Source organism: Alligator mississippiensis, chromosome 3 (assembly GCF_030867095.1).
Source record: "Alligator mississippiensis isolate rAllMis1 chromosome 3, rAllMis1, whole genome shotgun sequence".
In the NCBI taxonomy this organism is placed as follows: Eukaryota; Metazoa; Chordata; order Crocodylia; family Alligatoridae; genus Alligator; species Alligator mississippiensis.
This window is the reverse complement of record NC_081826.1, coordinates 137,037,199-137,181,377: the sequence shown is the minus strand read 5'-3', so window position 1 is coordinate 137,181,377 and position 144,179 is coordinate 137,037,199. Positions and strand designations below refer to the sequence as shown.

Here is a 144,179-nt window from a genome sequence, read left to right as displayed (position 1 = left end):
AACAAGCTCTGAGCCAAGATAACTTCCTCAGATGGGGAAAATATAGACACACATGCACAATAAAAATTGCAGAGGCTGGTCCTTTTCTTCTCCAAAAACATTCTGATAGAGGAAATTCCTTAGCCTTTGCTGTCAAAATGCCACAGAAAAAGGCCTCTCTTTTTTGCCTTTTCATGGAGGACAAAGACATTTTGTAAAAAGGACTTTGTTATATATTTTATCATGTTTGTAATGGAAGGTTCAATATTAGTGGAATAAAATCCTATGTGCTCCAAAAACCACAGCAATAGCTGGAATGTGTGTGTTAGACAAGAAATTAAAAACAATCCTATAAAGACAGGACAATGTTTCTAAATAGGAGGTGGGAAACTCCCCTGCCCCAGGAAGAAAGTGTTAAGCAAAGTTATGCGGAAGGGTGGTCTTAACAGTATAGAATATAGCTTTATCTTTCTCCTACTTCAAAATTCAGCACAGACCTGCATTTAGGATATTGGCTTCTATTCTACCCAAGAGAGCACACAATTCACCAGCAGACTCTCTCTGGCTAAGTACAGACAGCCAAAAAGCCCAAGGCTGAATTGATCCAGTCTTTGCAAGTTAATCTAAACTGCAAAGATTAAACCAATAAGCAAATGAACAGGAATTTCACTTTTTATGCAGGAAATTCAGCCAAATGGCTGCAGTGGTTCAAGCCAAAAGCCAGGGAGTGCTAGAGCACAGGGCTCTGACACACAGCCAGTATGGGCTGTGTGTTTGCTTCCTCTTCCTGCTGCTCCAAGATCTCTGGGATTTGCAGTCCAGACTTACAACAGCAGGACTCTACAGGGTTGCTCATCACTTCTTTCTGCTTCCAGGTGCCTCTGGGATTCGTAGTCCTCAGTCACAGCCAGCACTAACTAAGCAGGGCAGGGCAGGGCAGCTCCATACTTGGGTGGGGGGGGCAGTAGCAACATGTAGGGGGTGCACGTGCACCCCCTGAGAGCACTGGTGCACCCCCTGATGGCCACGCTTGCCACTTAGGCGATGGGAAGGGGGGCAGGCAGGTAAGCCAGTGCCCCCCCTACAAGTACCAGCCAATCGCTGTGCTTGCTGCAGCCACTTCTGGGAGTGGCTGCAGTGATTGGCCAGCACTTGCAGTGATCAGCCATCATGGAATCACCCAGGGAGGACCCTCCCCCTGTACCGCAGGATCGCCCACAAGGGACCCCTCCCCTCCTGTCAGCAGGATTGATTGCAGGGAGGCACGTGCCTCCCCTGACTAAGGTGGCACTAAGTTGCCTATGGGGGTGGGGGGGAGGAAAGTTTAACCCCCCTCCCTGGCTGCAGACCCCAGCCAGGGTTTTCCTGTGGAGGACTAGTGAGCTGGCCAGTGAGCCAACCCTCACTGCTCTAGCTAGGGTGCAGAGGGGCAGAGTCAGCCCTGCTCTCTGGAGCAGACAGCACAGCCCAGCCCAACCCAGGGCTGTAAAATGCTGGGGGACTGTAATTTAACTTTAACCAGAAAGGGGTATGGGACAGAAGTTTCACAAATTGGATTGACCTAAATCAATTAAGTCTGATACTACAGTCAACCAGGTTCATCTCAAACCAGTTTCAGCCATTTTGAAACTGGTTTATATGCACTGAACTTCTGTTCTGTTACAGGTTTAAACCAGTTTCTGATCACTTAAACCAGTTTATGTGTAACTTCTGTCCCTAGCCTCTATGCCTGAAGAAGGGTGTCTGTGCCCAAAAGCTTGCAAAGAACAATTTTTCCAACTATTTAGTCTAATAAAAGATAATCACATCAATCCAAAAAAGCCTTGTCTGCCAGTAACAGATGAACACATTCAGACAGATGCAATGGTTCCGCTGCTGCTACAAAATAGGGAGCTAATCATATTATATTGGGGTGTGCAAAATATGGCCCATGGGCTGGATCCAGCCCATGGGACCCCTAAAAAAATTATAAAATAAATATTAATCTGCCCCTGAAAACTGTCAAAGATGACAGGAGCCAGGGGCAGTAGAACCAGGGGGAAGCCACGGCAAGCTCCTGCAACAGCAGGGCCCACATGGCCCCGTTCCCCCAGCCAGAAGCCCCTGCCTAGGCCTGGGACTGTGGGGCTATTCTTGGCTGTGCTGGCACAGGAAACTCAGGTAAGAAGTAGGGGGGAGGGGAGAAGGACTGTGGGCCTGACTGGCTCCTGCTGAGCCCCATGGTCCAGCCATGCAACCAGGAGCTGGTGGGTGGGAAAGTGATGGCAGGGGTGGTGGGGAGTGGAAGCAAGTGGCATGCTGAAGTGCAGGGCCTGTGCTGGTGTTCCAGAGCTAGTGCCAGCGGGGCCCAGAGCGGGGCGGTAGGAGCGCAGAGTGTGGGCTGGCAGGGGTCCATGGAGCCAGGCTGGGCTGCACCAGCAGGGAAAGGGGAGAGGCTGACCCAGCTCCATAGAGCCCTACTGACCAAGACCCCATACTCCTGCTGCCACTAGCCCTGGGACACCAGCATGGGCCCCGTGCTCCCACCTGGCTGCCACTGGCTCTCATGTGCCCACTCACTTCCAGTGTCCCCACCCCAGCCCCGTGGTACAAGTGGGAAGCAGCACAGAGCCCCGACCCCACACGCCCCGCACTTACCTGTCTGGACTGAGCAGCAGCAGTGGAGAACAAACTGGTGCTCAGTGTGGGGGGAAAAGCACCACCCCTCCATTCCCCATAGCCAACGCTTCCTGCTGCAGCCACTCACAGCCCGTGCAGGGCTGTCCTGCCTCTCTACTGCATGACTGCTGCAGTGGCAATGGAGAGCAAGCACAGGCAGCTGAGCAGCTGCAGCATGGGGCACCATCCATGGGGTGGGGGAGCGGCTGATTTTTCCCCCATGCTGAGCACTGGTTCATTCCCCACCACTGCTGCTAGCATGGGCCCTGCACCAGCTCTGGGCTCGCAGGGCCACTTTCCTCCATGCTGAGTAGCAATTTCTACCCAGTTGCTGCTGCTATAGTTCAGCCCCAACAGGCAAGCCCAGAGTTGGCACAGGGCCCAAGCCAGGAGTGGCGGCATCGAACTAACTGGTGCTCAGCATGGGGGGAAAAGCAGCCACTCCCCTCTCTATGGTTGGCGCCCTGTGCTGCAGCCACTTGGAGCTCACGTGGGGCTGCCTGTGCCTGCTCTCCAGAACAGCCCCGCACAGACTGCGAGCAGCTGCAGCAGGAAGCACCAGCCACGTGGATGGGGGGGGCCGCTTTTCCCCCATGCTGAGCACCAGTTCATTCCCTACTGCCACTGCTCAGACTAGACAGGTGAACGCAAGGCACACAGGGTCAGGGCTGCGTGCTGATCCTCACTTGTACCACAAGGTTGGGGAGGGGGCACTGGGAGTGAGCCCACTTTCCTGCCTGCCCACCAGCCAGTCACTCTGGACTACATGGCTCCTATACCTACATGTACACATCCCCACAAACCCGGATATACGATCACTCCTGCATATACAGCACAAATGCACACAAATCAGGACAAAAATATATTTTTTAATTAAATTAAAATATATTATTATAGGTGTTTGATTTTTAGTATGTAATTTGGTTTTTTTTCCCCTAAGATGGCAAACCCTCTTCTGCAAAGGAGTACTTCCAGGGGCAAAGGTCAGAGGTTAGGGGCAGGACTTCCTGTCCCAAGATGGCGACCAGGGGGTGGGGCACCTGTCAAGGGCAGGCTATGCATGTGGCTCTTGACAGCTTGCCAAAACTTAGTAAGCGATCCTCTGCCCAAAATAATTGCCCGCCCCTGCATTATATGGAAATAATTTGTAAGGGAAGATTCATAGGGCTACAATGGCAGTTAGTAATTTTGAAGAAAAATCTGAAACAATAACAAAACAACTACTTGTCATATTATTATTATAACCTCTAGTTATAGCCCAGTGCTAGGTACTGTACAAACACATAGCCAATTTGTATGTAAGATTATTCATGCATACAAATATGCTCACTTCATACAGATGTGGTTTCTTATACTAAATCTACAGAATAATTTAATGTGAATTTACTCAACCTCAGATAGGCTTCTCTCCTTTCCATCATCCCCAGGATCTAGTTTAACCTTCCAAGTCTGTGAACAGATTCAGAGACATCTTTTTTTTTTAAATCAATCTGTCAGAAAAATTTACCCTTCTTTCCTCAAAAAGAGATTTTTCCCTCCATAATTACAGACCCCAAGTAATAGGATAGGCAGATTTAGTCAAAAGTTGCTGTATACATAAACATGGCATGACTTTGAAGTCCATTAAGCTGAGGTTCTTCATGGCTACTACGTGGCATTTCCATGCAGGAAACATTGCCTTGCTGAAAAGACGACAATTTCAAATTTCCTTATGAAACAATCAACACACTGCTCTCACCCTGAAAGGTCCTCACATGACAGCCTTTACATTTGTGACACCTTTATATATAGAAGACTCATCTTAGGTCATTTGTGGAGACCATTATTTCAGTCTGAGGCTATCCCAGTTGGACTCTGTAAAGCTGCAAAAAGCATGTCTGTGAGGGGAGTCAGAGAAGTCCTTGAGTGTGCTGTCCACAATAATGAATGAACATAAAGGAGCATCTGTAGGTGACTGACTGAGTTGCTGTTGAATGGTTGTTTAAATGCTGCTGAGATCTAATTATATTGCATTTGGTGTGCTAAGGTAGCAAAAGCCTTTGATAGGCTTCTTCTAATTTACTGTTTAAATCAAATTGGATTAAAACAAATGAATTAATTAGGTAGTTCTTTTTTCAGGTAAATGGTATAAAAATAACCCTGATATATGTATGGAGAGAACAAATCTCTTGCACATGTCTACCCAGCACGATCTAGCGCAGGGCACCAGGAAGCAGCCCCACTGTCCTGCCTCCCGCCCCCGGCGCAATCACACGTGGGGGTCGGAGAAGCAGCCCCACTGGCCTGCCTCCCACCCTGGCATGATCTAGCACAGGTCACTGGGAAGCAGCCCCGCTGAGCTGCCTCCCACCCCCTGCTGGATCTTGTGCTGGGGATGGGAAGTCAGCCCAGCTGGACTGACTTCCCATCCCCAGCCTATGGTCGAAACGTTTCGACTATCGAAATGTTTCAACCAGCCTCATTTTGTTTCGAGGCTATTCCCACGGCCTTTGTTTCATTCCAATTTTGCTGTTTTGACCTCAAAATTGGTCAAAACAGTGTCGGAACAAAACAGCCAGCAAAATTTTGCAAAGCCCTATCAGAGAGATCCAGGACCAAAGTCCCTCTTGAGGCAGGCCCAAGACCTCCAGGTGAATATCAAACACATTTAGCTCTTTAAGGGAAGACAGGGGAGATCTCTCGTATTTTGTTGGTGCTAGTCTGCACAGTTTTGTAGTCATCCATATGCACCCAGGGGTAGAATTCCTGTGGGCATGCAAATGCCCTATAGGTCACCAAAACACAGGCACGTGGATGACCAGGAAAGAACAGGCTAGTTACACTTACCTTTTTTTTCCCACCAAAAGAACCATACAAAACGGCACATAACTCATACAAGCAGTCAATTTATCAGACCCCCAACAGTCTTGAGATTTGTACTTGCGGCATTTTTGTGAATGCAAGGAAAATATCAAGTCATCTTTTTTTTTTTCTCTCAAGTTTTTCTTGTAGTATTTAATCCCATTGTGCCTTTCCTTGGTGATTTGATTCTCTTGTAGGATTTCGTAAGACCTGTAGCCATTCAAACTCTTTGTCTGGTGTTATCACCTTATGTTTGGGGCAGAGTAGCTGTTTTTCCTCAAACAGAATCTCAAAATGTGAGATTATAAATTGACCCTGCATATAAGTCAACCAGAGCAATATGGTGACTAATTTTAAGATGGAACTTGAGAAATTATGAGAGAGCTTGCATATGATGTCTGCTGCAATACAAGGCTAGAGTTGATGACTCAGAGCAGTCCCTCCTAGTCTTCTGTTCTTCCCACCAGCAGTACCTGTACCTTTGGACTGATGCACAGATATAACCTGAGAATGTTTTTCCCCTCTATAAAGTTAATGTGAGTTTTGAAATCAGTTCATTTAAATCCAGTGGTTCAGGCCTCCTGCTATGAGGAATGAAGGATTAAACTAGAAAAGACTAAAAAGGGCGGGGGCAGAGAAATTTTCCATTCATGTTAAACTTTTTGGTCTTTTTCTAATTTTCTTTATTTCAAATGTTTTCATTTTATTTATAGGTAGATCATCATCTAATTTCTTATTAAAATTGCATCTTAAGTAATTGCTGACTATAATTTAATATCACTAGCCATCCTCATTCTTGCTCTTAAATGGCAGATTTTAATTCAGATCCATAACCAACTGCAGCAGGCAGCCTCAGACCTTCCCAGCAGACTCTCCTGAAGGTTCTTTAGTGAGACTTAATTGACTGACGTGATATTGAAATATTCAAAGCCCCTGGAAAAAGTACCTGTGGGAATTGTTCTTCCTGCATTTAAAGTGAAGCATAAACACGTACAGGCTAAGATGTCCAGAATGGATTGATGAAGGAATTGCACTGGGTTCTGAAAGGGAATGAAAATGTAGTGAATTCATAGCCCTGTGCAAGCAGTTAATACAGCAATTTCTCATTCAAAAATCTCTTTCCATTTTATAAATCACCCCAAGAAAGGAACAAAGAACAGAAAATAAACTAGACATGCAACTCATCTGAACACCATACTGCTGAGAAAACTCTTAATCTTCCTCTTAAAACTAGTGAGACAAAAAGCTTCCCTGACAGCTTGCAGGAGAAGTTCCAGATGCAAGAGACATACCACAAATAGTTCAGTCACAAGAAGATCAGCATCTGGCCTTAGGAAATAAAAGAAGGCATGAGTCAGAAGCCTCAGTGCTCTAGTTGAGGCACAGAGTTTGGCAAGTGCAGAGGAAATGTACAGACCAGGACTTTCTGCAAAAGAATCAGACATTTACAGGCAGTGTGGTGATAAGTGTAGAACTCAAAAGGTGCCTATGGTTTCAAAGTAAACTTCTGAAAATAGCACGTTCCCAACTCAGTAGAGACTGATGAGCAGGTACAAAGAAGAAAAGAGGTTTTCCACTTTCAGGCACTGGCTTCCAAAGGCTTGTCCATTTGTCCTTCCTTGGGACTATCAGTCAGATCCTAGGGATACCATGCTAAACCCAAAGCAGAGTAATGCCAATCTCTTTGGAATCCTGTTGCCTACTGGAATCCTCAGCCCCAAGTTGGTTGCTCAGGCCCTACACACAAAGTATAAGGAAACTTAGATACCCAAGAATGGGATCTGCAGCACATGGAGCCTAAGGCAGCTATTCAGAAATGCTGAGGAACCCAAACCCTGCCCCTTGAAAGTAACTAGACCCCAATTCTGCTCAGATCTCTCAGATGTGAGCCCTCTCCTGATGTTAGGATAGAGCTGCCTTAGTCATCTCTCTCACAGACAGCGAAACTCCCACGCGCACTAGACCCAGTAGCTGAATAGTTCAGGCACCCAGCAGAGAGATGTGTTTTCAAATCCCCACTCTTGTCTGATTTGAAACAGAGGTTTGAAGCTAGGTGTCCTTCATCTCAGGAGAGTGCCTTACCACTGGGCTACTGGATGCTAGGGAGAGCACCTTCCATTGTCTTCTGCTCAGTCTGTATAACTATTGAATATTAATTACAGTATGTATTTGAACCCAACTGTCCCACATCCCATGCAAATGTTGTGACCATTGGGTTATAGAGTCACTCTCGCTTTCTCTACTGAAATATTTCATTATTTCTCCCCAATTCAACAAGGGGACCCTTCCTCCTTGAATGGCAAGTGTCCTAGTGGTTGTAGAAATTTTTAGGGATGAGTGAAGCTTTTGCTCAAGTCCCTACTCCCAAAGGGAAAGAATGTAGCCTTGAACATAGGGAGGATCTTGGGTATACTGGAATAGGTCTGTCCACCCTAAAAATATATTCACTTTTCTGTGTCAAGTCCAGCCAAGCCCTGACAATGACTACCAGATTGGAACTCCCAGGTGAAATCTGCAGAGAAAATACCTCACTTGAGAATCCCATCAGGAGTAGGGTGCCAGCATTTTTGGCAGCATCAAGAATTGAGTGGCTTTGCACATACCTGCTACTAAAGATTTATGCACCTGGTGGGCCAGCAGAAATATAACATTTCCAGGCCTAGGTGGCAGTTGAGGGAAATCTGAAGAATCTCTGTGGACTCTAAATGCTGAAGTTGGGTTCCCCACCCCCCCCCCCCCCAACTCTGCCACACTGGGTTGAAGGAAAGATCTAGATGGTATGGGGTTCTGCCTTAGAGTCACCGGGACTGGATGCTTCAGAGGAAGGTACAATGAACCTTGGAAAGGTAATTGTGAAATAACCTCTGCATCAGAGAAGATGCTCCATATATTATGCAATGAAAGTTGGTGTGTGTCTAGAAACACATGGATGTGTGTGTCTCATGGATTTTTCTTTTAATCTCACATGTAAATGCGGATATTGTCATTCTGACTATCAATGCCTTATCGCTTTCTGAATGCAAGATGATGACAAGGTACAATTTGCAAGATTATTTTTAATGTCAGCATGTTAAAAAGGGTTTTGCCCTCCCCACCCCCTTCCCAATCCAGTGTGCTTGTCCTTAGAAACAGGAACAGAAAAAAAAAACAGAACACAAAAAAACAGCAAGTACCCATTAGTGTGACCACGGAAAGCAATAAGAATCTGGTCCAGCAAGCAAGTGAAAGACTACTATAATTTCAATTAGAGTGTTAAAAAATAAGCTGTATCTTAATAAGACCAGAGAGTCCTACTAGGCTCAATCTGTCCCTATTAAGATATGGGCTTATTTTTTTTATTTTTTTTTTACAAACAGTGCTGGCAACTCTCATAGGACTTTGCTCATGAGTATGTATTCTCGTTTGCTTCTTACCAGCTGCCACCTGATCAATTAGTGCTAATTTACATAAGCAAGCTAAATATTTGAGGGGTGCTTTTCTTCCCTGAACTGTATGGACACTATCAGCTGGCTTTGGCTAATATCTCTTGTATTTTTATCTTCAGCAGAAGAAAACAAATGTCTCTGAAGTGTCCTGTCTCCAAAAAGCAGCTTTTAGCAGATAACCTTTGACTCAAAGAAAAGGCAACCCTGCTTATTTATCTATTTATATGGTTACAATTCAGATTTAAAAAAAGAAAATAAAAACCAATGATGGAAGGAGTAGACACATTTGTTTAACTTCCTGCACTATGAGTGATCAATACCATTCACAGGCAGGAGTAGACATGCATTTGGGCATAACTTATCTAATGTCTTTGCTGCCAGTAGCCCACAAAGTGTGCATAAAACTTAGGAGAGCTCTCCTAATGCACCCAGGGAATTGCACTTTTCTCCTCTTCTTCCAATGGCAGCCTTACACATCTCAAAGGCAGATCCTAGCCCACCTATGGAACCACTTAGCGCTCCGCTCTCTCAGTGGGTAGACTTAGCCAAGTCAGTCACACCAGGATCTAGTTGGATTCTGATAGCTAAGGGGTTTGGGGAGAGCCACCCTGTTGGGGTTCAGCTCCCTTGATATGAGATCCCTACCTGAATCAATGAATCTAAAGGACACTTAGCAACATTGACTTGTGTGTGAAGTAAAAGGTAAGTCTTCAGGTAGTGGTGGTGCCCATTTTGCACCTAATAGTGGTCAAGACCCTTGCCCAGGAAGTGGGAGGGCCAAGTTCTATGCCCCTCCTCACTTTGAGGGGATTTGAGCCTTCCCCTACTAATCTACTAGACAGTGCCTTAGCCAGCAGGCTATGGAAGTGGCATTTTCCACCTATTCTGGAGAAGCAGCACAGCAAGTTGATTCACGAACCTAAAGGAGAGTAAACAAGAGGGGCCTGACTGAGTCAGTGTGGTAGCCCTGGGTTCTGGCCACTGCTTCCAATGCTGTTTAAACATTTTGTCCATTGAAAAGTCGACATGGTGTGTATAGACAGGATTAGAAGCAGAGTCAGAACACAGAGGTCCTTTCCTCCCATGAAACATCTAGATACATGTTCTAGCAGACAGCCATGACAACACTAAGGTGAGCCGGATGCATCCTCATTGTACTATGTAGCCAAGCTATTGCAGGGTGAAATGAAGCAAAGTTAGGAGTAAACTCATCCCCAAAGGCTGGCACAGAGTCAGAGAAGTTGGGCTGGAAGAGACCTCCAGAGGTCATCTAGTCCAACCCCCTGCCTGAGGCAGGACCATCCCTATCCAAACCAACCCATACAGCCATAATCTAAGCTCTACATAAGAGTACCCTTAACCCTGACACAACAGATCCAACACCCTAACCTGCCAGAGGCAAACCATAGCAGCTGATGTCCTGCTTGTATAAAATGTTTTCAAAAGATGATCAAGAGGTCCCAAGTAGAGGGCCATACCCCACCACAGAGGAAAGCAAAAATCTTGCACCCTTGTGTGGTAAACTAAGCCAATCCCTTTGTAGAGCTGTCTACAAGGAATGGGATCATACTTTGATATAATTGTGCATTTGAGCAGGTTGGGGGGGGGGGGGATCATCCAATAGTGCAAATAAGCACCTTCTGGAAAACAGGAAAGTGTAGACTTTGGTATGGCCTCACCTTAAGGGTATAAGATATAACCTGTGTGGCAAAGTCCCATGTGGTAAAGACTGTTTATCATTTTTATGATAATCTAAAATCCATTTTATAAATGTGTATAGCATAGACCTGACTAGACAAACCAGGCCTCATTTACATGTCTGTTATATATCAGTCTGAAAAAACTGTGTTTTATTATTATTAATACTCAGGGTTTGGGATGGATAAGACTTTAAGAATGGATGCACCTGTGACCTGGTCCCAATGTGAACAGGGCTAGGGATCATCTCTAACCCAGTCTGCAAGGATGAGGTGAGGAAGTCTAAGGAGACTTCATCCAGGAGTGCGCTGCCTTAGGTTTGTCTTATTTTAATAAGGACCCAGGTTGCCTCTGATCTGTCCATTGGACAACAGAGGGGAGAAAGGCTCCATCCAGGAGTGTCTTCTTATGGTAGTAAGAATCAAGATGAAGGGTGTTATGCCTCTAAAATTTCTGTAAAAAGAACTGCAGCACTAGCAAGGCACCTGTCAGGTAACCTAAGAAAACCAGGGGAACAGTGGTGATGTTGAACTGAAACACCTAAGAGCGGAGCAGCCAAGATGAAGAACTCTAAGGGTCCTTCTGCCCAACAGCAAATCACTTCAGCTGAGATAGGGATACATAGGAAACAGTACTTGAGACTAAGCCCTAACCTGTCTCAAAGCCTGAATTGCTCAACTACAAACTATGAATGGTACAAAAGAGGAGGGTAGTAGTGTGCTCCCTAATCCACCACTCACATACATGGGAGGAGAATTATGTCAGGTCTATTGCAAAGACCTATGGGGGTAGCTTCCCTTACTTTAAGTTTGATATCTGCTTAACAGGTGTTAATGCCCAAATATTCAACCCTCTGGGACTCATTGCTGGCAAGTGTGGAAGGCTTTTCTCACCGTGGATGCCCGAGCTGTTGTTGTTTTTTTTCCCAGGTTTCTACACAAGAGCTGGAGCCAGTGTTCTTTAATACTTTTCAGTAGGAATTCATGGGACTTAAGCTCAGCCTTTGTTATGGTTATAGTGTTATAACTATAACGTGCACCAACAACTCCGGATGCTGAAGACACCCAATCCTTAAGCTCATACCTAAAATACACACCCAAAAACTAGGTGCTGAATTCTTGCCTGCTGTACCCTGCTCTCCTTTCTGGACTGTAGGTAAGGTCACTTGATAGCAGAAAGAGCCACATGCCAGGGTCAGCTGTTGTACTCCACTGTAGATACTGGGGTTATTACTTCATTCTGGCCCCATAACAACCAAATATAAAATATAGGCCACTGTTTTTGTTTTTTTTATTTTGACCATTCACAGTGTCATTAATGAAGCTAAGACTATTCAAACCAGCTGAAGAACTATCCTTTAGCTCCTCTTCCATATTAAAATAAGAACAATGATGAAAGGCTTGGCGGGGAGGGGTTGTTTTTAATAAAGATTGGGGTGTGTGTGGAGAAAGAAGTGGTTAACAGCCAGAAGCTCACTGCTAGTCTGACAAAGTATGTACATGTCATCTGTCAGTTGCCCCACAATGAACACCCCACCCTGCATCCACAGTGTAGACCCGTCTCCCATTCTCCAGTCCAGAGGATGGAGCCACCCTCTTGCCCCATACATATCCCTACAAAAGTCTCACATATTATACATTGTGCCCACAACGTCCTTCATAAAACTTAAACACCTCATCAGTTCTCCTCTGGCCTGATCCAACACGCTTTATCTCCCCCCAGTCTTGCCACTGCCCTGCACCCCTTATAATACTCTGCACTCCAGCAGCTGTCCATAGGACCTTAGTAGTTCTGACTCCTTCAGTGCTCAGCCTACAACTGCCAAGAGTCCTTCTGGCTCTCTTCTTATGGAAACCTAAAGGGGTGGAGCTCAGTGTGGGCAGGCCCACAAATTTAGAAGATTATCTGCCCAGTTTAGGATTATCAGCACTTTTGGAATGGGAGCCTGTTATACAAGAATATATTTACACCTGCTTATGCTATGCTATTTTACAGATAGGAAATGAATTAATGGAAGATCTTTATAGCCACAAATTGGCCTCTAGACTCATCATGCAGGAAAGCAAGCCACAGTATGTCCTCCATTAGCAGAAGCTTGGTTATCCAAACAGCGAACTGGCTGCTGTAATTTTCCTTTGACCATATTAGAAGCATTCTGGTAACAAGTCACCATGAGCAAACTGGCTTGTAGGTAACATGTTACATCGCAAATGTAGTACACACAACATGTAGCATGACCAAAATAACAAAACACCCATGTAGGTAAATCAGTCTGAAACCCATGGTAAGAAAGATTAACTTAACCTTCATCTGGTTACATTTATCCAACCAATTCAGTTATTGAATCAGCTTTTCAGAGTGCTTTCTAGAAAGAGTTTCAGATTACCAAGGATGTACCATAGTAAATTACAATCTCATAGTGACATAGATCTGTGCAGCCATGGTTTCTTCCTGATGTCAACAAGTTAGAATGATGCTCTGTATATTCAATCTACTGTTTCAATATTTGTGGTGCATTCTTCCCTAGACATATTCTAGATCTTCAGTTGTTGGCAAGATAGGTTTAAGCTATCTTTCTACTCCCTTCATCTCTGGGGTTACCATGCATTTGCTCAGCCTCTGGACAAATTTAGAGTAGCTTATAATTATCTCTAGTTTTAAACCAATTCTCCTATACACAAGAGGCCATTCCACAGGAGGAATTAAATGGCACAGCTGTATTATAGCTACACCCATCCCCTAATTACATCGTGTGTCCCTTATCATGATCACTCAGTGGAACTTGTAGGGCTTGGACTGTCTGACTCAGGAGTTTTCCTTAAACTATAAATATGAATATTCCTATGTCTATCCCCTCATATGGGACGGGACCAAGAAGGATGTAGAGCAGGGTGGAGACTATATAAGGGGTCAGAAAATAATGTAGCTCTCTTATTTATTGCTATGCTTGCACACAGATACATACAACTGGTGGTCTTAGTTTTCACTGCTATGCACTTTACCTAGTCAGTGACATTGAGGCAAAAGGAATAACTGCTGAAAGTAAAGCTAAACTAGTATATTATTCCCCAGATTGCACAGTTTTGAAGGTTATGTCTACACTGTAATCCAAAGGTGTAGTTGTAGTTCGTGTGGACATGCCCAAGCCAGCATTAAATTAGTTAGGTTGCAGCAAGATACAAGCTGCAGGTTGGCCATCCAAGTATTAACACCAAGTTCTGGAAGGATTTTGTAGTCCCTACTGAACTCTGATGCTAGTAGCAACACCACTATTGGTGCCTGAGCTAGTTAATTTAAAACTAGCCCGTGTGTGCCTATACAAGGGGTAGTCACACCTTTAGATCGTAGAGTAGAGTAGCAGGATGGGCCCTGGGGTCAGCCATGATGTCCACCTGCCCTGCTAGTTCATTCTGGCCTCTCATGGTCTCCCCTGCTACCTCACCTTGATGTAGTGTGGAGGCTGCCAAAGGCCAATTCACTCTAGGTACTTTTCCTGTTACTCCCTGGGGCTCAACTTGGCCCACTTGATCTGTGGTTCTGACCCCTTTAGACACCACCTGTCTTCATGGGGCACCAACCGCCTGGCCCCAATTGCCTTACAGGCTGAAATTGTGGCCTCCACCCTCCCCTATAGTCATACCTATGACTTACAAGGGTTAGTCCACCAACACCTGCCTTCCTATGCAGACCTCAGCCCTCTTGGCTTCAGCCCACCATTATTCGGGCTACAGGCCTCCAGCTTTGACACACTTGTACTGACCCAACTCCCTCTGCCTCAGCCCCTTGCCTTTGGTCACACTAAGCTCAAGGCTGGCTGTCTTGTCAGGCTCAGCCTGCCTGTGTTTCACTCTCGGTCTCACAGGCTGTCCCAGCCCCCCTGGTGTTTACTACCTGGACAAGGCTGCTGTTGCTTTCTGGCAGCCCCTTGCCTTTTAACTAGGCCCCTGGGCCCCGAGGCTCTGACTCTCCAGAGTTGCTATCTCCACCCTCTAAACAGTTTGGCTTTAGCCCCATTCAGCCTCCTGGATTTCAGATTCTGGCTGGAAGGGCTCCATTTGGGCTTCAGCCTGCTCTACTGCAGAGTGCTCCCAAAGCACCCTCACCCATGGCCTCTATACTATCCCTATCAGCCACATCCTGTCCTCTGGTTCCATACTGCAACAATTCAAATACCCCCACCTCCCTCTGGGTCTCTCTCAGTACCAGCAATGCTTACCCTATAGGTGCTGGGTCTTGCAGCTTTCCCAGGTACCTGCATTGCTTGGACTCCCCTCTGTTACACCCCAGGCCAGCAGGAATTCTGCCCTCAGCAAGAGTCAAGGTTAAACTGAGCTCTCTGGTTGATGGGTCAGGCTTTTAGTAGGCTGGGCTCCATCCCTTTTGATCACAGCCTTATCCTTGGCCAGGTATTTCTAGCTAGCCCAGTATTCAGCCTGCCCTCAGATGTTTCAGCTTAAACCCTGAGCTGCAGCCACTGCCTTCTTTCCTGATGCACATTTAACCCCTTGTGGTTTTCCCTGGCTGCATGTTACTCTGCAGCTGGCCCTTAACTAGCTGCCTACCCATTTGTAGTTCTTTTGATGCTGGCTTCCCACCATCTAAATAGCAGGGGTTAGAGGTCCCTGTTACAGGTAGACATGCGTAAGCCTCTCAGATGCACTATAGAACTATGTCCTAGGACCTTGCCTAAAGATTTGGGGTTCTTTTTATGAAACCCCCAAATTTTATAGAATCTGTCATTTTTCATGGGAATTTTTCTTTTTATGCAAAAAAAAAATCAAATGGAAAAAAAATCACTCCACTCTAAACCACATAGATATCCTCACAGCTGTTAGAATAGCAGCATTTCAGAGTCACATTGTCCTCATACAGTTGATTAAACAAGATACTAGGCAGTGAGGTAGCAGTCGCATAGGTATTTTACAAAAGGTTATTAATTAGTATTGCAGATACCATTAAAAAGATAATATTTTCTGTAGAATGATTTATCCATATCTCTGCAGTATATGCTCTAAATACAGAAAATGACATGATCAAGTCCACACCATTATATGGCACTTGTTAATTGTGCCCACTGTTTACAAAATTGTGTGTGGTTGGGGGGATCTACCTTACACCCATTGAAGTCAATGGCAAAGCTCCGATTGATTTCAATAATGCAGTCAGGCATTTGATCATGATAAGAGCCAATATGCTAATAGATTCAGTAACTACCACTTTTTATTTAGAATTAATGCAGCATGAACTGCAAGCCCAGGAGAATATCAAATCAAAACCCAGAACATTACTCACTAATTGATACTCTTTCAGAAAATCTGTAATCAAATCCTTATCATCTCAAAGAATGTGTATAAATACATGTGTTCATTCTTCTGTTTCAATTAGGAAGGTGAAAGGGAGATTTATAGTGCTGTTTGTGCAAAGTGGAATAATGAGGGTTTTTTTGAAAACCCCTTTTTTTAGACAATTCAAAAATTGCCAGGATGAGGTGTCAACTATGTGACTGTGGAGACAGTGAGGTCAGATAGCATGAAAGTAGAGTTTATGAGGAATGAGGTCTGTTCAGTTTATTTAATAATATTTCTTGTGCCAGATCCTCACTGCAATTCACATGAAGTAAATGGAGCTCTGTTCATATATGACTGTGACCCCTTATATTCTCTCATATGACTCTGTGCTTGTTTTTGTTTCCCAAGGGGTCCCTCTGTGACTCCCTCTTATAGTCTCTTCCCTTCCCCTCCTCATTTTTTTAAAGGCCAAAGTGCATGCACTTAAGGAAGCTTATGTCAGACAATTAATATGGATATGGTTAATGTCCATTTGCACATCATTGAATGCCTCTGGTTTTGTAAGCCAGATTTTCAAAAACATCTCAGAAAAGGAACATTTTCAGGGGCAACAGGACTCCAAGTTAGGTGCTTAATGCCAACTTCTAGTGCAAGTTAGCACTAATTTCCCTTTGCCTCTCTGAATATTTTCTCCTGCTGAGCGCAAAAAACAAATGGTTGCCAAATGAACTACTGTGTATGAACTGCAACCATAAGTGCTGAAGGGCATTTTTCATATCATATTTTTAATTCCAAGTCTAGACATCAATAATCAGAATATTCATGAACACAGGCTTTTAGGAAGAAGGTAAGGCTATTTGTTCAACTTGAATTCAACCCCTTTGTGCATCTTTATGAGACAGTTTTTACTTACAAAGTTGTGTGCTATGTTTTGGGGGTGTTTTTCCCCCCACAGAGCCCCTGCCTCTTTCAGTGTACATGATGGACTTACTACGGTAATCAACTGTACCCATTTGGATTTCAAAGACACTTGTGGCTTTCTGCATCTACAATGCAGAAGAGGATCTTTATCAGGACCAAAACACCCTTCTTCCCATTCCATCCAAAGATCAGGCATTCTAAGCCTGTCAGTGACAGAATGCATGCACCAAAATAAAGTTTGCTGTAATAACAATGAAAAAGATAATATTAAAGATTAACAATAGTTTTCTCTGAGTCCTCCATAACCTGTGATTCAGACAAATCAAAAGTCACACATGGCTGCCTTATGTAAAATAAAATTAATATTTACAGTCCAGTTGTGCTCTGAAAAGTAACTGTAAAAATGAAGTTGCAGGGTTGCATATATATTTTCTTCCACTAATTTCAATATCAAAAGTGCTTAGTTTACATATCAAAGGAAGGTTTTCCTCAATGCCAGCCCTGCAAATTCCACAGGGAAACTGTTCTTCCTTTTTGCATCATCCCTAGTAATAAAGATCCTGCAGGCAGGATTTAGCTGACAATTGGGATGATGATGGCCCAGCCCTCTCACTGTGCTCCACTCCAAAAAAACTGGCAAGAAGCACAGCTTATGAATGAGCAGCTGCATGGGAAGGAGGAAGCTCAGCGGGGACGAGGTGGTAGCAGGACAAGCAACAGGAGGAAGAGGTGGCAACAGCAGATGAAAGAAGTATAAACTGCTCAGTTTGGGAAGGAAAGGCAATAGGGAGCAAGGCCAGGGAACAGAAAAGGAGAGGAAAAGGAGGAAAGAAGCAAGAGACAAAGGAGAATAAAGGGGACAGAAAAGAGGAGGAAGGGGTGATCTTAAAAAAGAAAGTTGGAAAAATTTAAAACTAAGAAGAAAAATGAGGAACAAAGAAAAAAATAAATTTTTTTAATGGAGAAGAAAAATTCTGACTTTTTTATAGTAGTTGGACAAGGAAACATGGGTCATATGTCAGAAGAGCAGGAAAGGGTGACTGAGTGGAGAGAGTCAGAGGGATACACATGGCATTCATAAAGAGAGGGGATTAATGAGGAAGATGCGTCTGTGTGCGTGAGATCCTTCTTCCCACATTATCCCATTTTGATACCTATGATTTTCTTCTGCTGAGTGGTAGAACTTGCCTTGAAGGCTGGTTTTCCACTGAAGGAGATACAGGCAATACATGTTTTATTTATAAGCATCCAAGAATCCTGGGGCACACATGGTCAGAAGCATGTGGGCAATACTTTTGTTCTAGAAATTCAGTCCAACACAAATGTTCATGTCCCAGAGGCAATTCTTCCTCACAAACTGACTCTTAAATCAAAGCAGAGAGCGCTGTCTCTTGTTGACAGCACAGCTCCCTTTCCAAGATCCACCTTCTCTAAACAGAATTTTTCATACTCAAAACTAATAGCAACATACCATACCTTCCCAAGACTGAACAGTTGCTCACACACTAAGAAACAGAATGTAAACTCTATACAGCAGCACTCTAGCTGATGTTTGCCATAACAATTTTATACACACACAATTATACACATATATACACACACATACATATATGTACATATACACACATATACACACTTATATACATATATAGACACAAGTTTTAACCACTAACATAATTTTTGGTGGAAAGTATATCTAAGAACTCTAAACGTATGAGAAACCTAAGACAGATACTAAGCAGAGGGGTTTTCAAGGCTTCTGCATGACTCAGGAATGCAAGTCCCTTCAATTATCAATGTGATGCGCTTCTAAGGGTATAGACAAATGTAACAATTGTATCACCATCAAAGGATATCTGTACCACACCTTATAATGCAACTGTTATGTCTATATGATTCTGTAACAGTATAAATGTAGCAAAACTGCTTCAACTTTAACAATACTTCTTCCAAGTCAATGTTGGAGTGATTTAGCTTATTTGTGTTGCTACAAGATCCTGCAGACATAACACTTACAGCATAACTGCATCTTCCCCCACCTCCCTGCAGATACTAATGCACTTTTGACCATATCCTAAATCACTTAGGGTCAGATTTAAATAGGTATTATTAAATGCCTAAATCTATATGTGCCTGTAGATGTGCAGGACGCCTGTTCTGATGTGCTGTAATTACAGCACATTGGAGCAGACTCAATTAATTGAGTTTGCTGGAGCATGCTAATTAGTTAGGCATGAATGAGCTAGGCCCCTTTAGAAATCTGTCCTTTAGACACTTTTAAAAATCTCAGGCTGTATCTTTTGTTCCCTACAGAACCTAACACACTGAATAAATGCATGTAATTAATGCAGGACCAAAGATTATTGTTAATTTAAAATCTGTGGCATATAGGGAGAAGGTTCAAGTTGCCCATTTAAACAGTTACATATTTATTATTGTTGTACTTTATGTTACTACCTATATGGGGCTCATCACTGTAGCATCTGGGTGCACTTTATACAGGACAGACAAAATTGTTTTCCAGCTGCATGCCAGAGTGCACATGGCATGGGCATTCCCAAGGGACAAGTAGCAATGACACAAGGTGTGCCGCTGCTACTTGTCCCTAGGGAAAAAAGCATCTGTGCCTGTCTGGATGCACCCAAAGAGTCCACAGGAATTGAGATACACTGCCAGGGCATACCCCAGATGCAACATGAAGCAGGGATACCAGCCAGCTGTGTCAAGTGTGTAAGGGATTCTGCAATCAGATTTTGTGGCTGTGGCCAGAGAGACAAGCCCAGAAGATGGTGATAGAGACATGCAACACTGGCTCCATGATGGGGCAAGATGCCAAATTGGCTGAGAATCCAAAGAAGGGAAAAGTCTATCTAGCATCTAAGAAGCACAATGGAAAGGCAAGAAAGCAAAGGAAACTGGAGAACACTATGAACTGATTTACTATGGATAGTCAAAGAGGCATGACAGGTTTGGAGTATTACTGGGTACAGGCATGGATTAAGTCATATAAAAGTGGCCAGTGACCAAGCTATATCTATCAAGCTAGCACTTGAAAATAGCATGATAAATGTCATCAGTGCCCAACCTGGCTGTGGCAAAAAGGGAAAGACCCAATTCTGAGGTGACTGATAGCATGCTGCAGCAGACCCTCCAGAAAAAAAATAGTTATCACCAGCACAGAAACTGATGGCAATGTGGGAATAGATCATATCATACAGATGCTACCATGGCAGGTGTAGGCTTGGTGTCAGGACTGCTGTAGGTGATGCTGTCACAGAAGCAGCAGGAACACACAATTTAGCCTTTGCAAATACTTTCTCCATTAAGAAAGATGAGGACATCTTCACCGTTTCATGGAGGAGGCACAATGAGTCAAACTGACTATTCCCTGCTGTTTTGAAATAAACTGAAAAATGTCAAAAACTGTAGACTTCAAGAAAACCCCAAATCTGGCCCAATTCATCACCAGAAGCATACTCCCTTCAGTGGGATACCTCAGCAATAATTGCAAAACCTGTCAGCACATCTCCAGTGCTTCAACAGTGAACATCCTTCATGACAAAAAAATCAGCATCCACAGATCCTACACATGCAAATTACAGAACATGGTATATTGCATCCAGTGTATCAGCTGCCTTCATGGAAATTATGGCTATGTATAGACATTACACATACTGCATATTAAGCAAGCAGATAGCACTCTAAAGCCATAACTGAACAGACATTCATGGTTCTTAAAGCACTTTAAAAATGGCAGATCATGCTCTAAGCTAACCCTCGATGGATGTGTACGAACATAAAGTGATTTCTGTTAAAGCACTTTCTCAAACATCGGTATCCCACTGAGTGGAGTTTGCTTCTGTTAATGAATTGGGGCAGATTTGTGGGTTGCTTGAAGTCAACTATTTTTTAAAATTTTTCAGTTTATTTCAAAAGAGTAGGGAATAGTCAGTCTGACTCATTGTGCCACCTCCATTGAGGCCAGATCCCGTCAAGGGTTAATTTAGAGCTCAATCACTGCCATCCAGTCTTGTCTAGGACTGCACTCCAGCCTTGGGCAGGACTCTGCTCTGCCCAAGCACCAGGATGGCCCCATCCCCTTGGCTGTCAGTGACCCCAGTCAGTGACAGCCTCTGATCCCAACCTGGTGTGCAGCCGAGCAGTGGAGGGGACTGGGTCGAAGGAAGGAGGATTTCTGTTCCTGCAGGTACCCTGGCCCTGCAGCATACCACAGCCAAGCTAGGGGGCTGTAGGGGAAGGGGTCCACGGTCTCTCTCCCCATAGCTGCCTCTGCTGGGCCAAACTGCAATGCAGCTTGAGTGAGGGGGGATGCAGGGAGAGGGGTCTGGGGTCTCTCGCCCAGCTTGGAGGGGCTGCAAGGGAAGGGCTCTAGGGTCTCTCCCCACCACAGCTGCCCCTGCCAGGCCATGCCACAATGCAGCCTGAATGGAGGGACTGCAGAAAAAGGACTCTGGGGTCTCTTTTCCTGCAGCTGCTCATGCCCCCTGCAATGCAGAGCAGCCCAGGTGAGGGGGCTATGGGGAGAAGGGTCTGGGGTCTCTCCTGTCCCAGCTGCTGCTGACAGTTACCCACTGGTGGGAGGATGAGGCTGCAGAGAGGGGCCACTCCAGCAGCCTCCTGGGAGGCATGCAGGAGTGCCCCCAGCAGAGCAGTGTAGGCCGGCTCTGAGCGCCCCCCTCCCCAATGAGTGAACTTCTATTCAGTTCAATTACCTGCTAACCTATAGTGCTTTAAGTAAAACACAATAGTTAGAGCACTTCCACCAGGGGCTTTTTGAACATCTGTACTTAGCCTATGTGGGTGAAACTAGACAAGAACAATGCAACAGGATCAATTTGCACCAATAAAATGTAAAGGACAGACACACAAACAGGAGCTCACTTTTTCCCTAGAACAACCACTGTCTCTCTGACCTTGCAGTCTTCATGCTCAAAAGGGAATTTTCCAAACACCTCCAGAAGACAGGCCTGGTAAAAGAAATTCACAACTCTGCTGGATGGTAACAACATCCAGATTTAATACAGATTGTGGCTTTATGGTTTATTATAATTTAACAAATCCTACCAATAATCTCCCTGCACTTAATAGCTAATAATTACCCCCTCCTTGAACATTCTCCCCCTTCCACGAACTAGATTGCCCCTTCTACTGAAATTCTATTCCACCCTGCTTAAGTTCCTGTAAAACTGTTAATGGAATGGTAGGCATTCTTCCTCCCCACCACCCTGCTACTCTTTTGTGGCTCAATTTTAGGAGTCAGATGACATTATTACAAAAATAGCAACAACAACAAAAAACAGATCCCGAGGCATTTCAGCAGGAGGGAATAGTATACCATTAGGTGCTTAAGTCCACTTAGATGCTCTGTAAGTGGAACAGAATCCCCCAACAGCTAAGTACATAGATGTAAGTCTCCTCACTGGGTTCTTTAATAAGATTGTGTTATGTGAAAAATGCCAGCTGCGTGGAGCTTTACGGTTCCTATTTTTAAGAACAAAAGAGACAAGTAGGACTGTGGTAATAGAAGCATAAAACTTATGAACCACACCATGAAACTATGAAAAAGGATTACTGAACAAAGAGTGAGAAGAAAAGTCATAGTTTCATAGTTGGTAGGGTTGGAAGGGACCTGAGCAGATCATCAAGTCCAACCCCCTGCCATGGCAGGAAAGAGTACTGGGGTCAAACGACCCCAGCGAGGTGTTCATCCAGCCTCCTCTTAAAGACTCCCAGGGTAGGAGCCAGCACCACTTCTCCTGGAAGTTGGTTCCAGATCCCAGTCACCCTGATGTGAAGCAGAGCCTCCTGATGTCTAGTCTAAATCTACCCTCTGCCAGCTTGTGACCGTTATTCCTAGTCACTCCTGGTAGTGCTCGGGGGAACAGGGACTCCCCCAATGCCTGGTGGTCCCCTCTGACTAGTTTGTAACAGGCCACTAGATCCCCCCCTCAGCCTTCTCTTGTGGAGGCTGAACAGGTTCAGGTCCCTTAGCCTCTCCTCGTAGGGCCTGCCCTGCTGCCCCCTGATCATGCGGGTGGCACTCCTCTGGACCCTCTCCATGTTGTCCACATCCCTCCTGAAAAGCGGCACCCAGAACTGGACGCAGTACTCCAACTGTGGCCTGACCAGTGCTGCATTTGGACCTGCTCGAGATGCATCTGTGGATGCATGACAAGGTTGGCTTTCCTGACCGCGTCCCCACACTGTCGGCCCATGTTCATTTTGGCATCAATAACGACTCCAAGATCCTTTTCTGCCTCTGCACTGATGAGAAGGGAGTTCCCCAGCCTGTAGGTATGCTGCTGGTTCTTCCTCCCCAGGTGCAGCACCTTGCACTTGTCAGTGTTATAACCCATCCTGTTCTCATCCGCCCACCCCTGTAACCTGTCTAGGTCTGATTGCAGACTATTCCTCCCTTCTAGCATGCCCACTTCCCCCCACATCTTAGTGTCATCAGCAAATTTGAACAGGGTGCTTTTTACCCTCGTCCAAGTCACTGATGAAGATGTTGAACAGTGTGGGTCTGAGGACCGAGCCCTGGGGGACCCCACTGCCCGCATCCCTCCAGGTTGAAAATGACCCATCCACCACCACTCTCTGGGTGCAGCCCTCCAGCCAGTTAGCGACCCATTTGACTGTGTAGGTGTCGACGCCACAGTCCCCTAGTTTTTTAATGAGAATGGGGTGAGAGACAGTGTCGAAGGCCTTCCTAAAGTCCAGAAAGACTACGTCCACTGCTACCCCTGCATCTAAGGATTTTGTAACCTGGTCATAGAAGGCCACCAGGTTGGTCTGATAGGACCTGCCTCTAATGAATCCATGTTGGTTGCCCCTAAGCATAATCTCCCCTGTTGGCCCCTCGTGGACATGCGCCAGGATAATTCTCTCAAAAAGCTTACCCAGGATCGAGGTAAGACTAACTGGCCTATAGTTTCCTGAGTCCTCCTTCCTCCCTTTTTAAAAAAGGGGGACCACATTGGCCCTTTTGTAGTCCTCTGGCACCACACCAAAGCACCACGAGTGCTTGTAAAGCTGTGCCAGAGCCATGCCAAGTCAAAATGGCAGACAATCAATTCATATGTATGCCAGGTAAATCAATGTTTGCTGCAGTTTTGCCAAGCAGAAGGCAGGGCAGGCTGGCAACCTATAGCATTTGTACACATGATTGTGCTGCAGCACCAAGTGATTTTAAAAGCACCCGGTGCTGCAGCACATACATTTATATAAATGGCTAAATGCACGTCAGTGCTAAGAAAAATGGCGGTGGTACAATTTTGAACTAAAACACATTGAAGGTGTTCTAGTTCAAAAGCACACCTCTGCCACTTTCTCAGTGCTGACACGCATTTCCCCATTTATGCAAATGTATGCAATGCAGTGCCAGGCGTGTCAGCTCACAAGAAGAGTAGACTTGATTAACTGAGTCTGCTCTGACATGCTGAATTTCTGGCATATTGGAGCAAACAAATGTATGTGTATAAATACCCTTGAGCGTAACTAGTTCAGAGAGGCATGAGCTTTTGTAGGCAACAACCTATTTTTTTAATGCTCCAAAAGGTTGCTGGATCAAGGCTGGGAATCATTAAGGGTCAACATTAATCCTGTTTCCCATGTCTACAAGTCTTGAATACACTCCCCCCAAAGACATTCAGAAGCCTGCTCCCTCACGTATGGTGGTCAGTTTGGGAATCTGGCTAATCTGAGGAGCTAATCAAGGATCTTGTATGTAAGATCAGCGGCTCGGGTATTGTGGAAAGAGGTTAGAAAAAACATGTAAGTAGATGAGGGGTCCATGAGAGATGAGCCTGCTGCACCAACAGATTTTCAGCAGCTCTACTCCTTTTACAGAGGACTTAAGATATTTGTCTTCAGTGGTCTAGGAAGCAGAAAAGGTTTGTCCTTGAGGGCATCTAGTTAGCATATCACATTTATGGAGAAACTGCAGCCCCCTGGGGATTCTGACTCAGCCATTCCTCTGGCAGATGTTCTGCTCTGGCTTCTCTAGGTCACTGGGTGATATGTACTGACATGGGCATGGCCCAGGTGCCACATCTCATTGCTATATGCATCAATACAATATTTCAATCTCAGAGCTGGTTAATCTGGTCATAACCTTTTTAAAAATAGGAAAATGTTTCTTCATAATGTCTGGAGATCATTATATATATGATTCAAATATTTAGAAATACACACACATGCATATACATACATGTGTGTGTGTGCGTGCCTACACACGTGCATATTTCTCAACATTTGAATCAGTGAAGCAGATCAATGAAGAATAAATGTATTTATGTTCTAAGGAACCCTTGGTATTTTAAGTATTTAATTTTCAAATCAGCCTCGTAATTGTGCATATCACTTTTGCATATAAACAACTGAGTTTACAGAGAAATCCCCATTTGCATGCAGAAAAGTGGGCTGAATTCTGCTTTCAAATACATTGCTTTAAACCAGTGTAGTAAATGCACTGACTTCAATTAATTATGCCAGATTTAAAATAGTGCTGTTGAAGGGAGAATCAGAACCACAGGGTACAAATCAAGAACAGATATGTTTATCTGCATAATTGCACTCATTTGCATATGAAGTGCTTGTGTACGTACAAGCAAAAACCATGTTCATATCCTTTTGAAAAATGCCTCGTTAATATTCTTTGCCTAATCTTTCTCATGAGACAGGTATTCAGTTCCAGGAGCAGATTCTCCAGTGTACAATTAGGAACTAATGCAATGGTTCTCAACCTTTTTAGAGTCAAAGCACCCCTTGTTAGGCTCAAGACATCCCTTAGAAAATGCCAGCTTTAATTTTCACTTGTTTTTTTGACTACAGAAAAATACTAGAGCAATTCTTCTGCTGCAAAAAACCCAGAGAGCCCACAACAGGACAGAATAGTTATAACACTGTGGATTCCTTTGTGAAATATCTGGGTTTATCTTGTGAATCATGTTCAGACACCTAATATTGTGTGGCACCCTTGAAAGGATCTAAAGGCACCCGTGGGTACCCAGGCACTCTGGCTGAGAATCACTGTACTAGTAGATAAAGCAGTGGCCTGGGACACTGGAAACATGGTATCTCTTCCTGACTCTGCTATTGGCCTAGTGGAGGAACTTGGGAAAGTCATTTTATCTTCTATGCCTTGTTTTCCCCATCTCCATAACCTTACCACCTTGCCTTGCCTTGCTTTACATGAAAGCAGAAGGTAATAATCCAGCAGGAATGGCAAGGTTGTACTCCATGAGTTCTTACATACAGCTACCCTTCAGGGAATGTCAGTGTGTCTGCTGGGTGAGTGAGGTTTCCCAAATAGCTGAGAAGCTGGATTTGATATGATATTACAACACAGCACTCAAGAATGGCATAAGGAGAGGACTCCCGTGCACTTCCTCACTGATAGTCATAGCACCTGTTTCAGGCAAGCTGCTGGGCCATAGCTAATAAAAAACTTGGGAACTGAGCATTCAGGCCATAACCAGTAACATAACAAGGGGTGAGCAAGCTGGGCATCAGCCCCAGATACAAACTTAGAGGGGGCACCAGAATGGTGGCACCTTAGGGAGTCTATGCCATAACAACAGTAACAGTCTCACACTGTTCCTGTAGCAACGGCAGCAACAACTAGTACAGGCAGATTGTATCATGACAGCAGCAGACAAAGGAGCTCAAGTCCCCAGGGAAGGTGAGATTTCTGCCATGCCCACCCCCACATGCTCGGCCGGTCCTCTGCCTCTGGTGCTCTGCAGCACTTGTAGCCCTCTCTCTCTCCCTCCCTCCACTTCCCTGCAGGGTTTTGCCCAGGGCTCAAACCTAGATAGTTATTCCTCTAATCATAAGATTTCATATACTGCACAGTGAGCCATTAGTGATGGTGGCATGACACACAGACAGAATTGGAAATCTACCAGCACATTATCCCAAGAACAGCATGACTGATACAGCAGTGGCCTGTGCATACCTAGTAGTCTGGCTGTGAGATGTGTTTGATTCCCACTGCCCTGTGGAAACAGAAATACTTTGCAACTCCCTGGGGTAAGGTCATTTGCAACAAAAAGTGCTCCCTTTTTATACAGTACACTTGCTTTACAAATGTCTGCATTATTTTACATTATGTATGCATTGTTTCTGGACCTTCATGGCTACTACATCCCTCTTGCATTATTTTACATATTCATTTCTGCTGCCCACATGGTACTTGTTGAATCATTATAAACTGGGACAAACCTCTTTGAAACTGCTGTTAACAACTTCCTCTTTCATTGCAGATGGTTATAAGAAGCAATTAAGCTTCTTTATGAAAGCAGATAGATAAAACAACAGCAACCTCTGTACCTAAAACATAAGTCCATAGCTCTACCTAAAACAAAAAAAAATGCAAGGTTGCTCAGAAATTTCAAATTATCTGGCTAGAGGGATTTTGCTGAGCATCTGTGTGAGGAGGAAGGACAGCTCATGTTGAGAAGTAAAGATATGCAGTTCAAACCAGGAAAAAGAATGCTCCAGTTCAGCCTGAACAAGCATCATAGCACCCTGAGAAAAGTCCTAGAGAAACTCATGACTAAGAGTTAAGGTAAGAAACTGGTATTCACTGTGTCTCATGATACAAAAACTAGGGTGTACCCAATGAAATACACAAGCAGTGAATTTAGAACACACAGAAAGAAGGACGTATTTTTTCACTCAGCATATAAGTAACTTGCAGAGCTGATTGCCACAGGGCACTGGAAAAGCCAATAGCATAACCAGGTCCCAAAAGGGATTTGATCATTTATGGAGAATAGGTCCATAACAGCCAAAGATGTAATTCCTGCAGCAGGACATCCCCCAATTGATGGCTACTAGCAACTAGGAGGATCTGACAGGGGGTGAACCACTCTATGAAAGCCCTGTTTTTTACATTATTCTAAAGCATACACTACTTGTCACTGTCAGAGACAAAATACTGGGCTAGATGGTTATTGGTCTGACCCAGAATAACAGCTTTTATGTTTTTATGTCAACATTTTTTTGTGGGATGATGGCTGAAACGTTACTGGGGCTATGAGCCCAGAGACTCTATCCAGCTGTTTAATCCAAGAAACAGAACTTTGTACATTTCTCATTTTTTTCTCTTCCCAACTGGAATCACATGCAAGGCTGCAAAGCTATGGATGGATGCTCAGGGGTGAATAAGAAATAAGAGTATAAATTAATCTACATGCACCTATAGATATAGTTACATCTCTTTCATATACATCTTCCATAACATGGTCTACTCACTACCTTTGAAAACTGCTGTGGGAAGGGTCCTTCTAAATATTTCCCCTCAGAATAGTTGACAGTGTATAATTAACTAGGGTACTCATGACCCTGTACTAATGGACATTTTCAAAGAAGTACAGATCTCTTGGCTTGCTCTTACAATAGAATGCAAATACGTTTTGGCTGAAAAAAAGAAAGCTTTCCAAATTTATGATTGAAACACTATGCTCAAAGACCCAGAATGATGTGCATTCTCTTTAGCTGTCAGAATAAAAGATCAATATCATGAATCAGTAGACTGACTACTGCATAGTTCCACTATTAGGTGTAGTTTGCAGCTGTCATGCTATAGACAGGCACAGACTTTTTATGTCAGTTTACATACAGTTATGAAAAAGACAAAAAGCCTAACTATGGGCCTTTTTACACCCTGCACTGTGAGCCACACAAATGTTGATCGGTGTTAGTGCTACCTTTGAGTTTGGAGCAGCCAAAGTCACCCAACCTTAGTCTAGAAACATTCACCGACTGTTCCCCACCTGCACAGCTGTGACTCACCACTAGAGGTCTGGTGAGTAGGACTAGGAACCATAGCTGTGAGTTGCCACTAGAGGGCTGGTGAGCCAGGACATGCTTCTATCCCTGCTTTACAGGCAGGGATGAGAGAGATCTTGGGATACTGGAGGACTTCAATTTGGGCAGCACATCTGTGGTAAGTGGCCACACCTTAACGGAACATGAGCTGGATAGTGCGGCTCAGAGATAATCCTGCTCTGGAATGGCGTAACTTTGAGCTGCATAATGAGTGCTTAAAACCACTTTAAGGTGTTAATGTGCATACAGTCCAGGGATGAAGAGCTCCAGGAGCCACCCAAAATTGCCGTGTAACAAAGCACTATCATGATTTACATTCTAGAATGTAACCACAAGTGCAATAGAATTTACTGAATAAAATAAATTAATAAATGAGTAGGCAAATTCCAGAATAATCCCTATTCTTCCTATTTGATATAAAGTGAAATCACTATAGAACAGTGATTCTCAACCAGGGTGCCATGGCACCGTAAGATGCCTTGAAAACCTTTCAAAGGTGCCACAGGGTCCCACAGAAATAAACCCAGAGATTTCAAATACAAATCCATCGACTGTGACAGAAAGATGAGAGATTGTTCACTACTACTGCACTAGATCCTCCATTTTTTCTATGTAGTAAATACATACAGCTCTGGGCTGCACATGTAGACTTCTCCACATAGCCCAGGGCTGTCTGGGAACTGTCCCAGTCAGGGGCAGGTCCCAGCCCCATGCCCTAGTTGGATGATCACTAATCAAGGCATGGGGCTTGGAAAGACCTGCAGGGATGGGGTAGATCCAGCCGTACCACATACCCAGGTGATTATATGAGGCCCAGGGCCTAGCCCAGCTGAGCATGCTTAGTAGACCTAGGGAGGCTCGCACTTCCAGAGCTGAATTGTAAGCTGTGTATATGTGTATGACTACCATCTAGGAACTAAGATTCTGCCTGTAGGAACTAAAGTAATAATTGTCTTTTCTATAAAATTTACATACAATCCCGTGGTCACTAAAGATGGTCCCATATGGAGTGATGATTTAGTAATAAGTTACTCAAGTTTGTCTTTAGTAAAATTCCATATATTCATACAAGCATAAAACTGGAGTAATACTCTGGTAAATAGGGCTCTGAAGACCGGCACTCATTAATGGCCAAATTCTAATTTGATTTGCAGACATGGGCTTTCCTTTATGTTCATTGGGTACAACCTCTGATCCTATTTTAGGAATATAGTTTATGAAGGCTCTGAGTCTACCAGTATGTAGCAATAACCTCAGGATGGTGTTACATTAATGGCTTCAAAATGATTTTAAAAGCCTGTTACATTAAAGCATAACACTTCAATAAGTCTACTAATCACCTAGACTTTGAGTGTAGCTCTGGGCCCTCTGTCCTGTGCTTTCATGTACTTAGTGTTAGAGATACTCAGGGCATTTCTATTGAGTATTTCTTAAAAAAAAAAAAAAAAAAGACTAAGTCAAAATGGGTGGCAGAAACCATTAAATAGTTTGTTTTTCCCCCCCACCATTTTCTAATCATCCAGTAACAAAGGAATTGCTGTACCGTGTCAAGTCAGTGGTCCCTCTAATCCAATTTACTGCTTCTGACAGCAGCAACCACTCAGAAAAAGGTGCATGAAACACCCAAGTGGGCAATTATAGATTAACTTGCACTTAAGCAAAGTCTCTTCCTAATTCCCCTCTCTTAGATGTTGTCTAGTTCCCCAAACATAGGTGGCAGAAGGTGGAGAGCTAACTGGACTTAGCCTCCCCAAACATGGGGCAGCAGTACGGCTTCAGGACAGCCTGGCTGTGGGCTTCCAGGGGCTGCAGCAGGGGTGGGGAGGGGTGCACATGCAGCAGTGAAAGAGGGAGTAGGGTGGGGCTGGGGCAGGCTCTTCCCAGTGTGGAGGGGGGGGGGGGGGGGGGCCAGGCTGCACTTGGGACAGATGGCAGTAGCGCTGGGATGGAGGCTATGGGGGGGCTGCAGCCACTCCAAAATTCACCATAGACCCCCCCAACCCATGTCTCAGCACTGCCACTGCCCACCCCAAGTGGAATATAGCTCAACTCCCTGCACTGGGAAGAGCCCAGCACAGCCCCCCAGCCCACAGTGGCAGTCCAACCTTGCCCCATGCAGATCCAGGGGCACATGCCCCCCATACCTCCTGGGTCCATGCAGTGGCAGGAGCCAACATCCCACCTCTGCACCTGGTTCCCCCTGGACAAACCACACATGGCTCTGTCCTGCACCCCTCCCCATCTGTGCAGGGCCTGCCCCAACCCCAGCCCTACTCCCGCCCTCACCGCCATTGTGGGGGGGAGGAAAAATAGAGGCCCCAGTGGTGAGGGAAGAAGCAGAGCACAGGCAGGAGCAGGGGCTGGGGTGAGTGGGGCCCTGGCCAGGCTGGTTGGTGGGACAAGTGGAGACCTAAGGGGCACATGCTCCCCACAATCTGTGCACAGGTTGGAGGTGGCTGCGACATCACACTGCACTTTGCTCCCTGCTGCAGCTGCACATACCCACTGCCCTCCTGGCAGTGGGATGAACATAGCATCTCACAGCTCTTGGGGCAGCAGGGCTCAAAGCCAAGCTCACACTGGTAGCTGCTTCTGCCCCACACACAGATCGGGGGAGGGGGCACATGCCCCTCGGTCCTCCACTTATCCCACTGCCTGGCCCAGCCAGGGCCCCACTCACCCAGCCCCTGCTCCTGCCTGTGCTCCGCTTCCTCCCTCGCTGCTGGGGCCTTGATCTGCCCCTCCCCCAGGGCTTTCTCCTCCCCCCACAGACTTAGCTGCCTGGGGCAGGTGGTGCATGCATGCATGTGCTCAGCCCCACCCCAAAATAATTTTTTCTTCCTCCACCTGTGGCCCCAAATCATGATACTTTATGCTTCCCAAACTTTTGCTTGGCAGGTTTTTTCCACAGTTCTTACAGTAGATGTCCCTATTTCTGGTACAAATGTCCCCCTTTCCTTTTTAACCCTGTTAAGCTCTCAACCTCAGTGGTATCTCGAAGAAAAGAGTTTCATAGTTAATTGTGCTAACGTAAAATTAGGTATGTGCGTGCGTGCATGCGCACGCACACACACATATTCTCTCTCTCCTCTACCAGGATACCAGCCCCTAGAACATTAAAAAGAAAAAAAAAATTAACACAGAATCAGGATTTTTTTTTCCCCCTTTGGCAATCTCTACCCAAGGTTACCACACATCTCTTCATATCAGAATACAAAATGGCTGTAGTGCAGACAGAGAAGGGAGATCTCCACAATACCTCTACAGCATGAAAAGGACCCATGATGGGACATGCAATTATAATCAAACTTGGTTTGCAAGTTTTATGTTTCATTATTCCTTCTAAAGTGGTCTTTAAAGGCATTGCATTTGTCCATTATTTCACATCTTATCATTTAAAATGGAGCCAAAAGAACAAAGATATTGCTTGATGAGTTTTGTTCTGCATTACCCAAATCAGTCCAAATCTTTTGTGTGACCCTTTCAGAATGAAAATAAGTACTTTTCAGCATTGAGTTATAAAAATAACTTTTGCTATTTCTACAGAATAAAATACCCAAACTAAAATAGCCTGAATTCTTTCCAATGTATTTATTCTTGCTAAATTAGCATGGGCATTTCTTTTCTGGGACTTCCTATGGTAAGCCATAATTTTTTAGACTAAAATGTTATAGAACTGACTAGCTGAAAACCTCCTCAGCAACAGGATTTAAGTTTGAAAGCTACACAGAATGTATCTGCAGCAAGAACTGAAAGACTAAGCCAGATATGATCAAAATGCCGTCTACTTTCAAATCTTGATACTTGTTTGATACACAAATATGAAGAATTTCAGCTCAGTAGGATGCAGAAGTGACATCTCACTGAAAAGATCTACAATAGTGGATTCTTTAATATTGATTTTCTCTACATCTGTTCATGAACAAGATCATCTTTCTCCTGAGTTGTGGAGAAAACATGAGACTGGGCTGCAACTGGGAGGGCAGTACCAAGTTCATTGTACCCTTCCTGTGTAGCATACCCAACAAAAGGCCAATGCTGTAATTCAAAACGCATCCTTTCCATTGACTTTGATGTGCTTTGGTCAGCCCCTGAATCTTAGCTCAATTTTAACATCATCAGGTAGCTAGTGCATTCTGTTTGCTATTCTTTAGAACACATCTCTTTGAAGCAAACCTTAATTAGTCATTCCTATGAGGATGGGAAATGGCTGTTACAGTCAAATTGTTTTCCCCACACTTTTAATAAGTTTATTGTTAAACTATTTTTCCAACTCTTCCTTAAAGGTTTCCTGAGCTCCACTGAAGAAACTCTGTGCAACTCATGCTCAAAGTAGTGCTTATACATGCTACCTAATGTTTCAGAGAAAGTACATCAACAATCCCTGAACCAGGGTCAGCAACCCAGGAGGACACCTATCTCTCAGCTGAACACCCTAGCCACCAGGGTGGAGAGTCATTTTCCAGTTTACATTCTCTCTGGCTCTATGCATCTTGCACTCTTTTCTGCACTGCAACACAGATTCAATGGGTGGAGTGGAAAACCCCGTCCCCCCCCCCACAAACCACCACCACCACCACCACCACACATACACAAACATCATTATCCGGGTACACTCAATTGGGTGGGGAAAGTAGGAGAGGGAACTAAACCTAGGTTTCATACACCTTATGTGAAAGCTGGAGCCACTTTCCTGTTGTATAAAAAGTAGTCCCCCCTTCCAGGTATCTTTTGGAGGAAAGTCTTAGCCCTCTGGTTCTGCTTATGCGTGAGTATAGGCATGTACCTTCAGGAGAGTATGCCAGTCTTTTGACCCCAAGTGGCCAAAGGCCCAATCCCTGCAGATGTGAGGGCCTTATCAAACATTCACTTGCAACAGTGGCAAATTATTGAAATGTAGTGACCTATTAACATTCCAATAAGTTGTTCCCTTTCAGGTGAGTGTTATCTTGTAACACATGTAACAACTTTGCAATGTAATGAGGGCACTTAACATGTGCTAAACTGTTTCAATGTGCATCTGATTGGATTTTAATTGCACTTAGTAAGTGTCATGGTGGTGTTAGACATTACCTATCCCATGTGTTGAATGCTCTTAAAACAGTTAGTCTAATAAAAGGTATCATTTTGGAACCAAGAGTTCTAGTTTTTTTGCATGTCTTAAAACAGGAGTATCTACATGCTAATGAAGTAAAAGATGAGCTAAGTGCCCTCTGAGCATCTCAAAGTTACATTTCTTTGGATAAGGAGCATCTCCAGTTGGCTTGTGTTACAGTAGCAGCAGCCTGCTCCAAGTGGCCAACACCAGCAACTTGCAGTCCTCCAGTACCCCAGAATGCACTGCTCCCAGCCCCCTCTCCCCCACTACCATGTGAATGATCCATCATCAGAATTGACCCAAGGAGAGCAGGGCAGGTGTGGGCAAGCAGGGTGCCACAGGGGGAGAAGGAGTTGAGTGGGGAGCTGGCAAGGAACCACAGGTGAAGGGACTGGGGTGTGGGGCAGGGGGCATGCACATGGGGAGCCACTGGAGAGCTGGAGAGCCAGGAAACCAAAGGGCAGAATTAGCAGCTCCTAGCCATGCCCTGCTCACCAGCCCTCTAATGGCAAATCAGAGATGTACACAATTAGAGAGGGTATTAACCCTTAACATTCAGCTGCTCACAGCACATGGTAACTTTACTACTGCTTAACATTCCTTAGAGTTAGCATGTGTAACCATAATGTGTAACAACACCCTTAAGTTAAACTTCACACATGTGTATCCTTAGCATTTCCAACTGGCTAGTTCCAGGCAACTGCATGCTGAGTTGGTGGTATTATATGCTATTCCATTCAACATCCTTATTGCTTTGGATCCCATTCTGTAACACCTGACTGTCCCCAAGAACTGTACAGGAGAGCCTCAACACCTGATGCAGGACTTCCCTACATTACTTCTGTCCTGTACCTAGCAGTACTGCTCTTATGCTTTGGCACATGTCAAATCCTATAAAGGAGGCAGGGTAAGCACTTTAGAGCAAGCTGAAGGGACACTCAGAGGCAGCTACTTTGCCCCATTTCCAGGATTTAGAGTGCACAGAGGAACAAGAAAGCAAGAGAAGATGATGACAGTGGTGCTTCTGGGCATAGTGCAAAGGAGGGGTCCATGGGGTTCTAGACTCCATCTAGGTGGAAAGAGGAGGGGCAGGTTCTGGACTTTAGCTGCCTAAGTCCTTTTTTTTAATCTGACTCTTACAATTGAAACAAGCCAAGGGTGCAAATGGAATCAGAGGCTTGCAGTATGTCCATACAAACAAGTTAAAAGGAAGCAAGCTAAGACTTTACTGAACACCCACTTTTCCACAATAACTGTCCTTGTGGCCAAGTACAAGATGCCTCATTCTTTAATAACAGCAAGATAGGAGCATACACACAGGCAGTTACTAGAGAATGCTGCAAGTTCATACATTAGCTTGCTTACTTCATGGTAACTTGTTGGTACGCCCATACCCCAAAGAAGCAATTCTCAGCCAAGGTGGCATGGGACCCTGGGGTGCCTTGAAGTCTTTTTTTAAGGATGCCACTGGATGCTAGACAATGTTAACACTGTTAAGTATGCAAACATGAAATCCATAGTGGGAGAAACATTCTAACTTATTGTGGTCTTTATGAGTTCTTTGCAACAGAAGAATTATTCTATTATTTTTTACTTAAAAAAAGAATGAAAACTAAGACCTGACATTTTCCAAGGAGTCCCTTGAGTCTAAAATGGTTTTGAACCTTTAGAACCTGCTCTAGAGAATTAAAATAATTTGCATAAGATCACACAAAACTGCATAGGAGTTTTCAAATTACTCCTTTTTAGAGACATAGTTATTGTTCTTTTTATTGTTCTGATACCATGCTGAAAAAGTCCATTTGCATCTCCTCCTTCAATCAGGAGAAGAACGAGAAGAAAGAACAAACAATAGTAATCTGAAGATAATATGTAATCAATCATCTGTCAGAAAGACATAATGTTTCAAGGGGAAACAAAAGATGATAAGAATCATGGACAGAAAAGAGGTTGAAGTTGGAGTTTCTGTGGAGATTCATGCATAACATGAAGAGAAAATCATTAAAAAAAAAAATTTTAAACACTAAGATAGTGTTAAGAATATTATCCTGTCTGATGATTTGACTCAGGGCCTCATCTTAATCCATCCCTAAGGTATAACAATGGAATTTAGACAGATTTAGGTATCCAAGTCATAAAATGTGAACCTAATTCACCCTGTCCAAGAGCCCTCAAGCCACTAGGACATCTGGAGCCCTCAAATATTGCTATTTTGGTGTGCTGTGCTTGCTCTGCAGTGCTCCCCAGAGGAGACTTGAATCTTTCAAGATTCAAATCTGCCTGGGAAAGTGCATAAACTCTGTGTGTGTGTGTGTGTGTGTGTGTGTGTGTGGGCGCGCGCGCGCACTCTCATGTGCATGTTTGTGCACATGTGTGTGGCCATGTGTGTGTGTATGCATGCATGTATGCATCCACAATGGGAGAGGAAGAGGGAAACCATCCCCTTTTAGCACAGTACTTAGAGCATTTGCCAGTAAATAAAAGACCTAGGTTTTAGGCCTTCTTTATCTAGAGAAGGCTTGAACCCAAATCTCTAACTTCCAAGCAAAATATTCCCAAGGCTAGGTTATTGGACTAAGGGTGGCGGGGAGGAGTGGGGGGCTTCCTTCTCCTCCATCCTCATAGATGGCTCCCTCAGATCCCAGCATAGGCATATAAGGACTTTCCACTGATAGAATAGGTGACACCACTGTACTGTCCTGGTATTGTACCCCTTAGGTGGGGAGTGTTTGAGATAAGATTTACAAAGATATCTTGTATGGGGTAGTGGCAAGGAAGGAGTTTCAGGCCGCCTGCTGTTTTGGATAGCAAAAGCAAAGAATTACATCCCCCATTTAGGATTTGGCCTGTTGTCAGTAGTGCTTTTAATTGGGTTTTTAATGATACCTAGACTGGAAGGGTTATAAGTAATTCATAATTCATGAGTATCAAATAGCTCAATTTGTTTCTTACAATTTACCTTATCATTATCTTAACAAAATTTCATGTGCCATTATACTGCATAATTAACTAGCTTGGGATCACTCCTGCAAAACCACTGTAAACAAGATTACCCACAGGAGTAACAATTTTAGAAGATTAACCTCTTTAGTAGGTCTTTCATGAATTACTCCAGGTTCTCATTACTGTTAAATAAACTTGTACTGAGTTGATACAAAATTCAATAGCCCATGGGTCATCCAATCTGATCACTCTAATCTCTTGGATACTAAATTAAATGCACTAATATGCTGAAGCATTATATCAAGGTTCAGCACAGAGATAAACCAATGGCTGTTTATTACCTTCCCAAATCATCCCTATCAAGAAAGAATTATCAGCAATACAATTCAATCTTAGACGAGAAGAATTCTCCCTGTGCCCTGAACTGAGATTTCCATTTAACTTGCCTTCCCTTAAAAACAGCTTAGCTTTACCAAAACTAAGGATGGGTTCAGTCACAAATCAACATTCGGGGGGAAAAAAAGTCTTGTATTGCACTTGAGTACTGGCTGGGGCAGACAGCTGCTGTGGTCGCAGCTCTGGGCACAGGGTGGAGCCTGCCCTGTGCTGGAGTGGGTTATGCTGTGTGAATGTGAGCATGCAGCATGGGGAGGACAGGGAAGATTGTAGAGTGAGGTGAGGCATGTATGAAGGGGAAACCCATGGTGTGCAGTTCAGGCTCTGGCTCTAACTCTGACCCAATCCAGTCTGGAGCTATCACTGTTGCTTCTGCCTGGCCATGCCAGGCCCAGAATGCCACCACCAAAGACTACTGTCCCTAAGCTAGAGCCACTGCAGAAGGCAAGAGGTGGAGCGACAAGTGGCCAGCTAGAGCAGACAGCATGGGGCCAAGTAGCTTGGGGCAGGCATATAGCAGGGTGAACAAGAAAAATGAATTATAAAAAATGTATAATTTTCAATGCACAGAATGTAATTATTAGAGGGCCATCTAAAATTTGAAGTAATCTTGGATTCAGGTAAATATAGTATTGTAATAAAAGGTGCATCCACACACTGCAGACTCATTGTCACATACAGATACCAGAGCTATCTTTATATGACAGAACAGTCAGGCTAATTTACACTGATTTTCAGGAGAGTAAATTAGCCATGCTAGGCTCCATGCTGCCACAGACTGCAACAAGTACCCAAGCAAACTTTGGGGGTCTGCACTGCACTACAATCTGCAGTGCAGAGACAGAGTGGAGAACTAGGCAGTACATAAGCATTTTGTAGACTCCCAGATCAGATGGGAGTCTTTGAGACAATATTCACAAAGACATCTTGTATGGAGTGGGCAGGGGCAGACTTTTAGGCCCCCTGCTGTTTCTGGGTTAGGTACCCAAGCTTTCCTATACAACTTATGGAGAGAGTTAGCCCTACAAAGAGCTCACAGAGGCCAGGAAGTGGAGGCCCACTGCCTAGGCTAGCTGATCTAAGGTGTCAGCAAGAGTCACTGCACTCAGACTCCACTCCCCTGTATTATGCACCTAACTCTGGACTAGAATCACACTGTCACTGGAGTTAGGTAGATAAGTCAGGTCAATCCTATCTTTATCATGAAAATATAATCTCATATCTGAACAGTAGGAGATACTTCCCATTCTTTCTTTTTCCCCACTTATCTCACTGGTGAGAATATTTATCTGGGATGTGCAAGACCCAGGATCAAAGCCATTCTCTGCATGATTTGGAGAGGTTTTTCATCTTCTTCACCCACATCCAAGAGAAGTGCCTGAACCACTATCCACTAATCTGTTATGATGTGGGTGTCTCAGTTTATGCCACAGAAGCTCTTCCCTTTTGTATAAACTACTTAAATATTCATTGGGCCAGAGATGGATACAGCATGAACCCAGTCCTATTTCACTGCTATGATGACCAAGACTTAGTTCACTTCAAACTTACATGTTCAGGAAAGCGATCCTATTCTACCCCTAAGACACATAGCTCCCATTCTCATAGTGAGTAGACAGGTGTGCTCCATGGAGGCCAGCCCTACTCCAGCCATGAAGAAACATATTGTTCTCCCATTCTGGTAATGGGCACACTTACTGGTAGTTTTACACACTACTGTCACACTGTATTGGATTAATCTGACTCACAAAAGGGGGAGGATTGCCCCAGAATTCACCCATCACAGGACAGTACTATCTTCACTGAGCCTGAGTCACATTTGTAGATGGAATTGTATCTCAACAGAGAATAAGTAGAGTTACATTCTTGGTGTCCATACTGGATCACTTCTGTGTAGTATGCCAAGTCTAGTTACCTAGGCATCTTTTCAGGCTTAAGTGGAGGCCAATAGAAACCTAAGTGCCTAGGAAAATGTTGGATATTGTGAGATCTGGGTTCCAGCCCTTGCTCCAAGGAGTATTTAATTATCTTATACAAAGTTGCAGTTGATTTAGGGGGAAGAGTTCTGCAGATGCCAGTGGTAACTTTGATACTGGGATTAGGTGACAATGCCCATCATAATACTGAATCTTGACTTCCTTTTCCCTAAATGAATAGCTGTAATTTCCTGGCAATTTTCTCTGGGATGTCAGAATTGTTCCTTTTTTTTTTTTTTTTTTTAAACTCTGAAGAGAGAAACAAATAATCTTACAGTAAGTCTCAAGGGCATGCCTGTGCTGCTGAATAACTGTGCTAGGCTACACTACTCTGTACTTGCTAGCTTCTGAACCAGGAGCAGTGTAGCCACTGTAGTGCAGAGGTACAGGAGGGTAGTTAGCTCTGCCCCTCAACAGTGAAAGTTAGCCCAGGCACATCAGCCCACACAGGCAGCATTGATTTATTCTGTCTTGTTAGGATTTTCTGTCTTGCATTATTCCATATCATTTAGTAAGAACAGGTTTCATTTATAGTTCCAGTATATATTGATACACTAATGCATAAACATGCATTTCAGTCATTAATGCTGACCTCAACAAACGCAATGAATATTATTGACACAAGTAGTGGTGTAGCCAGAGAACAGATCTAGAAGCAGAAATTTCTGGATGTGACATTTACTTCTAGTCCTGGTTTAAGTGAGTCATGTCCCCTTATAGCCTTGACTTCCTTGGTTGTGAAAGAATTGTAATAAAGCTCACTCTTTCTGTCAGATCCCCAGCTGAGATAAATCATTTGTTTTAAATTAAAGCTCTATCCTTCAGTTTTTATATTGCAATCCTTCCCTGTGGTATGAGAGCACTGAACCAGTATATTTTGGACAAACAGGTTTCAGAGATTTGATATCTCTTCATTGGTCCTGTACTGATTTCATTTTAATTTAGTTTAATTATTAAAGGAAAACTTTATCAAATAGGTGACTTGTATAATGTTTTCATGAATGAAGTGAGTTGTTACAGGCCGCAGAATATCTACCTCTTGGGTGTTTATGACATCTTATTAAGTCAACCTTTGTAAAGTGACTTGAAAAAGTAAAATGATAAATAATATTTTAAAATCTGGGCTGCAATCCATGGTTGTGATCAATTCATTTGGTTCCACTGGCTTCATGGATGTACACTGACTTATCCTAGCTAAGAATCTGTCCTGAATATGATTGTATAACAAAATGATTGCAAAATACAGCTAAAAGCAAAAGCATTATTGTAATGAATCAAATAAAAAATAAACTTGATCTGTTTTTTTTCTTTCCATATGGAAGCACATTAAGTATCTTTTATAATGAGGCCATAAAAGTCAGCTAGACTCCATTTCTCAAAGTTCAAGTAAAAATGGGATAATTATTACTCCAAGCATGCGAAATCACAGTAGTTTTGTGAAGAAAAATCTTTAGTCATAACCTTGATAAGCATATAAATTAATAAGTCTTTAACAATTCAAATCCTGGTTAATAATTTGGCTCTGCACAGCAGTTTGCTATAGCACTTTCTCTCAGAATAGCAACTAATTTCACACAATCCAGTCAGGGAAAAAAATCATGCCCACGCTACTACAGTGCTATTGTCAATAGCTCCTATGATGGGCATAGCAATAGAGACTGAGAATTATTACTCTGAAATGTCAGTAGAAGATTTCATTGAAGAACCTTTATGTTTTGTAAACTTAAAAAAAACCCACCAAAAACCTTAAAATGGTCATCTAGAAATTGCCATGCTACTGACTTATAGAATAACAAGCATCACGTAAGCCTGGTGAGTCGTTCCAGTTCTTTTAAGGATATGGCATGAAGTTTTTAATAAGGGGGCCACAAAAAATATTTCTTATTACACTGTGATAAAAACAGGACATCTGGGTCACATAAATACAAGGAGAGAAGTCTGTGCAATGGAGCAAAAAAAAAAAAAAATGCTCTCAAAATCATGAAAAGGAAGCATTGAACATCACTTAGCTATCTGGCATAGAGAAGAGCATCCCCCAGACGTCTCTAACCTACCCATTTCAGGCTGGACATAAGGAAGAATTTCTTTACTGTCCGAGCCCCCAAGGTCTGGAATAGCCTGCCATCAGAGGTGGTTCAAGCACCTACATTGAACACCTTCAAGAGTAAATTGGATGCTTATCTTGCTGGGATCCTATGACCCCAGCTGACTTCCTACCCTTCAGGTGGGGGGCTGGACTTGATGAACTTCTGAGGTCCCTTCCAGCCCTAATGTCTATGAATTCTATGAAATAGACCCCAGACTGGCACCTTTGTACACCACACTCTCTCCTCCCAACTGCTGCAAATCCCCCTTAGGGAACCTATAGAATTCTTGTCAACTGTGCACTGTTAAAAATGCTTTTCCACCTGCAGAGCAAGTAATACAGCAAGGGTTGTTCCACATTAGTCCTCATACGGTGGAGAAATTTCCTGTCAGTAAATGCTGCTGTTCTATTTTTAATCCATCCAATATTGTTTTTATTCTCTGCTGTGTGTGTTGTTCTATCTACTGGAACTGAAACTGTCTCCCTGTGTTAGCTGGCATGGTGGTGGTGCCTTGCTGAGTGTTTATAGAGTCCTTTTGCCCAAACTACTTCTGAACCCACAGGTTTTACAATCTGCATGTAGAAAATCCTACAATTGCCTTTGCTCTGCTATAAATTGCACTGTGACCATAAAATTGTGCCAGCCATGAAGTGGACAGAACTTACTTTTTCTGTGCTGTGATGTTCTCTTCTTGGGGACAGATGTTGATTCTGGGGGTGTGATCCTGAGCCCATGGAGAATGGAATGTGATTGGCTAATGTTAAGGAGAAAACATATTCATATAAATGCTGAGGGTATAAAGCAGGAGTGGGCAAAATATGTCCCATGGGCTGGATCCGGCCCATGAAGGTATTTTCTCTGGCTTGCAGAGGGTCCCTTGGCCCTTCCTTGCCCAGGTATGGGGAACAGCCTAGGGTGTGGCCTATATGACCAGTCCTGCCACCCCTAGGCACGCAATTGGGCTGGGGTTGCATGGTGGCCAGATTCTATTTCCCGGCAGCCCCAGTGGTGGCTTCTTCTGGCTGTCACTGCCAGACCTGACCCCGCTGCCCAGACACCCTGGACTGTCTGCCCTACACCCACTGCAGAGCATGTGGCTGGGATGGGGTCTCAGGTGAGGATGGGACAGCTGTGTCCAGGAGCAGGACAGGAAGGCAGGGCTAGGGATCAGGCTGGACATAAGGAAGAATTTCTTTACTGTCCAAGCCCCCAAGGTCTGGAAGGGCTAGGGATCAATATCAGGATCATGACTATGGGGCGGTAACAGCATGGGATCAGGGCCTGGGGCAGAGCCACAATCCACTGCCCGCACACACCTGTGATGGGCAATGGTTCCATAGGCAGGGGCATGAAGGGAGCAGATCATGCTGCCACTGCCCCATAATCCTGGTCCTAGCCCCACTTGCCCAGCCCACTCCCAGATGTGGCTCCCCACCTGCCCACAACCCCATCCCCTCTACCTGCCCATAGATCCTGCCCACACAGGTCTTGGCTAGTCTCATTGGAGACCTTGGGAATGCTGGGCAGTGACAGTGTGGGGCCAAGGGCCAGGCCCAAGATAGAGCCACGATCTGTTCCTTGCACACCCCTACCCATGAAACCAGCACCGGTCACAGGGGAGTGCAGACAGCAGATCACAACTCTGCCTTGGGCCTGGCCACTAGCTCTGTGCTGTCACTGCCCTGCAATCCCAATTCCAGCCCCAGCCCTGGCCCCACCCACCTATTCCACTCTCAGATACTGTTCCCCACCTGCCTGTGGCCCCATGCCAGCTGCCCAGCCCTGTAGGGGCCCCTTAGGGAGTTTTGGTGAGCTCTGACAGGGTGTGAGGGAGGGAAGGGAGCTGGTGGAGAGGGGGTGCTGAACCGGCCCACGACAGTTCACTAAAATGCCACAAGTGGCCCTAGAGCCAAAATAATTGCCCACCCCTCATATAGAGGACAGAGTTGTCAACCTGTACTTGGTTGTGATGTCAGCTTCCTGATGCTGCACTCCATCCTGCAAGGTATGAAATGCTCTGATGTAATCCAACGAAGTATATAACCACCTTTGTATACTTGTTATACAAGGACGCTTGTTTTAAGCACGCAAGTAATTGCACAAACTTTTGTGCAAACTGTTTCCTGAGACTGGCATAAAGTTGATGGGGTTTTTTGGCATCACTTCCCCTTGATGAAATTAATCCTGCTAATATTTTAAACAATTGACATTTGCAGGCAAATTCTGATGGCTCATAGGGTATGTTGGCACTAATAACTTGAGAGCTATGTGTTTGGGTTCATTTACCTCAGATTTATGCAGATTTTTGTTGCCAACTAGAAAAATGTTAAATCCCAGCTAATGGTATCACTCACCCCCCTTCTAGTCAGGGAACTGAATAGCTTGACCATTTCATCTGATCATTGCTATCTGTGCTCACAAGGCACTGCTAGCTATAATTCTTGCACTGGATTTTTCATTATATTGGATAACATTCCTAGAACAAAGCATTGTTATATAAACTTAAAAATGTAAAATAACATAAAAACATTTCAGTTGAAATATAATTTATGCCTACATAAATGAAATAGTATTTCATATTCAAAATGAGCAGGGTGGGAAACCAGCAAAATGTCTTTCAGTCACAACTATGGGGAAGACTATGTAAATAAGCAGGCAATGGCCACATATCTATATAGCTATGTGGCTAGTGTGTGTGTGTGTGTGTGTGTGTGTGTGTGTGTGTGTGTGTGTGTGTGTGTGTGTGTGTGTATGTGTGTGTGTGTGTGTGTGTGTGTGTGTGTGTGTGTGTAAAATCTGTCTCTTGATCAAGTAAAACTTCCTTTGCATGTTGCTTGGACATGAGTCTTCCTTCATTTGGAAATTATATTCCACCTGAGTGAGCCCTTTTAAATAACTATGTCAAATAGCTACAGGTACAAAAATGCTGGAGTTGAGAAAGCCATTAGAAACTAATTCTAAGCTCTGCTTCACAACACCTAATGGTTCTAAGAAGCCTTTGAAATGAGATTGTATCCCTCCAAAATTAGATCAGTGATAAGAACATGCTGCTGGAAGTGCACAAAAATATTTTGCTCTGCTGGACTGTATAGAAATGTGTAATCAGAGTTCCAGTCCATATCTATATAGAGCGTGTTAACAGATAACACTAACAAAATCAGGCACAAATAAAGAAAATATTATTCAAAAGTTAGTGAATTGCAAAATAAATACTTTTGTGCCTTCAGAGCAAAAGAACAAATAAATCACCCACCCAAGAATGAGAAAAGTTGATTTAATAAGAAATTGTCTGACTCAACAGATAAATTATTTCTGTCCTCCATTATCTTCTTCCTTATCTTAAAAGGAAAATGCCTGGAGCAAATTTTATGTTCGTTTTATTTTGTATAACATGAATGAAATCCCTGACAATTACTAGCCTCTGTGCAAATAATCAACTTGGGACCTTGTTAAAGAGTGCTAGCAGTAGTCATTTTACAGGAAACTGGCATAAAAGCCTTCAGACTACAAACAGACTACCATTATTTCACTGTAAGGAAAGCTTTGCGCCCTCCACCCTCCCCTCCATACTTTATAGTATTCGGTGCATAGCTAACAGTAGTAGTGCTTTTGGTGCCTCTCTTTTTAATTATCATGTTAAAAATAATCTATGTAGAGGAGTCCCTAAGGGGGCACAAGCTACCCCAGCCCCTCAACAAAAGAAAGTAAAGGAAAGTAAAATTCCTCTCTGGTAAAACTCAATGTTTCTATTTGATTCATTTCCCCTAGAGAGGGATTTGGGATGGACATGTAGGTGAAAAATGACATAGCTTTTGAGAAACACATGGCAGGCAGCTTAGATGTCACCTAAACAGATCATCCTCACTGCCATCAAGCAGTCAGCCTCACCTGACAACTCCAAAGGATGTCATTCTATTATAGGTAGTTCCTTCCCAGCTTTTATGGCCTCCATTATGTTCCAGGGCCACTGATCCCCTTGATATCAATGGAAAAGCAACCCCACCCTGGGACTGAAGCAGGAAGGCCCTTGCCCTGGAGGTTGGAGGAACATGTGGTAGTGACATTGCTCTTTCTTTTCTTCCTACTTTGGGGACATTTCTGCCACTCTCATCCTCTTTTCTGTAGCAAGCACCACAAACAAAGAATGGACATTTTAGCTCAACAGTGCAGTCCTGAGAAAGACTGATTAAAAAACCAAAATCCAGCTGTTTTTAAGCAGCAGCATTCTCCCTTGTCTAGAAAGATCATATCTAAAAACAGGAGGAAGGAACTGTAGCATGGACTGCAATTCCCAGAAGGCTGCAGGAGACGAGAAAGTGGAAGGAGTAGCATGGTAGTACAAAACAACATGGCAGGGACAGAGAGCCACATGGTGTGAGACCAGGAAGCAGCTAGGACTTTGAGGTTCAGCAGAGAACAGAGAACAATTGTTTTGGGACCAGGGACTGGTTTGGAGTTCCTCTGTGGTGGGGAGGGATGGAGGAGTGTTAAGGTTTCTTAAGTGTATATACCATGGTGTTAGTGTTCCCTATCCGTTACCTGTTTGTGGGTGGTTTCATCACAGTGACACTATTTATTACTTGTTATATACATACATATCCTAAGTGCATGTACCCTAATGTTTATTTACTAATGCTTTTCTCAATCTCTTTAGCCCATCAATTTGTGACCCTAATCCCCAGCATATAAAAGTGGAAACTTCCCTTGGTAGTTCTCTGTGCCAGTTCCTGGGGGGTTGCAGGGTTGGGTACAATATAAAGAAGCCAGATTGTTTGAGTTCCCACTAAGTGCTCTTTGTTCAGGGACTAAAATATTTCAGCAACAGACACATCCACTTCACTAATGAATTAAAGTAATTTGGGGTCATTATGGCCCTCACTCTTTGTTCTTACAATATTATATAAAAACGTTTTTCAGCTGAGATGTACTGAGATAGAACAAAACATAGAACAATGTGAAACCTTAAAAACATTATAGCCATTATGCCAAAAAGCAAAAACTGCTGCCTCGCACAATGTTATTGGGATACATATGTTACATGTTATTAAACATCTCAGATGCGCCCTTCACAACTGGCCTATTTGCAAACACAGCTCATCCTTAAACTCCCATCAAAATGCCTTAAACAAGCAGAGCTTTATAGGTGATAGAGTCTGCAAACAGGAAGTATTTGCTTTATAAAGTAGGATTCTTCCTCATTGGTATGTTTACAACTACGGTATGAACAATATAGGGCAGAAGATTGTAACCAGAAAACTAATAACTTGGGTTCTACAAATAATTGATTTGTCTTGTTTGGTGATTGAACTGAAAAACAGAAGGAAAGAAAATGAACTGGATCCAAACCTAAATAGAAAGTAGAACCCTCAGGAGTCATTTCTGCTAAAGAAGCATGGAGGAACGTATGACTTGAAGGGGTTTCTTGGGTCATCAAATCCAGTCCCTTGTTACCGCAGGCAACTATTCTGTCTAGTTATGTTCATAGACTTCCCAAGCTATACCTTAAAATAAATGAGATTGTTGATTTATACTTCCTTGTTCTTGTGCCAACATTGCATTCACCTTAAAAAGCTGTTTTCCTTCCTTGGTGCTTGCCCCCCCCATCCATTTCTCTTTTACAGGAAAACCAACATTTAAGGCAAGTTCTACCATGCACCAGAAGAGCACCACAGGTATCAGAATAGGATAATGTGGAAAGAAAGGCACGTGCATACGCACAGACACACACACAGACAGAGCTATATTTAAAGATACCAATCATGTTTCCACTCTGCCTTCCTTTTGTCAGATGGAACTTGCCCAGGGCTCATCTACATCACATTCCCAGCAGGGATGCACACAAGTATTCCCCATCTACCTGCTCCTGCTCACCAACACCAAACCCAGAAAGGTGGCAGTGAATCTGCTCTGAGGGCTTGCCCCACCTCCCCCACCACTGGCAGTCAATCTAAAGGCCTCAGTCTCCACTGAGCTTCAGAATGGCCTACAGGGATGGCCCTAGGCTGGCTTTACCATCTAATTTCTGCAATTTAGCATGTGCCAGTGGGAACAGATAGCCAGAGCATACTTAGGAGGATCCCAGCTGCAGCATGCCAGAAAGACAGTGCAAACACATCTTCCAGCCCTTTTACGTGACTGGCTTCTCCATTCCTTTTGAGCATGCCTCACTAGCCCTTCCCTGCACCTGCTCCAACTTGAATTCAGTTTTCTTGAACATGGGTAACCAGCATGGCACAGAGTATTCCAAATGAAGACCTTTTACCAATTTGAAAAAAAATAAGTTAATCCAAAATAAATTCTCCAGTCTCAGAGGCATGTTTAGAGAGAGGTACTTAAACTACTTATACTGTAGCACGCCAGAGTTTAGAAATGTAAAGGCAATCAACAATGACAGACAGTGACCTGTAGAAAGGGAAAAAGCCATTCTCCTACCAATGGAGATGGTACATGCTGCAGTAAAGTAAGCTGACTTTGCTACCAAAAGAAAATTAACCAGATTCAGGCAGCTGGCACCCATCCTTTGACTATACAGCAAAATGGTGAGGTAATCTAAAGTGAGCCATTCATGCAGCAGGGGACAGCTGCTGGGAAGCAAAGTTGTGAAGCTGTAGTTGGGCTGAACTGCCTGAAGTTTTGGGGTTTGTTTGTTTTTTTGTTTGTTTTGTGGGGGGGGGGGGAAGATAGGCTAACTTGTCATTTATTCTTTTTCAAGTTGTTTAATGTCCCATTTGTTCTTTTTTTTTATTATTATTTTATTCATTTCACCATAAAAATATGGTACTGTAAAACAGCAGACACCTAAACATTACAGCACACATAGGAGTCATAAAGTGAAAGTCCTGAGGTTATATTGGTTTAATCCATGTTTTTAACTGGGAGAATATTTGGCAAGGGCCTAGGGAAGAATTGGCAGGAGGAACACGCTTGGGTAGGTCTCTTAAATCCTGGAAGGTTACTTTGGAAAAGGAGTAACATGTCATGAGCAAGCTGGACTTCCTGTCTGCTAGAGAGCAAAGAATGCCAACCTCCAGATGAGAGAGGCAAAAAAGTCAAAGTAAATAGCCAAGAAAAGCTGATACTGATAAACACGGCCCAACAAAAAGTTTCATATGCTCTTCCTTCCATAATTGGGTAAGACTTCATGGAAATCAGTGAAGTCACACAAACACAATTGGGACAATAGGAGCCACATCTCCCCTCCCCCTCTCCTTCCTCCCAACAAAGCATCTACCCACAGATATATTCTCTGCACATAGGGCATACCCCAGCCCCTAGAGCAATGTATGCTCCCCACAACAGGACATCTTGTGGTGGGATACACCCACCATACAGAATGGAAAGGCCATCTCAATATTTTACCCTACCTCTATGAAAACATATCTATGCTACTGTTTCAATCAAGAAACTCACAATTGCAGAAAGTTAGCAGAGAATTGGTCAATACAAGGAAGAATTCCCAAAAAATCTACAGGAAAGAGGTTGGTAGAAATCCTGATTTCTGAAAGCCGAGGTGAGACAGAAGCCCATATCACCCTCTGTGGGGAAAAAAAACAAACCAACAAATAAACCTACTTGTATTTGAAAGCACATCTTGAATTACTTGGTAGACATTTTTGTTTCATTCTCATAACCTATGGTTTAAGGATTAGAAAGTTGAGAGTTTGGGATGCAGACCTAAAATATAAATAAATGTTATAGATGTAAAATATCAGTCATCAATCAACAACGTTTAAAAAAAGTTCCTATGAATAGTCTATAACATCATGTATTCTTGGGACAAAGGCATTACACCTCCTTTGGTGGGTTAAAAAATAAATTTTTATCTAAAGAAAAATGGAATATATGTGCTCCTCAGTTCAAATCCAGCTCATGTGAGTTGGGGACAAAGGTTAGTATATTGAAATGTAATACTGGGCGTGGTAGATTAGAACATAAGGCAAAAGGCTTAATGCCCTCTAGCTGAGAGAGCACCAGTGTCAATGTGGCTTAATGCTGTTCAGCTATGGTGTGTTGTACTATTATTGTATTTTTATAAAAACAATTTTGGGGCACAGTGGTAGAGGGATGGAACAGTTCAGTGACATGTTGGACAAGGCACTCTGTAGCTCCAAAATATTTCTTATTAAAATTTTGTACCCACTGCAGAATTACTAAATAGCCACTTGTCCCCAGGTTATGTCTTGTTTTATTAGGATCAATGAACTGGAACCTGGACATTAAGTCCAGTCTCCCACAGTCACAGACAACAATGAGAACTTGCACTCCACCTCCTCCTACATGCAACAAATCACAAAACACTCCTTGATGTCAGCAGCCTTTTTTGTCATGTGGACAATCAATATTAATTAGCATTATTCAATATGCAGGTACCTCATGGGGTTCACCTTTGGTGTCTACAAGAGATACCACTGGACTGAAAACTTCTAAGACAGGCAGGTGAGATAGATTGTTATAGAGTAGACTTAATTACCAGGCTAAGCAAAACAGAACAACATCGATCTAGTGGAGGAGAGGAAAGCAATGCGAAATGACTACCATTCATATTACTTACAGTGCTTCTTGGGGAGAGGGATCCAAAGCAGGTGAGGTGGTAGAGAATTATCATTGCAATGTTCTTTTCTTCCCAAATGACACTGGGAAGGTATTACACTAATCCCCACATCATGCTATATATGTTTATTTGTATTGCAGAATATCCATTTTTTCTTATTTGGCTGTCTGTACCACACTACTTTAGAGATTTCCACTTTTCATAGGTTAATTTTAACTTTTTCCTCAAGCTTATTAACATAATCTTTAGGCTAACAATACTTATGAGTCATAAACATGTATACTTCAAACAAACCAACCAACCATGATTCGCCTCTGCAGTTATTTATTCTGCATGTCCAATTCTTATTAACAATCTTATAACCAAAGTTCACATTTTGGTCACTTAAGCTAAACTTAAGTTCATAGCTACTTCTACTCATGCTAAGGTTAGGGCTCAAATGCTAAGTCTTCCTACTTGGCATTACTGTGTCCTGTACTTATCTGCAGGTTACACACCCTGCAACAAATTTGGGATCTTTAGTGTAGAAACCCAAAGGCCTCAAGAACTAGTGGGCCACTGGAAAAGACCAGAAAGGACCAGAAGCACTGCTGAGACAGAGAATGCATTATTATTTCTTATGTTACAGTCGTGTGTACAGATCAAAACCAAGATATGAGGGTTCCATTATCCCATTTCCCTTTAGGAAGTAGAATCTACAGCAAAATTTGATTAACCAGTTATTGGAATAATTCACTACTGTGGTCTTATTAGTTGGTGTATTAAATCCCAAGAGATTCCTGTTTGTTTGTACACAAAACACTTTGGTTAATTCATCATCTATTAAAGCATAGTCATTTCCAAACATGCAGAGACACTAAATCACAATGGAAATTAGTCAGCTTAAAAGGTGTCCTTCATAGCATGCCTCAAGCAAGATAGGGCACTGAATACTCTTCAGCTTGTCTTAGTGCAAGATGATATAGAGATTATAGACAATCAATCATTCCATTTAATAGAATTATCATTTGTTTTGACAATAAGTGTTTGCACGGGAAGATCTACGATTTGGAAAAGGAGTGCATATGGTTATTGTACATCACATACAACACAGCACATATTTTTCTCCGCTTAAAGAAAAACGAGAAGCTTTACAAATATGCTAGGGGCCTAGGGCTATAGTGAGCAAAAACAAATATAACTTCACTGGTAGGAGCCTATCACTATATTATTCCATTTAAAATCAAAGCAAAAACAAACAACTATTGGAATGTACACAAATTTGCTAGATAATATAAAAGTTTAAAAATATAGCAAAGTAGGCAAAAAATAATCAAAGAAGTCAAAAGAAATTGTATAATTAGTCCTATAGTCATTACAGTGTATAGTTAAATGTACACCTCTTATTCAGATTCAAAAAACAAAATATACCCTTCTTGAGCATCTTGGCAGTGCCTCCAGTACTTACATGTCAAACATTTATATACCTGAGTTAATATTACCATACCTGAGTTAAGAGTTTTAATTCAGGTATAGTAATATTAACTCAGGTGTAGAAATGTCTGACATATAAGTACTGGAGGCACCGCCAAGATGCTCAAGCTAGAAACAGTCCTCAGACCTGTGAAGGAGAAGAGAGTAGAAGAGAGACATTACCAAGAACAGACAGAAAACTGACAGAAGAAATTATAATGATAATTTGAATGGTGGAACATTAAGAACATTAAAAAGGATAGAGGGTCTTTAAGACCTGTGGGGTGAAAAAAGATTAGCAGGAATCAGGGAGATCATAATGAGACATGAAGTCAATTAACTCTCTTGACAGTGCCTGAATAGAAATGTCATTGCCCCTCCCAGGCAGTTGGTTTAAAGTTTTAGTGGTGCAGAAATCAAAGGACAGTGCAACTGCACTACTTCATGCCCTGGATCCACCCATTAGACTAATTGTTTTACCCCACCAGAATTGTATAATTCCTATATAGGGAAAATTCTGTATTTTTATGGTTAAGCATTTACATTAAGCATTTATTCATCTAATCTCATAATTCTCATATAGAAAGCCAGGATACATACAACTTGTACTGAAATTGTTGTAAAATACTTTCTTCATTATAATTATACTTAAAAAGCATTCTTTAACATGTCTTGATGCAGCATGTAAAATATAACTCATAAAAAGTGACAGATAGTTACTATTGACTATTAGTTACTTGTGGATATTAGTCATCATTATCAGTCCCCTTGGAGTGATAAATTAACCTGTTTCAAATATGAATTAAATATCCATTAGAGATGGATCATGCAAAAAAGGATCAATGGCAAAAGCAATAGACACCATTGTCAGTAAGGTCCTAAGAGCCTGCTTTCAAAAATGTCCTTGACATCTCCACCTATGCCTAGCACATGTAACATTTTCAGCTGACATCCTCCTCAAGTTTGGAAAAATACAACCATTTCTGATAACTGGAGGAACTGTCAATATCACACAGTTATATTTACAAGGGCCTTGAATAACGAAAATCATCTTCACTGGCTGCTAACATAATTAGGAATCTGAGCACCTGAGCAGCATTTACGTAGATAAGGGACTCGGGGACCGTGGGAAGGAACTAATATTTTGGCACCTGGAACTGTAAAATATTATGATTAGCAGCACATTTGGAATCAAAGTGAGGTTTCACAGATACCACCTCAATAGGAAAACAATTGCTTTGGTCACTGACCAATTAGGTTGGTTATTGTACACTGAACATTTTACTCATGACCAAATATCTATTTAAGTGAGAAAATTAAATTACTTTTAAAGCTAAGCCCCTACTTCTAAAAAGGATGTAATTATTTAACTCGGGTAACATGCTTCATGGTAACAGGGTACACGGAGATGAAATATTCTGTACTTATTTTGCTGTGACGACAAAACCCTAGTGCAAGAGTGACCCCTGTTGATAGCAAAGGTGAACAGAGCTTGTTTTAAACTAAAATGAAATGCTTGAAAAGTCCATGAAGAAATAACTGAAACAGAAATTCCAAACAGATTCAGAACTTTGCAAAAGTACCATTGAGGACAATACTCAGGGCTTGGGGGGGCGGGGGAGGAGAAGCAGGGGTTAATGCTATAATAATGCTTTAATCTATAAAGTACAGTGGGGAAAAAGCTCTTTTACAAACACAAAATGTGTATATAATGGAGACAAAGATGAAACAAGCTAACAGTAAACAGGAAAAGAGGATACAGTAGTGGTGTAACAACAGGTGGCAGACCAGGAAACCAGCCCTAAGAGCCCACTTTGAAGGGGCAGGGCACAAGAATGGCAGCAACCACCACTGCCACAACTAAGCCAACCCCTGCCACCCATGAAAAGTACATGGAACATGGCAAAGTAAGAGACAAAGATCTTGGAAAAGCATGCCATTATTTTGCATTTTAATGATCATACTTGGGATATTCCAAAATCATGCTGTACCTAGAAATACTGTAAGATTTTTTTTCATTTTAAGCCCTTTATTTTATACATCTTTTACATTTCCTTAAAAATAGTTTTGATTAAAATTTACCCTGCTGATAAGAAATTAAAAATATGTTTGGGTATTTTAAGATGCTGAGTAGTTGTGTGCACGCGCATGCTCACACAAGTTAATTTTGTTGTTGGCTTAGTTATGTTGGCTTTGTTGTTGGCTTAGCATGTGGCATGTACATGTGTGTAAGAAAAAGTGTGTGCGCCTGAATATACCAATCCTGACATCACCACAATGCACACATCCTGACAATACTAACTAATCCTGACATCACAATCTAGATGTGCATTTAAGCGCAGTAATTTACCATGCTGCTGGACACCACTTGTATCTGATGGGACTATCCAGCAGCACAGTAAATTAATCTACTGTGCCCTAATCACTGAGCATGTGTAGATGGTGATGCTTTACTGCCAGCACATGAGTCTTCTGTACAGTAAAGCATCTTGTGTAGATGTGCCCTGTAGGTACAAAAATGGTGCTTAAACGTGCATTTATGGAATACCTATGCTGACATTTGCAGCAGTCAGGATTAGGGCCAGAGTCAGACCTGCAGCAGTCTCCTGTTCCCCTCTGCAGTGTTTGCTCTCCTCCCTCCCAGTCCCCACCCTTACTGTCATATGAAACTCACTTCTACAATATGCTTGTGGAGGAGACAGAGCCTGAGCAAGGTCTAACAGTAAGGGGAGATGGGAAGGCTGCAGGAGGAAAAAGTTGAGAAGAGAGGGAGCATAGAGCACTGAGGAATACAAGAGGAGTCCCTTGCTCCATACACTGTACAATATAAACAGCAGCACAGAGCTTCTAAATAGTACCTTGTTCAAACAGCTATGAATTTGGATTGCTTTGGCCATTTTTAAAGTGCTTCAGAGGAGGTGTATATTTATACAACTGGTTCTTCAAATCACTTTAAAGGCAATTAGAAACATTTTGAAAGTGACATTTATTCACACCCTATGACTTCCTACTTTCCCTTCAGATAGCTCTTCTGATACTGTTCTAGTATTACATTTGCTTTGTGTCTATAGCCACATCACTGATGGCTGATAGTCGTCCTGTGATTGATTAATACACTTAGGGGTGAATTCGATTTAGTGCACCTAAATTGGGTAGGCAACCCCTGAGATGGGTGCCAGAGCATGTCACGTGAAGGCATTTTGCCTGCCATGCACACCTCAGGGCAGACAACAGAGATGGAGCTGGGGCTGTGCTGCCACAACAAGAAGCGGGCCCCACATGGCTCCTCCGCTATCTGCCCCGGCATAGCAACATCATACAAGTCAAGGTTCCAAGTGTTTTTGGCACTCTGCCCAAAAATATTGCTGACCCCTGACCTAAATGGACTGAGGTGCCTAAGTACAAAATTTTATTCCAACCTGTCAAAGTACCTGAAAAACAATTCATGCAAAAGAATCATATTTAGGCACCTAAGTCTATGTAGACACCCAATAGGTAAAACAGAATCTGGCCCTTAGATTTTTCTCCTCCTTTGTTGCTTTCAACTGATGGTTTCCCAGTTTACAGCAGAAATTCTATTAAACTCAATGCATGTGACCTTGTATTTTATACTAATACAATTTCATCCCACTGCTTATACTCCAGTTCTTCAGGTCATCCAATTCTTTCTGTATCATATTCCAATCTTCCTCTGGATTGACAGTGTCTCTCCACTTTGTCTCATCAGCAAATTTAATTTGTACACTGCTGTTTTTTGTGCCAACATCACTAATGAAAATATAAAAAAAGATTGATCCCAAGAACAATCATTGAGGAACTATGCTAAGTAACCTCCTTTCAACCTAAAAGTTTTCCTTTCAACACCATCTGTTATTGCCTTCTCTTTACTCAGAACTGTATCTTTTCCAAATTAACCAAATTCCCATGTAGCACCATTTAAAATGCTTTACTCTGCTCAGGGTCAGACCAATTGCTATATTTGGGGTCAGGAAGGAATTTTACCCCATGGTCAGATTGGTATGGACCATGGGGGTTTTTGCCTTCTTGTGTAGCAGGGGGCATGGCCCTGTACCTGGGACCTTATAGAAGCAGGATATGGGCTGCCATGGTTCCCCTGTTCTCATATGCCATGGTCCTCACAGTGGACAAAACCCTAACCTTGACCGCTACATTGACTGCTTCAGAGAAAGAATGAACAATGAAATAATCAGCAACACACACCACCACAACAACCTCTTTCTACCAGAGAAAAAGGCCATAGAATCTCTAAGATCTAACCACCAAATAGTAATAAAACCAGCAGATAAAGGAGGAGCCATAGTCATCCTAAACCGTGAGGATTACATAAAGGAAGCCAAGAGACAGCTCTCTGACACCACCTACTACAAAGAAGTACAAGGAGATCCTACTCCCCTTTTCACCAAAAGACTCAACAATACCATCAAATCATTTCCATCAAGACTACAAGAAAAACTACAGACCTTGATCCCCCCGCTACCCAACCCAGGGACTTTTTACATGATCCCTAAAATCCACAAACAAGGGAACCCTGGCAGACCTATCATATCCAACCATGGGACCCTAACTGAGGAAATATCAGGTTTAGTTGAATCCATCCTAAAACCGCTTGTCACCCACAGAGCAAGTTTTGTACAAGACACTACAGACTTTCTATGGAAACTTAAAAACATAGACCACCTTCCCAGCAACACACTCCTAGCCACCATGGACGTTACCAGCCTATATACCAACATCCCACACCAAGATGGCATCCAAGCCTGCCTTACATACCTACAGGAACAAGATTACAACTCAGAATACAGACCCAAAGATATTACTGAGCTTATACACTTCATCCTCACACACAACAATTTCACTTTTAATAATCAACACTTCCTCCAGATGATGGGAACAGCTATGGGCACTAAAATGGCCCCACAGTATGCCAACCTTTTTATGAGCCACCTGGAAGAAGACTTCCTCAAGAACTGCACCATCAAACCCTTGCTATACTTAAGATATATCGATGACATCTTCATCATTTGGACTGAAAACCTACAATCTCTGATTGATTTCCAACAGAAATTCAACTGTCACCATCCCTCCATCCACCTTTCTTTAGAATACTCCAGCACCAACATCTCCTTTTTAGACGCAATGATCAGTATCCAGAAGGGTAAAATACAGACCACAGTATACAAGAAACCCACAAACCAACATACATATCTGCACAGAACCAGCAATCACCCTAAACACACCAAAAAAGCTGTGATATACAGCCAAGCCCTCAGATACCACCGCATCTGTACTGAAGAGAATAACCGGGATTGCCACCTCACCAATCTTAAAAAGGCTTTCACCCAGCAAGGACACTCCTCCAGAGAGATAGATCGCACGTTTGAAAGAGCCACCCGGATACCACGTGAAGAACTGCTGCAGTACAGAAGAAAACCCCCCACAAATCGCGCACCGCTGGTTATGACGTATCACCCCTCCCTTGAACCTGTACGGAAAATCCTCAAAAAATTGCAACCCATACTAGAAAGAGACCCTATTCTTAAAAAGATCTTCCCAGAGCCACCCATCCTAGCCTTCAGACAAGCACCGAACCTCGCCAACCTCATCACCAGAAGCAAACTTCCTCAAGCCCAGAACACACCAAAAGGATCCAGACCGTGCCATGACAAGAAATGCAAAACCTGCCAACACATCTCCACCACCCCCACTATTACTACACCCCACAACAGAGCCATCAGCATCCCAGGATCTTATAGCTGCTCCTCCAGAAATGTAATATACCTCATGCAATGCACCAAATGCCCCGATGGAAAATACAGAGGAGAGACCAAACAACAACTGCACACCAGAATGAACGCACACCGGAAATCTATCAAAGACAGAAATACCCAATTACCATTGGGGGCACATTTCTCACAGGAGGGCCACTCTCTCTCCAATCTCTCAGTCCTGATCCTCAAGGGAAACTTACACAACACTTCCCAGAGACGAGCCTATGAACTCCATTTCATCAACCTCCTGGATACTAGAGATCAGGGACTAAACATAGACATTGGATTTTTGATACATTATAATCTGCCTGGCAACTGACTCCCCAGTCCAGCCCCTGGCTTCTTTACTTTTCATTCCATCCAGGAAGAGCACACGCCAACTGCTGAAGCTTCCTTAGCCTGACAAAGGGTTTTTGAACCCAAAAGCTTGCTTAATAAATATTCTCCAACTATTTGGGTTGGTCTAATAAAAGATATCAAATTCACCCAAGGAACTTTGTCTGCCTGTGCTTAGACCAACACGGCTACAGCCTACACCCCTGCAGCATGGTTCCCCTGTGGCATTTTCGGGTTTAGGTCTATGTTGTATCAGGGTTGAGGGTAGCCTAACGTAGAGTTTAGATTATGGTTGTAGAGGATGGTTGGTAGGGCTGTGCGAAATGGCAGTGTTTCGATTCGGTTTTGGATTCAGCCATTTTGGAGGACAGTGGCTCGTTTTGGTGTTTTGGATCACTGTATTGTTTCATTTCAGCCAAATCTGTTTCCTCCAAATCTGTTTCAGATGGGCTGCAAGGGAAGCTTCACACAGCCCTACCCAGCTGGGCAGGGCTGCAGGGCCGGGGGCTGCAGGGCCCCAGCAGGGGGCAGGATGGGGCTGTTGATGGCTCGTCAGGGCAGGGGGGGAGGGAGGAGCACTGCCCTCCGTGCAGGTGAAGAGACTCCCGCATGGATCTCTGATCCCCGTCATGCCGGGTCACAGTGCAGAGAAGCAGCACAGAGTGGCAAGCAAGCCAGCACAGGGCTTCTGGCTGAGGGTGGGGGGGGCAGAGCCTTGCTTCTGCAGCCCTTGGTCCTGCCAGCAGGTTCCCCTGGGTCCTACTGCCCTTGGCTCCTGTCATCTTTGACAGGCAGCCAGGGGCAGATAAATATTAATTTTCTACATTTTTTTAGGGGCCGCTGAACCAGATAGAGTAGACTGGCAAGCTGAATCCAACCTGCAGGTTGTATTTTGCCCACCCCTGGACTAGATGATCTCTGGAGTTCCCTTCCAGCCCTACTTCTTTACAACTCCAAACTAGTATTTCACTGTGTCTCATTTTCCATGCATTTGTGTTTTTGAAGGAATGCTCACTGAAAAAATGTTTTCTAAAGCTACCTGGCTCCTTTCTATGGTACTATATTTACTATTATTCTCCTTCCGCATGGTGCCACCCACAAGTTGATAGGTTTACTAAAAAGCCCTACAAGCAGGCTTACGGTTTTTTGTGTCATTGTTTTCAATATTCATAGATGGAGTTACAGCCCCCTTGACTTGGGCACATTAATACAACTAAAATGGAAGGAAGATTCAAAGGTCTAATTTCCCTTTCTAGGCACCCATTTCCATTAGCCACCCTGCCTATGTTCCCATGTTCTATATCATCATTCATAGCAAAAAATGATTTAAAAAGTATTCCTTTAGCTTTTAATCCATACCTAGATTAAAGATAAGATATCAGCATATTCCAGAAAATGTTTGGAACTTTGACTTATATTTAAAGGAGACTTGAAGTTTCCTTCAGTGAACAGTGAGCAACAATTATTAGTGGCAGGCTGGAATGACCCAGCTCAAGGTGGGCTGGTGCTAGGACCTGGCTGCTGCCACTGCTACTACCAGTGCTTCTCCCAGCCATGGCACAGGAGAAACTCCTGGCACCAATGCTTTTCTAACGCATGTCACAGGCAAAGGTCTCACTTCCTGGCCATAGCTTGTGTGAAGCTCCTCACCACTGAAATGTCAAAGTCTCCCACTGCCAACACACTCCAAAAGCCTCCAGCTCCATAGGCTGGATCCAATGGTTCTGCATGCCACAAGTTGTTGACTCCTGCCTTCAGCTGTTGTGCTCCTCTATGTAGTTGATGGTACTGATCACTTCCCTTAGTTTCTCAAGTTTGCCTTTTTGAAGTAAAAAGCTTTGGTTACTGACCTGTTTTGTTTATTCTTCCCTTATCTTAAAATGAATCGACTTAGGATCACTTGATCCAAAATTACCATCTATAACCAAATTCTTCTACAGTATCTCACTACTTACCAACTCTAGAATAGCATCACATCCTTTCCAGTGATTAATTTGTAAAGAAGATAGTTGTCACATCCAAAAACACCTTTTCCCCAGTGTTATTTGTGTAACCCAGGTGGCGGCCCAATAGTTGCCACCCATGCCCAATATCAGGAATGGTGTGGCGAGAGTGGGGCAGGGCTTCCAGCCAGCACCAATTTACTTCCCAGCTGGCCCCTGCTCCCCACAAAGCAGCCCATGGTCCCAAGAAGATCTAACACTTAACTGATTTAACTATTTACACAACAAGAATAATAGGAAAGGTTATTTACAAGTTAATTTAAATGGCATAACCAGAATCACAAAACAAACAAGAATGCATTAGTCAACCCTTTACTCAAGAACCACAGGTAGGGTAACTGGCAGCTTTCAGCCACTGCTGAGATGCTACCACAAGGAAGCAAGGTGCTCACTCTCAGAAGCTCCAACAGGCTTCCTAATAAGCAACAGACTGCAACAGTTTAAGCTCTTTTGGTCTGCAGCAAACAAATTGTATCAAACTGCAACCCCCCCAAAGAGGCAAAAGGGCGGCCCTCTGTGGCAACCAAAAAGGCAGGCAACAAGCAACAGAGTAAGCTCCTGCAGCAATCAGCATGACCCAAGCGCAAAGCCCAGGGACTCCATCCAATGACAATCAGCTGCAGAATAAGGGACAGGACTGAGTCCCCTCTGGGGCAGTCAGTGGCAGAAGGTCAGCAGCACAGGCAGCTCCCAGGAGTCATTGCTCTAAACCCCTGCTCCAGGTGACTGGCCGGGCACCCCACATGCCATGGCTCGCCAGTCCCGCTCCAAGTGCCAGCCTGCGCCCCAAGCTCCGGGGAACATCATCCTGGTGCTCTGCTACTCCTCAGGATCCCACTGCCTTGCCTGCTACTGTCCCACTTCCCCGGGGAAGGTGAGCAGCTTCCTCAACTCACCGGCCCAGCTCCCTGCTCCAGATAAGGATGCTGCCTGCGCTCCTGGCCGCTGCTTCTTCTCCGCAGGGGAGTGGGGGGACGACTGCCACCCCTGGCCTCTGGGACACCCAGCACATCCAGCACACTGCAATGGGGCCTTGGGGCACCAGCTTTTTCCCCCAATCCCTGGCCACTGCTCCCTCTCTGCTGCAGGGCTGGAGGCAAGGCCGACTGCTGCTGCCTTCTTCTCCCAGGGCCTTCAAGGCTCTTCAGAGGGGCCTCTCTGCTCCCTCCGCTGGGTCAGCTCTCCCCATCTCTTCCTAGGCTTCCTGTGTCATTCCCCGGAGTCACTGTCAGCAGCCTCCAGGCCAGTTTGGCTGCTGCTTTTATCCCCTCTGGCAGTCCCTCCCTGGCTTGCAAACTGGCCAACCAGGACTCGGGGTGGCTGGCCCACAACCCTGGCCATCCCCCTTCCATGTGAATGAGGGGATTGAAAACCCCTTCTTTCGATTGGCTTCTCCTTTTCCACAGGGCAGGGCTCCCCTGCTCCACCCTTGGGCTCGCTCAGAGTTCACCTGTTTCTAGCCCAGGGTAAGTATCTCAAGCCAATCTAGTGAGCCCACATTGGCAGTCTGTTGCATTTGAATCACTTGTATTCTACCATATACTTAGGAAAGTCAAAGTCTCCCATAATGGTATGATTCTCTGCATTTTAATCTATTAGACAAAAAGCTGTCCCTAACCAAAATCAAAGCCTGATGATCTATTGCACACCCACCATATTACTCTGATAAAACCTTTTTTACGAGCTTCCCCAAGGTGACCTGGACCCACCAGTGTTGTCTTATCTACGCCTACACTTCTTAATCTATCGCATTATTAGTATATGATGCTATGTCACCACATTGTGTCTTGCCAGGAAATGAATGGAAGAAACCAGATTTTAAGTATCAAAACACAGCTTTCACATTTAATCTGGGGAGTACTCATCAGCAAAATGGAAACAAAACCTTTATGTTAAATTTTCCTTTGGTGAAATCCTTGTACAAACACTGACCCCCTTACATTCCCTGAAGCCCATTCTCAGATGCTGCTTCCATTGCACATTGGACTGAAGTCAGATAGGAAAGCCAGGTATAACTGAATGGATTTGGCAACAGTGATACAGCTTAGAGGGGATACCTCATCGCAAATATCGAGTTGTTTTTGGCCAAGCCAAAGATTTATTGGCTTCCTCTCTATCAGTATCTGCACCTTGGGACAATAAATTTAAAATGGTATGACCTCAGTAAGAGTCAGTATGGTATTATAACTGTAACCTATTGGTGCTAAAATTTACAGAGACATTTTAATAAGCCTAAAATAAAGAGAAAGAGTACATCAAAAATGAACTCCCCCTGCCTTATTTTTGCCTTTCTAAAGCATACACACATCAAAATGTAGTAAAAAAAAAAAATGAACTTACATGACAGAAGACAATTGCACAAATCATTTTAAGGGCATTTTTCACATAAAATATAAACATAAGTCCAGAGGAAGTATTTCCAACCACTTTCCATCTACATAATCTGATTCAAAGGGTGTTGGTTGTCCATACAGAGGTGGAAAGGGGACTGAATGAGAAAAACAACAGCTTGAGCAGAGGTAGTGGTCATCGGGAGGTACTAATTCAAATCTCTTCTCAGCTATCATAGTCCATTAGAATACTTAAACAAAAGCCTCGTTACCATTCTCTGACCAGCAAAAAAGAGGGGCTGGAATTTTACTTCTCAAACTTCATAGTTTGAAAACATGAGGGACTGCAGAACATCCCTGTTACATGTCTCCTCAGCAAGAGGGAATCCACAAAGTTCTCATTCTGCAAGGAGACAGACAGAATCACCTGCAAATAGGGGTAAGGAGAATGAATTCCTTTGTTTTGTAGTTTTTCATTTTGCCCATTCCGGTACAACTGAACCTAGTTCCTCACCCCTTAACATCACACTAAACCCACTTCTTTAACCATTGCCGTTTCTCCCCAGGTGAAGGAACAGGGGGTCACCTGAGTAGCAGGGCTATATTTATTCTAGCTGTATTCAGTTACGAGGTATGTTGGGCCTTCAAGAACCCATGTACCTAACTTTCACCGATTCTAAAATGTTCTCTTTATCAAGGATGGGCAAGGCCTAGGCATATTAAGGGCTCTGAAGTTGTTAAATTTCCTGCAAAGGTCTCTTTTTCTTTAATCTTCCATGCCTCAGGTTTCTCTGCTCAACAGTTTCTATGTAAAGTAGTTTGTATCAAACATCACCAGCATGTTTTTTCTGTTTTACCACTTGAGGAATGGTCCAGAAAAGCCTGGGTAGTGACTTTTTGTAACCTGTGATTGCACCTGTGCCTCCATATGGCATTATAAGCCTAAATTCTCCCACTTCTATCCCTTCCAGACTGCAGTGCTAGTGGCCATCTTGCTGGGTGTTAGTTTGTATCCACAGTTAAAGCATTTTGCCCCATGCCTCATGAAGACTTAGAAGTTACACAGCCTTTGCTGTCTCCAGATAAGTAGTTACAAGCACTATTGATACATGTGACAGCAATATGAAAGGCACCAGCTAATTCAGTTAGTTCCTATCAGGTTGTCAAGTTTGCTGCACAGTCAATGAGAACATCCAGGCACCTGCTTCTGTGATTCACATGACTGCATTGAGTCTTTCCATGCATACAATGGGCACAGGCTGCATGCCTCTAAGGGAGGAGTCACGGACCCCAGACTCTGCTCAGACAGCTGGTGACAGGCAGGCAACGAGACTGGGGTTGCCAAACACAGCTTTCTTGAGCCTCAGACACAAGGCAGACCCCAACACATGTGGATTTCAGAAAACAATATTCACAAATCAGCTGCAGCTCCACAAGGCACAAGGAGAGACTCCTCTGGGAGAGCCCAAAATACCTTTTCTCTACTCTGTAAAAAGATGAATGAGAGCAGAGTCAGAGCCATCTGCCTTTGGACAGCCCGGTAGCAAACACTCTCCACCTCTGATGAGGACTGGGTACAGCCAGCTTGGAATGCTTTGGACTTTGCTCAGACAGGCACCATGCAGCACAGATGATTCACCCACCGTCATGCAGATGGGAAAAGGGCCGGCAAAGCTGCACAACACTCCCACTGTGCAGGAGAGAGAGAATGGTTAGTATAGCGTGGTAGCCAGCACTCACTCATAACTCTCCTCTTCCTTCTTGAAGGCAGACTGGAGCACCCAGATCTGCACTACAGCACTTTCTGGTAGATCAAGGTTGTCCTATCTTGGCCAGGAGAGACCCTGCCACCTATCCCCCGGAGATAATCATGCAGTTTTTGTTTCCTGAGCTCTTCTGCCAATGGAAAGGCATCATCTCATTCCAGGGAGGGTGGTGGGGAGCAGAACCCAAAATGCTGTGCCCCTGGGGGCTGTCATATAACCCTGCAAGATTACCAGATTTACTCACACACTACACGCACCTTGTCCCAAGAAGTCACCCCTCCAAAACTGGGATGCATGTCTTAAGTTAGGCAACTTATTTTCTGTACTGGAAACGAAGTATATAATGGCTGCTGTGGGTTGTGTTTCTTTCCCAGTCCAGGAGGGAGGGATGGAGTGCATCTTTCAGGATCATAGTTAGTTTTAACCCTCTTGGGGCCACTGAGGAGTAGAACTGGAGTTCTGAAGATGCTGCTAGACTCTAGCGGTTCCCAAACTCTGACAGACTGCATACCACCAATTTAAAATGATACAGCCTTAAGCACCAGTAGCAAATTTTTCATACACATAGGCAACAGACTATGTATTAAAACAACATCAAAACATTCAGTAATCATAAAACATTGTTTTATCAGTTACGGTAGCCATATAAAAAAAAATTGTGAATTGGGAAAAAACCCAAACAGTGTAAACCAGGGGTAGGTAACATTTTTGGCTGGAGTACCGAAAAAACTGCAGTGTGTATCATTTAAGGTGCCAGAGTGTGGGCACACCAGAGAAACAAAACTGGGGCAGAGGGTACATGGCAGGATGCACTGCATATCAATGTAATTAATATTCATAAATGTTGCTTTTTTTTTTTTTTTAAACAGTAAATACCAAGTTTTCTAAAAATTCTAAACTTGGTGACAATCAATAAAACTTCATATACTACCTTTGTTATTGTGTATTCTTTTTTGTTAAGCATGTTGCAATGGGGGGGAGAGAGAAGAGAAAAAAGAAAGGAGAGGAAGAGAGAGAGAGAGAGAGGAGGGAGGGAAGACAGAGAGGGAGAGAGGTGTGGGGAGAAGCAGACAGGTGGGGAGGTGCTGTGGACAGGCAGGCCCAGCCGGGTCCTTGGGAAGGCAACAGCCGGGGTGGGTGGAGGGGGAGCGAGACCTGCCCCAGGGCTCCTCAGATTCAGCAGCAGCAGGGGTGCTCAGCAGCACCAGAGGTGGGCCTAGCCTAGGCCACACAGCTCCATGGGGGTAGGGTGCAGCTGCCCTGCCCACAGGGGAATGCCGCCTGGCAGGAAGCCGGACTCAGGGGGCTTCTTTTCTCGGCCTGTGCGCACTATGCACAGCATGAGCAGGGACTCCCTGGGCTCTGGGAATAGCCACTGCAGGCGGCGCTCAGAACCGAGCCAGCCAGGAGCCCGCAGAGAAGCGGCCCTGCCCAGCGCCTACTTTGGCCGCTTGAGGGGAGCTGCAGGTGGGCAAGGCCGGGGCTTGGGCAGGTTGGGGCAGCTGCGGCAGTCCACCTCACATGGGCAGGCCCTGGGAACAGGGATGGCTCCTGGGAGCTCCCTGGGATGGTTCCCAGGAGCTCCTGTGGCCAGGACCTTGCAGGAGGAGCAGTTCTGCCCTGCTCAAACTGTGACCGGTGCACAGGGATGCTAAGCTCAGAGCCAAAAGCCCCCCTGAGCCCGGCATCCTGCCTCAGCCAGGCGGCGTCCCCTTGCGGAGCTGCGTGGGCCCAGCCACGTCCCACCTCAGGTGCCACTGGGCATCCTGCCCACCCGCCATGGCCCTTCCCAGGGGTAGGCAGGGGGGCCACCTGCCCTCTGGATTTATGTGCAGGGCAGAGGCACTGGCACTGGGCTCTGTATCGGGAGTTGCATGCAACGCCATGTGCCTTTTGCTGCTGGGCAGCCAGTGCAGGGAAGACACATGGCATCGCGCATGGCCACAAGGCAACAGCAGCCTGCCCCGGCCCCACACAAACCTGGGGAGCAGATGCCCCCCTGTGCCTACTTCAGGGTGTGCATAGGGGCGGGAGCCCCTCCTGCACTCCTGGATGAGCCACTTGGGGCTCCCACCTTCTCCCCCCCATGCCCCATTCATTCCTGCCCCACTCTCTCCCTCACCATGGGGAACTCAATCTGCTCCCCCCCGCCACCCCCCCGTCCCTTCCCCCCCCCAAGCACACTTACATGCTGGGCACTGCTGCACACAGCTGGGCTGTGTTCCTGGCCCTTACAGCACGCTGGGCTGGGTGTCTGTGTGCACGCGCCCCACTCCTCCCCCTGGCCTTTCACATACCACTCACAGGCTGTCTGTGTACCACTGGTGGTATGCATACCACAGTTTGGGAACCGCTAGAGGAGTGAGTTTTGCTTCTCCTGCCTGGGCCCAAAATTTTGCCATGCTGGGCCCATGCTGTGGCAGGTAAGACTGTAGGAAAAAAGTCTTCATACTTAATTCCCCCCAAAATGTGCATGTATTATTTGGCAGCATGTAGTACACGAGTAAATGTGCTAATTGGTGGATTGCTACAGGGAAGCTACCCTGAGGAGAAAAATAAAGTCAAAGGCAATCTAGACTGGTTTCTCCATTGACATGTTGCAGCACAGGCTCCAGCTGCCATAGAGAAAATGCCAAGCTTCACTCACCCCGCGCACACAATCCATTCCTCCTAAGAAACCCCAATCCCAACCCTGACCCTTAGCTCATTGCCTCTGGCTGTAGGGACAAGAGGCAGCATCCCGCAGCTCTCTGCATGATGTGAGCACCATGGATGATGTGAGCACCTAGGCTTGAGAAAAACCAAAAGGATGCTGTGCATTGGGTGCTCCCTAAGCCACATACACCTCCTTCATCTGAGACTTAGCACCAAAGAAAGACTACATTCGGGAAAGAGTGGGAGCTGGAAGGTATCAGACTAGATCAGTGGACTCCAAACCTTTTAAGTTGGAGATCACTTTTTGAGTTAAAAAAGCAACACAAGATCTACCATGTGCCGCCACCCCCTCTGCCGCACCCCCGCACACAGGCCCCACAGGTCAGTCTGTGGGGAGTGAAAGGGGGGCAGATCAAGGCACAGGGAGAAAAAATTATTGGGGGTGTGCCCCTTGGCAGGTAAGTCTGGAAGAAGTGTGTGTGGGGGGGGGGGCAGATCGAGGCCACAATCATGAGGGAGGGAGCAGGGCATAGGCAAGAGCAGGGGTTCCAGTGCGTGGGGCCCTGGCCAGACCAGGTGGTGGGACAAGCAGAGGCCTGGGGGGGTATGGGCCCTCCAGGCCTCCGCCTATCCCCCACTCCCCCCAGCCCCTGCTTCTACCTGTGCCTCGATTTGCCCCCACCCCACAGCGGTGAAAGAAGGAGTGTAGCTGGAGCAGGGCCAGGCCCTGCACAGGCAGGGTGCAGGGATGCAGCTGGAGAGCATGGGGGGGGCCATGCCTGCAATTCTGCATGCCAGCCGGGGCCGGGGCAGCACTGGGCTCTTCCTGGGAGGCTCACCTGAGCTGCGCCGCAAGCTGAGACCTGTTTACACTGTGGGCCCCAGCTGCTCTGCATGCCGGATAGAAGACACCACTGCCAAGCACCACCACTGTTCCCCTGCTGCTTTACTGCTCTGAGCTGCTGGTCTGGAGCTGAGGGCAACCTGTGTCAGCTGTGTGGTATCGGGGATGGAGGCAGGACTGGAGCGGGGCAACTGCCTGGGAGCACTGCTGTCTGGCCCAAGTAGTGGTGGGACAGTCTGGTGTGCAACGGAGCTGGGGCCCAGAGCACACACAGGCCTGAGTTTGCAGTGCAGTTCAGGCAAGCCTCCCAGGAAGAGCCCTGTGCCGCCCCGGCCCCAGCCCACAGTGGCAGCTGGCCCAGCCAGTGCGCAGATCTGGGGACACGCCCCCCCTTGTGCCTTCCCAGGCTGCGCTACCCCGCTCCCCACCCTTACAGGGGCTGCCCCTGCTCCACTCACACTCCTTTCTCGCCACTGCTGCAGCTGCCTGTGCTGCCCAGCATTTGGGGGGGAGGGGCTTGATCTGTGTGCAGCAGAGGTGGCTACAGTTGTGGGCTGGGATTTGCGCCCTGAGCCCCGCTGCAGCTGTCCCAGAAGCAACTCAACACTACATACCTCCTGCCACTAGGCTGAGGCTCATCCCCTGCCTGCGCAGTAGCGGGATGCGCATGGTATCCGGTCACTCCCAGGCCAGCTGTAGCAGGGCTCTGGGTGCAAAGCCCAGCCCAAAGCAACAGCTGCCTCACCCCGTGCACAGATCAAGGGGCATATGCCCCCTGGGGCCTCCACCAGGTTGTGTGCAGCAGTGGGAGCCCCTTGCCCGGGCTCCGACCCTCACCTGGCAAGGACCCACTCACCCGGTGGCAGGGGGCATGGAGAAGGATCATTCCACTCACCTGGCCAGGCCTGGAATCCTGCCACTCGTACATCCTGCTGCTCCCAATCACAGAGCTTCTGACAGTCAATCTCAGTCTGGGTGGGGGCTAACCTGAGCAATCTGTAGGTGTGAAAACCATGACCATGATGCTGCTGCACTAAAATCTCCCAGTGGAGTAGGACAGCATGCTGTCTGGCAGGTCAGGAGCCCAAGCAATGAGTCCGGAGAGGTAGTGCTCCAGACTTCCCCTGCATTCCTTCCCAGTTTCTCACTTCACACTTTCTGCAGTGTCCAAGGGTCATCTACCCTACAGCCATCCTCCCAGTGATCTCACCTACAAAAGGCAGCAGCAATAAGTAGGGACAACTACACATTGCTACCTTTGCCCCTTCTTGGGCATCAGCAACTTCTGGGACCCCCTAACTTCATTGGTGTATACTGCTGTACCACTCCAAAGGACTCAAGGCAGTGAAACAGCTAACTTTCCTCTGGCTATGGACTCTCTGTCTTTCCCCGTTTATATAATTTCCTCACACCATCTTGTGAATAGAAACAAGTTTCTCTTCTCCAAACCTCCTTTTCTATAACAAGGTGCTTCTGCCCTCCTTGTTTTGAACAGTTTACTTGCTCTTTTTTGACCATTTGCTTTTTCTTCTTTCATTTTGTGTTTTACTGCCTCTGCCCCCTTGTCTCCAGTTAAAGAAACTAAAGGGCCTGCCTCACACCCTGTCACAATGGTTCTGGCTGCTCAGTGCTAGGAAAAACTGCTTCCACAGCTCACCCAGCCCTTCAGTGCCTTACCCCTTTCCTGACAAATACCAAGCAGCTTGATGAGTAGACAGATGGTGAAGAATCCATACTGGGTTCTACATCACCTGGTAGCTACATAGATAGCAGCTGAAGACTTCTTTCCTGAAGCAGGGCATCATCCTTTATATCCTAGATTACTACTTCTTTGGATAGCTCGGTCACCTGCAAAAAGCATGCCCCAGTTCCACCACTCACCTTGTGAGAACTTCAGTCACTGCAGCTTCTCTTGCATGGCTCCACAAAAAAACAAGTTGTACAACTCTTCGTGAGGCTCACGAGGGTCAGAAGATCATGGACCTGAAAGAATGAGCCCAAGTATATTGACTGGACTCAATAACAAAGACTACTCAGGCTAGGGACAGACATTACACAAACTAGTTTAAGTGATCAGAAATTGGTTTAAACCTGTAACAACAGATGTTCAGTGCACATAAACCAATTTGAAAATGGCTGAAACTGGTTTGAGATAAACCTGGTTGAATGAACTGATTTGGCTCAAACTGGTTTATGCATTATCTTCCCCAGACCCCTTGCTGGTTTAAGATAAACCAGACTCCCCCAGCATCCTGACATGCTCTCTGGGCTGGGCATAGCTCTCTGCTCGACAGCAGAACTAGCTCCTCTCCTCCGCTCCCTGGCTGGAGCTCAGCAGAGACTTACAGGCACAGCAGGGTCTGCTGGCTTTCCTGTGCCCCCTTCCTTCCCCCGCTCACTACTTGCTGCTTAAGCAGAGATCCCTTCCTCTCTGCCACAGCAGGGACTGTAGCCAGCATGTGGTATGCTAGCTAATGCTATGTAAGGCCAATAAGATAGTGTCCACTTAGGGCCTTTCAGAGCTAATCAACAGGTCAGCTGGTAATATCCCTGCATTCCTTCCTTTGAAAAAAAGCTGTTTAAGAACAGGTTGAACTAATGAGCACAGCTTTATTTTCTGATGGCGTGATAAATGCTGACAACAGAGCTGATAAATGCTCTATTATCCAGGAGTGGGGGAAACCCCTCCCTAATCACAGCATCCTGCTGGGGCCTGGCTATGCCCCCCCCCCCCCCCGCTCAGCCCTGTGGAAGCGAAGGGAAGGAAAGACTGCTTTAGTGACCTCTGGCTTCTAGCCCGAGCCACTGTAGGCATGTGCCAGGATTTTTTCAGTCCAGAGGGGATGTCTGTGCAGTTACAAATAGATTTAGCCTAGCCAGGTTAGACTAACCTGCAAAGATTGAATAAATTCAGGCTCAGGCTTTTTGAACGTCTGTCCCTAGCCTCAGTGGCTGGAGCAGACTGTGGTAGGTATCCATCCTGTGCTTGTGTGCGATACAGTGCAGAACCAGAACTCTTGGGATTAGTCTTCCTACCTGGCTTGTGACCAGCAGAAGCAAAAGGCCCAAGACAGCCAGGCACATCAGGCCCAATTTACCAGGAGACCGGGTTTTTTTATTCTAGAAAGTGCTGAGAAAGAAAGGCAATGAGGGAAATGGGAATTCTTGCCTTTTCATTGCCTAGCAGTATGGCAACTTATCACCTCTTCAGAGCACACCAAGCTGCTACATGTGGGTAATAACTGCGTAGCAGCCCATTCCAATTGCAGTACAACGTTACAGCAATATATACACATTTTTAAAATGTACCTGTTTTCTATCCACAAACCCCCTAACTAGGAAAAAAAAAAAAAAAAAAAAAAAGCTAATCAGACCTGCCAAGAGGTGTTTGTAAATTCTTATCAGCTGTTGCAATAAATCACAACTAGTCTGACTAATGAACCTGAAAGAATAGAAACAAAAACTTTAATAAAAGGTATGTTACTTAACCCTTGATACTGTTTACATTAGGATGGTCTATTTGACATGTTCAAATGACCAATTTTTTTATATCAGTTATTGGTAAATTAATGTTTAAAAGAAGATCAAATATTTTATTAAACAGCAGCATTCACAAGAGAGGCATTAAAGCCTTCAGATGAAATTACTTATGCCTAATTACAAAGACTAATTGGTTTAATTTTCATCTCAGAAAAATGAGAAACAATTACATTCTAAAAAATTAGAATTGCTTTAGGAGTATTTACTTATATAAGAATACACTGAATACTAAACAGTTATGAAACAAAACAAATTCAAAGCAAGTATTAAATAAACGCTGTTATGCTAGGTTGGCAGTAAGACAATTCTTCAAGCATTTTGCTTTGCATCATCTTCATCAGCTTCAATCGCTCGATAATGCAACAATACAGATAAAAATCAATCAATATCCTCTTCCCCTTCTTCTGTTATTTTCTTCTCTCATCTTAAAATTGTGATACATGGTCAGCAGCTTCCCAGGGAGTGGAGGTCAAAATAATTTTTACCTCTATAGCAAGACTATTTGCAGCATACAATCCTTTTCTCCATGTTGAAGAAACAAATTCCTTTCATTTAGCTGCTGGGATGACTGAAAGGGCTGTTGTCTGCTTTATAATTTGATATTTCCACCAGAACTGTTTTCAGGAGCAATCTTCTTAATATTATCTTATCTACTGCCTCTCAACTTTTGTAAATGGGCTTTGTTCAATATATTCTTCATGCTGAATGCTTAGAAACTTGTTCTTGGCACCAATGTAGAACTATTGTTTTCCATATTCTTAATGGACTGAGCCACAGGTTGAAGCTGTGAAATGAATTTTAAGCTATGCATCTTGAAGACACCATCATCAAGCATGTTCAGTGTAGATTACACAGACTCAACAACTGGTCTCTTCTTCAACAGCAGCCCATTGAAGTACCTTATACCTACTTAAAGGACTTTGAGACATTTAAGAGAAGATGCCCATTGAGCATTATGAAGTCTACTGAGTGTGGATGGAATTGAGTGCTGTGATTACTGATCCTGAATGCATCTGCTAATGCTTGTTCATTTTTTAAGAATCTGACAATACTTTTCACTTCTGCCATGTAATAACAAAGATGGCAGAGCTTCAGACATCACTAATGAAGAGCTTCCCTAACAGAGCAGGTGCAGATCCTCATTTGCCAAAGCTCAAATAAGCTTTTATAGCAGCCACACTGTTAATCACAACCTAAACAAACTGTGGACCTAGTCAGCCAATTATAATTTTAAGCTAATTAGCAACATATTAGGGGGTAATACTCAGTTGTGCACAGAAATGGGTAATGCACTGGTCTCAGATTTACAAGACATTAGTGACAGCCTCTGCAAACATTGCTCCAGCTAGCAACAACTCTCTCAAAAGTTTGACTTCAACCTTTATACAACACAGTCTCCTCTGCACTTCCCTTCTTTACTTAAAACTTTGCAAATTGAATGCAATTTAGGAGAAACTATGGTACAGAAGGATTGTCAAGTACCACATTCTCTTGCATATGAAATGCACTTTTCCCCCAAGAAACAGCTGCTGGAAATTTTAGTGCATATTATACATGATAAATACAGTAAGAAGAATTCCTGCCAGTTACAAGCAAAAGTGGAAGCAAAATCTGCATGCAAAGGCCAGGCAGCTGCAGTTGGGCCCAGCAGCTCTACTTGTGCCATCCCCACCAAGACCCCACAGCAGCCTGGCAGCTACCCACCCACCCATGCCCCTGCTCCTCCAATCCTCTCCCCCTCATCCTGCCCTCCATGAAATTGCCATCCAGCCACAGGGCCCAGCAGAGAACAGACCCTGGAGCCTATACTGCTGCTAGAGAGCTGGCAAGTCAGGCAGGCAAGGAACAGATTTGGTAACTCCTAACCCACACCCTCCAACTGATCAAACCTCTAGCAGCAGAGAAGCTGGGCACAATGGAGAGGGTATTAACCTTTAACACGCAACTGCTCACAGCACACGCTCATTTTAACACCACATAACATTCCCTGAAGTTAGCATGTGTCAAACGTGTAACTACACCCTCAGTCACCTAAGTAGGGAACCTACAGAATTCACAATTGCACCTGCACAATTGCACCTGCAAGCAGAGAAAGGGTTGGGGAGCCCTGCAGTGTCTTGGTGCAGGGAGGGGGGAGCATAGGGTGCAGTTCATAGGGGGCAGAGAAGCTAGACCATGGTTGTAGTTGGTCTGTGGGCTTCTTGAATATGGTGGTTTGTATTTTACCATTGTGGATAGTGACCGTAGTGTCTAAAAAGGCAATGTTGGTGCTGGACTATTCAAGAGAGTCTGACAGAGGGGTGATGCTTATTAGTGCCCATAGTTGTGCCCATGGTCTTGAAGAAGTGTTGGTTATTGAAAGTGAAGTTGTGTGCGAGGATGAAGTGTATAAGTTCAATAAGATCTTTAGGTCTGTACTTGGAGTTGTAATCTTGCTCTTCTAGATATGTAAGGTAGGCTCAATAATTTTTAATACACTAATTATCGGATTTTTTGCATTATGAACTTTTTTTTTTTTAATTACACCTAGGGAATCTACTAAATGGCATACAAAATCTGAACAGTGAAATGTCAGCCAATAAAAAAAATGTTCAAACTATCAATATTCCAGATGCTTATGAATTATGGTAGGCATAGTCTTGGGGTTATTTGTCAATAGTTTTATGTGTACATAAATCAGGGAAGATGAGACACAAGCATGATTTCCATGTTTAGAGTTGCCTTAATAATAAGAAGTGGTAGTATAGCAAAGTCAATATATCAGTGAGGCTGAGTAAAACTGAAGTAGGAAAGACAACTGCTCCATTTAAAAAGGGAGTGGAAGTACAGTAGAACCTGGATCATTCCTATCCCAGTGGTTTACAAGCTGTTTAGTTAACAGTGGGTTGCCAAATTAAAGATGAGTCCCTTATCTATTTGCTGTGGCTTTTACTTAAAAGGGCACTGCTTCTGTATTCTATACTTTAGCAGTCCCACAGCTGTTTGCTGCAGCTGGATATACCTTCTGCTAGTTAGAAAATCCAGATCTTTTCAGGTGGTAAGGAAAGGAACCTGTTGAAGAATCTGTGTTCTACTACATTGTTTGATAGGAGACACTTTGAAATGGATGCTTGACTTAGTTGCAGCTACAAGGATAAGACGGAAGTACACTCTCCATTGGATTTCTCATGAAGATATATAGAAAAACAACTGCTCTCGAAAGTTTATTAAAAATCAAAGAATAGAAAAACTTTACATAAAAATATGTCAATTTAGCTTCCACATAGTTGTCCACACCAAAAAAAAAAAATCTAAACATGATTTGTTTTAGTCTGTAGCACATAACCACAGTGGTAGCCAGGCCAATTTATCTGGTTCACCATGACTAAAATGGAACATGATACCGGTTTCTGTTTGAATGAATTTTGCTTCGAAATGAACACTACATTAAGATGCCAAATAAAGCCTTTGAAGGTTCCTTAATGTAAGTTTATGTGCAATATTGCTAGTGTTAAGATTAGCAGTACAGGCCTATGTACCAGCCCTTAAATATTGATTTATGAATAGGCTAATGATTTTTAAAAAGTGTAAATCTGAGCCATCAAGTACTGTAGAGAAAAAACTGTGCTACTCTGAAATGTCTCCTTCCCTGTACCCATAAAAGAGATCTGTTTGCAGTAGACAGGTAAAACAACAGTTTGGGCTATTCCTGCTTCAAAGGCATACTGCATACTATAAAGCTTCATCATGCTAGATGCCTCCATTTTATCATAACACTCAGATATCAATTTTAAAATCTTCCACTTCTGTACATAATCTAGCTGTCATGGCAATATTTTTTTCCAGCTTTCCCCACTAGTGGACTTCAAAAAAATAAATAAATAAAAAGAAGAAGAAAAAAAAAAAAGAACAAGAAAAAGGAAACCCCCCCAAACAAACCTGTAGTGTTTATCATTGTTAAGAACCCTCATTTAAAAATGGGAAACCAGAGGGTATGGTGAGATTTAACCTACTCCCAGGACAACTGTGGTGCTTTAAAAACTCAGGGTTAGGCAGGATGTACATTTTCTATTCAAAAAAGTTAACAAAGACAGTGGTTGTCATGGCAATACACACTTGCATAGTATACCTGTATGCATCTGTAAATTAAGTGCCAGCCACGCAGACTGTGTGCAGCACGGGGCTGTGCTCTCCTGTTAATACATTAAAAGATACTCCTTATAATGCTGAGAGCAGCTGAAGTACTTTTTATATTTTGCTCTTAACAGAACTAATGCATACTGCTATACAGATTCCTTAATGGAATCAACATATTTCCTTTCTCCACATTCCTTAAGCTGGGTACCTTTGATTTCAATAATGGTGTTCGGCCCCAACCATTAACAGGTTACATTATTAAAACTGACGGAAGCATGTAGTTCACAATTTTTCCAATTTCATACCAGGACTTAACCAACCCTTTTCACCCTTAGAAAACTATTCTTCTGGCACTTTAAATGCTGGATTTGTTGTCTAGTTAAATGATAAATTAAAACTCATTAGTTAGAACAAGACAACTGAGAGGCGCCAGACAATGAGCTAAAAACATAGGGTCAAAACACTTTGGAGCGTAATACCTTCATAAAACCGTAAGCCAAATCAGCACTTTCATTGTGAATCAAGAAGCCTCAAATACTACCAAAAATTATGTCATGTTTGTAACACTGCTCGGACAACCTGCCAAAACTATGAACCCAACTTAGATAATGCAACCTGGGAAAGGATCTGTAAATTAAAAAAATACCTCCTCCCCTTAAATATAACTTATGTGACAATATGAAATTAAATTAAAAATTTTGCGTTATTGCACAAATTATATTTTCAATATTTACAGAGCAAAATTCTGAAATTTGAAATAAAAACAAGGGCAGCAAAATTGTTTATCATGAGATCCCAACTAGATTTGCTGCAAAAAAAAAAAAAGTGAGGGAATGAAATTTCCTTTGCTTCTCAAAGCAAAGAACAAAACAAAACCAAAAAAAAAAAAAAAACCCCACAAAAGGAACAGATGCAGCTACAGCAAAAATGCTACAGCACTGATAAAAGTCCTTGCAGTTCTAACATAAGAGCTGCTTCGGCACTGTATGAGTAACCATGGAAGGCAGAAAACAAACTTCCACATTTAATAAGGCTTCACAGATAAGCACAACTACTTCTTTAAGATGGACTTGACCACCACACGAAGAAACATGCAAAAAAGTCAGCTGCAGATATTCGGCAACACCCACAAACTGATGTGCTGAATGCTGGTCTCCATTCCCCAGTCTAATGTCACTCACTCAGCTTCAGTCTGTAAAACAGGGGAAGATCATCCTGGCATTAGCCATTATCTGCTGAGACTAATAGGCAAATTCTCTCTGTGTTTTTTTCTTCTCCAGATGTTACGGTTATATTGGTGGTGTCCTCTGTTGCCCACTGGCTGCCTCATGCCTCCACTGCTCACGGGATTGTAGCCATTGCCTTGGTTATGATTATGAGCTCCTTTCATGGAAAACTTCATTCCATTGTGCTGCTAAAATACAAAGGGAAGTACTCAGTTTAGTACTATAATCAGCTGAAACAGTATTATGCCCACTTCAGTATATTATTCATCATCAGAAAACAGCTTCAGTCAAGTACCAAGTTCTTTCTGTACTTTAAGCTAGACCCCTCATTTGAAACACTAGTACAAGTTCAATTGGGCACTCATGCAACAGGATGGTTCTTTGAGCTAGCTATTTTGCAAATGTAAAAACAAATTCCAAAGCCAACATCCCCATAGAACCCTTCAGCTTCTGTAAAGCCATCCTGTATTATCTTTGTAAAATTGAATTCATATAGATGTATTTACTAAATGTGATTAATTTGATTCATATGTCGTTTTACTGGCAGTTACTTATCTGATATTAAAACGCAGTGTCTTCCCGATACACTTCCCAAGTCACTACACTACAGCATCTAGATGCCATATCTCCTTGCTGCGGTAAGAATAGGTGCTCATCATCAACATGGTGAGGTAACTGCTGGCAGAGGCTTCATTGCCGCCAGCTTGGGCATTGCAGGGATACTGTAATTGATGTCATGACTAGTATTTATAGGTTCTTAAGGCCTCTCTAACAAAGCAGAATTGGAGACCAAATTCCATGCTTTGATACATTAAACTCAAACAAGCTAGTGCTCCTCAAGGTCTTGGATACAGAGGTATATGAGTCTCTAAATGTTTTTATAAAATTTAAAATCTTTCAAGAAAGTTTGCAAATCGTGGCAGGCAGAATAGTCCTAAGTGTTTAAATATAGACACTATGAAGCAAAGTTATCAAGAATATTCCCTTATCTTATCAGTTTAGAGAAGCCTATTTAATGTTTTGATCTTCAAAACAGGCCTCCATGTTTTCAAACAAATTTTGCCCCTGCTGTGAACGACCCCCATTCAGTCGCATGTCACCCCCTCTCTCCCTGCCAAAGCAATTTATTGTGGGCACAGTATGGGAGACTTGAGTGGAAGACCTGATTGAAAACTAGACTCTCTGATCTGAAATCAAGTCTTGCAGAATCCTTAAGATGTATGGCCTACTATGTGACAATATCCATTTAAAATCAATTGCTCAGAATACAAAGGATTTTTCAGCTGCTTTCCTACATGCTGTTTCCAAAATTAGCTTAAGTTACAGAATTAAACCAATATGAACACATAAAGGAGACAGCTGCAAAAGTAGAAAATATAGCTATTTGTAGGACAGTCTCTGAATCAAATGCATAAAACCCATTTTCTTTATTGTTCAAACATCACTAGAAGAGATATGGTAATACAAATATATAATAAATAGAAAGCTAAAATAGGTTAACAGAAATTTGAGGGAACACTTCAGATAGAGTACAAAATGGCAACAAAAGAAGTATTGCTGCAGAAACTACAGGAAAATCAAGAGTCCATTAACTCCCACTGAGAGCAAAAGACGACAGAGTTTATAAATACCAATAGAAAATGGCTTGAATTAAATGATTCTGAACTGCTAGTTCAGATTATATTGCAACATACATCTCCCTGCTTTTCAGAATAGGTCATTAAGACCTGCATGTGATGACACACTGATAACTTGTGACCAGGTAGATTTGTTCTACTTTAAGTAATTGTCCACACATACATTTCTCACTTTTGAGTGCCACACTATTAGACCGAGGGCTCAGAACATTTCCGTCTTGCCAATATCTATACAGACCCTCCCATTATCCTCCTGCTAGGGAAATAAAGCATGCTGGGCACTTCCTGCTTCTTAGTTCTTCCTCTCCAGCCGCTCAGAGACTGAACATCTTTGGGACACCTAGTGGTTTCTGCCCAACTGATTCAAAGCAACTCAAAAAAAAAAAAAACCCAAAGAAAACCCCCCAGACTTTTAACACAGTTTCTTCACCATCCTGGGTCCAAGAAGGTGTCAATTTTATCTATAGTCTGTAAGTCTGCAGGACCCCCTATTGGTGAGGAGAGCAAGAAGCGTTTCTGAGACCTCACAGTCTGCAAGGCTGACTGCAAAGGATGAGGAAGATCTGGGCTTATCAATGATAGCACAGATCAAGGGTTTTCAACCTTTTTTGGTTGGTGTACCCCTGGCGGCTGGTGGAAAAGTGGGGAGTCCCCCGGTGGCCAATCAATGAGCAAAACCAGAAGTGCTGGCAGCCCCACCCCCTGCACCACTGCCACATACACCCTGGGGCCTTCCCCAAGTACCCACATGGGTATGTGTACCCCCAGTTGACAACCCCTGGTACAAATGATCACCTTAGAGCAGCGTTTCTCAGCCTGTGGGTCACAACCCAAAAGTTGGTTACACAAATACATGAAAGGGTCATGAACAAACTTAAAAAAATTGAACAAACTAAAAATGGATTCTCCTTTCAAGGAGAAAAACATGGGAAACCATGGCTTTTACCTTGTAGCCTGGCAGAGTTCCAGCCTGTGAGGGGCTGCCTGGGGCCCTCCCATGCCCCACACCCCACACACTGGGGGGCTGGGGGCAGCAGGTTGAGACTTGCCATCACTGTTTACAAATGGGTCCTGGTATGAAAAAGGTTGAGAACCACTGCTTTAGAGTTCCAGAAACACTGGTCTAAGGGGTACCTTGAAGCTAGAAAAGTTGAGTCTTATTGGTTTGAATCAAAAAGGCTGGCTTCTATGATCATCCACTTAAAATCCTTCTCTTCAAAAAGGTGACACCAATTAAATCCAGTTTCACTGCAATGCAGTCACATTACTATGACAAGGAAAAGGTGGTATTATCCTAACACACACAAGATGTCTTCACTGTATAAATTACTAAGATTTTGGGAAACTTCCCACAAGACTGGTCACTACACCGCACATATGGCCAGCAACTACTTTGTATTAGGCTACCACCCAAATGTCACCACTGAATGAGGTGTTCGACTGAAACTGTATAGACATAACAAAAAAAAAAAAAAAAAAAAAAAGGGACTAGTGCAAATACTTCAGAGGCATTTCATCCCAGAAGGATAAGTATGCTAAGCTTAAATTTCACAAAAAGGCAGAAAGCATCCGAGGGTTGTATTTTTTAAACCAAACTTCCCCCCCCCCCCCCCCACAATCAGAGCTTAGGATGCTTGCATACTGGACCAGAATGAACCATTAAGAGTTGGTGTGGCCTCAGCACTGGATATTTAGTCTGTTCAAAGATATTTGGTGTAAATGCCCATAAGATAGTTTCAACAAAGACATTTAACTGGTGTCAACTTTTTGAAGAGAACCATTTTAACTGCATGACCATAGAAGCTAGCTGTTTTGGTTCAAACCTATGACTGAGGAATCTTAGAAAAAAAAATTACACCAGAGAGATGTGCAAGAGAAAGACTGACTGCTCACTTTATTAAGGACTTGGATGCAGGGAGAGAGAGCTTCCTGATCCAAAACCAAAGATGATAAAACTGCTAGGAGTTGCAAACATTTTGGAGGACAGGATTAGAATGCAAAAGGATTTTGATCACAAAGAACTGATCTATTAATGACCAAGCAAAATCCAAAGGCCAAGGTAAATTGCTACATCTAAGAAAAAAAAAATCAGCTGAACACACAAAATGTAGCATCACTGCTAAAAAAAATCTGGAGGTTTTTGTGGATCACAGCAACATGATACATTTGCCAAAAAAAGTGCATACGCAATTTTGGGCTGCCTCAACTAGAGTGCAATAAAGGCATGAAAGGTGACAGTACCACTATTCAGCACTGATTAGGCCTCAGTAATAGTATTATGAGCATTTCTGAGCACCACATTTTAAGCATGTAGAGAAACTGGAAAAGATCTAAGGACAAGTGACAAAAAGATGATAAAAGGATTGGAATGCAAAATGTAGTAGGGAAGGTGGCAAGGATATATTTAGTCTAGAGAAAAGATTGAGGGAGAACATGATAGCTTCAAATATTTGAAAGGCTTTCATAATGAAAACCTTCATCTGCCCCTCCCAGAGACAGGCAAGACTGAAGGCATTGGTTATAAACTACAGCAAAGCAAATTTAGAAAATTTTGCCTGAGATTTAATATAAACTATAAGAGCAGTAGGACTGTGAAACAAGCTGCCTACACAAGGTGTGAAAGCTCTTCTGGAGATTTCTAAAAGAGGCTGAACAGGCATCTGCCTGAGATGCTTTAAGAAAAAAATGCATCCCATCTATACAGGGGAATTGATTAGATGAACATCCAGGTCCCTGCTAACCCTATAGTTGTGTGGCAAAGGCCACAGAATGGTTCAAGAATTAGAGACTAATCAAAGCAATTTTCATCTGCTTCTGACCCTACTGAGATGTTGAAGGAATATGGGTTTTATTTCATCAATCCTAATATTCACTGCCACTAGTCTATTCCACGGAAAGTTAAGTGTCACAGCTCCACTCACAGCAGTGGGCTATGAAACAGTCAGAATAATCCAGGTCACTTAAAGCCACAGAGGTGCTCTAGAAGGAAAAGTTTATATTTATTACACTGCAATTACAAATACAGTCCAATTAGCAGATTTTGGAGCTAAGCTTAAGACACAAAATCTTCAATTTTCTTTTGAAAAGAGCAGGTCTCCCAGAAAGGAGAGCCAAAATCCTTCTGGTAGCAATCAATATAGTTGGTCAGAGATGCTCCCTTCCCCTCACCTAAAATCTATTATCACTTAGAAAACTGAGATAGACTGGGAGTGAATGCAGTAGAAGTTAGACACCTGAGTTTACCAGCTTCCTTTTGGATACTCCAAGTCTAAAGACATAAAGATAGGTGGGACCTCTTGTTTTTAGAGAGCCATGCAAGTATGATTTAACTGAAGTCTATTGTCCCTAGTGACTGGTCCAGGGTTGCCAGTGAGCAATCAATCCAGTAAACAAATACATGGAAAATAGTATACTTTACCCTAGGGAGAAAAGAATAATGTATAGGAGCTGGGAAAGTGGGTGCTGTTGTATTTGTGGGAGCATCAAAGGAGTTTCTCTCTCCTTACCTGAATATGCTTGCCAGATTTTTGCCTTGATGCCGATTCCAGTGGGGAGCAGAAGGGCAGTGATTCCAAGCTGTTTGCCAGTAAAGTTGAAGGATAACGAAGATCCTGAAAAGGAGGTAGGCTTGTCAGGAGCCAAAGCAAATCTTGCTGATCACCCGACATATTCCCGAATCCACTGCACAGTAAAGCTGGAAGCAACTAAGCCACTTGTTGTAAGAGTAACTGCCCCAGTGTTTTCCCAACAGGAAGTAAATAGTAGAAGAAAAACAAATGTCTGGTGCCAAGAGAATCTACCCAATGGTTGCACTGCATTCCAAATAGAAAGTTCCTTTAAGTATTGGAACAGTTGCCCTTTCTTCCCACTGCAGCTGCTCATCCACTGATAAGAGATGGGAATTTAGGCTACAGCTTCAGTGAAGAGCCTCTATATTCCAGATGGAGGTCAAGCTCAACAGACAGGGAAAAAACTGCCAAGGGAAAGAAAAAATAAGGGAATCATGTTCTAAGGGACAGCAAAGACTCACAGAACACAAAAGACCAAGTCTTCATGGGAGGGAGAGATTGACGGTATATGTTCAAGCCTGCCAGTAGGGAACTGCTTCACAGTTAAGGATTTCACTCCTTATAGCATTATGAATGCTTCTGCATGGAGGAGTAGATCCAATGCAGGGGAAAGGCCATTAGTTAAACCTATCCCCAACTGTGCTGACAGCAATGCTTTGGTTATGACTGTCTTCCCAAAGGCAGACTTTAAAGATACAGTAATTATGCTGCTCAACTTCAGAAAGACCGTTTATATCTCACCACTGTTGACACTTGAGGCTTCAAGCACGGTGTTTCAAAATCCTCATCAAGAGGGATATTTCTGTCCCACTGACAAATTCTTTTAATTTTACTGCATTGAATATCAGACGCTCTCAAGCACACAAAGATCACACAACATGTTAGAATTCAAGAGGCTGAAAGATGGGAATTGACTGAAATAATAGTTCTCCCTTCATATGTTTCGAGTTTTCAAGTTATTCTATATAGTCCTTTATATATTATTGATAGTCCTCAGGTCACAAGCAAAAGGATCCTAGGGCCTGCCTTTTTTCCCCCTCTACTCCTTTTACAGCATCTGCTGATTCCAGGGAAGGTGCAGGTGTGCAGGCCATGGAGGGGGTGGGTTGCAAACAGCAGTCCGCAGGTGACAGAAGGCTGCCAACCCCTACAATAGGGCAAATCACCCTCAAACTCCTTCATAAGGCAAAGAAAAGTATAAAATAATCCATACAAATTGCACTGACTGGTTATTTCATATGAATTAAAACTGAAGGAAAAAGCTAAGACTCTCTCTACTACAATAGCCTAGCAATGGAAAAATCAAATGCAACTACCTCCAACTAACTAAATGTTGACAAGATTTTTTTTGTCTTTTTTAAACTTTTCATTATGTCTTCAAGTATTTGAAAACTATGAAGTATGGGCTGATATGTAAGAGTTGATTCTATAGTACTAGCTGCTGGCATGGAAATCTGACTCTTATAGCAGAGGGTTACCTTCTTCATAAAAAAATAAAGTTCAGGAAAAGAGCAACTTAGATTGTAAACTGATACTTAAATCAAATTGTTTACCCGAAAAATGGACTTCCTCTATTTTGTATAAATTTACTTGGGGATTTGAAGAGATCACATAAGCAGTGTAGATCATCACTTATGTCCTTAAATTGAAAAGCAAGATATTACTCTCTCTCACTAGGATAAATTCACCAGCAGAAAAGTTGCATTTATATAGATAAGGTACAACACCAAATATAGAGGGACAGCCTGAGGAAAGAGCTGAATCAAAAACTCAAAAGGCATATGCCACATGACACAAGGCAGTGAAGGGGGGAGGAACAGTGCTGGATGAGTAAGTGGTGAACTGCTGCAAACACAGAGCCACTTCAAATGGCAAGCTCTCTGCACAGAAGTGTAGGAACACCAAAGGGACAAGAGACCTGATCTGAAAAAAAGTGGGTGAAAAATTTTAATGAAGTGCCTAGTAGATGTTACAAAAGACCCCAACGCAGAGATTCTATTAAAAAAAACAACACCCACACCCTATAGCATGCAATTAATCAATACTAATAACACCAAACATTACAGTCAGGCACCTTTTTCTACTACTGTACCATATATTTTTTCCTAAGGGTTCAATGTCTGTGACACACTATGCTTCCATTTTTCTATTTGCAAAATAGTAACCACTCTAATCTCTGGATACATGAACAGATAAAGGTTATTAGTAGAAAGATAAAATGATGGAAGCTTTCCTCAAAATAAATGCCAACCAACTGTACTTGGACATCCCTTGCAACAAGAAACTTGAGTGAATAAATCTTTCATGACACCCAAACTGCTGGGTTGGATCAGGAAAGAGAAAAGACTCTGAACCCCAGGCTTCCCAGGAGTTATATCCAAAGGATTGCTAAGCAAAAAACTTACAAAAAAACTTGGAAGGAAACTAGCATACTGCATCTCCTTAAAAAAAAAGATATAAACAACTTCCACCCAAAAATATTCTTGTATATGAACTCTATTCAACACAGACCAGTATTACAAACTAGTATTCAAACTCTGTGGAAAAGTTCTCTATGGAGCAGACAGTGCTACTAAGCATGTGGACTCCTCAGGACTCCCACAATTGAAGGAAATATTTTAGTTTGAATTTGGTCAACTTGCTACTGCAGAATATTAGGTTCCTCCAAATCCTCTAGTTTTGCTAAATTCTGTCACCCTTTTATGGTAACTGAATGACTAAATAAAGCTGTGGCATAACTAAGTACGTAAGTAAAAAATTAATCCTCTATCAACCAGATATACCAGAACAAGAATTATTACACTCCATGACGTTAAGTTCAAATGAGACAAAATCTGTCTGGGATGGTTAATAAATGGGATTATTCTACTTTAAGCAGGAGGCTGGGACAAGCTGACCTCCTGAGATCCCATCAAACCTTAGTTTTCTATTACATAAACCCTTGGTCATGATGAATCCAGTTATTGTCCTCAACCCAAATTGATCCCCTTCTGCCACATATATCCCTCCCTCAGAAGAGTTCTGATCCTGCAGTGAAGAAACATTGCAGCTGCAGCCCCTTAAGACAGACAAAGCCACGGTGTCTAACACAAACTAGTATTAAAAGCTCAAATATCTCCTAAAACCTCAAAATACTACCATATCCCCTTCAGTTCGCATCAACCTGCTCTACAACAGTCTCAACCTCCTCGTTCATAAACACCCAAGTAACACCACCATGAACCATAAAATGTCAAGCAGCTCATGAGCACAATTGTAGGGGGAAGACATGGGACAGAGATAAGGGGAAGGCTTCCCTGTCCTAAAGCACAAGCCTGACACCTTCTTTTAAACAATCAGGGCTCCCAATGAGATGTCGTACATTTTCTAGGGGTGCACCGATAAAGATTTGTTTTGGCCCATACTGATGGTTGATTATTAACCAGCCATATCAGCTGATACAAAACTGATAACCAATATGCAGCCTAGCAAGCAGCGTCCAGCCAGTAAGTTGGGGGTGGGGCTGGGGCCTTCCCTCCCCCAGACTTACCAGTTAGACGCAGGTCTCCATGCCGCCAGGCTGCATTCCTGGTAGTGTGCATACTGCAGCTGAGCGCATGCACATGGCATTTAATCAGTGACATTATTGGCTAGACCGGCCAAAAAAAGCCAACTGCCAGTAATGTCAATTTTCCTTGTACTGGTGTCGATCCGATATATCAGCGCACCTCTAGTATGCCTCCAAAGATCCAAAAAGGTGATACTTCCCCTCTATCGGGCACTGGTCAGACTGTAGTTGGAGTACTGCGTGCAATTCTGGGCACCACTCTTCAAGAGGGATGTGGATAACCTGGAGAGGGTCCAGAGAAGGGCCACTTGTATGGTTAAGGGCTTGCAAGCCAAGCCCTACGAGGGGAGACTAAAGAACCTGGACCTTTTCAGCCTCCGCAAGAGAAGGTTGAGGCGCGACCTTGTGGCTGCCTATAAGTTCATCACGGGGGCACAGAAGGAGGGAATTAGTGGTTTTATTCACCAAGGCGCCCCCGGGGGTTACAAGAAATAATGGCCACAAGCTAGCAGAGAACAGATTTAGACTGGACATTAGGAAGAACTTCTTCACAGTTTGAGTGGCCAGGGTCTGGAATGAGCTCCCAAGGGAGGTGGTGCTCTCCCCTACCCTGGGGGTCTTCAAGAGGAGGTTAGATAGGCATCTAGCTGGGGTCATCTAGACCCAGCACTCTTTCCTGCCTATGCAGGGGGTCAGACTCAATGATCTATTGAGGTCCCTTCTGACCCTAACATCTATGAATCTATGAATTTTCCCATTTTATAGTTAAGACTGTAGACCAGGGGTTGACAACATTTTTGGGCAGAGTGCCAAAAACGCCAGCAACCTCAATCTGTAAGATGTTGGCATGCCAGAGGCAGACAGCAGAGGAGCCAGAAGCAGCCCCATCCTTGTGGCAGCGCAGCCCTGGGCCCTTCCCCACCATTTGCCCTGAGGCTCGCATGCCAAACAAAGTGCCTTCACATGCCCCACACTGGCACTTATGTCAGGGGTTGCCCACCCCTGCTGTAGACTGATCAGGGGATGTACTGCCTTCCTGTAAATATGGCACCTACACATTATAAGCCTTTAGTTAATGCAAATAGTTTGAGTAGAATCTTTATCTGAGTTTTAGGGAATACACCCTGAAGGAAGACCTGAGAAATTCAACTTTGTAATTATATTCCAAATTGATATATGCAGAAAATTTCAAAGTCTAAAATCAGTGCATTTAGTGAACCCAAATTCTTGCAAAATCTAAAAACATCAGAAAGGAAGCCTTCAAACCCTATAAATCAATCTTAAAACGAATCAAGTAGCACATGGCAGAAAAGTTTAAGTTTTTAACAGAAATCTGGCAAGCCTGAATAAATTGGGAGATACCTACAGTGGCCTAAGTGTCAAGGAACCTCAAAACCTGCTTAAAGCGATTAAAGGCAGCATGGCATCTTAAATTTTATAGTTTTATTCTTATGGAATTCAAAACATCTTTAAGTAGGATGACTTGTATGTTTGTTCAATGATGCTTCTCAAAAGTTGATTTTTTAAACAGTTTTGATGGCAGACATTCATGTTCATAACTTTAGCAAGTCCAAGAAAACATCTTTAAAAAAAAACGGTCTCATCACCTTGAGGGATCTTTAAATTAGTATAGCATAATTCAAGCCATCTATACTTTTAATTTCAACACTACCTCATTAAAAAGTTACTCCAATTAGTTGGCTCATACCTGATTACTGGTGGCCATTATCAAGGTTCTTGTAGGTGCAGACTGAGGTTTACCATTTGGCATAGGCAATGCTGGTGGTAAACCGGCCATAAGTTGAGTCGGTGCTTGCAGACTGAACTGGTAAACATTAGGAGTTGTGCAAGGTGGCGTATCAGAATCCTTTTGGCAGAGAAAAAAGGGGAAAGAAAAGCAACTTTACAGAAAGTACAGTATATACAGACTAGGCATCTGTAAATGCACTGATTAATTAACTCGTGTAAATACTGTAGTCTGGATTAAAAGCAATTCCAGTGGTGAAATCAAATAAACTGATACACTAAATTTACATTAAAAAAATGTAAGAGTTAAGAAATAACTCTACCCAGAATCAAGTAAAACAAATTAAATGCATCTATGGCAATCACAGATCAGTTTCCAGTCAGCTCAATCTAAAAAAAATACCTGAAAATGAATGTTTCACTCTACCAAATTAAAAAGTAGGGAGGATGGAGATAGGAAAGAAGAAAAAGTATCATTGATAGCTAGATAAAAACTAGAATTTTAATTGCTGGTAGAGGATCAGTGCTCTGAACAGTGTTGGAGTTATTGGTACTTATCTGCATGGTAAAGTTACTCACTGGTAAATGTTACAGTCTTCTCCCATCTTACCCAGCAACAGCAAACTTAGGGCTCCACCTACCAAGAAACAAGGAGACGATCTGCCAGTCAAGACCAATAGTAAGCACCAAATCACCCACTTCTTTTCCAGTTAAGAATTCTGATTTTTTGCCTTCTGAAATCTGAGTGACAATCCAACAGGAAGAGTCAGAGGGATGTAAGGTAACAGAAAGGAGTACTTTGACAGATATTACCTGTCAGTAATTTTCTTTCCATATTCCCTCCTCTCCCAGCCTGACCAGCAGCAATTAAGACATAGTAAGCAGTGGGCTCTGGATGGTGGTTTTATACCACAGTGCCAGGAGCACTTAACAGCTGACAAATAAGCAAACTACGAGAGAATAGTAATTTTGACCACAGGACTGTAATCAGCTGGGGCCTGAGTGCTCCTTAAGCACATCAAAGAGAATGGATCAGTTGCTTTTCTAGAACTAACACTGCAGCACAGGAAAAAACTTCAGGACCTGCTTGACATTCCAGAAAAGAGACACTTCCTCCATTTCAAAACAACATCGTTTAATTAAAGAGCCAGATTCACTTATCTCCAAAGTAAGTATGAGTCACAGAACTACTCTGTTTCAGGGAGAAGAGAAGTAAGGGAAGGTCAACAGGCATAACGACCCCACTACACAAGTTGACAGCACAAACATAAAATTATTCTCTAATATGTCCAAGACTGCAGAAATCCCAAAGGACTCCAACTGTACCTGGAAAAACAGTTGGTCCAATTGAGAATTCATGGATTAGTATGTAGGTATCCATTGAATAAAATGAAGAAACTTTGACTTCTGTTCTCATTCAAATATCTCTACCCTCCCTGAGATCAAAGATGCAAACTGCTCAAGTAAAACTTGAAGGTAACTACATTTGGCCTGTTTCTGAAGGAAAAAATAAAGTATCTTGAATACACAGAGGGGGCAGAAATGCATATGCAAGCTTCTTCTGGAAATCCAAAAGGACTTTCTAGTTCTTTATGACAGCAAAACTCCTAACAGGAAGCACAACAGTTCCTCGAAAGAGATTTACGCTATATATTTTTGCCTCCATTCCCATACTAATGCAAGATGTCTCAAGCTAGATAATAGAAGTGGAGAAAAGTCCTGCTACACAAACGTCTGCATCCCCGCCTGCCGTGCGATGAAGAACCAAAAGGAATTCCAAGGCCAAAGAACCAGTTTCATGGCCAAATGCCCCAAGAAGATTACTATGACTTTTTTCCTTTCAGAGAGGGGGAAATCATCCAGAGACCCTTGTCTGACAGGTCTGTGCATTAATGAAATGCTAGGAAGTGAAATTCTGTAATAGCTTATTTTAAGTAAACACCCAATTGGGCAGTATAACTACAAAGTTGGCACATCTGCCACAAGAAAGAAGGTAAATCAGCTCTACTAAAAAAATCCCAGCAAAAAATCATACTTCCTTGTAAAATGAGTTGCCACAAGAAAGTGTGGGGAAAAAGGGAGAAATTATTCAAGAGCCTTCAAGTAAGGAAAGATTTGAATGGATTTCTAAAGCATAGGAAACAAATCTTTGTATCTTGAAGCAAGCGGTATGAGGAATTCACTAAAATAGCAACATGGACATAGACTTGTTTGCCCGATTAAAGACTTGTCAATAAAGGATAGTGGTCATGGGTTAAGTCATTCTGAATAACAGCACCTATATGTCATAAAAGCATTAACAAAACAAATGGCATCAACAGTTGGCATGTGCAACTAAAGTATGTGGTGAGCAGAAGACAGCCCCACACTCCTAATTTGCAAATCTAGGCTCTGGAATAAAGGATAAGGAGTTTCTGAAGTGACATGTAGGAGCGTGAAGCTGAAGTGACAGGTGGGAATATGGGACTCTTAGACCTGCAGCCCACAATATAAGGAAGTATTTGAACTCATTTATAACAGGTTCCAGTTCAAGTAGGGAACACCTCTTACCAAGAAGCTACTAATTACAATGCAATCAAACCACCAAAGAGGAGCAAGTGGTCAAGAGAGGGAAGGAACCTGTCCCAGAGTTAGGACACACTGCTCAGTCAGGCTCAATCCTTCAGGAACAGTGCAGGATAAATGCCAGCAGTCCACACTATCTAGCAACACTTCCCAATCTTTGGAAGACCCTTCTAGCTAGCTCCAGAGAAATCCAAAAAACTGTCCAATTCTCCCAGTGGTCAAAACACACAACAAACACCACATGCAGGTGAGAAGATAGGGAAGCACAAAGCTTCCATAGACAGAACCTGCATAGTTGGATTTCTGAGTAGCTATGGCAATCAATACTCAAACTTCAGAGGGACCTGTCCAGATCAAAAGTTCTCCTGTTGAATTGCATGTGTTATTATTGGCAAAGGAAACATAAAATAAAAGATCAAAGGATAAAAGGTCAAAACTGGGGAATAGCCTCTCTCTCTGATAGAAATGAGGGCTCAGTTCTGAGCAGCCAGTTCATTCAGACCCTTTGTGGGAAGAGAAGAAAAAAAAAAAAAGAGTAACTAATTATTTTCCTTTCATTTACAACCCAAATATTTAACACTGAAGAACAGATCACTGCGGAGCTATTCCAGAGACACCAATTCTGAATATGACCTCACTCTTCTACCCTCAGCACTAAAGTCATACTGGAAGCTACAATCAAGACTTGAAAGTGTGTTTAAAGTCTAGATACATGCACTGAAGCCAGAATGATTCCTGAAGAACTTGGAATAGGTGGACAGATGGAAGGAAATCGTCTTCCATGAGCTGCTGGAGATTGGGATCAACTGAAAAGTAAGAATTTCTCATTCTGGTATTCAGAAGTTGGTAAGAAAAGATACCTATATCTATTTCAAGATGGACAGATCTTCTTTTACACAACTCTCCCCATCCCCCCCCCCCCCCCCGCTGCAACATACACACCTACATCTTCCCCCCACCCTTTTCTTACCAACTTCTGAATACTAGTAGGCATGAAAAGAACCAAAGGGTGGGAGAGAAGGAAACTCATCTGATAAGCTAGCAGACAAATTGTGACCACTTCCTACATCATCTTCCTAACAAAGGATACTTCTATGAAGACATGGAAGAAGAGCCTGTCTATTGCCTTTATATGGGAATTGATGGGTGACCACCCGGCAAGCTAATAGATTTCTTCAGTTTTTCTCTACTCAGGACTACTGTTAAGTGTACAGAACAGGGACTTCTGCCATTTGGAATGAGGTTATCTGCACTGGAAAGTTTTTGTGGATCAACTGCTGCATTAGCTAGCTATGGGACATTAGATACTTTCAAGCCCATGTATTTTAGAAGAAAAAACTAGCTGGTCCAAAGTATGCATTTTCACTGCTCATTTCTTGTGCACACTAGGCTTTAGTTGGGTGTTGTTTTTGCCACAAACTAGAATACTTCACATTATGTAGAGAAGGAAGGCAGTTTAATTTAACAGTGGATGCTGAAGAAGAGAAAATCTACCTTGCCCTCTGGAAAGAGGCAGTTAGATCCCTATCTTTTAAGGAAGGATGCTCAAAAATAGTTTTTGCTATTAAATTGTGACCTTGCACATTTCCAAGTATAAGGTGCTCCATCTGGGGGCATTCAACATACATAAAGATTTGGTGATGTCAGCCTGACTTGTACCATGGCCGAAAGGGACCTGGGGGTAGTGATTGACCACTGCATGAATATGAGCCGTCAGTGCGAGGTGGCAGTCAACAAGGCACAACACGCTGACATGCATCAACCGATGCACCTCATGTAAAACTAACGAAGTGACACTCTCGCTGTACTTTGCACTGCAGCTAGAGTATTGCATCCAGTTCTAGGCTCCGCACGTCAACAAGGATGTGGAAAAACTTGAGAGAGGGTCCAGAAAAGAGCCACCTGTATGATCAGGGACTTGCAAGGCAAGCCATATGAGAAAAGGCTGAGGGACCTGGGCCTCTTTAACCTAAAGAAGAGAACGTTGAGAGGGCACTTGATAGTGGCTTACTACTAAACCAGGAGTACATCAGAAGCTTGGTGAACAACTGTTTACAAGGGCACCCCTGGGGAAGACCAGGACCAATGGATTCAAACTCCTGGAAGGCTGCTTCAGGTTTAATACCAGGAAAAACTCCTTCACAGTCAGGATGTCCAGACTGTGGAATAAACTCCATCCAGAGGTGGTGTAGTCACCTACCCTGGAGATTTTCAAAAGGAGACTGGACAGTCACCTCGCTGGGGTTACTCAACCCCAGTTGTTTTGCTGCCCAGAGCAGGGGGCTGGACCTGATGATCTGTAAGGTCCCTTCCAGCCCCTAACAAACTATAAATCTAAGTCAGTACACATGTTCTTGAGCTGTAATATGATAATACTTACCCTTGGCAATTACTCCACATGGAAATTTTGAAAACACTGACAATTGACAGGACACAGCTTCCATAATTATAGAAAAAGAGGTTCAGGCAATCCATTGCCACACATCTGAGGAATGGGTTGAGAGCACATACTAAAACAGCAGAGGCAGACATCAAGGAGGCAAGAAAGTCTTGTTTATGCAAATTAACTTGCTATCCTACAAGAGGCTACCTTTTAGGTGACCAAGCAGAAACCTAAAGGCTTGCATTTTGATATTTTCTCATCCAGACAGACACAAAAAGCAATTTAGAATTTTTAGTCCCATGTCTAGGCCACTCACTGAAGAGTCTGAAAGTGTAGGAACTATTCTTGTGGCTATGCCATCTATTTTTGAGTCACTCCCTAGCAGCAGTTTGGGGGGGGTGGAGAGACGAACAGCAGATTTGCACATGTAAGCGAAATCTTGAGGTCAAAGCATGCTATCGTCTCACCTCAGCGGAGCAGAATCTTAGCTGCATGTTTTGACTGGACACAAAGTAGGTGTACTGAGTAGCCCAGCTTCAGATGGAACACTTCCCACTTAGATTGTATGAAGGTTTAGGTGACTATATGCAGTATAGGCTTTCTAATATTCTAAGTGTTTTTAAATCCTAGGTCAGCAAAAAGACAGAAGCTATTTTAACATCTTCTTAACGTCCTGCTCAATCAGAGCATGTTCCCTTTCTCAAGGGATCCTGGAACACCAATCTAGCTGTAGGAAGTTGATATTCCAAAGCTTCACCAGTTACAAGTATGTCCCCAGGGTATGTTAGTCCCAAGGGTCTTGCTGTAGCTTCAGTGCTGGCACAATTGGAATTGACATCTACACTCTAGCGTCTAGCATATGGACTATGACCAAGAAACCTAATCTCTAAACAGTATCCTTTACAGCTCATGTTAAAAATTGTTTCAAGCCTTTAAGTAGCATACCTGAAGTTATCATGGGTTGTCTTACCTTGATGCTACACATTAACATACAAGAAGTCAAATGCAAGCAAAGATGTACCAGCACCTCAGACCAACGTCTGACTGTATCATACCATTCCTATGTCTGGAAGCCTCTGGTTGTCACCCCTAAGTGCAGAAGACCTATAGGAGTTCCTTGCATATAACAACAGAATCTGGGCATGAAGCAGAGACGCACCTTAAGTTGCTTCTTTCAGACTCCCTGAGAATGATACTGCAAATAAATGTTGTCTAAGAATAGGCACAAACAAGTCCTTATCCACTTGACTCAAGGTTTAATACCACCATGAACATAAGAAGTTCAGGAAAGATGGAAGTCTTAATATTTACAGTGGTAGAGATTTAAGGTGAAGAGAGGGGTGAATAATGAGACCTGGGAGACTGATAAATTTCTGCCAGATGAGAAATTAGAAACTCACATTTTTGTACCTATCTTGAATTTCATCTTTCAAAAAACGTAGTCTGTAATAACTAAGGAATTGAGTAGTTAACACCTAAAGTCTGGATGTGTGTGTGGGGGGGGGGGGGAAGGGGGGTGTAGTGCCTCTCTCTCAGAACAGCAGTACCTATGGAACATATTTTTCCAGTCTCTTGTAGATGGAGGGAAGATGATTAAGAGGCCTACTGCTTCACCCAGACTCTCCTATAATGCTATATTTCCTGGGATCTCTGACTTGTAAATAAAAGCTCCCTCCATTTTAAAGAAGTACATTTGTTTTGTCTATACACAATGTGAAGTTGTCAATGCTCAAGATGCAGACCAACATGATCAAAACCAGTCTTTTGTGCCTGGAAAGAGATATGGCCATGAAATTCATGGATTCATCCACCATTTCCACATTCAATTAAAAAAAGATATTTTGGATCTCAGAGTTGAGGCATTTTAGGTTGTTGCACTAGTACAGTAATATCTCAAATGTCATACACTGTCAAGCAAGACCCAAGAATCAGTTCTGAAGTTCCTCAAAGGGTGCTTCATCTATTGCCTAGAAAAGCTTATGGAAAACTACCCTGTCTGCAGGAACTGTAGTCTTTGAAAGGGATACCACCTCCCTTGATTAGGGTGAAAGCCTTCTTTTCTGTAGAAGCTTGCAAGATTTTAGGAAATGAGCAAGACATCTCCTTGTTAAGGAGTTTCATATCCTCTCCAGTGTCTGCTTCACAGGAAGAATAAAGCAGAATTTTCTTAATTTTGGATGGGAGACATTTGTCCTTGTTTAGCCTGGTTATCGATCTTCAGTGTCTGGCTGACATCATGATGAGACTCCCTTTTCCATGATTTGAAACTTCTGAGAAATATCTCCTTTTTTCCTCTTTAAGTGAGATAACCCAAAGTTGAGAGGTTCCACTTCACAGAAATATCCAGCCCATGGTAATCATGACAGGCACTGAACTTTTGTTATCTTTCTTTCATCTACAGCACCATCTACAGACTGGAAGAAGACAGTCTATTTTTTGTCCATTGGCCAAAGACCTGGGGAGTGGACCCTGCACCCAACCGGGGGACAACCCAGGATTATAGCAGGGGAAAGAAAGATTTTCTGCTGGTTCCTTATACACCTTTTTAATGATGGTCCTAAAAAGAGGTATCTGCAACAAAGGATCCATGTTTCATGCCCTTCTTCATCTTTTAGCCTTATCCCTGTTACCTTATACCTGGATTTTTTTTCTTCGCTTTCCCCATAGACATACGAGCTGGAAGCAGTCAGAGAGCCAAGCCATGAGGAAAAAGGCTACACTCCATCTTCCAGCTAAGAAAGCAAAGAAAACTGGAAAAGTAGCAAGCAAGTCGGTGTTTGTGTTATGACTACTTAGAAGTTGCACAGATCTTTTCATCCAGATAAGAGTGTTTTCCAAAGGAGAAGTATTATGAGGCAGAGAAGTATAACTTTAGGTAGTTCAGCAGTCAAGGACAGAACCTGGGTATCTTGACTCCTAGTCCAAAGCACATTTCTTTGGACTAGATCAGGGGCAGGCAATTATTATTTTGGGCTTACTGAGTTTTGGCAAGCCATCAAGGGCCGCATGACAGGCAGCCAGGGGCAGATAAATATTAATTTTCTGAATTTTTTTAGGGGCCCCGCAGGCTGGATAGAATGGCCTGGCAGGCTGCATCCAGCCCACGGGCTGCATTTTGCCCACCCCTGGACTAGATGCTTCCCCCTTCAGGGATCATTTCTATACTAGCTTTCATTTGCATATCTTGTACCACTTTCCTCTTTGGTAGGTGGAGCCATAAATATGAACAACTGTTGCAGGGCAAAACAGAGGAGAAAAATTAAGTTTCTCCATCCATGAAAAGTCTTGAAGTAGCAAACCTGATAGGCATCTGTTATAGTTATATATGGTTTCCATTAAGAATTTTCTCTCTTAAACTGTACCAGGGAATCCTAAATACAAGTGTAAATTGGTTATTTTCTCTGCCTGAAGACAAATTTCTGGCAGAGATAAGTTCTTAGTTATTTTAATTATTGGAAATCTTACTGTAAAACATATTATAGCATTTTAGAAAGAATCAAGACTACAGGAAAATTAGGCTCATTAAACCTTTTCCAACCCCCAGTTAGGATTAATGCATTTATTTTGTTGCGAGAGAGGAGGGGAAATGTTATTTTAACACTAAATTGAAAAGTCAAGTGTGCCAAGATTACAGGTACACATAATGCCCCTTTAATTATACTGCATGTTTTTCTGGCCAGCCTGACTGGGCTGTGAAGATAATTTGCCGTTTTATGAAATGGAATGGAAAACAACTGTAGATTCACTTTGTAGAATACTGTGCAATACAATAAACTGCAGAGATTTTAAAATTCTATGCTTTCATTGTAAAAAAAAATTCCATTAGGAAGATAAACTCCCAGAAAAACAACAACAGAAAAGTATGAAGATTAAATACTGTAATATTAAGGTTGAACAACTAGATTCTTTTCCTGTTTATTATTAGCTTCTATAAAATCTGTATCCCGTCTGTGAAAGCTTAATGTAATGTATTCAAGTTTGCATTTGTGTAGGTGACCTTCCACCCTGAATCAAACTGGACCCAAAATCTTTGAGTATCTAAAGAAATAAAGTGAAAATACAGCAAAATACAAGTAGTTTTGTTTTAGTGTTAAAAATACATGAAGACACCACAGAATTCTTATAAGCAGTTTAGCACTTAACTACTTCACTGGTGTTCTAATAGTCAAGTGCAAGTTTGGCTTGTGATTAATATCCACACAAATTAGTTTTACCCTACCTTTTTTGCTCAAAACCATTACAACTATTAAAAGCCTATGGTGGTTTTAGCACAGCAGCTACAAATGTTGACATTTTTGATTACAGCATTTGGGAACAGCTCGAGGCAAGGCAGTTCAGTTTCATCCATGTCCTGAACTAGTAAATTACCTTTGTATTTTTTAGGCTGGACAGTGGATCTGTCTGATGATATTTAAACTAGATAATTTTCAATAAGTAGATCAAGGGAGAAATCTGTTTAGAGGAAGTGGGGGGAAAGGTTTTCCAGGCTTATGATAAAGCTTTATCCTTCCCTCTAAAAAGTGTTCTTAATTAAAAGCAATTAAGAGTAAAGCTTATGGATAGTGACTGGAACTATGGTTATAGAAATGGTTTCTATCTGATCATGGCCAGAAAGATCACTGGATCACTTAAAGTCTGGGTAGCCTTTAACACAGGTAATAGAATTTTCCCAAATTCAATTCTTTGAGGTAGAGAATCTCATTTAGAAAAAAAATATATATTCAAACTTCAAGTTTCTAATGAGCAGTTCGATATTATGGTTAACTGTACGGAAGATGAGACCAAGTCAAACGTTAATCAGCAGATGTATTTCAAGTTATAAGTCTGGCCCAATATGGCTGTCCCTGAACAATTGCTAATTAGATGGCTTCTCATCTGAAGAGCTGCCAATTTTACAGAAGAGCATGATTGAATTTAGATGGACTAACCAAGTCCAAGTTTTACATTTCTGTTTGTGTTTTAGTCAGTTACATTCAAATGTTTTGGAAGAAGTTTGATTCCATCCCCTAGATCCACCCTCTTTCTTCTATTCTAGTTACGGCCAGTGAGAAATGGGGTAGGTGCTTTCCATGACAGTGTGTCTGTACCTTCCACATAAAAGAGCAAACAACTGACTCCATAGGTACAAGCTACATTGCACGGGATTTGCCAGCTTGGTTATATTTGGAGTGTTTAATTGTCCCAATCTTCTGCAGCCACATGGGGCTTTTTTGTTTTCATTTAAAAATAAAGAGAAGGATTCAGGTCTCATATTTAAACTAATAAACTGCTCTCAGTCAAGCTAGTTGCCTCACTGGACTAAATAGCTGATTAACTAAAGAAAAGTCCTAAAAGGGAGAAGAGTAGTGAATTCTTTAGGGCAGAAGTAGAAGAAAAAGGTAGAGTATGGAGTGACAAGGGAAAACTGGAACTGCCATACAAGCCTGCTCTGTTACTCAGAGTCTGAGACAGTGAAAGGGATATTCCAAACAGTCAGATCAAGGAGATATGCATGGTATATATACTTAATGTCATTTTGGCCTCTTAATGGTAAGCAGCCTATTCCCAATCTGAACTTTGAACTTGAAAACAAATCTTTAAAAGTTCTCAAGCCACGGGTTTTTTTCCTCCCCACCAGAATATTTCCAAGTGTTCAGGGGGTGGCACTATTGCTCAAGCCATAATTTGTCAACAATCTTACTGTTAACCCATGCCTGGTTTTTTTTCTGATGAAGACTGAAGATTGTAACCAGACTGGGGTCTTGGGTGCATTGCTTTCCTTGTCTGGTCAGACTAAGCAAGCTCCATAATCTATATTAGTCTCCTAGTAATGGATAAAGATTGGCTACCAATACTAACATGTAGATCAATTCTCTCTGGTACCAGCTGCTCATAGGTAGTGGGCCCAAGGATGATCAAGCAAAAAGCCTCCTTTTCGTTGCTCCTGTGATCTCAGATTGCCCTCTAGAATCTGTTATTCTGCATATGGTTGGCTCTCTAGTTCAGTGTAAGCAAAGGCCATTAGGAAGGCTAGTGAAAAAGAGACTCTAGAATAACGGTCTTCCAAAGAATTGTCATTGGTGTCAATTGCACTGTAGGTACAAATGTTCTTTATACCAGGCAAGCATAGAGTCTTTTCTAAGTACTGATCTTTGATGGGACTGTACATGTACTGCATACATCTTTATGTACCAAGCAGAGAAGAACAGACGCAGCCATTTCTTGGTTACCATTTGAAGCCTATGCTAGTTAAGGATTCCAAAGCAGGCATAGAGAGCAGGCTGTGGGACCCATGCTGGCTACATTTCTCCAAAGACAGTTTCAGAAACAGCCCAAGGATTTTGCTTGGGCTCCAGTGGAATAAGTGTTATTTTGTAGAAGTAGTACACCAATCAGCTGCTAATAAAAGATATCAAGTTATCCATCTTGAAAGACTATTGCATCACAAACTGTTCTTTGGAGCAGTTATTTATAGCCACACACATGGCAAAAGATGTGGTCCTCAATATAATATTGAAGAGTTCTGGTAACTTCAAAAGCACATGGCTTCCCCAAACAACATTTTGCATGAGGAAACCACCACACAAGGGAATTGGTATAATTGGAACTCTAAAACCAACTTGGAAGTGATTTTTGTACAAATTCTCAGTTCTGTGTTGTGTTTCTGAAACAAGGGAGATGAGATTCCATCCTCAGATTAGCTCTCTAACCAGTAATTAAGTACATTAGGAAGCCATGCAAAGAGCAGCTCCATCCCAGGAGCTGATCAGTCATCTTCCAGGCCATCAAGTATTCAGCTTGTAGTTCCAGGGCAAAAAACTAGAACTTTATCTTGAAATACACCTGGTATGTCTGAGAGCCCGATTTACAACCAAGTGGACAACTACCAGCAGCCAGAATGGTCTACCAGTAGGGAGTAATAAGGATAAGTCTTACCTGGCTTTGTGGATTGCCCTGCAGATTAGAGGAACTGGTGAGAAGGTGCACAGAAGGTCTGCAGCAAGCTCAAGCTCATAACCTCTGCAATTTGAGTCCATATACTTGGAATTGTATTTTGTTATAGAAAAAAATAAGTCTGTCCCAACAGGTGGACTAGTTAGTTTTGCAGTGACTATTCATGTCTGATGCTGCTGCCAGCCTAGTAAGCCAAGTCATCAATTCCTAGGAGGTGAAGCACTATTAAGTTATGCCATAAAATGGGCATTTCCACAGCATGATTACTTCTGTGGGGGCAGAAAGCAGCAGGATCCCTCCCTGATTGATAATTAAGTGTATAGCATTTGCAATACTTTTGCTAACACAATGTTATGGGCTAGAAAGCCAATTCACATATATAGTTCTATGTCCTCTACAGATCAAATCCACTAAATCTAGGTGAGCTCTCCAATCTATTACTAATAACTTGGCTGGCAATTGCAGCCATAAGTCCAACTCCATGAGGGCATGCAATATTCTAACCCTCATTTCATGCTTTGCAGAGGAAGTGGACTGACTTGGCCTAGAGTTGTAGAAGTCTCCAGTGAAGGAGGTAAGTGATATCATGCATATACACATGGCCCAAAGTTCATACCATTCTACTCAGATGCCATTTCATTACATTTAGTGAGAAAGTAAGGAATCTACCCCCTAGAAGGTAAAGCCTTGCTGTCCCAAAAATCTATGAGCTATCTCCCTAAATTTTTTAAGGGAGTCATCTTAATTAGTTAGCAAACCCTGTTGTCCATAAAGACCACAACTGATGCATGCCAGGTCTCAGGTATGTTCTGACTTTGAACACTAAGTCATTTACATAAATCATGCCTATCTTTCTTTGGCGTCCCATCACTGCTGCAAGGCATTTTCAGAAAGATGCCTCATGCCCAGGAGAGTCCATAGGGCAGTACATATTGTCTAGTAAACAAGTCAGCCTATTGTAAACCTCAGCTACTTCCTGTGGGCTACATGGATGGCCCTGTGAAAGCAAGTCAGGGACCACAACCCACTCATGAACCCAGAGATGGAATGATGAGAGTAAGCATTGTTTTGTGAACCTGACATGATGTGTATATATCTGATCAGTCTTAATTCTAGGACAGAACAAAACCAGTTCTGGGGTGGAGGGGCAGATAGTTCACCCCAGTTGTCTTAGGGAATCTATTCTCTGGCTCTTAAGTGGTTTCATCAGCAGGGTCCCTGAAAAGAAACTGGTAAAAAAGGGATACATTCAGGCAAAGAATAAAAGTGAATTCAGTGGCTGTGGCCATGGACATGGGGAACTTGCATGGCAGGTGCTTTCTTCATGCTGCCGTAGGGAAAAGCACCAGTGGCAGTAGCTAGATCCTAGGTCTCACCCACATACCCCTCTGACTTGAACGGGGTCATTCCAGCTTGCAGTCTAAGACAGTTGCCAACTCCTGTCCTAACTCACTTGTCTGCCACAAGTCTCACAATGACCCAGTGGAGGGACAACAACTAATCCATATGTTCAGCTCTGGGTTGGGACGGATATAGCTTGATACTCCCAAAACGTATAGCCCATAAGAGAACAGCTGCTTCCACCTGGTATGAAAAAAAATAATTCCTCTCTAGAAGGCTATTTTGACTGGGTTAAGGACTGCATTCTTCAGTGCAAGGCCATGAGTTCTTAATGCCCTACAAGTTACCTACAGATTTGAACAGAAACAAGGGCTTTGTCCATCTGATTCCTGGAAAAAAATGCACATACTTGGATGGCAAGTCCTGTATTATTGCCCATAGCCAAGAAAAAATGTTGCACTGTAATCAGCATAGCTGTTGCTCTGCTGTATCCATAATTGCTTGAAGTGACCCTTCCAAGTCTGATAAGACTTTAGGAAGCAATTATAAGAGTCTGAAAAGAAAGGAGGGTTACCTTTCTTCACACCAAAGGACAATTTCATTGATAGGACTTAGCAATCTGAACTGGAATTGAAGGGAGAAAAACAAAGGTACTGTGACCAAAAAGATCCAGTTTTCTCGGGTTTTTAACTGAGTTATGGGATCTGGTCTTAGTCTAGATTAGACACTTGAACAACACATCGTTGGGAGAATAAGATAGCTCAGACCTTTGATAGTGCTTGCATACTTGCATGAGGTTAGGGAAGTGAGGATCAAATGGAATGCATTTCCCTTTACTAGATCCACTGAGCCATTCCTGACAGAGTCTTTCCTTTCCCTCTTTTGAATTACTGGCAGAGCACTTCAGGTATCCTTGTGAACGTGTCCTGAAAGGCATTAAAACTAAAAAGCCAGCATCTAAGCCAACAAGACCACCTCAGAAGACAAAGCCCTCTTTGATAAGGAGGGTAGTTAGAAGGTCTCCATAGTTAGTTGGATGTTATGAGGGGCTTCCTCTAAATTTAGAAGAGGACTGGAGAGAGAGAAAAATCTACTATGACCATTTTTTCTCCCCCTCTTCCTCAGGATGTGGGCTATGGATCCACTCCTGGACAGTGGGTTATAGTATGACAAGGGCAGCAAGGTTACATGCATAACAGCCAGATTGAGGTTCACTACGTTCATAATGCTTTAGTAACCAATATGGAATGTGTATAGAATACACTATGAGGTCACTTTACTGGAGAGGTGAGAGCTTTCTACTTGATGTAGGGAAGAAGGAAAGACTAGGACATGGCAAAAAAGTACAGAGGAACACTAATGCTGTTAAATATAGATCTGGTGCCACGAGGAGGACAACTGGGGGAGAGGAGGTTAATGATTAATAAGTTAACGATGGCATAGGTTTGCATCAATGGAGACTTTTCCTTCTTGCAGCCACAAGCTCAGAGTTAAACTTGTAGTAGGCTTAGGCAAATGTCTTCTTTTTCTTGTTGTGAACATTGACAACAAATATCCCTTTTAATGTCTTCTTTCTCCCACTCAAAAAAAACAAGCTTAAAATGAGTCTGCACTCAAAAATAAGCAGAAGATCTGATGGCTACCAGGCTCCTCTGGGCTACTACAAACACAAAAGGGCTGAGGAAGATCACAGCCAACTCCATTGTTTATCCCCTAAGAGGAACATGAGCACAAGCAGGAAGAAGGATGCATATGCCTGGCCCCAATGGATGCAGATGCTCAGGAAACCTAAGTTTACTTTCATGAAACATGCTCCTAATGTGGCATCTACACTGACCTACTCAAAAAGAACAGCATTTCCTGTGATACCATTAATAGATAGTTAATATTCAGCTTTGTGTTTTTCATAAGTCTGATGGGGTAAGCATTAACTGCACAGTGTCTGGAAAAGCTGGAGTCACAGTGATCAAGTTGAGTTAAAAAACAGATCAGACATGAGTGAGCTGTGAAAAGCAACTTGGCTATAGTGAATGTTTGCCACTCTGAGCAAGAAATGGATGGGGACTTTATTTACCATTTTCAGATGCAATGTGGGATTTTGTTTCAAAACCAAAGTTTGTTTGTATAGCATCTAGTCATGAGTGAGTTCATTTTATTAGTTTCTTATGGTGAGTATACTACATTGGTGGGTGGCTCCATGAGCTGAATTGCCCAGCTTTGTGTTTCAGTGTGGAATTTAACACTGCTGTCTTAAATCTTAAAAGTTTGGGGACATGACTACTGACACCACTGTCTCTTCCCATGTACTGTTTCAGTTAAACCCAACAGTGGAAAATGATCTACACCCCCACAAAAGGAGGCTAGCAAGACTTTCTGTAATGGCTTTACTCCCCATTCCTTTAACCTGAACAACAAAGTGTTTATTCACATTCACAACAGACTACAAAATTAATCTTTTATGGGGGCTTTTAGGCAAGGGAAACTGTTTCCTAGGCAGTATTGACAAAGGGGTACTTCTCTTTTTACTACACAGTTTTGTTAGTTACAACTGAGTTGCATCTTCACTTACATCTTTAAATAAAACTATAAGGCTCTCTAGAAGCTTGAAATAGAGAATGTGTGGTTCTTTTTTCAAAAAAAACCCAAACAAACAAAACCCAAAACAGCCCCTTAGAAGTCTAGATTAGGCCTCAGTTCTTTTAGAAACTACCTGAAGACTCCAAGAACACAGAAGAATGCCATGAATTTATTACGGCAATTTAGCATTTTATGTTAGCTTTTCTTCCAAAAATGAAGATCCACAGTAGGAGTACTACTATTTTAGTTACTGAAGACTTCGAAGGTTTTAAAAGTTGTTTCTAGTAATTTAATCTGGCAAAAGAAAAACTAAAAAACATAAAAACCCCACAACTTACAATATCACTGCCAGAGAGCGACGATACAGAAGAAGCAGATGAACCAGAGGATAACTGTTGGTTACTTGTTAATGATAAAGTCAAGTGTTGATTGTAGGGTGATTCAGAGTCTCTGTTCTGTTGCTGTTCTCCACTGCATGGAGCTATCTGCTCTCTTATTTTCATTCTATTGTCTGTTAATAGAAACACGAATTTAGTATTTAGGAATATGGTATGCAGTTCCATTAGATTTTTCTAAATTAAAAGGTATTTCCAAACTTTCATTAACAAACTAGATGGTTAAAAAAAAAGTCACCATAGAAAGCTTTAAGCCTTCAGTAAAAAAAGATACAGGCTGCTATAACCTCTTCACTAAACTTCCAAAAATTAATGAAATACTCTAGACAAAATTAAGATATTTAAAAAGACATTTGACCAAAAAAAATGCCTTTCATTTTTTGATTGAAGCCTGTGTTGTACAACCTGCCGTACTTACCAAGATCAGGTGACAGATTAATTTTGCTCCCCCACTTCTTTTTAATCCATGCCCTGTAGTCGATCACTTCCTGCGTTACTTTGATGATTCTACCTAATGTGCTAGAAAAGAAGGGATATTTAATTACTAATGCAAAAGCTCAGTGGTAAGCAACAGAAGTGAGACACCTAACAAGGCAATTGTTTAGTTGTATTTAGTTCAACTTACAATTGAGATAAAGTAGCAAGCAAGGGATATCCAAGTTTTCCTTGTTTAGTTGGCTTACTATTACAATTTGAGCCAGTAGGAAGGTATACTTGTTAGCAAGTCAAGTTCTTATCTCTCTTATCTCCTATTTGGAGTTAATGTTTAGATAATAACAGTTCAATTACCTGGTGTTTTTTGCTTGCTTGTTTTGTTTTTTAGGTCAAATGCTAATTTGCCTACTTTAACCTCTTTGGTAATTGAAATACTTGTTCTTAATAACAAAAACCCCTTAGTCATTTCTAACACCTCTTAAGTAACAGTTGTATATCTTCTGCGAGTCTAGATAAGAATATTTAAAAGAGGGTCACAGGGTAGATGCCTTAAAGTTTAAAAGTGCCAAAACAAAACCTCAAACCTTGGTCCCAGATTGGTCTTAATACTGAAAAACTATTCTTGTCCAGGTGCCTTAAGTAGGAATTTAAGGGATATAGAACCTTATAAAATGATTAGGAAGGATCCTTGGAGACAATGGGAACAGAAGATAGGTACATATGCTGTGGACTGCCTGCTTCTTGAGCTCCAAAATCACCCATTACTAAATTTAGTCTTGCTTCAGTCAGCTATGACAGAGGTGACCAACCTGCAACACAAGTGGCATAGGCAGTCTTTGTGTGCAGCACACAGGGGTTTAGGGAAGGGACAAGCAGCACAGAGCAGACAGGGCAGGAAGCAGAAAGCAAAGCAGCAAAAATCAAGCAGGAAGTACATGGCTTGGAGCAGAATGAGCAGCAAACTGGGCAGAGGAAGGGATCAGAGTGGCACTTGGAGAGGGCCTGACAAAAAGTTTGGCCGCACCCAAGCTATGTATATGAACTTCTTCCTAGAAGCAGCCCCCAAAAATCACTGAGATTCAGGTTGCACAAGACATGTGCAAGCATATATGACTCAAAACAGTGCTGAAATAGAGCAGAATCTCAGAATACAAGGCTGATACAGTAAATCTATGCAAGGCAACTACATAGTTGGAGGCTTATTACAGAGAGCTAAAAAAAATTTTGGACTACAAAGCAGTATTTGATTTCATGACAAACTGCTATGTTAAGACAAAACCAATACTTAAACAATACATCCATTTTAATCACTGTCATCAATATGTATCAGACTTATCCTCATACTTCTCAATTCACAGTTTCAACAGCCATCTCATGTCTTTTTAATGGACATTTAAAGGACACTCTTTTAAAGACATTTATAATCTTAGAGAAGAGAAAGTTATGTTGGCCCTCCGTGAGATGTATTTGGAGTCAACGCCCATATTAATTTACTGATCTAACCTAGAAGTCTGAACCATATTGTAAGACAGCCATTTCAAGTGGCATGCCCTAGTAGCTTCCGGTCCCATGCACAGTATAAGTGGTGCAGGGCCATTCTGCAGGCTGGATCCAGCACGGGCATGCATGTGAAGCTGGTATGTGGATGCCATCCAGCCTCAGAGTAACTTTGTGCACCAGTGCCATCCAGCACATAGGGCTGTGTCATCCAGCCTGCAACGTCCCCTATGGGTTGGGCGAGAGTCCAACAGGCCCAATTCGGCAAGTGGGCTGGAGGTTGAGCAGCACTGCCTTAGTAAAACCCTGAACAGAGAAACTATATTATTTTGCTATCATAAGGGATTTGCTTAAGGTTACCTCCTGGGTCTCTTTTTTTTTTTATCTATATCAGGTGATCCATTAGTGTTTCTAACGCAACTTGATTGAATGTTAACATTAAGTAACAAAAGATTTCCAAGGTTTAAAAAACACATGCATCAGTGCTGGCAATGAAAACCACAACAATTTATTGCTTTTAAGGTTTTATGGAACTGAAAGAAAAAACTAACAACAAACATAAAAACATTTTAAAGGATGGTGCTTTAATATTTTACTCAGATCACACAAAGAATCAGTTTCTATAAAAGATTAGGGAAATGTAGACTTTTTTTTTTTTACTCTATTGTGGCTATAGTTCTTTAAGCTTAGTTCAAATTTTTGGGGAAATATGCATGATTATTTTTATTAAGAAACATTAAGTTATTCTAGAACAGTGTGCAGAGTGGCTACATCTGATCCCCTCATATCCTCTAGACAAAAAAAGATATAATGAGGCAAAGAGACTTTAATTGCCACTCAGTTCTTTTGGTGATTAAAATTCCTGATATAGGAATTCAGATTAGCAGGAATAGAACATAAGTCATGGAATATATATGGAAAAAGCATCAAAGCACAGCTACTGTAAAGTAAATACTGTAATTGTGATTAACAGGAAGTTCTCATCAGAAGATACGGTGTCACTAGTATAGTGACTGAAAGACAAGCATACTGAAGTTACACCTGTACCAAGGAGTAAAAGAGAGGTAAACATGAACAAAGCTCCAAATATTGGCCACAAAGGTCTCAAACTGGAATGTAAACCAGGTAACTTGCATGGGCCCAAGGGGAATGTGCTTTGACATGGTTGGGGAGGTGCTGCTCACCACTAGACAGCAGGCTTTGACAAAGTCAGAGACTTACTTGAATAGTTTGAGACTACTCAACCCTGATTCTACATACAATCTGAACAATTTGGATGACATCCTAGGTTTATTTTGGCAATACAATATAACCTCATAAATCCAGATATCAAAAATCCAGAATTATCAAAAACCTGGCACTTCCCCCCGCCACTCCGGGTCAGGCTGCCACTCCCCACCACCCTCCCGGACACAGAGGAAGAAGCTTACATACAGCAGCTGCTGCCGCCATTCACCACCCCATGCCATCGCTCCGTGTGTGGCTGCTACTCCAGGACCGGCTACTGCACCCCCACCCCGCTCCACAACCAGCCACTGTGCCAATTCAAAAAAATCCAGAATTTTCAAATTTCTGGCACAGTCATCAGCCTGCCAGACTTACGAGGTTATACTGTACAAAAAACAACATACAGAAATAAACCCCTACCTCCCATATTTAATGGAAGCAATTTCTTTTCTCCAGGGCTAGAGTTAGACTTTAGGAAGAAAACTAGAAGATGCATATATTGTAGGCAATCACTCAAAGACTACTTGGGCTTAGGCCATATTGTCTGCATTCCTGAAGCATCTGATGGATAAGTCACTACCTGGCTGTCCATACTTCACCAGTAGTAGTGAGGCAGCCTAGAAAATTTCTCTTGGGGGAGGAAAGAGAGACTAAAACGTCAAAAAAATGTCATGCAGAATTCTATGAAAAATGCTCCAGTAAAAATAATTGCTAGTAAAGGAACCCTCAAGAATAGACATGTTATTTTTATTATACAACTAATTCTTATGCATGCTGCTCAATTCAGCTAATTCCAAGAGATTCATGTAAAACAAAAGCTTAAGATACCACTTGTACAATCCAAATCTCATAAAGCAACTGGTGGTCTCTCAGCAGCTAGAGAAAGCTTTAAGTTGCATAGTCTGCCATTTCTATCTAATCAAGAAGCTAACAGATGAAGCCGAAAGTCCTCAGGTCAAAGTAACATTTTTTTCTATTACAGCCAACTCACTTCTCCTAAACTGCTGTCCTAAATACATTCCCTTAAATATGTATTATAAGAACAAATCCTATTTCCTTCAAGACTGGTACCTAATACAAGTAATGATTCTTAGTTAAACGTGAACAGCTGAACTTCTTTCAAATGTCTCCTGGGAAGTGCAAATTCTCATTATTTCAAAATGAAACTTTGAATACAGATAAGAAGATATTTTTGATGAGCACATGAGAAAGTAAGGAAAGCGCAGACAGTCAGTGCTTGGAGGACTCAGAAACATGCAATTTCACAACATACCATGCCTGAAAGTATCTATGCAACCCTCAATATAACAGCAGTTTAGGACAGCTAGAAGCATCCCTTTCTCATATTGAAAAGCTTTTAAGACTAATTTTCAAACATTCCTATTTATGTGAATCCATACATATTCAAAAAGTGGACTAAATTACCTCTCAGAATCTCTATTTGGATATGATCTTGCAAGAGGTGATACTGCATGGCTAAGAACAATGTAGGCATAATCAAAAACTTGTTTCACTTGCATGGCACCATAAGAACTTCTGCCGACGTCATTTCCTGCAACAATGTAAGTTATGAGTTTATAAATTTAACTAGTAAGCAGAAACAGATTAATCATCTTGAATGGTTAAATTAGCTTTAAAATATACAGCCCACTCTGCATTTGTTTGGAAATATGCATTGAGCGGGCTATTTTAAGGATGACACACTGAAAATTCTGATACACTAAGAATGGTGTGCTAGCCATTCAAACTGTTTAAAATTGGCAATTTAGAAGTGCCAATTTAAAATTTATTGCAATTTAGACCTGAATCCTGAAAAGGAAAGAGTAAGGTGTGCCCATTAAATAATTTTAATAAAGTAACATCAACTCTCCTACATAAAAATTATGCAAGTTAACATTTGAAATCTCATTAAAATCTTATGGTAATGTGAACAAATAAAGTACATAATGGTATCTGTGATTAATCTCGTTTCCCTTTGAGTTTTTTTTTTTTTTGTTAGTTTGCATTTGCTGCCTCATTTTTATCTAAGCAACCCAACCCCAACACTGGAAAAATCACATAATTATGAGTATTTATCCATAAACTACCTGATAATAGCAGTCACCACCTGCATGACACAGTTGGAAGAACATAGGAATCAACCATCTGAGCTTATTAGAAGGCTCCCAGTCTTCAGAATTTTTATTCTTGATCTTCTGCAACCATTATTGTGACAAAGTTGAGGTTTTTTCCAACAGAAGAAATTTTTGTGGCTAAAGGTCTGGAGGTTTGCCATCAAGGAAACATCCCAACCCAAGCTGCACTGTTTCTAGAATACATTTTAGTCTTTTTAAAAACTTAAGCCTTTCTATTAGACATGCATTTATGTCTGAGAAACTTAACTACAAGGATAGTAAACTCTCCCAAAGAATCCTAACCATAGTCTAAGAAATTAGGATTCATGTTCTCTGCTACACACATAGCAAGGTAACCTCCAAAGTCTCTTTTCACATCCTACTTTTGTATGGCTCAATAGCAAGGAGTTTTCCAGAGGCACAATACAGGATTTACATGTTCAGGCACAGAACTTTTCTTAAGCAATAAATCAGCAGTGGAGAACACAGGACTTAAAGTAACATAACCTGCCTCTTACTAACAAACAGAAGAGGTCTTTTGTTGCAGGAACAATGTGAAGTGAAGGAAAAAGAGGTCATTGCAGTACTGCAAAGTCAATACCAAAACACAAAAATCTGGATTACAGAGGCAAATCCTGGGAGCCCCAATCCCTGGGGCTTCACCCTATATTCAGGTAAAGGAAGGGGCAACTGCTGCTTCTTCATAAGGAGGAAGAAATGGTTTTCTGCTACTGATGCCATCTCTGAAAAAGGGGAATAGACCCCCTACCACTCATTTTTATAGGGCAGCACCATGGCAACACCTACGACATCACATGCCCAGGTTTCCTGAGCTGCCTTATCTTCAGGGATCCTAGTTTTCTAGGATTTAAAAAAATCCCCAATTTTCAGTTAAAAAAATAATCCCAAAATCCACATTTTTCATTGATTTTATATATAAACAAAATGAATGAGAGAGAGATCATTTAAAAATCATGGAAAAATGTGGATTTGGGGTTACTTTTTTCTTTAACCACAAATTGAGGATTTTTTTTAAATCAGAGAAAACCAGGATTCCTACTCATATTTGGTGCTAAAAAACAAAAAACACAAAACCTTGCAGGCTGAGCATGGCAGGCCTCCTCCACATTTCTGATTGGCCAAGGAGCCCCAGTGACCCCCCCACCCTCTCCACAGATTGCCAGATAGCCCAAAACCATGTCTTAATTACCCTGATTAAGCCTGGGGAAGCCATTAATCCACATGTTACTAAACATGGATTAATGGCTTCCCCAGAGACAATCAGGATAATTAAGTTGTGGTTTTGGGCCATTCCCAAGCAAGCAGCTGCACTGGGCTCCATGGAGCCTTGGCCCAGTGCCTGCATGCCTTGGGACCAACAGCAGGGAAGGGGCTGGGGCCGTGCTGCCCTTGGCCAAGGCATGCATGCACCCACCACTAACAAGGAACCAGGCCAGGACACTGTGGATTCTGGTGCAGCTGCTTGCAGCCTTCTGGGGGAAGCCCCTGTCAGCTCACAGCAAGTGGCAGGGAACCTGCGAGCAGCTGCCTGCTACAGCTAGCCCAGGCCTGGGCAAGCCCCTGCCACTGAAGCTCAGACTACTTGTAGCCTTTCTGCTGCGAGCAGCCCTGCTGCCCCTTCCTCCATGCTCCAAGACTGCAGGGCTTCCCCCTCTGCTTACTAGTGAGGTTTGTTTTTTTTTTTGGTTTTTTGGAAGCAAGACCACAATGATTCACAGACCCTGCCATTTTTTGTGAAATACACCTGATTTCACATTTTCCAGGAAAATCATGCTTTGGGTAAGTCCCTAGTTATCAGTTATGAAGAGAGTCTTAGCACAGTGCTCTCTGATCCTGCTTGGACCCATTGAACAAATGGATTTAACAACACCATGATTTTTCACCTAGACCCATGATGATCACGACAACAACAGTTCTTAAGAACCAAACCTCACTGGTATCTCCCTTAAGTTCAGTCTTTTACACTATCACATTTCTTAAAGCTATTGGCATCAGGAAGAGCAGCACATAAATCAAATAAATAACAAAAAGTGAGCAGCATCTTCCTTAGAACCTGCCAAAAAGACTTTGAGCCCTAGAGAAGTGTATCTGTAGTTCCCATTAAGGAATCCTGACAAACCAATAATCCTTTATCACCCCATATTTTGCACCCAGCATTGGGAGTAAGACGCATTGTGTGTGTCATGAAATTTTTAAGTTGGGTCTCTCAGCAAGATTCGCAGCCAGAACCTGAGTATACAGTTTGGATCCTGCTGCAAGTGAGGGTCTCCATAGCCAAGACAAAAGCTCTACTCCACCTTGGAAACAAGGTTATTGCACCAAAGTCCCAATCTCACTGTGCCAGAAGAGTCAAAGGCTCCTAAGGGAATTTCATGTTGGTCTGTGAGAGTCAGATCCTTCTGAAGTTTTCAGCAGAGAACCCTGTGTATGGTCATGTCAGAAGCCTTTCTATGAGGACCTGTCTTTCTTGGAAATTTTCCCCATATATCCTTGATGGATGCCCAGATACAAAAGCAAGTTTGGAACTATCCTTGATCCAAAGAGGTTATTCTCTCTTTCAACCCCCCATGCATTTGACATCCTTAGAACTTGGGGAGATGAAGTTATTTAACAGCTTGCTTAAGGGCTCTTCCTCTCTGCTACCAGCTTTACAGGGTTTTCCTCAGGCTTCAACCAAAAAGAATTGGAAGGCTTTGGAGGCAACACTATGGCTCATGGGCCTAGACTGGTGAAACAACTCCTTTTATTTAGACAGTAAGCTCAGGCTTCACCTTCCCTACCCAGGCACTTTTCTACAGAATATCGTTAACTCATTAGTTTACAGGACCTCACAAAGGAGGTCATTCAAGCTACATCAATAATGTTGTTAATCCTTAAATATCTTCACTCTAAACCAGAGATTTACCTTAGTTTGCAGAAGCAGACACTTATATCAAATGAAACAGCCATGAGCACTTAATAAGTTTGCCATGACACCACAAAAAATTGAAAGGTTTTTGTTTATGATAAAAATGAGACTGCTACAATACCACATTAGGCAAGTGGTATTTTCTTCTAGAATGACAAGAGGGAAGAGTCATTTTTGACTGCCTCAGCCAGATTCCTTTTTGTCAAAAGGACAATTGGAAGATATAGATTATTTGTTCCTTCCCTGAAACATGGCCATCATTACAAGAGCTCAAAAATGGGTCTTTGACTACACAGCTAAGTTCGCAGCTCTTACAGTGGGATGTCATAAAAAAGAAATCTTCCAATATCGCACCAACCATACCTCCTGTGCAAGCACTGAAAAATAGTGTGCATGATAGGCCTTTTTCACAAACAAAGTGAATAGTGCCAGATAACCTCAATACTATGGTGGCAGGGTGGATGACTAGAATAGGTTACTGGTTAGTGTAAGAAACTATGCCTTAGTATACACTATTTACAACCAAACCAAAAACTGTAGCTACTTAAGTATAGTTGCATTAAATTTAAAAACATCTACTGTAACAGTCTACACACTACATATGAAAGCCTTGAAATAACAATTATATTTCAGTGATTATGTTCCTACTTCATAGATTGAGTTAATTCAGATGAATTCTAAATAGATAATGAAAAGTGGATTTCCAACAAAAGTCTAACTGACTATACATTAAACAGACTGAAATAGCAGGAATTTGGGTAATTTTAATGCCAGGTTAGTATTTTGAGTTTGGAAGCATATGGTTTCCTCAAAGAATTACCTTACATTTCAGTTAATATTTCTGAATGTATAAATCTATAATGCACGTCTCAACATTCTATCCTTAGTATGTTGTACACGTATGAATTCAAGTTATACAAGTTTAAGCAGCAGGTTGTACTTTTTTTTCCCCACACAATAGTACAATCTACTCTGTGGCAGAAATATAGATGACTGCACAGGATTTGTTTAAAAAACAAAAGTCTTACCAGGCAAAAGAGGATCTTCAATACACAACATGGATGGTCTATATCCATTGGTCATGGCTTTCATGATTTCTTCTTTGGCAATATAGGCACCTCCATTTTTTATTCTAATTCCAGTTTTCAAGTAATTAAAATTTCTTCCATACAGCTCAAAAAATTCTATTAGAAGCATTCCAAGGTTTTCATCAGCTCTTCTGGCATCAATTCTTGGATGCAACTGCAAAAATGTTCAAAATTCAGTTATGTAAGAGGCATGCACTATTAAATTGACCAGCCACGTATTACTGTTAGACATAATAGCTGCACCATTTAAAAAGGTCAATGCGACTCCTTAGGAGTGGATCAGAACTGCAATCTTACTGCTTTTCCAGAAGTAATTCTCTCACATTTTCCCACAAGAAACTGTACTAGAACCAAGAGAGGGCAGCACTTCCACACTATATAGAGCATGAAAATACTTTCCCCAGCCCTTTTGAAGAGACATGCAGAACTCAATCTAGTTTCTTTTAAGCAAAAAGCCAATCAGATCTGGGAGCTAGTTAATAATACTTGTGTGGTTTTTCCCATAAGGATTTCAAGTACCAGATATTTTTGTTCATCTTCAGGTCTCCCAACATTTCACCTGCAAATTCTTATGAACTATAGGAGAGAGGTGCATTGCCTCTTGCCCACTACCCCCATACTTTACTACATGGATACTATGTTAATACCCTTAGACCTGTATACCGACACCTTCATAGCTCATCAGCAAATTGGGATCTTTCACCTGCCGCACCCACCTCTAGCAACACAGCAAGTAGTAACAGCGAGCCATAGGAGTTAATGCGGCTGTCGCTCACCTCTCTGCCACCAACATGCACCCCCTTGATGCAGCTCGGAAAGTCAAAATTTGGGAACGGGTCCACTCTGTGCCTGTCCTGCCCACAAATTTCTAGAACCTCCAAGAGCCCTGCAGGAAGTATTTTTGACATCCCCGCCCTTATCTATTCTCTTCCGTCCCCTCAGTCCAGTTTGTGTCCCCTTTGCAATTAAATAAGATGGCTTCCTTCCTCACAGTGTCTGTGCACCAGCTGAGAGTCCCCAAGTCCAACAGGCTTCTGCTCTTAGCTCTGTTGCCCAGCCTTAGCTTATCCCATCATACCCAGAGAAGTTGGAATAAACCATTAAAGAAAAAGCCTATCTCCATATCCTCTGGCCCAAGGCTGTCACATGCACAATCTACTCAGTGCTAGTAGCTTAGAAAGGCTAAAACACGTTAAAATTCAGCTGTTAAGCTGCAGCCAGTGCGCATGTCCAAGCTCCCATTATTCCAATATCAGTGTTGCCATGTTTTCATGAGGTTAAGAAGTATATTCCTAAAACAAAAGGTCACTTGTGCCAAAACCTTAAGTGCCTGGAACATTTCATAAAGTTTGATGGTTTAAAAAAAACAAAGAAAAAAAAACAAAACAAACAAAAAAACAAAACACGGGCCTAAATTTCTTCTGCCCCACCCCCAACTGAATCTGGAAACACATGCATGAAGACTGGCTGAAGTTTTCAAAAGCTGAAGCAGAGGCAGATACTTTGTGCAAAGGTCTAACCCACAACCACAGTTTCAAAAAATTAAAAGCAACTGAGAATGGGGTTCTATAATGGGAGGCAATCGGAAATCTAGAGACAGCATGTTGAGCTCTCCTGCAATATACTAAACAAAAGACATATACCAAATATCCACCAGACTTCCCTTTTTAAAAAGGTAGTATGAACTTGTATCCCAGGGTACTACCTCTTGGCATGTCAGAAAAAGCCTTTATAAAAAGGGACTCTGGGAAAGAGAGAGAGAATAAGACACATTTTTCCCCCTTAACATGACTACAATGCAACAGGCCTGAACAAAGACTGCCTACACAGGGAAGGTAACAAGAAATGGGTGCCAAAAGATACCACCAAGAGAGAATAAAGAACAACCCATTCAGGGCATTCACTGCAGAAACTGAAATCTAGGAAAGTAAAAAAAGGTAACTTACCTGCAGGAAGCTAATTGCCATTAAAATTAGGCTGTAAGAGCTAATTCCACCAGTAAAAACTTCATTCAAATCCCTCTGAAGGAGGAACTGTTTTAAAACTAAAATCAAGTAAGGCAGCAATGAGTACTTCTGCAAAATAAAATTATATATAGATATTACTATCATTTGACAGTTGGAAGATTTTAAGATGCATTAAAAGTCATATTCTGCCATCACAAACTCAAGTTAGAAGATGTTAACATTACTTGGAATGCTGGTTAATAGCAGCTTACAATGATATGGCTCTTATTTGTGAGTATTTTATACAGAGTTAAAAAAACCCAACTAATTATCATTTATGTTTTGTGATATGAGCATGTTTATGAAAACAACATTAATATCCTATTTATGTTCAACATATTTCATTAAAATGGTATAAAAGTAAACTAGTAAGCACAGCTACTAATTATGAAAAGACACAAAACATTAGGGCACCCCATACTATTGATTTTAACATTTAATATTGAAAAATGTTGCCTTGATCTAAAAGGATGGACATTCAGGCCTCACATGTTTACAAAAGCTAGATACTTAATAAAACTAGCTATTATATAAATGTCTTAAGATATGCTTAATGTTTAGAACAATGGCAACCTGCACACAAAGGACTGATTTAGTTAAGTTTCTCCTCCATTTTTCCATAGTCATATAAGTAGACGCTGCGCCAAAGTTCAGCCTTCCAACAGGTGACAAGATTTCTGTCCACACTGCTTGGGCTAGTTAAAAAATGTTATTTAATAAGGCTTTTCATACCAAGAAAGAAAAATAGCTTTTTGAAACATTTTGATACACACGTCCACATAAGGATTTTCTGCATGAGTAAGTATCTTTATAGAAGGGAAATATTGACTACACAGGCAAATAGTAAAACCAACTAAACCTGAAATGTTTTCAAATATAGAGTAAACTGATAAAATGGAGCAAACACTCAGGTGCTCTTAGTTATACAAGTCTTCAGTACTACATGTAAGCATATGAGAAGGCTCAAGCATATTGTCTCTTTATGCTATGAAAGCTTTATCCAAAAGTTTCAATACTACAGTGAGCTAGTCATTTAATAAAATCTTAGTTTAGAGAACTGGCCTGGTATTGTTTCTATATTATATTGGGTATAGGCCTGTGAATAATCACTGAGACCCCTAAGTTTCAAGTCTGACATGCTTGGAGCAGATTTGCACCTCATAGGCTAAATAAATCAGATGTATAGCATGAGCTTTCATGAACACACGCTCATTTTGTCAGGTCAGTATCAGCCTCTATGACAGGGGCGGGCAATTATTTTGGAAGGAGGGCCGCTTACTAAGTTTTGGCAAGCCATCAAGAGCCGCATGACAGGCAGGCCAGGGCAGATAAATATTAATTTTCTAAATATTTAGGGGCCCCGCAGGCCGGATAGAATGGCCTGGCAGGTCACATGCAGCCCCCGGGCTGCATTTTGTCCATCCCTGCTCTATGAAATGAGCTTGGGCTCATAATAGCTCATGCTATACATCTCTGATCTAGTTAGCCTATGACGGGCTAATCTACCCTGCCTGACTTCAGACTAACACGGCCAACTACCTCTAGAAGCAAGAGTAACATCAGAAACTGAAGAGTACAACTTTCCATTTAAATGTGATTAGTATAGTTCCATTAAACACATGGTCCACAAATGACCCTGTGTTCACAGCTGACCATCAATCCAGTACACATATCTCTAAATACAGTATAGCCATTTATGGAGCTTGTACCTTCATATATTCCTTGATAAATCGAGCTGCCTTCACACCAGTTTCTACATTAAAACTGATGTCAACTTTTACTTCTGTCTCCTGGTCAGTAAGTTTTATTATTGGTACCTGCAAAGATTTAAAAGGAAAAAAACTGTTTTAATACAATCTCAAAACAAAAGCATCAAACTCTTGCATGTTTGATGAGCAAGCTGTATTTCAATGTCTCAGCCTAATAACTAACTGGCCCAAATGAAGATCCACCTTGCGTTCATTGACAGTAATGCTTAGGAAGATAATTTAGAGTCATTAACTTAAATAATCTGACAATTTTAGTAAGACTAATTCTGGACCCATATAAAATATTTGTATGATGAAGAGGTCTTTTGGTAGGTCTTCATTTTGAATGAAGTAATAATCATTTTCCACTTCTCTAGTACGGCCTCTTTACTCTACACCAGTAGTAGAAAAGTGGTTAGGGTAAGGCTCCTGAAAATTACCAGTTTCTCAATGAGTGCTAAGAAGTGAAAGTGTTTTAAATTTTGCTAGCCAGCCAGCTGTCAACCCATAGCCATATGTCAAAATACTAACAGGGCTAGGATCCTGTGGCCTCAATGGATCAAACACTCACGCCTGAACAGGTATGGTTACACAGTTCCTTTGGACCTTTATTTTTTAATTCCCAACTCATTTATTTTCAGATGCCAATCAGAAGTTTGATGAGAGAAATTTTACTAGGTCTCCAGAAGAATTAAAAGTTTATCCAATAGTGAAATCACATTTTTTATCAGGAATTCTCTTTTTAAAATGCACACTGGTTGACCAGAAGGTTCACAAGAAAAGAGAGACAAGAAAGTAGTTCTGATATTATCACGTACTTCAACACAAAACACCAAATAATCCACTCCTCTGGAACATCCCACTACTCCATCAATAACTAGGAAGCCCCCTGAGGGAGACGGTGTTAATCAGCCTTGTTTATAGACCTCTTCACATCTCCAAATAAAACACAAAATTACTGCTTTTAAAAGACAGTGGCCTCAAATCTAGTAGAGTTTAAATGTAAATATTATATTATATTAATTTTTTTCCTGGGAAGGTTAAAGCTCCTGAAATATATTAGTTTTATAGTTCTTAGGATGGCCCCGACCGTCCAGAAGTATGGAATATCTCAGGATACTAACAGATTAAGTTTCTGCCTGGTATTTTACCAGTGCTTTAATGCGATTTGGAGACAACCAAGGCAGAGTAATTACTCCAAAAACACTTGACTCTTAACACGAGTGAGAACTTCTTTAAGATTTACCAATGTTCATGACAAGGAATAGTTATTTATAAGTTAGCAGATTCAAAAATGCTCTTATTAGCAATACAGCTACATTAAAAGTAGCCAGTACTGTATTTACTCAAAAGGTTTTAGTTCAATCACCATGCAGGGGAGGGGAGGGGAGGGGAATATTGTCTTATATTTAAATATAACCCTTGTATTATATTTGAGGAGCTGGCCAGGGCAGCTCGCAGCAGCTCAGCTCTGGCACCAAGCTAAAGGCAAATCCAAGCCACTGCCTGACCTGGGCCATATCTGCTCATTTGGTAGTGGAAGGGGCTCACTGCCAGGGAGAAGAACACAGAGGAGAATATTTGGCAGTGCTGGAGGGGCAGACCTGCAGCTTGCCCTCCTCCTCCACCTCTTGCCCCTTCATGTCTGTACCTGCCTCCTCACTCCCTTGCAGCATGCCCCCCATAAGCCCTACTCCTTTCCCCCCCCCCCCCCAACAGCTGCTCCCACCCGCTTTTACCTCCTGCTCTAGCTCCAGTACCTCTGGCCCTAACCCATCCAGGCCAGGAGCTATAGCAGCTTCTCCCTAACTGGACTGGGCTGGGGGCAGGCCAAGGCCACTTGCCCCTGCTCCTGCTGGAAGAGCAGAGCTGCAGCTGAGGGGGGAAAGAAGGGATGGTTCAGGAACTGGGGAAGGGGAAGAGGAAGGGGAGCAGGGGGTGGGGGCAGGAATGTGGGATAAGCAAAGGAACAGGGGGCAAGGGGTTTAGGGGCACCAAGTAGGCAAGTAAGGATGTCTGGACCCCCAAGTCACTCATTTCCACACCACAGCAGTGAGGGCAATTAATTTAAAGACAAGCTTCAACTAATGAGATACTATACACGGAAAATTATAAATTTGCTATAACTTTCTATGTATAGAATCTAAATATAGGAGTGGGGGGGAGAGGAAAATGGAGATCATCTTAAATTCAAAGTTATCTTGGATTTGGGTAAATATGGTACTTTAAAGTAAACACAGGCTAAGTCACTATTAATGTTACCACCATACTATTTGGTTATGAACTGTTATAAAGGTTTTGCTGGCACCTAAAGTTCCACCAGCTTTCTCCACTAGAGCAGTTTTCTACCCCCAAGTCAATACTATGCATTGCTGTATAGGTTCAAGGCTCTCCAAATTTAGAGTCACTTTGCAAATCAGCTACCCAAGAAGTTTTGGCCATAAAAAACAGCATGTTACCAATATAAAGAAATATTCTACAATCAGCCTACAAGCTTCCATCTACAGGGGCAGCAAGTTTCACAAAAGTGCAATATCATAGCAAGGCAGGATGCCAACAAGTGATTGAGGAATTCCTTTTACAACTTTCATTCATGTAATTAAAGATTACTTAGCTAGTTCTCACTGCATGCAATTGCTTGGCAGACCTCTGCCAAACATGTACTCTAGCAACATATTATCCAGGAAATGGAAACCACTGAATAAACAAGTCATCATGCATAACAGCAGAAAATATTTATGAATGTACCATCTTTAACAGTTTTTTTTTTATAGGATTTCTCACCATCATATTAGTAAAAAGTATTATTTTAAAAACATTTCCAGTATAATTTTCCAAAGAATTTTGTTTCTTCTTACTTACTGTAGCTTTGTCAAGTACTTTAATGGAATACGGCTCAGCCACATTGTGTTTCCTTAGTGCTTGTTCCAACATTTGTAAGGGAGGACGTTCCCATTTCCCAAAAACAACCAAGTCAATATCACTAGAGATAAGAAATGGAATACAACAAATACAATAAAAGCCAAGAAAGACTATTCAGAAGACTGGGGTGTGTACACGTATACAATAATATTGTATACAATACTAAAAAAAAAAAAACAACTGAAAAGCCCAAATCTTCAAACATGTCAGTTTCTGCTCAATAAAAAGCAGCAAAAAGTTAGTTTCAAGGTTACTGAAAATGTACTGAGATGCAGAAAACAACAGTTCCTTAAAAAATTTTCCTCCATGATTGTTACCAATTCACATTTGAATATTAAGGTTTATAATTGAATAAATCAAGCAAATTTACCATCTTTTGGAGTCAATACTTTCAAGAATGACTGTATTTAATTAAATAGAAGACAAAAAAAGCTTCCCCTCTTACATTCACATGCAGGGAAATCTCACTGAATACACGGTCCATCATTAAACTGTTGCCTCTTAGTGTTTCCAGATTTTTGTCAAGAATGTTACTGTATTTACATTTTAAGAATGTATGTTAACTCTTTTTCCATTATATTTGTAAAACACTAAAACATATATGTACCACAGTAACTTGCTACTTACCTAGTTGGAAGGTAAAGCCCTGTACTAAAGCTGCCAAATATCTGAACCTGGAAAGAAGAAGAAGTTAACAACTGAAACATCTGTAATTAACAAGATATGTGTGTAGCACTTCACTTCCATAAGTCTTATTGTTCAAGAAATCCAGAAAAGTGGGGGTTTACTTAAGGCAATCCCTAATATTCCAACTCTTTAATATGTTTATCCTGACCTAGCTCTAGGCTTTCCTCTCAAATTATAATAAATATTTGGTAAAGGAGAAAAGTGTAAATGTAACTTCTCTGCATCTCCCCCAGTATTCAAAGAAGTTTGGAGTATAATATAATAAATCCTAATGCTAATGTCAATATTGTCTTTAAAGTTTAGGGTAAGAATGACTTCCAGGAAAGGGTGGTCAATTCAGGAAACCCAGGCCTAGTCTCAAAAGCAGCATGATGACAACCTTCAGTGAATTTAAACTAATCTCAATCCTACAGAAAATGTAAGCTTCCAAACATTTTTCTGCTCTTAGAACAGACATTTTAGCCAAAGGAAAACAGTTTTCAATTGGGGGAGAGGGGTGCTACCATCTTCAGATTTTTGAATACAAGATAGCAATACATTTTAAAAGCAAGATAGGAGACACAGAACTTACGATATCCTGAGCAAAAAGTATACAGACTAATTCTAGCCAGTGAATTATAGAGCACTAAGATAAAATACTTTAAAATCACCACATTATTGTTCCACTGAGGTCCATATTTATTGAGCGAGTGAAGTAAAGCAGCCACATTACATAAAACTTCGGGCAAAGGAAGGCTTGTTTAAGAATTAACATAAGGCAGCTATCCTTCAAAAACATACCAAAACATATGCCAATTCATTTACAGATGAAGGAGCAAAAAGTTGATACACTCAATTTAAAAGCTTTGTATAAGTTTACTGATGGTTTCACATCTGATGTTAAAGGACACAGCAGCTATAAGTATATCTGAATAGAAGATGTTATTGTAAGAAGTTTTGGTAGTTTCTATAAAAAATAAGAATGGCGCCTTTGAAGGAAGGCTTATTGAAGTGCCACTAGCTACCAAAAAACCTATGGGACACACACACACACACACACACACACACACACACACACACACACACACACACACCCCGTATCCAAACCGTGGACAAACTGATTGGTATCTCAGTTTCCCCAGAAGTTAACAATGAACAGAGAATTTCAAAAACATGTTCCAGAAGATAATATGGAAAATAAATGAACTCCGCTATATAGTGCATTAGTAAAATGTAGCTTATGTATTTGTGCTACACTCACATCAGCTGTAGGCCAAAGATCCTTGATGACAGTTTCTATTCTTTTCACTACTTCTTTTCTCATAGCTGCTTCTTCAGGACGAGGGGACATGAAGTCATAGAAGTCCATTATTTCTTCATGGAGTCTAACAAGAGAGAATTTAAAAAAATATTAACGCCAGCAAAGAAAAGTAGCTATTTAATTCCAAAATTAATACAACTGTACAGCAGCCACGGGCTTAAAGTTTTGTTTGTTAATCTAATATATGTTGTTCCTAAAAACTAAATCACGATACTGACACAGAAAGGTAGGCTCCTTGATTCTACAATAGATATTTATAGCTTTTCACGTCTTAATTACGTGTATTAATAATTTAAACAGAAGACAATTGAACGTTAGTTTAACCTGCATACCTTTTTTCTAAAACAAGAGTGCATAAATGGTTAATTTTTCAATCCATCTAGGAAGAGCACACACCAACTGCATAAATTTCCTTAGCCTGACAAAGGGTTTTTGAACATGAAAGCTTGCTTAATAATTGTTTTTCCAACTATTTAAGTTGGTCTAATAAAAGATATCAAATTCACCCAAAGAACCTTGTCTGCCTATGTCCTTAGACCAACACAGCTACAGCCTACACCCCTGTAAATGGTTAATTGAAGCAAGTTACAAATACTTTTGGCGTTAGGTGTGCCAATGTCTACTTGATTTGGTTCACCAATTTAAGCAAAATCAAATTAGAGCTGCAATCCCTACTAAAGGCACCTTTTCAAAATAAGGAAGAGGAGGAAAGAAGAGCATAAAGTCTCTGAATTACATAATGGTACACATAGGAAAGTTCAAGAGCTACAAAGATTAAGACTACACTTATTCTTGTAGAGATCCTAATTTATGCATGGCAAACTTCCTTCCTGTAAAAAGAGTATATAGCTTGTATATTCTGCTCCTCTGAAACTACCCTGTATTGCAGGGGACAGGACTAGGACCAATACCTACGAACTACAGAGGAAATTTAGGTTGGATGTTATAAGGAACTTTCTAACTATGAGGGGGGTCAAGACTTGAAACAGGCTACCAAGAGAAGCTGGGGAATCTCTACCCCTGGAAACTTGCAAAAGCAGTTAGACAGACACTGGATGGGGATGCTTTAGTCAGGGATGATGACCTCATGCAGTCTCTTCCAGCCCTACTTTCCTATAACCAAAGCTTGACCTTATAATGGAAACTCAGTTGCAACTCACTTAACTCAGCTAGTCTCCCTCTCCATAATCAAGTCAAGAGATCTAGTTACATTTTTAAAAGTATCTTAAATTGGAAAACGATTAACAAAGTTGCAGCTACGACCAATGCATTACAGTTGTTCCTTTCAGTTTCAGGGTGCCTAACATACAGGTATTTTGCAACTGAACAACAGGCTTTGATCTGTCTATAATATATGAGTCTTTCAAGTTTTGATGTTTTTTTCCCCTCAAAAATTCCCAGCCACACTATGCAAACTGTGTAAAAGTCTGAACCGCCAAGAAAACCCCAAAAAAAAGCAAGACAACATTTTCACCAGACAGCTGTTCTAGTGAAACAATATGAAAAGTAAGAAATAACAGAACTGAAACAATAAATAATGATTTGCTTTAAAAATAAAGCAAATATATACTGGCTTAAAGTGATTTTCAAAAGCAGTTTAAGAGACAGTGTAGCCCTATGGAGATTTTGGAAAGGGAGAAAAGGTTAAAGCTCCACATTACTCTTTGTGAAAAGGAAGATACAATGAGGTACAGTTAGTTAATTTATTCTTTGGGGTGATATCAGGAACACTTTGAAAAATCCACCTTATGAAAACCTAACTAAGAACAAAAAAAAGGGGGTTCCACTGGTAAAAGCATCTTAGCACCGGGTTAACAATCTTACAAAAGCAGTCTATAAATGTGCCATCCCACCCTAGCTCGTTCACAAAGCCATGAATGAACTTTTGCAGTCTATGCCCTATTATTTCATGCATAGTTCTTAGCTTGAACATTGTTGTTAGTTACTTTTTTTCTAATCTAATACACTTTAAAAAAATGTAAATAGATCTCCAGAATTGATAACGGAGAGACAGAAGTACATCTTATATGTCTGAATACTGCACCTACCTTAGTAACGGTTCGGTTCTATTACTATGCCTATTAAAATACAATGTTGTTTCATCGCATTAGATGTACACCAGTAACCAGCATAACCCAAAACTAAGATCATTCTGCTGTGGCCTTCCAGCCTCTCCTAAACACAGAATCATGCTTCAGTGCCTAGGAAATGATTCCCAACACTGGCACACTTTTTTGACACTGCTCTCTCCAGATTGCACTTTCAAGGAAAGAGAAGTATTATTGCCTCTTTCTACACAAATGTCTTTCCTCTGTCCACAAACCTACATCTTACCCAAAATCTCTTTTGTGTCTCGACCACAAAAACCACATCCTGTTTTGGTCTTTATTACTAAAAAACTATTTTTTCAACTCCACTCCAAATGCTGATGCTCAAGTCAGGCTCATTACTGAACCCAAGTCCTCTTCATTTTCACAAGCAAGCTTATTGTCTTTACCATTAACCCTACCTAGTCAATTTAGCAAGTTATCATAAAGTGAAGTACTACCTTTGCTGCCAAAGATCTTTGTCTTTTGCTGCCTATAAATCAGTTTCTCCCCAAAACTCCTTCATGCTCTGTTCTATACCAACAACCCTTTAGCATGTGTCAGATTAGGTTAAACCTGTCAGTCAGCACCCAGAAATGCTTCTTTTTCATATCCCTCAAGAGTCAAACCTACAAAGCTCCACTTGATGGCGTTTACAAAGACCCACTAATAACCATCTTTCTGCTTCCTTCTCTTGCTCCCCTATTTTTCCATTACATTATTCTCAACCTCGTTCCACCCCCATAGGTATGACAAAAACCAACAAATAAAAGTTTTATTAAAACTGAATAGCTTCTCCTAGATCACAACTCCGTTTTTCTGTTAGACCCAAGGCCACCAATTTAGGAATTCACTCATTGTACAACACGAAGAGAAATAAGTAAGACGTAGGTTCCAAGCAATATCATAACCAGAGCTGATCCTAGGGGGGGTGCAGGGCCCCCTTAACTGTGCAGGGCTGTGGTACCCTCACAGAGGTGAGTCTCTGTGCTTCTTCCTCGGTGCAGGACTGAGCCACCAGCTCCAGGTGGGCCCCACAGGAGGGGCTGTGGCCGCTCCATGGGGCCCCCCCCCAAAGTGCGGGGCCCAGGACAGTTGCCCCAATTCACCAGACTCTAGGGACAGTTCTGATCATAGGAGCATCCTCAGCAAGCTGCAGTTTTTAGTATTGCCTTTGATTGATCAACCTTTAGAATCCCACTGATACTGAGCTCTGGGAACCTTTAAGGAGAACACCCTTTGAACCTCAACAACACTCTTCTAGGAAACCAGTTGGTCACCACAGAAGTCAAAGACTTCACATGGTCCCAAATGGCCTCAATTTCTTCTGTCAGGCTCATGACTAATATGTCAGCAAAACTGACAGGGGATCTAGGGGAATAACATTAATTTGCAGAAGAAACTGTCAAGGAACCAGGTAAGCAGCTTCTTTCTATGCTGCACACATGCAGGCAAGCCAAAGTAGAGACATGGGTTGATAAAAAATAGAGTCAGATATGGTCCTTAAAAAAAAAACAAAAAACAGCAAAAATTAAGGTGAAAGACAAGCAGTAGATTGACACAGTTGGAATAAGCACCAATAAGTAATTTTCACATCTATGTTTAAAACAAGATTGATAGTATTAAGGAAGCCAAGAAACAGTCAGTAATTGAGGTATGTACAAGCCAGATGTGTTAACAACATAAAAACATAAATGGAGGAAAATAGTTGTTATACTGGAAGTCAAGGACATGGCATTGAGAATGATGTTTGGGAAGATGCTCCTGCAACCTGTGTTACCAAATGTCTCCACATAAGACAATACACATTTGAATATGTACAATGTAACAGGAGGGACGGCAGGGTCGCCGTGCTAGCCCGTCGCCTCCTCTACTGTGCCAAGCTTCGGACTTGCACCCTCCTATTCTTGCCCACCACGACTTTGATGATATCTGTGTTTTTATAGGGAGGCTACCTCTCTTCCACTTGGCCACAGTTCTCCTGCTCCGGGTGTTCTGTATCTCTAAGCCTTATAGGCTTTCTCTGTATGCCGCCCTTCTCACTAGGGCCTTCTCTGTACTGCTGCCCCTCTCACTGGAGCTCTCCACACCCACACTGGGGCTTCTCCATAATGCTGCCCCTCTCCTGGGGCTCTCTGCGCCCCCACTGGGGCTCTTCTCCGCAAGGCTGCCCTCTCACCGGGCTCTTCTCCGCAAGGCGGCCCTCTCACCGGGCTCTGCTCTGGAGCTGAACTCCGTGCCCTCACTGGGGCTGGGGTCCTCACTCTACCATGAGTCCCCTATGAGGCCTCCTCCATCCCCTTATAGCCTCACCCAAACCACCGGTGTAAACAAACTGCAACATAAACACAAGCCCCTGGGCTACAAAGCAAACATAAGCCTCCAGTTAAACTGCGCTCAGGCCTACCAGGGTTCTATGTCACCCGGTGGTGACCAGCTCTGCTCTGGCCTCCCGGCTCTGCTTCTCTTTTCTTTCTGGCAGGGAACTCCTTCTGCCTTGGCTGCTGGTAGGGAACCCGCCGCCTGGCCTCCTGACTGTGGTTTTTATAAGCCAGGCCCTGTCCCTTCTTTAAGCCAGCTAGGCAGGTGCAACCCATTAGCCCCCTTTTGTTACCTTGGCGACCGGCACCTGATGAGCCTTCCTGGCTCTTGTAGTAGCAGGCACCTTAGTGTCCTGCTACATACAATAATAGATTTAGGGAGTGAGGCAGAGACGGGGTTCCAGCCATGCTGGCCGGGAACTGGAGTTCCAGCCATGCTGGCCAGGAACTCACTGGTCCAGGTCTGGACGCATGGCGCAGCTCTGGAGCACAGGAAAACACATCTTCCGGCAATCCCAGGAGCACAAGGACACAGGCTTCAGAAAACTGGCACTGACTGGCAGGCAGTAAGGAGCAAGCAATTTAAAAGGAAGACACCAAGAGAGCTTGGCATTTGGCATCCCAGCACAGGAAAAGACCAGCAGAGCCTGCCGGAAGGGAACACCTCAGAAAAGAAGCTGCATGCTGAACCCTTCAGAACGGCCAGGACCAGCCCAAGCCAGGAATTACCCACTCTCCCCAAAAGCTTAAAAAAGAGGACCAGCAGTGGGGGGGTGGAGGAGAAGAGAAAGCATGCCAGTCTGCTGGGAAGAGTAGGGCGCGAGAGGGAAATGGAGGCAGCCAAACTAAAGAAAAGGGTCTTACACATCCTGCTGGTGAGGAGAACTGAGCAGGGACCTGAAGTCGAGGGTGCCCGAGAAGAGGGAAAGAAAGCCTGAGGGAATCATTTGTAACTTTTGGTTTGTAAAGGAAAAGGAGGGAACCAAGGACCACAGTTAAGTGACCTTTGATTTGGTGCATCCATGCCAGAGAAGAATGCTGGGGGAAAGAAGGTGGTGAAAAAAACCCTTCCCCAAATATGACAGAGGTATGTAAAATCCAAGTGAACAGGGAATTGGTGTTCAAAGTTCCATTACCCTACAACTAGGAGGAACCCACTGAAATTAGTAGATGACAGGATTAAAATAACCAAGACAAAGCACTTTTTAAAGCAATGTGTAGTTAATTTGTGGAATTCATTGCCATAGGTGTTGGTGGAGGCATATAGCATAGCCCCCTTCAAAAAGGGACTGGATAAATTAATGGATGACAGCTCTATGAATGTCGATTGAGAAGATTGTTAGAAACGTTTCCTCTGGCATCTCTAACCCAATAAATGGTGGGTGCCAGGGAGGGCACTGAATAAGGGATAGATCCCTTGAGAGATAGCTAAGCTACTTCAGTGCTCTCCCTATATAGCATCCACTTCTGTCACTGTTGGAGACAGGCTAGTAAGTTAGACGGACCACTGGTCTGACCCAGTATAGCACTACTTACGTTACGCTTGTTTTAAAAACACTTTTCCTCCCATACGTTTACAGGGTCATTAGCACATTCATGAAAACGTGTATATAAATGAGATGCACCTCCCACCACCTTCTCAGCTATATTACCAATACGGCCTTATTTGGGACTTCTGTAATCATTGTATTATATGGTTAAATAAAGCACTCAAAACCCAGTCAGAAGTTACAGAGCACACGCCAACTGCAGATGTTGCCTCAGCCTGACGAAGAGTACTTATACCCAAAAGCTTGCAAAGAAGAATTTTTCCAACTATTTGAGCTGATCTAATAAGAGATATCAGATTTACCCAAAGAACCTTCTCTGCCTATGTCCTTAGACCAACACACCTACAACCTACACCCCCGTCAGAAGTTACAGCTTTTACAGAATGCAATGAAACAAAGACCTTACCACATTTATGGCCACATGAGGATATATGACCACATGAGGAACCAGCTATTCTGAACATTACTGTTACTAATAGCTCACTTAGTGTACTGAAAGGCTCCATAGCACCTTAAAGAGTATGCAAACTGTTCAAGGGATCACCTCCCTACCATTAATAGTGTTCAAACAGTACTTACTTTAGGGAAGTCAGGCTAAGACAGAGCATAAATTTGAGGCTCTCACAACTCTGGAATAGTCTCAGAGGCAGAGGGATAATGTGACACCTGCCTGACACTGAAGATTTCCATTTTAAGCAAATGAGCTTGAGGCAAGTGGAAACAATTTTTTGACAGCCCTGTCCTGTTAACTGTTTAGTACTGGGTGGATACATTGTTCTGGGTATTACTACATATTTTAGTTAAGTGACATATCCTAACTAGTCTAATAATACTGCAAGTTGAGATGTGCAACTGAACAGTTTACACAAGTTTTAGTTAGGCCATTTTGCTGTATACCAGTACTGTAAAAAATTCAGTCTGATAAGTGATACAGGTTAAATGTTTACCACTGAGGTATAAACACATCTGGTTAGCACTGAAACAGTTTAAACCGAAACCCAAACACTCTCTATTATTACAATATTATTAATAACATTTGTTGGAATACTTAATCAGTGAACACAGTGAAAGTAACAGTCCATAACTGATGGAAGATACATTCACTATTTTAACTGTCTGCAACCATATGAAGTGACAATTGTATTAGCTGGGCCCTTCAGAAAGGGCTGTTCACACCAATAAAGAAAATACAACTTTCAGATTTTCTTTAAAAACGCCACTCATCTAACTAGATCCTTTCATTTTGAAAACAACATTACTCCTATCCTTATAAAATGCATACATTTTATCTGAGAAGACTAGTCTTTAAAGTGGCCAGAATCATTCCTGTGCATTTTAACTACTATTACAGTAAAATCTCCGCTTTCCGGCATTTAAACAGAAATTCTTTACTAACCAGAATATCTGGCTGGCTGGCCGTGGTAAGGGGGCAGGGGAAAGCTTGCACAGTGGCAGCCGTCGCCACCCACCACCCTGCACTGTCACCATGAAATCTACCCCCACTCTGCCAGGCAGATGCTGGGGTGGGGAAGGGTGCAGGGGGAAAGCTCACACGCAGTGGCTTGTTGCTGCCACTACGCACTGTAGCTGTACTGCCCTGCACTGAGCGCTGCTCCACCGTAGAGCCACCGCTCCACACTGCACCCTGCAGCTGTCACCACTCCACGTGTGGCCGCTGCTGTCCCATCTCCCACCCCCGTTATCTGAAAGCCCTGCCAGGTTATTTCAGATAACCAGAGTTTTTACATAACTGGCAATCCCCTTACTCCGGGGATGCTTGATAACAGAGATTTTACTGTACTGAAGTTATTCCAAGTACATTGTGCTAGCAAATTAAAGATTTTAGACATGTTTGAGAGCTTTAGTTCTCGTATTGGGGGTTTCAATTATGGCCCTGTTGGTCCAAGGACACAGGCAGACAAGGTTCTTTGGATAAATGTGTTATCTTCTATTAGACCAACTAAATAGTTGGAAAACTTGCTCTTTACAAGCTTTCAGGCATTTTTACTGTACTGTGGCATAAGCTGAAAGCAACTGAAAGTGCCTTTCACAAAACCCATAATTGTATCCTATTTTTATGAAGCCAAAAATACTAAGTATACCCTATTGCGGTTCTCTATTTAGAAAGCAAAATGCTATTATTTCCAAAACAGATTGGGATTATCACTGTTTTAACAGCATCAAGGGATAAATTCTACACCTTTCATACCTGCCAAACAAAAAGACAGCATCTGAACCAGAAGAGCTACATACCTGTGTAAGAAAAGCTGTCAAAAGTCCCGCTGCTGCACAGGTTATAGCACCCACATAACTCTGGCAAAGCCAAGGCTCAAATATTTTTACTTGCCTTTTTTACACTCATTATGCAAGTAAATATGCCTCCTTTGATCTATTAGTTCTGCCTATACTTTAGTTTTACCACCAGTCCAACTACACTAGTGACAGTTTCTCTGTTGATATGCCCTTGATTTCAAGTAACAAAGAATTACTTTTAAAAACTGTTCAGAGATCACTTTAATAAGCCTATCCTGTGCTGAGTATTCCAACCTGTGGAATGCTTTGATCAGACCTGCGTGCACATACCCCAACCTAAACAGAATGCATTGAATGATGAATCAACACTAATACTTCACATATCTGTTTCAAGGCACATTTCTTCTGAACAGAAACCATAATTACGAAGAACAGAAATGAGAATGCCTAAGCCAGTGATTTTCAACCTAGGTGCTGGCCTGGGATGCCCTGAAATCTAAGCAAATACGAGATGAAATTCAGGCTCAGTGTCCTCCCCACCTAGCTGCTGCTCTGCCCCCACTGCCTAGTCTTTCAAGGAGGTAAGCACTGTAATAAATAAAATTAGTTTTTGAAATGGGGTGCTGCTTGAGTCCAGCAACAAGTACTTTGAGTTTAAAAAGGTTGAGAACCACTGTCCTAAGAGAAGGAAGGAAGGAAGGAACAGAAAGTAGCACTACTAGTGACTTAGAACAGTGGTTTTCAACCTTTTTCCATCCGCAGACCCCTAGAAATTTTGAACGCAGATGCGGGCCCTTTTGGAAATTTGAATGGAGATGTGGACCCCTCTGAATTGTAAATCTGGGTGTTCACCTACTTTTGATGGATCATAGTCATCTTTCACAGACCCCTTAGACATAATCTGTGCTGCCGCCGCCGCCGCCGCCCCCCCCCCCCGGGGCCTGCAGACCACAGGTTGAAAACCACTGACTTGGAACTCTCAAAAGACTCGTGGTTTATTCCTGGCTTTATCACTGACCTGCTGCATCACCTTTGGTAACTATAAAGTGTCTCAGGCTAATAGGAACATAAGACTGAAAGGGGCTTCCTAGGCTGAGTCCAGTGCCCTGTGCTCATAAGTAATTGTTAGCTGAAGGAATCCCTACAGTTGTGAGTCAGGTTTGAAATGACAACTCCAAGGAGTAATACCCAAAACACCAAGAAAACCCTTTAATGCAATTTCAAACCCTTTTATGCAATTTCATCAAAGTAATGAAGAGCTGCATCTATGGAAAATAAATTATCCAGCTCTTATCTGTGTGTCATGAAATTATTTATACTTAATTTAGTACAAATATTAAGCTAACAAAAAATTCTCAGTTAAACCCAGAGCCCCAAAATAGGATAAGTAACCAGACTAAAACATGATGCTTGCTGAAAACTCAAACCTGCCTCCACTACATGCAATCAATTTCTGCTTTTAGTGTGCCAGTCTGGAAGAGAGGGTATACAAAGAGAAAAGATGGTTAAAACAAAAAGACAGATTTAACATAACAGAAACAAATACCATTTCCCATCATTCCAGTCTTTGGCAATTTAAAATGGAAACGTGACAGCTTAGAGAAGCTTCATTTTTGTTATATTACAATGAAGGGGCCACTATGTGCAGCTGATCCTTTGAATCAGAACTAAGGAAATGTCATCCTGGGTGTTGGGTTCACTGTAATACAAAACATTTTGTACCTCCAAATCCTGTAGACAACCATGCCTTCCCCATATGTTTTAGTGTAAATTAAAAATCAGCTATTTTCCCCTGTGAATAGGCAATGAATTACTACCACCACCACCACCAAACAAACAGTTTAAAAACTTTGTTCTTGGAATGTCTAAAAATCTAAAAGACAATCCATTCCCCTCATCCGAAGCTGATAAAGAATGTGTCCAATTACAAGTAAAAAAACCCAAAAACCTCTCTCTCCAATTGGAAAACATACCTAGGCAAACAAAGAGTGTGTGAAAAGGATTCACTTATTTCTTGTATACAGTGTACCCGAGTTATTGCGCACCATGCAACAAATGCAAGAGTAACTCTGTGGAGTTTTATGACCCAGGTGATACAGAAGGTCAAATAAGCCCTTCTGAACTTACAGAAATATGTATTTGTAAAGCAAAGGAAACTTGTCAAGAGGAACAACAGAGACCACCTGGTTAAAGTGCTGCATCTTTTTTGCAAAAGCTATGCTTTTGGTCAAACCTTCTGTTCAACTGATTTCATTATAAAAATGCTTCTACAGAATCCACAATCATTCTTCCTGTCGCTTGGAATGGGATGCTCACTTACTGCGGTCTCCAATGGAGCCATGTGCTCACTCCCAAGCATCATCCTGACTTTTTTTTTTTGGTGGTCCCCAAGTTACATATTTTAGTTTGTTCCCCTTTCCAAGGGCTTGGATGTACTGCCCTGCTGCTCACTCACACTATTTCCTTTTAAAAAAAATAATCTTGCTCCAAGCAAGGTCTGTCAGCAATGTGACATTTCCCCCTCAATGCTCCGCTTCCCCACAAGAACGGGGACTTGCCTTTCCAATTCTACCCTGATCGCTTTCCAAAAGAGAAAGGCACCTCACTTTCACCTAGATTAATTCCTTGTAATCCTAAAATAGATATATATACTTAATAATAAAAAAAAACGGGGAGGAGGGAGCTGCTCTCTTCCCTCCACAGCTACACATGGAGCTACCCCATCATGGGGCCACCAAGCAGAGTTCACAACAGTCCTCTTACCAACAGCACTTATAAAAAGAAAAAATGTTCAAGGCCAAATTAAATTGGGCAAAGCCCGATAGTCAAGTTCCAAAATTTGACTGAGCGCACAGCTCAAATCGCCAAGCCTGTGCCGCTCTCTCTGGACACCTTCAAACAGCGTTTGGATGATTATCTTGCGTTTGGATGATTATGTTGCTGCCCCTTTGGGTAGGGGGCTGGACCAGATGATCTCACAAGGTCCCTTCCAGCCCTACGTCTATGAAACGTACCCCACATGCCAGCATCCTCCCTCCCATGCCCCTCAATCGTTTGTGGCTTCGGCAACTCCCCAGACCCCAGCAGCCACCCTCCCCATGCAAGCCCTGAGGCCTGGGGGAGGTTCGGCTGCCCCACCCCACCACCACTACCACCATCTCCTCCCTTGCCTTTAGCCAAAAAGCCAGGTCAGTGGCACTTGTGCACCCCCCCCCGGTGCCCTTGCACCTCTTAGCTGGGACGTGGGAGCAAATAAGAAAGTCAATAAAAAGACAAGCTCCTGCAAGGACCCCGAGGCCGCCCTGGCCTGGAGGAGCAGGCCCAGCCCCCTTCCCAGGGAATGTGGGTGCGGGAAAGACAGGCAGGCAGGGCGAGGGGGAGAAAGGGCGAGGCAAGGAGCCCCGGGCGCGCTCACCCCTGTACCCCCAGGCTATACTTCCTGCTCTTCCAGGGGGTGCCGGGGCTGTGCGGCGCGGCCGGCGGCGCGGCCGGCGGGGAGGAGGCGGCGGCGCGGCTGCCGGACAGCAGGTAATTCATGCCGTACGTGCTGGCCTTGTTGTCGCGTTTCCTGCGGCCCGGGTGGTGGTGGCAGTGGTGCGGCGCGGGGCCGGGCCCGCCGCCCGCCGCCGCCTCGCCCGCGGGGAAACGCTGCCCGGCGCCCGGCCCGCCGCCGCCGCCCGACGAGGACAAGGAGGAGGACGAGGAGGAGGACGAGGCGCAGCCGGGGCTCTCGGCGCCGGACTCCACGGAGGAGCAGGACGACGACGAGGACACGGAGGGCGACTTGTGCAGGCGCCGCCCGCCTTCGTGCGCGCCCGGCGCGGGGCCCAACAGCAGCGCGGGCGGCGGCGGCGGCGAGGGCGGCGGCGACGACGAGGACGACGAGGACGAGCGGGCCCCGCCGAGGCCGCGCGGCGCCGGCTGCAGCGCAGGCGAGTTGAGGCAGAGGTAACGCGGGAGGCCGCGGCCCGCGCCCGGCCCGGCCCCGCCGGCGCCCTGCGATGTCTCCCAGATCTGCATCCACAGCGCGTTGGCCGGGCCCTTCTGCTCGGGCTGGATCCAGGCCACGCGCGGATCCATCCGCGCCGCCGCCCGTGCCTCACAGGCCGCCGCGACGCGCCGGGCCCGGCGGCAGCGGCATGGGGGGGCGGGGCCGCGGGGGGAGGGGAGGGGAGGGGGGCGGGGCGGGAGGCGCGGACCGCTGCTCCAATGTGGCCCCGCCCTCGCCCTCGCCAGCAGCACCCCTGCGCATGCGCGGCCCAGTTTAAACCTTCACGGCGAGGCGGCCGCCCTGGCAACCGCGCATGCGTGGTGGCAGCAAGCCCTCCCGAGGGAGGCGAGTAGCCACCGCGGTGGTTGGTGGCTGAGAGCGGGGTTGGTTCCACCTCGCGCATGCGCGCGGCGCGTGTAGCATGTGGGCCGGGCTAAGCCACCCCCTTCCCTAGTGCGCCTGCGCGAGGGGCTGGGCGGGGAGGAGGAGGAGAGAGGATTCTCCGCCGCTCTCTGCTCTCGACCTCTGAGGGAGCTGTTCCACAGCGGCGTTCCCTCTCCCCCTGCTATCCCCGCCCCTAGTGCGCCTGCGCGCGGGCAGAGCTAGCCTCCGCCCTCGACCTGTCTGAGGGAGCTGTTCTACAGCCATGACCCACTCCCTTGTGTCCTGCGCGCGGAGAGGGCTCGGTACTGCCGGGTGCGCGGCAGTCGTCCTAGCGGGGCGGTCGTTTCCTCCCTTGTACGGTGCGGGATCAGCAGTAGTGAAAGCGCTCATAAAGTAAGAACATTTTTGAGGCAGCTCATGGATGCAGCATATGCAAAACCCAAGTCTCTCGCAAGGAGTCTTAACTGACTTTGGGAGTTTGTTTTTGGGGGTTTTGTTGACCAAATTAGCCAAAACTAATTCCAAATCCAAGAGTCCAGAACCACAACTGGCCCTACTACCAGCCAACATCCTCCACCCCGGTCTGGGGCTTCAGAAGTTCCCAAAACCTTTGGCAGATTTTGGGGTTTGCCATCAGCACTCTCTCATGCCTGCTTGACTCCCAATAAAGAAATGTTTTAACTTGGACCCAGATGTCACTCACTCACTGAATGGTTGTTTATAGCGAGCAATATACAATAAATAAGAAAATGACTTGTTTCCATACTAGTTTGTGTATTTTTTTTTCAGGGTACAGTAGTTTTTCAGCAAATATGATCATTTTGAGCAGAGGTGACCTGAGCAGGGTGCGAGGCCTGGGGCAAATCAGCCTGTGCAGGGCCAGCGTGTGGAAGCCAGCAGCAGAGAGGAATGCTGAGTGTGAGTGGCCGGAGGCGGCAGATTCAGCGGCATGGAGCGGGGTATCAAGCCAGACGTGAAGCCGGCGGCAGCATGGTGTTGCCGCACCCGCTCCACCCGGCTCCGCAGGGCCGCCCAAAGCACAGGGCCCAGGACAGCCTGCACCCCGCTCCCCCCAGGAACAGCCCTGGTTTTGAGCTTCCAATACGATAATTTCATATTTAAGATCTGTCAGCTCTGAGCGGGATAGCCCACCCCCAACCTTGAGTGCTGTATGGGAGCTGATCCACAGCACTGTCTCCCCTCCCTGAGAGCAGCCCTGTCCCCGGGCTGAGAAGCCCGGGCTGGGCAGGGAGTGTCTGGGCACCCAGCAGCACCACAACTGTATGGGCACCTCCTCCTCCTCCCTGAGATCCTTTATGCACAGTGTTAGCGCTGCAAGCTAAACCTAGAGATTTAACACCATGGTATTAAGAGCATCTTTCCCTGCTGTGGGCTGCCCCAGTGCTTGGCAACAGAAGAATCCCTCTAGTATTTTTCTCTAGCCAAAAACAAGGATGGTTGGCAGCCTAGAGGGGCTTCCATCAGAGGAAAGACAAAAGAAACCAGGCCTCTTCGGTTTAGAAAAGAGATGCTCGAGGGGGGACATGAATCATGATCAGGGTTTAAACAAAGACATCATGATGAAAGGAAAGTCAATAGGGATTTATTATTTACTCTCTCACACAATGCAAGAACCAAGGGTCATAAAATGGAACTAGTAGGTAGTACGTTTAAAATGAACAACAGGGCATTCTTTCTCACACCACGTGTCAGTGAGGTGTGGGTGGGCCTTGCTGTCACCAGATGCAGTGGAAGCTGGCAGATCAGCCAGATTCAAAAATGAATTGGACAAATTCTTGGAGGATAGGGGGCAACAGTAGCTACTGAGCACAGGAGTTAGGGGTACAACCTCTGAATCAGAACTTCCTAAATCTTCAGGGTGCACTGTAATTACAGCATGTCATAGCAGGCTTGATTAATCGAGTCTGCTGGAGCCTGGTAAATCCTACGCTCCAGGAGACTCCAGCCTCTTGTGTATCAGTGTCCCCACACTGAAAAGTGTCAGTGGGGGTGCTTTAACTAAAGCTTGTTCGACAAGCTTTAGTTTAAGCACCCCCACTGGCACTTTTTAGTGCAGAGGTGCTGATGATACATGAGATGCTCTGAGAGCTTTAATTAGAGCGACTCTTAGAGGCACTCTAATTAAAGTGCCTACCCCCCCAATCCTGGGGCATGTGTATAAATGTCCTCAATGCTGGAGGCTGTAAGTGGGAGAGGAACAATGGAAAAAACCTTGGTCAGACCCTGTTCCCTCTCCCTTTTAGCATCTGTTCTCTCCACAGTGTGACACAGGAGACTTGATGGACCTATGGTCTGATGCAGCAAATGGCCATTCTTACAGTCCTATATAAGTGAAAACCAAGAGCTGACATTTTCTGAGGGGTGCCTTGAATCTAATGAGGGGTGTTTGGAGTCTAAAAAGGTTGAGAACCACTGCACCTAATAATGGCAAGGTGCCTGAGGCATTCTTCAAACCACACAACACAATTTTAAAAATCATATAATAGAATCAGTGGGGTTTAACCTCCCTAATATTTGTTGCAAGAAAACATAGCAAAACATGTAATGGCCAGCATGTTCTAAATGTATAGAAGGCAGCTCTCTTCCAAAAGTTGAGGATGTAGCTGAGGGGACACCTGTCTTGGACCTTGTTCTGACCAAAAATAAGAGCTGATTGTGGACATCAAGGTGTTGGGAAACTTCGGAAGAAGTAACCATCATGACGTGGCACAATTCATGATTCTCAGAGAAGGAAATCGCAGGACTAGCAAAACAAGGGCACTGGACTTCAAAAGGGTTTATTTCAACTGCTTCCAAGAATTGGTAGCAAAACATGGACGGGAAAATGAAAGGACAGTGATCCAACAGAGCCCACAGTTTCAAAAGGACATAGTCAGTGTGAGGTGCTCAACAATAGCAACATTGTAGAAAGATGGGAAATGTAGCAGCCCACAAAGCTACATAAAAAGTTTCTCAGATACCTTGAGATCCAAAGAGAAAAAACATAAAGGCCACTGAAGGGAATCTGAGTCTTGAAGTAAGTCTACCAAGTAATATCAAGAACCTGCACAGACAAAAATTAGGAAAACAAAGGCAAAAAATTAGATTCAGCTGGCATGGGATATTAAAAACTATAAGAAGGTGATCTATAAATATGTCAGGCAAAAAAAAAAAAAAACACAAGAAAACCAGGGTGACTGCAGAATCCCTGGTCAGCAAGGACGATGAACAGCTAAGAAAAGGCACAAAGAGGACAGAGTGGCTCAATAACTGCTTTGCTGTAGTCTTCAAAGAAAAATAAACTGCAACCAGACCACTAACAAAATTAATATAAAGAAAAAGAGGAAATCTGTACCTTATGCTAAATAAATAGCACATCAGAGAGTTTTTAATAAAGTTGAATTAATTTAAGTCAGCAGGGCCTGATAAAATTCATTCTAGGCTGCTGGGGAAAAAAAAGTAGCAGAAGAAATCTCGGAGTTAAAGACAGTATCTTTAAAGTCATGCATGACAGGGAAGGGCCAGAGGACAAGGGAATGGTTAACATAATGTCTTTTTAAATAAAGGGGGAGTGGGGGAGAAGAGTCAGGGAATTATAGACATGGTCAGCTTGACATCAATACCTAGGGACATTACTAGAGCAAAGTATAAAATAGGAGGAGGAAACAGTGATCACTAGCTGCTGGCATGGATTTATTAGGAATAAATATGCCAGACTGACCTGATTTTCTCTTTTGACAGGGTAAATAGTTTTGTGGATGAAGTGAGTACATGGGACATTATAGACCTAAACTTTGGTAAGGCCTTTGATGCAGTACCATTAGATATTCTCATATAAGAAAACTGAAGAAATATGGAACAGATGGAATAACTATTAAGTAGATACATAATAGGTTGAACAGCCACCTGCAAAGGGTAACTATGAATGGGTGGGTGGATGGAAGAAATGCTTACTCATCAAGTTTGCAGATAACACAAAACTGGGAGGGATTGCAAACACTTTGGAAAATAGGATTAGCATTCAAAAGGATCCTTGTAAATTAGAGAGCTCAGCTACAAAACAACTTCAAATCCACAAAGGCATATGTAAGATGTTACACCTAGGAAAAAAAACAAGTGCACACATACAGATTGGGAAATTACTGGCTATTCAGTGTCATTGATAAGAAGGATTTTCATTTTGATGCATAACAAAATCAACATGAGTTGGCAATGTTGTACTGCATGATTTGGGGCTGTATTAACAAAAACATTGTACGCAAGACAGGAGAGGTGATTTTTACTTGAAGCTGATTAGCCCTCAGCAGGCCTGTTGCATCCAGTTCTAGGCAGATGTAGAAAAACTGGAAAGGATCTAAAGGTGAGCAACAAAGCTGATAAAGAGACTGGAGAGAACTACATATGTTTAGTCTGGAGAAAAGGAAATCACAGGACCTAATAGGAGCTTTCAAATATTTGAAAGGCAAACATGAAATGTGTAAAACAATGGTTCCTCCCTGTGACAAAGGACAAGACACGAGGCATCGGGTGTATGTTCTAGAAAAGCAGATTTAGGTTAAGTCAGGGGAAAACCTTCCTAATGACAGAAGCAGAAAGACAATGGAAGAATCTATACATAGACATTATGAAATCTTCTTTATTGGAAGTTTTCCAAAAGAGCCTCCATCTGGGATGGTTTAGAAAAAGTACATCATTCATCCGTACAGGTGGTTGGACACTCTCAAGGTTCTTTCTTATGGTATTAATCTAGATAGGATGAGGATGGCTTGGAAGGCAACTCATATTAGGTAAAATTGTAGCCTCCTTAAGGAAAGCCAATGGCAATTCCCCTTTACTGCACTAGGCCCAGAATTTACTGTAGTAGGCCCAGTGGGCCCAGAATTTCACCAACTGGGGAAGTCTATACCAGTGGTGCCTGATTTTTTCAGCCTGCAGGCTAGATGAGCAGTTCAAGCTCCATCCATGGGCCGGATCACTTCCATGGGCCCCATCCAGCATGTGATGCTGGCCCAGCTGGGGCCAGTACAACCACATGGAAAGGGCCGGCCTGGGGCCTGATCCAACCATGCAGGAAAAGCCTACCCAGGGCCCGATTCAGTCATGCAGGAACAGCCCACCTGGGGTCTCATCCTGTATAGCTGCACTGGTCTCTGGCTGGGCCGTTTCTGTGTGACTAACTCAGACTCTGGCTTGATCCAACTGGGTGGGAACAGGACCCAATCCCTTTCTGTGAGGCTGGCCCAGCTGGGGCTGATTCAGCCCTGTGAGTCTTAGAAATTTGGTGATGCAGGAGTGGTGGCAATGTTAATTGCCACTAATCCCACATTGCCAACTTTCCAGACTCCGAGGCCAGATCACATGGCTTTGTGGGCCAAAAAGGAGATGTACATCCAGTGGAAGGGAGGGGCTATCAACAAAAAGGAGTATACCTCCATTGCTTGAGTCTGTAGGAAGGCTGTTAGGAAGGCTAAGGTGGAGATGGAACTAGGGCTAGCAACAAGGATCAAGGACAACAAAAAGTCCTTTTTTAAATACATAGGGAGTAAAAAGAAGGCACCAGGCAATATGGGGCCCCTGCAGGATACGCTTGGCAATCTGGTGGTTGCACCAGATGAAAAAGCAGACCTCTTTAGCAAATTCTTTGCCTCCATTTTTCTGAGTAAGGACCAGGACATCTCCCCCACCGGGATTCAGGACAGACTCAGGAGAGACTCAGCCAGGCCTAGGGTCAGGGAGGACCAAGTTAGGGAACTTCTGGAGGGGCTGGATGTGTTCAAATCAGCAGGTCCAGATGCTCTCCACCCCAGGGTGCTGAGGGAATTGGCAGGGGTCATTGCGGGGCCCCTGGCATGGCTTTATGAGCACTCGTGGTGCTCTGGCCAGGTGCTAGAAGACTGGAAGAAGGCCAATGTCCCCAAATGGTCCCCATTTTCAAAAAAGGGAGGAAGGAGGACCCAGGCAACTATCGGTCCATTAGTCTTACTTTGGTCCTGGGGAAGCTCATTGAGAAAATTATCCAGGAGCACATCTGTGAGGGACCAGCAGGGGGGATGATGCTCAAGGGCATGGGTTCATTAGGGGCAGGTCCTGTCAAACCAACCTGATTGCCTTCTACGATCAGGTCACAAAATCATTGGACGCAGGTGTCACGGTGAACATAATTTTTCTGGACTTCAGGAAGGCCTTTGACACTGTCAGCCACCCCATTCCCATTAAAAAGCTAGGCAACTGTGACATTAATGCCTACATAGTCAGATGGGTCACAAATTGGCTAGGGGGCTGCACCCAGAGAGTGGTAGTGGATGGGTCATATTTGACTTGGAGGGATGTGGGCAGTGGATTCCCCCAGGGCTTGGTCCTCGGGCCCGTACTGTTTAATTTCATTATTAGCGACTTGGACGAGGGGTGAAAAGCACCCTGCTCAAATTCGCTGATGACACGAAGATTTGAAGCGAGATGGGCATGCTAGAAGGGAGGGACAGGATACAACTGGACCTGGACAGGTTACAGGGGTGGGCGAATGTGAATAGGATGGGATTCAAAATTGACAAGTGCAGGGTACTGCACTTAGGCAGAAAGAACCAGCAGCATACCTATAAGCTAGGGAACTCCCTTCTTGAAAGCATAGTGGCAGAAAGGGATCTTGAAGTCATTACTGAGTCCAAGATGAACATGGGCCACCAATGCGAGGACACAGTCAGTAAGGCTAACTGCACCTTGTCATGCATCCACAAATGCATCATGAGCAGGTCCAAGGAGGTGATCCTCCCCCTCTATGTGAGACTGGTCAGGCCACAGTTGGAGTACTGCGTCCAGTTCTGGGAGCCAAACTTCAGGAGGGATGTGGCCAGCATTGAGAGGGTCTAGAGGAGGGCCACTTGCATGATCAGGGGGCAGCAGGGCAGACCCTATGAGGAGAGTCTATGGGACCTGAACCTGTTCAGCCTTCACAAGAGAAGGCTGAGAGGGGATCTAGTGGCTGTCTATAAACTTACCAGGGGGGACCAGAGGAGAATGGGTGAGACCCTGTTCCCCCAAGCACCTCCCGGAGTAACAAGGAATAACGGCCACAAGTTGACTGAGAGTAGGTTCAAGCTAGACATCAGGAGGCATTACTTCACAGTCAGGGTGGCCAGGATCTGGAACCAGCTTCCAAGGGAGGTGGTGCTGGCTCCTACCTTAGGGGTCTTTAAAAGGAGGCTTGATAATTACCTAGCTGGGGTCATATGAACTTAAACTTACCAGGGGTCATAAGAGCCCAGTATTCATTCCTGCCCAGGGCAGGGGATCAGATTTGATGGTCTGACCCCCTGCCCTGGGCTTAGGTCCCTTCTGCCCTACATCTATGAACCTATGAACTAGGGCTGTGAGAAATTTCGCCACCAGTTTTGTTTTGACACTGTTTTGACCTGTTTCGAGGTCAAAACAGCAAGATCAAAATGAAACAGATATGCTCGAAACAGCCTTGAAACGAAATGAGGCAAGTTGAAACGTTTCGCCGTTTCAACATTTTGCCCATAGGCTATAATGGGGAAGGTCAAAACAGCCTATAACTTTGTTATTTCTTGCCATATTTAGATAAAACTTGTAGAAATGGTAGCTCCTTCTGAGGGCATAAAGTGTGCCAAGTTTCAAGAAGATAGGTGCAGGGCATTTAGAGAAACTGCACCCCAAAATCTTGAGAGCCAAACTTCTGTCATGTGTACGTGTTAAGCCACAATGGGGTCAAAACTACAGAAATGCTAGCCCCTGCTGAGGCCACAAAGTCTGCCAAGTTTCAAGGAGATAAGTGCAGGGGTTTGGGGGAAACTGCACCTCAAGCTGAGGACAAGCAAAACCTGTGACATGGGTGACACTGTGTGTGTTAAGGTGCAGCAGGATGAAAGCTGCAGAGATGGTGGCCCCTGCTGTGGCACCTGCCACCTGTCAAAGAGATGGGTGCAGGGGGATTCTGGGGCTCTGCACCCCTAGCTGCTGACAGGCAAAACTCATGACATGGGTGCCTGTGCAGCTGACTGTGTCTGTCTTGGGGCAGTTGATTATCTGTATTGATTATTTCCTCTCCTTAGTCCTGGTTTTGTAAGTGTTAATCCATGCTCGTTAAGTCATTATATAGTAGCTAGGTACTGTGTAGTAGCTGGTCCCTGAGTGTATCATGATTAATTGGTAACTGGTAACACAGTAGCTTAGCAGCCAGGCCTGCAGTAGTCTGCTCCCCCCACCCCCCTCTCAAGTGCCCCAAGACAGACACAGTCGCACAAGCACCCTTGTCATGAGTTTTGCTTGTCCACAGCTTGAGGTACAGTTTCCCCCAAACCCCTGCACCTATCACCTTGAAACTTGGCAGGCTTTGTGGCCTCAGCAGGGGCCACCAGCCCTGCAGTTTTCACCCCCCTGTGTCTTAACAAGTACATGTGACACGAGTTTTGCTTTCAGGATTTTAGGGTGCAGTTTCTCCAAACCCCTTGCATCTATATCTACCTTGAAATGTGGCAAGCTTTGTGGCCTCAGCAGGGGCTTGCGTCCCTGCAGTTCTTACCCTCGTCATAGTGCTCGTCATAGGCGACTCCATCCTGAGAGGTATGGAAGGGCCCATCTGTCACCAGGACCCCTCAGCACGAGAGGTATGCTGCCTCCCTGGAGCAAAGATTCGGGATGTGACGGAGGTAATCCAGGCCAGGATCAAGCCCACCGATTACTACCCCATGGTCCTAGTCCATGTGGGTACTAATGATGCGGCCAGGAGAACCCCCGATCACCTGATGGCAGACTACAGTGCTCTGGGCAGCGTGCTGAAGGAGTTCTGTGCACAGGTGGTATTCTCTTCCATCCTACCAGTGAACGGACGCGGAAGACGGCAGGAGAACTGTATCCGAGAGACCAACTGGCGGCTTCGGCAGTGGTGTCTCGAGGCAGGCTTCGGCTTCCTGGACAATGACCCGCACATCACGACGAGGGACATGCTCAGCTGGGATGGGCTTCACCTGTCCCCCAAAGGTAAGCGTGTGTTTTCTTCTAGGTTGGCGGATCTCCTCTAGCGGGCTTTAAACTAGGCTCGCCGGAGGGAGGGGAAGATGAGGGCGGGGGATAGCTGTGGACCACCAAACCATGTGGCACCCACAAGGACAGCCCAGCCTGAAGAAAGAGAGCATTGGGAACCTGAAAGCCATGGGGAGGCCAGCACTACGGCACAGGTAAGAAATGAGAAGGTAAGAATCAAAGGGCCCCTTGGGACTCGGAGCGGGGAGGCAGCAAAGGTACCAGTCGCAGGACTCAAGTGCCTATATACTAATGCTAGGAGCATGGGAAACAAGCAGGATGAACTAGCACTCCTGCTTGCACAAAACACCTACGACTTAGTAGGGCTAACGGAAACCTGGTGGGATACATATTGAGGGTTATATATTGTACAGAAAGGACAGGGTGGGGAAGAAAGGGGGAGGGGTTGCACTCTATGTCAGTGAGCATTATACATCAACCCTCATCAAGACGGAATCCAAGGATGAGGAAGTAGAAGGATTGTGGGTTAGGCTACATGGGGGGCAAGGAGAAAGGGATTTGGTGGTAGGGGTCTGCTACAGACCCCCACATCAAGGGGAAGAAATAGATGCGGGGCTCCTGAGGCAAATCTCGGAGATTCAAGTAAATACCTGACTGAATTTATCTCCAACTAAAAAGGATAACTGCATTAAACTAGTACGTTTCAACTGCTGCAGTAGGTATCAATTCAGATGATAGTATCATTTGGTTTAAAAAGGGAACGGTTTGTTTGCTTTTGAGTCAGTATGAAATTGGCTTGACTTTGCCTTTCTGAAAAATTCCATACATGCCTTCAAAATGTCAGTGAATCAGTACTCTGTAGCAAGTAATGTTGCTTGATCAAGGCAGTGGACTCTATATTAGATACTTCTTAAACTTTAATGGATTTCTGTGTGCCAGTCTTTGTAGGAGAGGTGAATCCAGTCGGTGTTTATCTAAGATCTACAGTTGACACTGTATTCTCTCCACCCACCTCCTGTCTGCTTACTTTTATTATGCAGGCACCAAATGGATTTCATGGTCCTTCCCTTCTTGGTCCCCATATTCTTTGCCTACACCAAGCTCATTTAGGTCTTTAAAATAACATTTAGTCAGATCTTCACATGCTCAACAGCAAGCCACTGTTGTGGGTCTGGCAATCCACTTTGGTTTCTATTGCAGACTAAGAATTCTGTGGGAACTTCATTTGTATTAGAAATGACTTATTGAATTAAATATGAAAACAAATACAATGACTACTGTATTCTTCAGATTGATATTATATTAATTTTATTTCATTCTGTCCACACTATTTTGGAAAAATCTTCAGAATATCAACAGCACATTGCTGCAATGTAGAGATTGTTAGGATGGATATTTGGAGGATTTTTGTTTCTTGGGAAGTGGTAGAAGCAGTCTGGTATTACAGAATAAACACATTATATGGATGTTCCTACTGAAGTGATCTGCAATTGTAGTTCTGATATTTGAATCACCATCTTTAGTTTGCAGAATTAATTCCCTATATAAGTGAACGGAATAAATCACTGCGTTCAAAGCTATTGCTTCACATCAACTTCAGGCTCAGTGGGTGTGTCTACACCTCCAATTAATGTGAAGCAATAAATTCCAGACCTTACTGCTCTGGAGTTTATTGATCCCAGGTGCACTGTTTGAACATGTACCCAGGACAGCAGCATGCTGAGCCAGGTCAGAGTAACCCTGACTAGCTGTGGGCCCTGGGAGTCAGCCTGCTAGCCTGGGTCTGCTCCCCTTGCGCTCAGCAAGCTACAGAGGGGCTGGGGCACAAGGGTGCTCTAGTACAGGGCTAGCTAGCAGGCAGCCCCAACACTAAAGCATCTTTGTGCCCTAGCCAGCCATGTCAGCATCTATATGTGCTCTACTGCAGAATAAAAAAATTCTGCAGCAGGGTAGTACTTGTATTACTTGTAGTACTTTACCCTGCTCCAGAGTTTATTAGTTTACTTCAGCCTCATAGGGGCACACATGTAGACACCAAGATGTTTATGGTGGAGCTAATTAGTTTACTCTGCAGTAAATGTCTCGTGTAGATGTGCCCAGTAAGAATTTGTTTATTTTCAGTTTGTGTTTTATAATTACCTTGCAACCAGGAGAATTCAGAATTCCTTTTTTT

The 144,179-nt window shown here is 43.2% G+C and overlaps 1 protein-coding gene across 8 annotated transcripts; it reads right to left on the bottom strand.

Annotated features, from left to right (window-relative positions):
- Positions 1-73,622: 73,622 nt before the first annotated feature.
- TENT4A (terminal nucleotidyltransferase 4A) lies at positions 73,623-132,782 on the bottom strand. Of its 8 annotated transcripts, none has more exons than XM_014595186.3 (13): positions 132,047-132,780; positions 120,361-120,484; positions 119,061-119,107; positions 118,374-118,494; positions 115,473-115,580; positions 113,704-113,832; positions 111,698-111,911; positions 107,052-107,178; positions 102,886-102,986; positions 102,411-102,583; positions 86,236-86,394; positions 80,918-81,022; positions 73,623-75,962 (listed from the first exon to the last, which is right to left on the bottom strand). In XM_014595186.3, the coding sequence occupies exons 1-13, from the start codon at positions 132,709-132,711 to the stop codon at positions 75,777-75,779; spliced, it is 2,259 nt and encodes a 752-aa protein (XP_014450672.2). In that variant the 5' UTR covers positions 132,712-132,780; the 3' UTR covers positions 73,623-75,776. The 8 variants fall into 8 exon arrangements, with proteins under 8 accessions (XP_014450672.2, XP_059580435.1, XP_059580437.1 ...); XM_059724452.1 differs by having other exon boundaries at positions 132,176-132,779; XM_059724454.1 differs by lacking the exon at positions 132,047-132,780 and adding an exon at positions 124,915-128,302.
- Between the last annotated feature and the right edge of the window lie 11,397 nt (positions 132,783-144,179).

What these genes read in the sequence shown, in the direction of transcription:
- TENT4A (XM_014595186.3), bottom strand. Translation starts at nt 132,711, where the DNA reads ATGGATCCGCGCGTGGCCTGGATCCAGCCCGAGCAGAAGGGCCCGGCC. An exon ending in GGGCTTTACCTTCCAACTAG is followed by an intron (nt 118,495 to 119,060) that starts GTAAGTAGCAAG and finishes TCTTATCTCTAG; the next exon opens with TGATATTGACTTGGTTGTTT. An exon ending in TGGCAATTAGCTTCCTGCAG is followed by an intron (nt 111,912 to 113,703) that starts GTAAGTTACCTT and finishes ACATTTTTGCAG; the next exon opens with TTGCATCCAAGAATTGATGC.